Genomic DNA, 121,896 nt, shown 5'->3' with positions numbered 1-121,896 from the left:
GATGGGTCTGTAATTACTTATAATGTTTCTTTTTCCCTGTTTGTGTATGGGTGTGATTAATGCAGTCTTTAGTGTTATTAATAATAATAATAATATTAATAATAATATAATAATAGTAATAATAATAATAATAATAATTTCATAGATTTGATTATTTTTATGGTGGCCGCCACTATTTTCATAAAATTTTATTAATTCTTTAAAACTATTATTTTCAAGCCAGTGGTTAAATCTATCTTCTTCTTTACACAGTTTCGTACCACTAAAATACCCAATATCTTTCAGTCATTTATTAAAATAATATTTTATTAAACAGCACAAGTCATTTATTTAAGTTTAACAGCTGCTATTACATATCGACTGATTAGTTCTCCTTATCTTTCTGGCATCCTAGCAACAGCTTTTTCTCGGAAGCAACCGCTGATTTCAATGAGCGCCAAACTCCAAACCAAACTTCCGGTCGTTTTCACTTGAAAAGCGGAAGAGCATTTCAAAAATTCTTTGATTTCATTCTATGCGTGCCATCCGTCCGTCCATGCGATTCGAATGTTGCGAAAAAAATTACGTCCCTCTTATATCATAAGGTTCTTTACAGAAAAGAATGCTGCTGGTATTATTGTATATCTCCCCGTCTTCTGGAGAATTATAAAATATTTTATCATTTTTCTGTGTTAATTACCTGATTCGCAACATCTGATTAAGTTGTAAGTAAATTTTTCTTACCAACCCAACTATTAAATTCATCAGTCATATCTTAGTCATTTCACTAAATATTTATTACCTTTCTTTGTAATAATTTTTTTAATCTTATATACTTCATCTTTCTTGTCGCATTTAACTAATTATTTTTCATAAAGTGTTCCTATTATTTTTCATAAAGTGTTCCTGTTATTTCTTCATCGTTCAGATCCTTTATTTTATAAATAATAGGACCACTGTTTATTCTTCTGAATTTGTAAATATGTCTTCTGTAAATGTTAGAAGATAACCTCTGTTAAACTCTTTTTTATAGTTAGATATTCTTACTCTCTCTCTCTCTCTCTCTCTCTCTTTCTCCTATATTATATTTTGGTTTAGATTCTGTCTTACTCTTAAATAAATTCTCATGAAGTCTTAATTCATTTTCTTACTTACTTGCTTCAAAAGGTGTCATTTTAATGGATCTATGATATGAATTATTATATTTTTTATTAATTTATCTAGTACATTTATCCACTTCCTAATATTATTTCCCGTGAAATACCTCCACATTTTAGTCTTCAAAGGTTCTATTAAACCGTTGAGCGACTGCACATTTCATTTCAATATTTCCAGTTGTAAACCACTCAATAGTTTCATCTATGAACACCTTTTGAGTTTGCTTGCTTATAAATTCTGTACCCTATCTCTTTGAAGTTTTACTGGTTTTGTTCTTTAAATATGTTTCAAAGGCTTCAATTACCTCTTAACTTCCTTTTCTGTTAATGGAAATAACAAGCATATTTAATGAATATATCAATCACTAATAAAATATAATTTGTGTTATCATTAAAGGATTTAAATTCTTGCATATGAATCAAGTTAGCTTGCCACTGATTAAAATTTATGAGAGATATAAAATTATCTTCTTTTAAATCTATGAATAACACGTTTATGTTTAATATATTCATCCTGTTGATGTAAAAATTCTCGTTTCTTTTCAAGGTAATTTAGTTTTTCTTTGTAATTCATTTATACTACAATAACCAGTTTTAGGATCATTATATGCATCACTTAAGATTTTTTTTTTAAATGATGTTTTTGTTTTTCCTAATTTAATACAAATTCTCTTTTCCACGAGTTTACCAATTTCAGTTTTTATTTCATGAATATCTTTAGTTTTAGTTTCCTGTTTACACATAATAGATATTTATATTTAATGAAGTCTCATACCAAATTTCGTTTTACTCCATATAATTGGTTTTATAATACCTCTGTCTATTCGTTCCCTAAATGTAGGATTTACCATTTCATGTAACTCATTGAGCATATTTTATCACAAACATCATTTCTAGTTGTTGTCTTGTTATTTTTTAGATAACAAACATTATGTTATAAGCAATTTCTTCATCATTACCATTGGTTTACTCTAATCTTTATATGCTAAATCATCATTTAATCTAGTTAAACCCGATAATAATTGAGTTCCAGGTCCTTCAAAATTGTGACGTGGTTAGTGCAGTTCAAATCGTATACTATTTATTATTTTATTATTTAATCGAATCCCATATTTTATGCTTTTTTAAAGTCTAAGCATTTAATTTCTATATCGTATTTTTTAGGATTTATCTGTATAACTTTACAAACCATTTATATAAGATGAAAAGCTTAGTCTACATATTTATATCCATTTAACTGTGTTTGTTTTACATATTTTTCCAGAAGAAAATTCTTTTAATTTCTTATAAAATCTGCTTCTTTAATATAATCCTCTTCTTCTGAAATGGAATTTGCTTTTACTAAATTTAATAACTGCTTATAAAATTTATAAGCTTATTTATATCCTTCATTTATTTCTGAAATATTTAAAGATTTATCAATAACTTCAATGACTCCAGCTCCTAAAGATAATGCAGCTAAGAAAAAATGGAAAAAAGCTGATTGACCTGATGCACTAAATATATAGTTACCTATTGATAACGATATACTAATATTATTATAGAAATTAAAACTCTTTCGATAAACATATTTTTTCTCCACGTACGGTTCCATTTATTAATTTGAAAAAGGGTCAAAGTATGTGAATATCTTCTCATTTGTAAATTTAAAAACTAACAAATAATAATAAGAAATAATAAGATTTCTGAACTCTTTTTTGTATGGATCTTTATTTAAACTACTATCAATTTCTCTTATAATCTGTTTAATTATTTTAGTTTAAGTTTTAAAAAAATATAAAATAGCTAGTCACATTAATTGGCGTTGAATAATAGGACTGTGATAGATTAATAATAGAAGCGTTTTTCTTTCTTCCTCTAATAATTTTTTTATTCAAATTCTGTTCGATCTCTTTCTGTTACACAATCATCAAATATAACTAATTTTAATGAAGGATCTAAGTCTTCTACTGTAATAAATTCCTCGAAGTCTGAACTAAATAAAGTTTCTTTATTAAACTTTTTTAAGTAATTATAATAATTTATTTTTCTTCTTTCCTTTAATTTTTAAAATTTCATCTTCTATGTCATCAAACATAGCGTACTTTTCTTGCATTTCAGAATTGAAGAGCATCAGAATTTAAATTATCATAGATGATATTTAGTAGTAAATTTGTTACTCACATCACGAAGGTTCTGTTATTAAAAGGGATGTACATCATCATAGGATTTAATTAGGATCTATAAAGTCTCAGTATAAACTTTTATCTTAATATGACAAGGCATTCTGCTTAATCGTATTTATTTATTATAAATTCTGCATCTTCTAAAAACATTTCTGCTTCAAGTAATAAATCTTCAGCAGTATTCCTTGAGATAAACAATATTCGGATTGATCTAATGCCATTCCAGCAAAAGATAAATATTCTTCAGTTTGTTCTAAATCTAGTTGTATATACTACATAAAATAATTTGCTTGGAAGTAAATATTTTGCTTGTAAGAAAATTTTCAATCAAATAAATTAAAAAATGATAAAAAGATACAAGACTTATTGAAATTAACAAAATTAATGCCAACCCAACAATTCCTGCATTAGAAGAAACTATTTCAGATGTTAAAGAATTGTTTGTTGGAGCAGAAGGAATTCATAAAATTTACTTAAACAGAGTTTAGATGTATCACTTATTAAAAATTACCTTCATCATTGATAAACAAAACTATGAGGAAATTTATAAAATAATAACTAATGCAAATAAAAAAAATATAATATTAGAACAAAAGATAGAAGGACTTTCTAGGGATAAAGAAAATACCCCAATGAAATATAAAACTGATATGATAAAAAATTATTTCGAAGCATTAAAGATTCTCATAAAAGGTAAATACTGTATGGGTGAAGGTCTTGATATTTTAGATAAATTAACTAATAAATTATGTAAAGGAATTAAGAATAAGAAAGTATATATTCAAGTGGCTAAAATACTGGAATTATTATTGAAAGAAGGTAAAATGACTAATAAGACAGTAAGATATACTACTATTCAAAGTTTCATTCATAATAAATGAATAATTATATTAAAACTACAGCTCATTTGAGTGAAGATCACAAAAGTAAATTAAAATCAGCATTGGAGAAAGGTGAAATAATTACATTACAAACCGATAAAACTAAAAAAAAAACACCTAATCATGATATGTATTTAATAAAAACTCAGATTAACTAAATCCTCAATGGAAAAAGAGTTATTGTAAGTAAGATACAATTAAAGAAGAACGATTCCAGTGATTAGAATAAAATTCGAAAAACATGTTCGACGAAATCTAGTGGACTTTTGCAACCTGTTTTAGATGCTTTCGATATAATTAGAAAGATACACCCTAAAAATGTGATGGATTTCTTTCGTTTATAATTCCTATTTTAACTGCTCTTACTGTGTGTTATATCTGGTACTGCGGGTTGGGTAACTCAAAAAATACTACATAAGGTTTTAGACTACATAAGACTTCACAAGAGCATGGATATCCAAATATTTTACAAGATTTATTGGCTAACATAAAATGAGTTTTTCCTGTTTTAAAGATTTTACAAGATTTATTGACTATACAAGGGTCTGGATGTTGTAAAGCCTTAAAAAAATCTGGAAAGGGAGTACTACTTCAGAATTACAAGGCATATGCAATAAGACGATAGAACAAATTTGAGAGATGTAAAAGGATTCAGAAGTGTATTTACATAAGATTTATTACCTAAAAAGATAAAGACATTTGAAAGTGGAATTATTAAATTAGATATATCTACAGGACCTGAAACTCATTGGGTCTGTTATCATAATGATCCTAAATGTCATTTTATATATTATTTTCATCCATTTGGGGAATATAAATATAAAAACATAAAACTAAATAATGCAATTATACTGAAAAATATTACAAAATATCTCAAAATATCTGGTAAAGAAAAAAGATATATTGTTCAACATATTGTCCATATCCATTCTTACAGATTTTTGTCTTCCCTGCTGCCTTTTATACGCAGATATTCTTGTACACTTTTAACGGATTGAAACCGGATCAACACAAATCGAAATATTTCTTCATAATTATTTGCATGATAATTCGTGTTTTTTTTTATGATTTTAAAGCACACATACCTTTCGATTTTAGGACCTGTCTCTTCGTTTGTTTATTTATCTTACTTCTCATTGTGTCAGTTTTGCTTTCTGTGTTCAAAATCTGATTTAAGTGCTATCCGCACTATTTTTCAATGGTCTTGCCTCCTTCGGTCAGGAATAAACCGTTTCACCCATTATCGTGTTTTCTTGATTGCTTTTTTCAACCATATTATCCTTGTGACATAATGCACCTTTCATTTTGGGCACTTCGCATTTTCAAACGGCATATTGGTTTCATCTTTTGTTTATGATTTCCTGGTCATGTTTCATGACAAATCTTTATTTCTGCCGCCGCTCTCTTAATATCCAAACAGTCTATTTTCACGTCATTATACACTCACCTGAAAATTTCCATATCCTGTCCGAAAACGTTTCTGACAATTTATGGATTTTCTTGATTGTGAGACATCTCCAAAACGGAAATTGATTTATAGAATCGATTTCAAAACAGAAAAAATGCACTTTTATTTCATTCATATTTTATTTATATTTATCATTTGATTGATTTTGGAAGTGAGGAACATGATGAGATCGAATCGTCTGGGAATTTCTTGACCTGCAGTTGACAGGAAGCCATGTTATATTTTTTTGTGTTATTCCTTTCAAGAAAGGCTAGAATTCTTTTCTTTCCCCAAATCGCTACCAGTAACTCACAATTCTCATTTCTTTAAGCGCCTGTTTCATAACTTACTGCCCTCATCTTCATTATTTCTTTAACTATATTTGGTAGTACATTTTAGTATAAGACGTGTAATTCTACCAAATGTCTTCTTTACACTTCCGTAATTTTCATAAAAGACCTATTTTGCTTCAAGATCCTTATCGATTGTTGGTGCAGAAATCTATATCGTGATTAATTTAATAAATTTCGAGTATCAGCTTTTGATCATAAATCGACCATATATGAACATATGGAACGCATCCAGTGTGGAGTAACATATGGATCATTTCGTAAACCATTGTTTCTTCAATCTAAAATTTTATAATTGCGAACGACATAACAGAAAATATTCCATTGACTTTTATTTATTTATTTATTTCTGTGGATATCATGGATGTGTTTGCTCTGTCAGTGTTATTATCCCATATCTCTTTCCTTCCTCCTTCACTTAAATTCAGCATTGTTCTTTCTAGTTTCACTTTATCTTCTTCAATAATGACTATATCATCTGCAAATTTTGAATAGTTTATTTTCATATTTTGAAGTGAAGTTCCTCTTATATTATAATTTATGATATCAACTGAAGAATTATCAACTTCTGTGGTGCTTACTTTTAGCAGAATATCACTCATTTTTCTAATTCAATTTTTTTTTTTGACACGATACACTGACTTTTTTTTCCATCTTAAATTGGATGCCATTAAGAATGTGAAAATATGAAATATAGAAACGGATGGATGATTTTAAAAAAAATGGCAAACAAACACCACCAGAATGACTGATCAAAGTAGGGGCTTTCAAAGTATACTGCCTAATTATACTGAAAAATTAATTTCTTTAAAGATTAAAAACTAGGTGAGGCTAAAATTTGTTTAGGATATACACCCTCATCCAAATGATGTGGCCTAATATAGATTAAAGTTTTTCGCGAAAACGAGTTACGGTTATATTCCCGCTTTCATATTTGCTGGAGGACAAGTGGATTGCGATTTGCAGAAGAAGAAGAACACCTCTCGTAGACGTCAGTGCTCTTTAGCATAGAATTCATGTTATGTATAACAGGTAAGTTGTGTTTAATATACAGTGAGTTTAAAAGTTAAAAGTAGTTACACAACACTAATATTTAGCATTTTCAGTTATTTGATCGAACAAGTGTTGTCATTTCATTCTAGATATGTTTTATATGTTTACGTATTCAAATCAAGTATAGGATTAAAGTTGATTAGGAAAACGTTTCGATAATCATGTAAACTCACTTTTTTCTAAATGATAGACTACTTTCCGTCTTTTTTATTTATATTAAAAATAAGGCATTATTAATTACAGAGATGTTCATTCGTTATAACATCATCGAATAAAAATGGGATATTTGAGTGAATATGCAAGAGCGCTGCTAGGAGATTCGCTGGTCACAGGAGTAGCCAAAATATTGGCAACAGAGAATTTAGTGAGGAGAGTCATAAAAATATGCGTTTTGTTTAGTTGCATACTCGGGTTCGTTCTCCAAGCCACTACTTTCTTAACTGTCTATCTGGGTTATCCGTGTTACCTAGATCAAAGAGAGGTTTTCGTTAGAGAGATGGTTTTACCAGCAATCACCATTTGTAATAACAATCCGTAAGTATCTTTCATGTCTAGATAGCATTATAATCAGAATTTTATATTACACAAGCTGGTTATTTTAACTGTGTGTGTGTGTGTGTGTGTGTGTGTGTGTGTGTGTGTGTGTGTGTGTGTGTGTGTGTGTGTGTGTGTGTGTGTGTGTGTGTGTGTGTGTGTGTGTGTGTGTGTGTGTGTGTGTGTGTGTGTGTGTGCGTGCGTGCGCGTGCGATAGAGAAAAAAAGAGAATGGAATTGAAATATAAAATAATAATACACACTATATCCAGATTTGTGTTTTACAGAATGAGTTATCAGCTTACTTCGAATTCTGTATTTCCAATGCATTCCTTGGCCTCTCAATTGCAAGCGATGGTTTGATTAGTTTTGCAGAAATGAGTGGATATGTAATTATTTTTTAGAATGTTAACGGATGAGATAACAATATGTAGCACTGTTTTAAGAGTGCCAATTTAAATCATTACACCAGAAAGATTATATTCCCCTCCTTGATTTGTTCTATTTTAATCCCTATTAAAATAGAACAAGTTTGGACGGAATTATTATATAAGTTAATTCTACTTTTATCCAGCTGTAATTTAACTTGCTTAACTTTTAAGTGATCTTTCACATGAGATGAAAGATCCTTTTCACCCTCAATCCTACCAAACGAGCATTCAAAACTTACCATAGGCATGGATAATTGCGTGTGTTTAGAGATGGGAGATGAATTTCATCATTCGGTGTGAGACCTCCATCCTGCTCATTGGAAGCCTTAAACGAATTGAAAGTTCCACTTTGGGTCACTATAGCTAGATTTCTGGATTATGTAAAAAAATAAATAAAATGCCAATCTATTTTATGCTGTTATGCTATGGATCTTGTAACATTTCGTCGTGCGCATTTATAAAAATAATAATTATAAATATAAAAAGATATGACGCGTTAGGAACACATTCTTATGTATATTTTTCGGACTGTTTGTTTGTCCGTGTGGTTAGCGTATCTACTTCCCATCAACAGGATGGGCTTCAAATCCAGCCCTTCAAATGGATGTTTACGACAGTGTTTAGGTCGGAGATGATTTTCATCGTCCTGTTTGAGACCATCCCCCCTGCTTATTGGAGAACTAAAGTGGCTTGTAAAAGTTTAATTTTTGGTCTGTAGTTCAGCTTTATGGAACAATGTAAAAAATGTAAACAGAACAAAATATGAATTTGATGAAAAATAGAAAACAAAAGCCCTTAGCCCACTCAAGGTACCAAGTGTGCAATAGATTTGCAAATAATTTTTCGTGAGTGGAAGCAACATAAAAAATATTCGTTTATTAAGCTATGAAAGATGGATATATTCTAACAAACTGAAATTGAATTGGCAATGCTTTTTTAAATTATTTATCGCAGGAAATCTTTCGAAATACACGTAGCCTGAATTTCTACTGCATTTTTTATTTAAAAAACAAGATTATATTCACTAAAACCCTTATTCCTTTTAAATTTATAGTCACCAATTTTGAGTAGGTCAGATGCAGCTTCTCTTAACACTTTCATTGCCAAGCTGAAAATTGTAATTTCGTGTGGTAGCCAAATTTTTTTTTATTATTTTATTTAGTTAGCGACGTCCACGCCATAAGGCGTGATCGGCCGTTTGGTGAGAACTCGCATCGCGCGATATCGCGTGATTGGCAATGAACGTGTTAATTTAGAAGTCGATGTTTTGAAACTGCTTTACACTTTGACACACATTCACACATTCGATATTCAGTTGTATTTCCATATCCATGTATTAGGTTCATTTGAGGTTTATGCAACTATTATATATGCAATCTAAAGTTAAATGTATAGTTTCTTTCTTCTTTCTTTTAGTCTGTCAAGACAGTTATACTGCAACAAATATCCAGATCGCTGTGTGACTGGCACGAGTTTATGCGATATGAGCAATGACTTTTATAAGCAACTGTGTTCTGAAGAGTATGCTAACGAACTAGTAAGTAGATATAGAAATTTAATTATTTCAAGCAATTTTAGATATCTTCTCATATACAGGGTGTTCGGAATAAATTTGACAGTTTCGTAAGGAAAAAGAAAATCTTCTTTGTATCTATTAAATTTAATGAATTGACAAAAAAACATTACAGGCAGAGTTAATTACAATACTATCAACAAGATTTACTCAAAATAACCACCATTAGCATCGATCACAGCTTTAATTCTGCTTCGGAACCTCGAACAAGCTGATGCTACAGTCTCCCTGGGAAGGGCCGCAAAAACTGTTTTAATTTTATCCATTAACTGGGCTTTTGTATTACTGGAAGTGCGATTGGTGTCTTTTTCAACTGCGCCCCATACAAAATAATCCATGGGGTTAAGGTCTGGGGAGTTTGGAGGCCAAACATTTGGACTGGTGAAGTCGTAGAAATTTTCAGACAACCATTTTTGACTTTTCCCAGAGGTGTGGCAAGGGGCCGAATCCTGCTGCCATACATACGGCCTACCATTGGCTACCCTTGTTATCCAGGGCTTGACTACAGTTAGCAACTCCACGAACAAAGCCCGAATTCCAATGCCAGGGTTCTTCAACACCTGTTCCTGCAGATTTGCGAGGAATTCTGCTGTACGAACGCAATCAGATCGTCTGCTAGGGATCTTTCTTCTTGCTACATCCTCGTAGTCACCATTGCAAGTCTCTAGTTCATGCCTGATTGTTTTTACTGTATTCAGGGAGCATTGGGCAGCAGTCGTAATATCCTTATTTTGATGGCGGGCACGAATCATCATGATACAAGTTATTCTCTTCCATGATTCAGGTGGGTTCCAGCTATCCATCCTTTCTGACATCTTGTATGTGAATGAAGAAGGGTCCAAACTTTTAAATGAAGAGAAGTGTGTGTTAATACATGTAACTTACGGAAAAATATAATTAATTATAAATATGTCAAATTTATCCCGAACACCCTGTATCTCGATTAGGTTGTTGAAACAAAATCTTAATTAAATAACAGAACAAATTTAAAACTTCACATAGTTTTTTACCTTTTCTCTCCAATATATAAACGAAGTAATCAACGAAGTCATTTTTGTAATACTCGTGTTCTCTTAATGTCTCACCATTCATGGTAACGACATTACATAACGCCTAGATTTTAGAAACAGTGATATCCTACCCATCAGTTAAGTCATCATCTGCCTTATGAATTTGCATTTACGAAAGAAAGAAGAACAAAAAAAAATGAAAGCGCAAAAACACCCCAAAAAACTTGAACCTCCTAATATAGATGACAAGCAATATTTGATTCAAATAATCTCTAGCCATGGATCACTACAACACCAGACGTATTCGAAACCAAACCAACACCATAAAACGTATAACATGTGTACTTAAAAGTGGACATCTAGAATGATGTATCGTTGTTTAGAACAAGTACAACATTACAACAGAAGCAATGGTAGTTTCATGGAAAACCCTAATCTCATCCGTGTGAGACCAACTAACTCATTTTCGGATGAAAAAAAATCTTTAGGAAGTATCTTTCCATCATAGACCGGATTCGAACCCACCTTTTTCCAGAGAAATTGCATTGTAGATACTGACTGATCTACTTAGCATCAGTGAAGATGGAAAGATTAATACCAAATAAAAGAACTAAATTGAACTTCATGTGTTATAATTGTCTAGCATTTGTAGATTTAAAAGTGGATAACGTCTTTTTTACATTCAGATTTTCCAATATTTTCCAATATTACTCAATTGAATTATGTGAGTATACATCCTCCCCCCACACACCTTTTTCTCCTGCATATTAATTACCTACTTTCATTAAATTTAAAGTGTTGTGACCGAGGGCAGTGAACGGAAATCCTCTTCTGAATTTCACAAATGTTCAAGCTTTAAAATCGTCTTTCGCCCATATTATTTTTAAAAAGAAACTATTTGCCATCCTCCTCATTTCTTGTAAAATAAATCTTGTATTACGTAAGCCTCTGAAAATATCCATATTCCATATCTCTAATTAAGATGAGATTTCTCGCCATGTAACTGTCTATAAATTTAGTCTTTATCTGGCATTAATTCACTACATCGACTCTCTTTAGTTCTCATAAAATTATTTCTCACCTATTCTAATACTGTTGTATTCATCACAAAATCACGCAGCCACATAATAACTTTCTAACATTTTGAGGTGCTTTGCAAATTACCGTACAATATTTAATGCACAATACTTGCTCATAAAAGAACTCTGAAAACAGCATCACGAAATACCATTACAGGAATTAAATAAAGGCATACATAAAGATAATTAAATTCAAATATGATTGAATGGGGAATTATCATTGCATAGATAAATAAACAAACCAGGTAGACAGGGATGCCTCCAAGGTGATAATTACATATTTTAAGACAATCCTTAGAAAGTAATTCTAAACCATAAATAATATTAATTTGCATAATACACTAGCTTAACCAACGCTAACATATAAAAATGAAATTTGGACAATGAAAAGTAAAAATATAAGCAGATATTAATAGCAGATAAATGAAATCAACATATCTTATTTGATCATACAAGTAATGATGAAAGACTCAAACCAGTAACCAATGAATGATTGAGCAAATAAAGAAATATAAACAGAGTTGAATGAAGAGGAATGCAAATAGGAAGGCTACTCAGACAAGTTCTTCATTCTAAACAATCAGATCAAAGATGAATTTACGGCATGAGACAACCCTCAGAAGACCAATGTCCTTAAAATTCATGATGAGGATGATAATGAAGAACACATTAACATATCCTTCTTCCTACTTGATATATTATGAATAAGTCGAAGTCCTGCTAATCTTGCTGCCGTTCTCCTGACTTGGAATGATATTACAAAATATATTTTGTTTTATTCAGAACGGTAAAGTGATTGCTTACTGAATTTTAGTAACAGATAACTTTTATCCATTTTGGATTTTAAGGAAAACAATTTCAGAAATTTCTTGTAGGTAATTTTATAGCTTATTAATACGTTTGGTCTTTCTGTGTGTTTTCTTTCAGTTCCCACAATCTGGTTCTTTTACCTACGACGATGTAGAAGAGCTTGGACCACGCTTTGGTGCTGAATCTGTTTGGCTGAAATTTGAGGATAAAGATGAAGTAGAAACCAATATAAGGTAAACCTGTGTTATAATTCTTCTAAGAAGATATATACACATATATCTTCTTAGAAGAATGTATTGTTGAAAATAATAACTTATCATATTCATAAAATTTTTCATAAAGTATTCTCAAAGAAGGTAAAAGATGCACTGATAGTAGGACATAAAAGTTTTCGTTATTGCTAACTTCCTATCGACAATTTTCTTCTCAACTACATAATTACTTCAATAATTCGCTCTTGCTTGGTTTCAGTATTTATATTCTTTATAAGTGAGAGTTTCGTCTTGAATCCTCACTTATCTTTAAATGCTTCACGGAGGATAGTTTTCAAAAAGAATAACAAAAGAGGTTTAGATTTAAAAAAAATAGAAAATTATATAATTGATAATTAGCTAATAGAGAAGACACGGAGCCAGTCTAGAAAGAAATTAGATAAAGCCATTGATACAATCTAGAAAGAAAATAGCGAAAGATATTGACACACAATCTAGAAAGAAAAAAATAAATAACATTACCATGGATAAGGAGATTAATATAGAAAGAAAATAATGTCCACTGAAAGCCAGTTAAGAACTCTTCGACCTCAAGTTCCTTCTGTCACATGATGCTTGTGGAAGTTGCTCACTGCAGCTCAATAAACTCATTGTCCTTCTTTTCATAAGATTTTACTACTACCCATATTGATTGGCAGTAAAATTTGCCTCCATATTCTCTATTTGGTGATGCATGTTTTCACCACTAGCATCCGATCCGCCTTGTTTATATCAAGACCTCACTAAGTCATTAATCTTGTATTTGATTCCACCTCACTCCACATGCCTTCAAATTCACAACCACATGAAATGCTGTTACTAATACTACAATCAGAGTTCTCAACACAAACTCGACTCAAGTCATCCCATACCATTAGCAACACTTCCCCTACTCTCATATTCTATCTATTCTTCCTAAAAATACGATACTCTTTACATTTCATACCAGTCAGTAAGTCTGATTCTGATATTCAGGTCTCACAAATGCGTAAAATCTGAGGTCCCAACATATTGTTCAAGGCTTCAATCTCTTCTCGTTCTTTCTGAAACTTCTTGCATTCGTGTACCAAAATAATAAACAACCTTCACGTTCTTTTGTATACTCTTGTCTGTAGCCTTCGTTGCATAGTTCGACAACTTGCAGTCCTTTTTTCTTCCTATTGAAAATTTTCTTCTCATCTACATAATTACTTTATTACTTCGTTCTTGTATGATTTCAGTATTTATATTCTTTATGAGGAGGAGTTTCTTCTTGAATCTTTACTTATCCTTATATGCTTCGAGGATAGTTTTTCTTCCGTAGTGCCTTTTATATGCAGACATTTTTGTACACACGTTCGATGGATCCAAACAGAAAATCGAAATCGCTCTCTCTTCATAATTTATTTTCCTGATAATGACCATTCCTTTCATCAACGTATTTAAGTAACATTTTGATTATAACATTTATATAAGAGAAGAAAATATATGCATTTCTGTTGTTATATTACTATGCACATGCCTTTTAATATTTCGACCGGTCTATTACGTTGTACTCTTTTATATAACAGTTTTGGTTTAATATTTAAATCCATATTTATAGGAGTTTCTTCGATTATCTTGCTTCTAATTGTGTCGTTTTTCCTTGCCGCGTTTAAAATCTCAACAAAGTGCTATCCCCCACTATCTTTCCAGATTTTGATTTTATGCTTTTATCTATGATTTCCCGGTCATGTTTGATGAGAAATCTTTATTGACCTTCATCAATCTCTTTGTACCCAAACACTGCTTTGTGACGTTATTGTATATTATCCTAATATTTCTATATCCTATCTATGAAGTTTTCTGGCAAAAGAATATGGGATATTCTTTTTTTCTGCTTTCCAGGTGATTTAAAGAATCGATTTCAAAACAGATAATAATGTTTTCCCTTTACTGACTTCATTTTTAAATGAGATATATCGTTTGTCCTTGATTTCCAAGTGATGAACTTGATGGAATCGTTTCTTCTGGATTTTCTTTTTACCATCAAGTGACAGGTAAGCCATTTTATATTCCTTTTTGTTATTCCTTTAGAGAAAGGCTAGAATTCTTTTTTTTTCTTCACAAATTACTACCAGTAAATTACCATACTTATTTTGTTAAGTACCTGTTTCGTTACTTACTGCTCTCAACTTCATTACTTCTTCTTTTATTATATTTGGAAGTCCTTTCCCATACAAGACGTGTGAAACTATCGAAGTTCTTCTGTACGCTTCTGTACTTTTCAGAAAAGATCTCTTTTTATTCAAGATCCTTATCGATTTTAGCTGCACAAATATATACGGAGATTAATTTACTACATCTGGAGTATTAGCTTCTCGTTAAAAATCGACAATTTATGGACTTCCAGTTTATCAAGCTTTGACTTATCTCTTTAATAAATATAAGAGAAATTGATCTTTCATGTCTTTTATGAGACCTTGAAGACGGTGTTTGAGATCTATCTACGAACTCACCCTTTACCAAAGCCTGTCTACCTTGTTTCACTTAGTCTTAAAATATCTATTTCGTGTCGTCCCCTTTGTGTAATAATCTGTCGTGTCTTGCATGATAAGGAAATACTGCTGTTCCTCAATGTTGTAAAGATGTTGAATGTCCTTTGTGGTTAGGTGAACGTAGTGAGTTCCTTAATCTCATGGGTCCTTTCGAGGGGCCTCTTGTATTTCAATCTTTGCATTATCTTCTTTCGATCTTAAATACCAATCATATCTACACCTGAAAACTGTCACCAGAAACTTCGTAAATCGATTACTCAAACACTCTGTCCATAATCAGAAAATAAATAAATATAAAATTAATATTCCTCTTCTTGTTTGTAAGGTGACTTGATAAAGTTATGCATATGTGTAAAATGTAGAAGAATATTCTTTAAAATTTAGCTTTATGATATAATTAATTTCTCACCATTTTTGTCAAGAGTATATAATTCGTATACTGCAATCTTATTTTAAGTTTTGCTTTTCCAATTCTTGCATTCAATTTTCTGCTGCTATCACGTGATGATTTTTCTCTCTCTTGTTATATATTGTTTATTATTTTTATACACTCAGGAACACATACACACACAAATACACACACACACATGCACGCACACACACATACACACACACACATTACGACCCCTAATGCACCATATGAATAAGTTGGAGGATTGCTATTAGATTTTAAACTATGAAAATGGATACGAGGTTGGCTGCAGACATCTGTCTATCTATTTATCTATCTATCTATCTATATATATATAAATGAATCTGCGAAATTTTAAGTACCTAGTGGTGTACCACATGGATCATTTCTCCACATGGACACCACCGTTTCTTAATCACCAAATTAATGATTGCAAAGGATCTAACAGCAGATATTCAGCTGTTCCCTGATAGTGCAAAAGAATGATTTGAACAAGCTATAGCTGTAGGCAAATGATGATGATGATGATGATGATGATGATGGCTGTTAATTCTATGTTCGTAAGTTTAAAGTTGTGCACTTTAGAATAATGAGATTGCCATCTGCATATATTGATGGAGTTAATTTACAAGAATTGATGTGATAGTGATTTTGGAATTGTGGTGGATAGGAAGTTGGATATCAAACGTTACGTAGTTAAAACTATGAACACAACCCAAAAGATAAATGCGATACTGAAACGAAACTTTACTTTTTAACAAACGGACCTTCTCTTTGTAGATGGAATCCAGGTCTTTCCCATCACAGAAAAAATAACACCTGGGTACTATGTTGATACCGATAGAGATGTGTGGCTCGTATAACGTAATATTAATCGATAAATTACAGCTGTTGAGTAGGTTCTTATTTCAGTGATCTAATAAAAGGAGATTATACATCGTAGTTAGAATTTGCATGTCATGGTGGCTCGTCCTATTAATTGTAATGTGCTTTTAAATAATTTCATTCGAATTGATGTTGTTTATACCGCATTGTGCTTGTCTTGTATATTTTATTCAATTCAATAAGCATTGATTATTAGCTTATTACTATTGTTAACTGGAAACGGCTAAAACGATCCTTTTACTGATTTTATGTCGTCGTTTTATTGTATATCAGAAATATCGACTCATAGCAATTCGCCAGGCTAGAAGGTAGTTGATTATACCGTATATTCCGACTGAAAAAAAAAAGTCAACTGCATTAACTTTGCATGTCTTTTCTTTTTCTTTTTCTTTTGTGAGACTCATTTATCGAACTTCTTTCCTTTCTAGCAAATTCATCACAGAACATATTAAGGGTTTTCCTGATTTTCCCAGAAAGTGCATCACTTTATTTTCTGGTCGTAATCTATCACAAGAAGAAATGATTCGCATTCATCTTAAAGCAGGTAAAATTATTTTAATTTATATTATTACTGTTAATGCATATTCATAGAAATGATTGGATAACTGTTAAGAAAATAAATTTAACTGTTTAGAATACGATGAAGGTTATAATATGGCTACTGAACTAAAAGATTTTATATTCACCTTAGCCGACAGTTAAAATTAAACCAACATCCAAATTGAAAAAATTCAAAATCTGAGCTTAAAAAAAAAAAAAAAACCTAAAAATTCTAAATCTCTCTTAAAATATGACTGCATATTGTTTTAAATTGTCGAAGACTGAAAATGGCCGACCGTCCCTCAACTTAGGTCTCCTTCCTATTAAAAATGACCAAAGTTCATATGGCTGAGCACGTTAACAAGCATTTCTAGTTTAATTTTAAACTAGGAAAAGCGATACTCGATATACACTAACGCATAAGGGTTTACTAATGAAAGGCTGCACTAGTAAATAATCTTCTACTGATATCTGCGATGTCCGTAGAACGGCGTGTGTGTGTGTGGGGGGTGGGGATGCTGTAGCAGCATTTCCCGAGTGTAGAATTCTAAAATTTTACGAAAAATTCCAATGACAGCAAACGAAGTGAGACGAATGGGTCGTTGATTTGAAGAGATAAGCAGTTTGACAGTTCATCTAGGATGAGGTCAGAAATCAGAAATTTTCCAAACGACAGATGGGCATGCATCTGCAGTTGTTCAACAGTCAAATGAAAATTGTGTAGGTTCATGCAGCGAACCTTCCTTAGTGAGACAATTAGATTTGTTACACACAACAAACAAGAAAATTTTACAGATGTTGCCTGCGCCTGAGTTTAACGGGTATTATTGTAACGCTTCATGAAGGTTCTCTTGTCCGTTGTGTATAGCAAATCCAATTTTCTCAATGCAAGATATAACGTCCGATATACCTTCTTAGTATAATTGGATGAGAATTTGCTCTGGAATACGCTATGCAGTGTGGAAGAGCGCTTTCACGTTTGATGAACAGTGAACATTCAAAGTCCGCATCTGGACTATAGGCAATCATCGTGCATTTGACCAAGTTCTCTTATATTCGCTAAAAGGTCACCCTATGGGTAGGATCTACGGATATGTTTCTTATTAGGGAGTTTTTATTCGAAGAAATCCATCGAACCGGACATGTGACCTGAACAGTCACATGTCCGGCTCGATAGATTATCGAGACATATTGAATAGTTCGTAATCCCGCAACTGCAGCTAAGAGGTGGTTATTTCATCAACACAATAGTGTTGATGAAAGATGGAGAACTTCACCCACATTTCGCAGAAGATAGAGTAATTAATCGCTCATTTTTCATGAAAGGGCCAGTGTGGCATTGCCAAAATCTCGGCTACTGGTTCGCTCTGCAGATTCCACTGAACAGAGTTACTTTATTATTATTATTATTATTATTATTATTATTATTATTATTATTATTATTATTATTATTATTATTATTATTATTATTATTAAGAGAGACCACCAGGGAGTCAGAGACTCATCCAGGGAGGCCACATACTACACACACACATACACCTGCTATTATACTTATTCTTGAATTCATTCACACTGCTTTCACTCACAACATCCAATGCCAATCCATTCCAATCACGCACCACCCTCTGAGAGAAAAATCTAGCTCTTACACCCTTATTGGAAGCCTTCATTCTCAGCTCCCAAGGATGCCCTCTCGTCCTTTCCCCGCCCTCCATAAATTGAAAAATCCCATCAATTGAAATCCTGTATAACCCTTTCAGCAGTTTGTAAGTCTCAATCATATCGCCCCTCTTTCTCCTATTTGCTAGTGTCTGCAATCTACAAATTCTCAACCTGTCTTCATAATCAGTATTCCACAATCCTGATATCATTTTAACACTCTCCTTTGTACTCTCTCCAATATATCACAATCACATCGGAAACCAGGAGACCAGACCTGCGCACAATAGTCCAAGTGAGGTCTTATCAAGGCCTTGTAAAGAGGCAAAATAGCATCCTTATCTTTACATGTGAATTCGTTTGAGCATTGCAATTATCTTTTGAATTGTATTTGCAATCTTTGCCACATGGTCCCTGAACTTTAACTTCTTACCTATTAACACTCCAACATCCCTAGTCTCATCAGTTTCTTCTAGCCTAATCCCACCAATGTAATACGACATTGGATAGGTAATCATCCCGAAGTGAATGACTTTACATTTACTGACATTGAACTGACACCCATTTTCCAATGGCCACAATTCCAGCTTATTCAAATCATTCTTCAAGGACTGCATATCAGCAGCATTCATGATTACGCTACCTATCTTTGCATCATCAGCAAATAACTGTATGTCGCTTGTCAAATCTTTCCCAATAGCATTAATGTACAGATTGAATAACAGATTCAAGACCAAGCACTGATCCTTGTGGTACACCATTTGTTACCTTAAATCTTACAGACTCAGATCCCCCGTATACTACTCTTTCTATGCTAATGTTGTATAACCGAAACCCATTTTCTCCAATCTAAGCAGCAGTCTGTCATGTTGTATTCTGTCAAAAGCCATAGCAAAATCCAAACGTATCATGGTGTATCCATTCCCCTTGTCTAATTCAATGGTAATATTGTCATAGAATGTGAGCAAGTTGCTAAACCATGACTTTCCCTTAGTAAACCCATGTTGTTCATTGCAAAGTAAAGATTCACTGTCAACCTATTTCTGAATGCGGGCCCTAACTAATTTTTATACAATCTTCACCACCGCTCCTGAGATACTATTTGGTCGATAGTTTGATACATCGATCTTTGCACCACCTTTATGCAATGGAATTACCATATATTCCTTCCATTCCTGCGGAATCTTCCATGTTCTGAGACTCATATTAAATATCCTGGTCAAAGGAATGATCAGTTCAGCTTAACACTCTTTTAGCACACATGCTGATATTCCATCAGTCCCTATTGCTGAATTCTTATTCAGTTTGTGCAACAGCTCTAATACCTCGGCCTCACACACCTACGTTTCTTCATCTAGTGAAGAGATAACAGGGATCTCAATGTTGCCTTCACTAGGTTGATAGCTTTTAACGAAATGGGCACTCATTAACTGAATAACCTCTTCTGCATCAGTAACCATCACTCCATCTGGATTTAGAAGAGTTATTCTTTCATATTCATTCTTTCTTTTACTTGCAGCACATTCGATAGAATTCTTGTGGGGTTGTCTTTCGCACGCGAGCCAGTTTCTTTTCAAAATCCCACTTTGCTTTCCGTACAACAGTTGTGACTATTCTAGCCTGCTGCTTATAACGTTCAAAACGGACGTCATTCTTATGCAAACGGTATACCTTCCGCATCGTCCTTTTCTAACGAATCTCTTGATTAATAAGATTACACATCCATTTGACTCCTACTCTTTTTATTCTTCGAACACTCCGGTACACATTTTGATATCGCATCATTTAAATATTGTTTAAATGCTTCCCATACACACTCGATATCCTTTTCATCCAGCAACCGATTCCATTCCACAGAACTCAGTATACTCCTCAGTTGGTCATAATTTTCTGCTTTGTAGTTTAACATGTAACCTTTTCTGAATGGAAAATTCATAAACTTAGTCACCTCCCAAGTGAGTACCTCATGATCACTGTCACCAACTGGAGGCAGAAGAGTTACGACTTTATAATCTGACATTATAATCAAATCTAGCACTATTTGACCTCGAGTTCCTTCTGTCACATGCTACTTGAGGAAGTTGTCCCGCAAAAGCTCAATAAATGCATTTTCATTCTTCTGATGAGATTCTACTGCAATTAATATTTGGATAATTCAAGTCTCCCATTATGATTACTCTTTTCGCGCTCACCTTTTCTATTTGGTGATGCATTTGTTCATCACCAGCAACCGATCCACCAGGTCTGTAACAACACCCCACTGTGTAATTTGTCTTATTAGATTCCACCTCACACCAGATGGCTTCAAACTCACTACCACGTGAAATATTGTTAGTACTATTACTACATTCATAGGTCTCAACTCTAACTGGATTTAAGTCATCCAATATCATTAGCTGCACGTCGCCTCCTCTCCTATCCACTCTATCCTTCCTAAAAATACTGTACCCATGACACTCGATACCAGTTAATAGGTCTGATTCTGATAGCCAGGTCTCACTAATTCCTACAATCTGAGGTCGCAACATATTGACTAAGGCAACAAACTCTACCCCTTTGTTTCTGATACTCCTAGCATTCGTGTACAGACATAATAATCTACCTTCATGTTCTTTAGTATACCCTTGTTTGCAGTCTGCCTGACCCAGTTGAAAAACTTGCAGATCTCTGTTCTGCTCTAATGCTTTACACATGTAGGCATCTTTGAAAACATATGATTGGTCCGAACCGGACGAAAACAAACCCGAAACCATTACAAAATCCATTCCCATCATTAACACAATTATATACCATTTTTGTTCTTACACTCTCATTCACATCATTCCTCCCTTTATAATTTAGTTTCTCTGACTCTCTGTGTTAGGTCTTATACCAGCTATTAGTTTTTCCAGCCTCCTGATGCCAAACGAATTCAGGTGTAGGCCACCCCTCTTATACAAATCCATCTTCCCTCAATCTCACATCACACATCCAAAAACTCACATCCATTCCTTCTACATTGCTACGCATCGAATCGTTTTCCGTCATAACCCTTCTTTTTGATTCAGTTTTGTCATAGCGAAGAAAATACTAACGATTTTCACTTTCTCACTCTTCACTCTCGCCTCTTCCAGCAACCCTTTCATGTCCTCTCTCATTCTGAACTTATCACCGGTTAAATCGTTCATAAGTACTACAACTACCATTTTGTTTACTTTCTTTTCTGTTTTTGAATTACTCCTGTTATATTTTTAATTTTCGCTCCAGGAAAACTCGTTGTGTTATAACCTTCTCATCTATAGCATATATGTTTTATTATAGAGTCACCATACCAAATAATTTCTTTCTTTTTACTAACAACGTCACTTACCTGATTTTCGTTATTTTTTGACTTACCTATTTCCTTGCTTTGTTGTTTCTTATTTTCCTGTTTATTTTTCTTTTCCCCGCTGTGCTCATTTAAACGTCTCTCAACGTTTTGCAATTCCGGTGTTGTTTCTCTGATGATTTGCTTCAACTTCGCAATTTTGGCGGTTAATTCATTTTCGTTAACCTCCTCCATGTGTACAATTGCTTTGATTTGAAATTCCTGCATGTTGAATCGGTGTATTTTTGGGATGACTCCTTGGCGTATGCACAACAGTACTTCCATTGAAGCTGGACTTATGAACTTCATTTGTACTGTTCTGGTTATTTTCGACAATTTTCAGCTACACAAATTAGTGTAGCTGAGAATGTAACTGATGTAACTCATGTAACTGATATCTCTTGTCTTCAGACCTTGTTGGTCCCTTGTTCTAAACCTCGTGCATCTATACATGCAAAATCTATAAATGCTAAATGAGTTTAAGGTTTGAGTGTAGCTAATCAGAATTTGTTTATATCTCTGTTTCAGAATATCAAACAGTTCTGCATATTAATATATCTCAGTTATCACAAGAGTTCTCCTTCATAACGAAAGCAGGAATTGTAGTAGAGTTTCATTCCCCATATTCCTTGTATAATCTAGATCGACAACCAGAAACTCTACCTACTGGATTATGGCCAAATTTCAGGGTTACAAGAGTGAGTTTGCATGTTATATACAATTAGATCTTTGCATCGTTTTCCGACACTAATTTTAGTTGCTTTTTAAGTAAATAATAATATAAATCAGAAAGTGTAACAACAGTTACAATTTTTTACAGGAAACGAGAAAACTTCTTCCATACCCATATGAAACCAACTGCACTGACTATTTGAGTCTAAGGAAGTTCAGCGGAGATTTCGAACCCTTGACATATGAGGTAATCAGTAATTAAATATTTCACTTTTAAATATCTTTCTTAATTTAAGCTGCACTTAGTGCTAAAATCTTGTTTCTTGAAATTCTATATTTATTTATGATAAATTTAAATTAAATAGTTGGATTAGCAAACCATGATCATCTTCTACAGCACTGGATTAGGAAATAAGATCATCCGTGCGATAAAAATAAATAAATAAATCATCCGAAATTGATATAATTCTGAAAGTTCTGAAATTTCACCCTCCAAGGACACCTAGTATAAAATTACAAAACGCATTTAATTATTCCTTTATTACTTAACCAGTTAAACATACGATTTTTTTCATTTCATGTTCCAGGAATGTCATTCTGCATGTTTAGCTGAGAAGATGCTCGCTGATTCCCAAAGCTGCAAGTTGCCATCTGCCTACAGGCCGTACATTAGCAGACGTGGAAAAAAAAACTGTAAGTTACCATTTCAAACGTTCGAATCGAAATATAAATCAGTTTTTTAGCATATTTTGAGGATCCCATATAATATTTGGCATGAAAATCTCAAATATTATATGTGATTTCCTGCAAAGTGATAAAAATTAAATCCGGTTTTCTTTGTAAAATTGCCAGATCAATTAATTTATATTTTTAGAAACGTAAAAGAAGTAATGAATACGTCTATTAAAATGAATAATGCGCTGGCGAAGAAATTTAACAACCAACTTTTGATGTACAAGAGAAATTATTATTATTATTATTTAAATTACTTTTCTTGTAACTGGTGTCTTTGGCGAATACTTAATAAGTAAAACAACTGAGGTAGTGAAATGTAAGCGGAACTGGATTCGAGGATCTGCGATATGACAATTCAACTCTAACCAGATGTTGTGCAGCTATTGCTCGTGTGTAGATTTAGTAGAAATGAGGGAAATTTATGGATATGATTTCTGGTGAAAAGAGCCCCTGCGAAAAATGATAATGCAGAATTAACTGCTTATAAGATTGTAGCTGGAGTGTTGTTGACACATGAGGTGCCATTTAGCCGATTTTCTTCTTTCATTCGGACCAAGAATTTTTAAAGAGTTTTTAGGTGCACCACCCAAATATAAGAACAACATTCTCCAAACATAGGTGGTCTAGTACACAACTATCATCTGGATAGGTGAAAAGTAACTTTTTGAATCTTCAGCGACATTTCATGAAAACTGACAATGGTACGAATGCTGTGCTTGTGCAATGATCGGTGACGAATAGGTATCCAGAAAGTCCAGGACTTTCTGGACGTTTAAGATGGGCAGTATCAAGAGAAAGGAGAAATAACTAAGATCTGTTTGTGAGAAACAAATAATATTAAATCAAGCAAAACTATGTTTCGGAATCGTTGGAGCCGACCACATTTTATTACTTAATCGAGGGATAGCACGAAGATCAGAATTTGGGACACTAATTCTAGATGATCTTCAAGATGGACTCAGAGATATCAATCTTCTAGATGATCTTTAAGTTTTAGGTGTTTAAGTACAGCACGACTTTTCGTATGAATAAGAGCGAAAATATTACTATCATTAGAAAAACCTGTGTAGTTTTAATTAATCAGAACTGACGTTACTTGACGCCTTATGATCACCCGAATAACTCACAGGGTTTTCGAAGTGTAGCCTTCTTCTATAAGACGTGGTAGTCCTCGAAGATGGTATTTCGTCTGAGAAAGAGTAGGACAACCATAAATATCAACCCATGGAAAGAACTGAATGTTCAGCCTCTTAGATGAAGACTGGGTGCGCTTAGCACTCGGAAAGACAGACGGGCACTCATTTCTCCAACTCCGCTATTTCTAATTCTATCAATTTTTCTATGTTGAACGTTCTTCTCCCCAAATCGTTTTGTGCAACTCGCAATCTGCCTTCCACTTTTTTTTTCACTGCTCAATATCTCATTTCCACAGGTAAACACTGGAAGTATGCGCATATTAAATGCGTATCTTTTGGATCTCCTTGACTTAGTATTCTCTCAGTTATGAGTTCCTTTTCCTGATGTTCTAATTTTATATTAGCTGTTGAGTTCCAATATACTAGCTGACGCCCTATGATTGTAATTACTAATAATCCGACATATTTTATTGGAATGGCTTGTTGTTTTAACTTGATCATTTCCGTTTAATATAAAAGGGAAATAATTTCAGGAATTATCTCAGAATTTCTACAAACACTACAGTAACAGGGAAATGATTACTATAGTACTATTATGGTTATGATCTATTGTAGAGGGGCTCTGATAATCTTGACTTGTTTTCATCGTCGTAAATTTCACTAAAACTTTGAGCGATTAATCATCTTTTTGTAATACTATTAGAACTTGACATTCCCACGAAACTATATTTAGTATATTTTCCATCGTTGAGATATTTTTCTCACAAGTAATTCTCCATTTACATGGAGTGTTAATGTAATTTGAATCGAGATGGTCTATCTAAGTAACTGGATATCTGTGCAGATCCTGTAGTAGGCTCTGCACAGATACCCAGTCTTATTAATGAAATTTATGTATATTTGTTCATTTATTTGTTTATTTTAAATGATTAGTTTAAAATATTAATTTGCATCCGAATACCATAAATACACACACATATATTCGATTTTATTATTATTAGTATTTTCCAATTCCAATGATAATTGATTTGAGAAAAAAAAGAACTTGTTCCAGGGTTCTGTTTTTTTCTGGAATATGGTTTTCTTGCAACTCAGAAAAAAAATCGGCTGTGGAACTCACCTTCTGATAATATATAGTATATAAAAGATGTTCGTATACATTAACGCAGTTGCTGGAATAGACGAAGAGTGCAGATAGTGGTCTCTTCTGCAAAGTCAGGACCGACAGTGTTGAGACTAACGATTTCATCGATTAATGTCTTGCGATTGATTTCTTATTTATTAAGAAAAAAACTTTATAACTTTATAATATGTATAGAGCATGAGCTTGTCCATTTCTATTTGAAATAAGTTTTAGTCTTATGACTAAATTACGTTACTATTTAGGGGCGTAGACAGAAGCAATTCCGACTTTTCATACACCCATTTACGGTTCTCAGAAAATGTTTCTACATTTTTCTAAGATATCAGTTATGACATATTTCTAAGCTACTGCAGGCATACTAAGCAGGGAAATGATGCCACATCGGGCGATCACATTCATTTGCACATTAAAAACGAACAAAATTTTATGTCTACAGTAACATTCATGTTATCAGTCCACAGCCAATTGAATGCAAACAATGTCCGCTAGAATTACAATGCTTTCAATTATTTCTAAGTTAGTATTCATACACTACAGTATCGTCATAATTTTCCAACAACTCAGATATAAAGACATAACAGTACCATCCCCACCCCATTAGACTCGAAGAACTGTGAAAGTTGCGAACTTCAAATTGAAGCTGACATTTTTAAATGAAAAACGAAAACCACTTTAGAAAACGCTATTTTAGATGACAGACATTCTTCTTACATGGTTTTCCTTTAACATGCAGACATGGTTTGCTAAACAAACTATTATTGGTGGCACAACTAGCAATTTCGGAATTTTATTAATTGCCCTTCTTCGTAATATTGTGAACTTTTAACAAAAAAAAATCAATCCAGCATGGAGACCACTTATGGTAGTGCCAATGCTGAGAAGATCTTCTCGGGGATGGGGTGAGCCTGTCACTGAGTGGAACAACGCTGAGTTGGGCGATCTTTCGGGATCGTCTTATTTCTGGAGCCCGCTTCACCTATACAAAGGTTCACACCGTCTGGGTTCACACCTTCTCTCATAATGTAGAACAGTAATACAGCTCCTAGGAGCTGGGTTTCACATTATGGGTAAATACCAAGAACAGTGATCGGAGCAGTGTTGCACTATCCAGGTATTTGTTTACGCTTGGACTCGCCGAACTTTATATAGTTTCTATATTCGGCATGAAACACTCTGAGTTTCTTATTATATATATATATATATATATATATATATATATATATATATATATATATATATATATATATATATATATATATAAGTTAGCAAAGAATAGTTACTAATAATTTCCGTCACTTACTGAAGAGTATGAGACAAATCAATATTTATACATCGATTGTTTTTTTTTTACCGCTAAAGACTGTGACTTTTTTTTAATCGTGTTCAACATAAAAATGCACTGTAAAATGCATAAATTTATATAGTAATACTACGGTATTTACGGGTAGAAACACGTAATTATCATTCCGCTGCGATAGTGTAGTCATCCTTTTGTTTTCAACCATTTTGAAATAAAATGAACTACTTTGCTCTGGTGAAGAGCGAACACAAAAATAAAAGAGACCAAGCATTTTTATTTCTTTTTCTTAAGATATGTAAATGGCAGCTAGTTATAAATAAGTAGTAAGTGAAAGAATACTTTTAATTATTATCAGAGATTCGTCATCTGTAATGAGAATCATCTGATACAACAATCAGAATTAGCAAACAAAACACAATGGCTTTTATGTTTGTTCTTTGTATGCACATATCTGTGACATCTTAGTGCCAAATATATTTGAATATTTATTAACCTAGGCTGTTTATACCAGTAATATCATCAACTGGATAGGGAGGAGTGTGGTTTCATTAATTGTTAGCGAAACATTTTCCTTTTTTTTAATGCAAATCAGCACAGCATGTTAGTTTACTAACATCTCCCAATAAATAATAAACTCTTAAAGAAATTAAGCAGAAAGACAAAAAAATCTCCCAGAAGGAAGGGCTAGTTTCGATAAGAGATATTTACTCTCACTGTTATAGTGATAATCCCTCAAATACTTGACCACAAGTGAACGAAAGCATAAAGCAGCCTGTTTGTGTTAGAAAATGAGACCTGTACTTACAAAATGAGGGTGAGGGATTTGCCTTGTGCTCGATATCGGGAGATCACATTCATTTACACATAAAATATAAACAAACTTGTATGCCTGCAGTAACATCCATGTTATTGCAATCCATAGCCTGTTGAATGCAAATATTATCCGCAAGAATTAAAATGCGACCTCAAGAGTGTTTTATTCATTTTCAGTAGGTCTCGTAGAAATCCGATTTAACGGGAAATCTGTTAGTATCAATATTTTTATATGCATGGACAAAGAAAGAACATCTTTTTGTTTGAAAGGAGAAGGCACTCCGCTTTAAATTTTGTCAGTATAAAGAAAAACTTTAAGCAGTCAGGAAAAACTGTAGTTATTTGTACTTGTATGGCGTGTGACAAGCAGGCAAATCATCCTCATAATTATAAACCAGGGGAAGATGCGAAGGAGCGGGGAAAGTAGCACATGAAAGAGCAGAAGAGGTAGAATATGGATCCAATTTTAATTGCGATTCCAGATAAGGTGAATATGAGGAAATCACTTGGATATATTGGATATATATATATATATATATATATATATCTATATTGGTGTGTGTGTGTGTGTGTGTGTGTGTGTGTGTGTGTGTGTGTGTGTGTGTGTGTGTGTGTGGTTTTACTCCATTTCCCAAGTAAGCAAACAGACAAATAAGTCAAGTTTGCGGCTGCACATATAATGCAAGTCTAGCTGACCCTGCAGGTAGTGCAAGACCAAGGTAACTCATGGTAAAAGTAGAATAAGCTCTGATCACTAATCTTAATATTTACCCATAATGCAAAGCACATCTCCTGGAGGAGATGTATGATGATTTGTATTAAAGGCAAGTGGCCACTACCCAGACCGGTTTCGACATTTATTGAGGTCTCATCAGTGAGAGTCAGGCAAGAAATACCAAGATTTTAGTAATACAGAGCTTATACCCATTTTATACCCAAGGTAAAATACTTTCTACATATATATATATATATATATACACACACACACACATACTTTTACGTTGGTTGGAACCATGCTTCTTGCTTGAAAAATATTTGCCGCAATCATGTGTCTGTATTCTAAATGTAGAGTCCAATTAAGATGGTTTGTCAATGTATAGATAGATCGAAATATTTAGCGTGTGTTGCAATGTGACATCGAAACAGGGCAGCTTCCATGATTAGTGGAATAATATGTGTGATTAAGTGTCGTTAGTGTTGTATGGTTCTTGTGTTCTTTATTATTAGTGTTTGTGTTTTAGTGTTTTTTTACTATAAATGATTTGGTAGAATTAGGTGGTTATTTTGTTTAGTTCATGCTGTGTTTTGGAGAGAGCAGTGTTAATGTCTGTGTGGATTGTTAGTGTTCCTAAATGATCTGCCTATGGATATATTTGAATTTGTGTGACCAAGTTTTGAGTTTAATTTATGCATATGTTTTGACACTGCGAGTGATAAAATTGCTATTTGAAGACTACCGTGCTTTACCTGTATTCAGTGGCAGTGATGTGTACCTATTTTTGTTATTTGAGTTCTGTCTGTAAGATAATTTGTAAATCTAGATATGCAGTGTCCCTCTTATTCAGGCTGAGTGCAGTTTAGCATTTAGCGAGTAGCATTTCATGTTCAAGTGTATCAAAAGCTTTGGTAAGATCAAGGAGTATGGGGATAGCAGAAATGTTTTAAATAAAGAGCTGCTTTAATGAGTTCGTTTGTAATATCCTCTAATAACTCTGTGGTGTTTTAGTTTTCTGCAATCTGTACTGCATTTGGGAGAGGTTGTCATACAATATTTCTGTAAGTAGTTTTGTAGTCTTGGATGTATTACTTTTTCAAGAAGTTTAGAGAATACAGGCAAGTGAGCTATTGTTCTATAGTTGTGAACATAATTTCTTTATCCATGTTTGTAGTTAGTTGTAACTACAGTGGTTTAAGATGTTTGGGAAATAGTGTCAGTGTCGAGTATCATATTCACAAGTTTCAGAATAACAGGATTTAGTTGTTGTTTTTTATTGTATTTTATTGCAATACTCTTAAGGATATCCTAAAATCATCCATGCTTGTCTGCTCCTTCCTGTGTCTTTTGTTGCGTTTCTGTACATTTCTATCAACAGGAAATTGTGGCTGTCATGTAAAGTTATAGGATCACTGATATTAAAATAATATTAATTCAAGAAACTAAATCATTTATGTTGACTAATAGAGGTACACAAAACCGAGTCCACAGGAGGTAAGCTTCGAGCCATCTGAATGTTTATCTTGATCAGTAAATTAATAACTTAGATAACAATAAAAACCTGTAATTTCTGAAAGGTTTCCGATCTGATGAGCGGAAATTAGTACCTCGAAATTTGGAAATTTCCTACTCACAAGTTGGAGATCACAAATTCGTACATAAATAGTAAATTAAAGAGATAAAAATGTCTCACTGGATATGTTATTGTTGATCATATTTCATGCTTATCCGATGACCAAAACCCTTTTCCATCTAGTTAATCTTATACTGTTACTTTTGTTACTTTTAAGGTACTTTAGGCCCTGTGCTATAAGAGCAGCTCGAGGGATAATCACCTCTATTCTGACACCCACCAGTTATTATTATTATTATAAAACCAGTTATTATTGTTCTTTGAAGAGTTGAAAGAAAGCTATACACAGCATTTCTCAATTAACTTGATCAACTTGAAAAATAACTCCGAAAATATCCACGAATATAAAGAGGAAAAGATTGGTGAGAATGCCCGATTCCGTAATCGCCAAATTAACATACCAACAAATAAGTTAATATTGAGTCCAAATATATGAACAAGTGGTTCCAAACCTGAAACGAAGAACTGCTTCCTATAGAAATAAAGAAACATAACCAAGATTTAAAATTGGATAATGCAGTGGATAGAAATAAACAGTCCATAAGAATTACTTATAAGCTACTTATAAATGTTGATACTATTATGAGAGACAACAGATCAGTAAACCTGGATGAAGAGCAAGATTGTGATTACTAATGCGTAATTCATCTAATGTTAATAAGAAATTCAATATCCTATTGTTAACGTGCCCAATTGCATTCTGCTTTAGAAAAGCTCCCACGAATAACGAAATCCAGAAATCTTCCATAACATATGCACTTTTAAGATTAATTCAGCAACTGTTGTACACTCAAAAATGACTGAGCTGTGATTCTCCTCCGTGAATTCTACGTACATGCATAAATAAGTTTTGCCATCTTATCAGTGCCTAATTGCTTCCGTAAGTCGGGTACGATATAACCATAAGTTCTAATAGAATTTGGTAGGAGGTCATTTCATATTTCCTTTAAAGCAATATTAAGTTCCGATAATGAGGAGAGACGCTTTAATTCTACTTTTTAACGAAATTCACCTGAAACTGAGTAAACCGCAGATGTTAAGCAGACTTACATCGGCCCTCCTTTCTCTCCTGATCCCCACATTTTTGATTTAACCTCTTCAATATCTATGATTTGGCAATCATTACTTTGTTACATTGGTTGTTATCAGATGCAAACTAGTACCGTAAAATATTCGCATTATTTCGGAATCCCACCATTCCGAAATATCAGTGTGGGATGGCACAATCACGATTCCATCAGAAACGACCTTCGGATCAAATCATTCACGCAATCTGATTACACTGCCGCCTTCAAACTAATTGTTGAAATGGCATACTTTGTCAAAAATTTCCGCCAGCAATCCTTCTATATTAAAGACGTGCTCGTCCCACCAGATCGATTTCCATTTCTTCTTTGTCTAAGTTCTGTGTACTTTAGGCAATATCGCAGGATTTCTCTGAAACTTCATGGCAGGCTCCTATCCAGATATTAAGAAGTGATATCTAACTTGAAGAGTTTTGGCTTCCGTTAGGCAATACTATAGGACTTACTTATCGAAAATAGGTAAATTCTTATATGGAATTCCACGGCTATTTGAGTAGATGATTCCTCAGCACGTTTGGAAGGGCAGATTTGGAATTACTCCCGGTTAATATCCAATAATATCTCGCATATGAAATGCTGGCAATTCTTTCAATAAGCGAGATCGAAATGGAGTTAAGTGAATCACTGATTTCTTTCAGATGCTAGGTAATTTCAGAATTGTCTACTTGCGTACATCTTGATGTAATAAGAATAATGTGCATTGATTTTTGGTAGGAACTGTTATTTTTGTAATTTTTTATCTTATAAATATTCTTTTCTCCGATTTTTTTTCTTTTTTTTTTTTTCTTCAGTCACTGAATTTTGCGTACTGAAACGCGAGTATTTGGGGATCTGTGATGACAGATGCCGTCCTGCGTGTGAGTAAGTACAAGGTCTTCATTTTGTACTTTATATATTTTCTTATATCACACAGATTGTAACTTTTATTCTGTCCGAAATTTTATCTCAAACAAACGAATTATTTGCAGGTTTTAAACATCGTTTCAATTTTCTTTTTCATATATTATAAGGTTAAAACTTGTACGTTTACTCACTCTTTTTTTTTTATTTCAAGGAAACGACAACGTTTTAGATATAATAATTAGCATATTCCATTAATACTTCAATTATTCCCTTATGAAACAATACTGAAGAACTTTAAATCGATATGATCAGAATAACATTACAGTATAGATGAGTGCACGCAGACACCACATCAAATAAAGGAGACTAAAATAGATACATACAAAGGTTTCTAGCAGTAATTTAAAATAAAATAAAATTTATTATTCACAATGAAACACCGAAACACACACACACACACACACACACACACACACACACACACACACACACACACACAAAAGGGAGAAAAAGAGATGCAGCGAGCAAAGACATCATAAACAAACTGTTACGCATGCGCATGGGTTTTTCACCACAGCATCATGATGTAGCTAATACCGTCATATAAATGGGCGTGGTCGTAACTGATAATCGTCGTACGAAAGGGGCGGGGAGAAACTCTTAAAGAGAAGCTCGTAAGCGGTGGTATTATTGTACTGTTGATATAATTGTATGTACATGCATGCATAGACTTTTCAGTATAATTTAGATACTTCGTATTTCAGGACCATCAAGTATCAGTTTCAACCAGTGACATGGCATTTCAGATCTTATCGGGTAAGTATAATAGAATATCGAATGTTTAAGTATTATAATGTTTAATTAGGAAGCATTCTACTTAAACATTATTCTAACATTTATTCTTTTATATTGTTTTCATCATTTATGGTTAAAATATGTAAACTTAAACACATGTCTGTTTATTTTAAAAATATATTTCAATCATATCATTTAACACCAACGACTGTATAAGCACGTAAAAGAAAAAATAATTTCAAATGATAAATTAAAATCGTTTCGAATGATAATGTTAAATGGAAACCAAGTACTGAGGAAGGAGGAGATTTGCTTAACCGAAGAAGCTTACTAATTTTATATTAACGGATGTATCATTGTTACTGTTGTTTCGTATTCCTAAAGGTAATTTATATTTAAAAAAAAAAAAAAATCAGCTAACGCCTTTTTATTCCCCGTATACGGGGAGTAGGCGAGGCCATTTAGCCCTATCTAACTTTTGGAGACTGAGTGGGCAGTTCATTCTCCACTGGTACCAATCAGAGATAGATGGCCCAAGGCTATCACTAATTAAGCGGTACTCAGTGAAGAGAGACGGCTCAAATGTGCCGCCATCTCGTGGTCCCTAATCCTAACACAATATATTTAATGTCTGAAATAATGTGGGTTCTACGGTCGATTTTCTTGAGTTTACAGGACGAAAAACCCGAGTTTCCGGGAGGAAAAACCTGCTTGCCCGTGCCAGAGATCGACTAACTCGGGAACCGGTCGAAAAAAGGCTTAGAAAAATTTCCTCTAGTCGCCGACTAGACTCGAAACGAAGTCTTCCTTCGTGCGGCCAATCGCGGTGGTTGGCAAACGCCACATCCACTGAGCTACACAGGCTCATATTTATATTTTTATCACTAGAAATAATTAACGTCAGTCCCATTGCCGATTCTTCTAATTATTGTATCTTTTCCTCTTTTTTTTTTTTTTATTTTTTATTTTTTTTTTTTACATGCAAGATTTCTTTATGGATAATAATGTTCTTTCGGATGAACAACAACAACAAAAACAGTTTAAGGATTTCTGGTAGAAATCGCTTCGATGTGTGTGGTTCGAAATTCTCATGATATTACGTAATGGTAAAACACCTTTTGCAATTACGTATTTAGACAAATCGGTAGATGTATGAATGGTGCAACAGCTGAAGGAGAATACGTAAATAAAGGAAACTAAGCAGCTCTTTCTAAAATTACTAATTTTATATTAACGGATGTATCATTGTTACTGTTGTTTCGTATTCCTAATTTATTTTGTTTTTTTTTGTTTTGTTCTACAGGACATGTCTTGTTAAATACTTTAATTTTATAATATACTACATAGAATCTTATTTAAGCAGAGCGATTTTCAGTCTTAAAGAATTTTGTAATGGCATTTGGCTTTCTTTATTATTTCACTTCAGAGTGAAGAGTTTGTCTCTTCAAATTATTAGCGCAGTAAACATAGCATTATATTAATTATGTTATTCAATGTTAATTTATTATTTTCCTGCATGGCTAAATGGACATGTTTTTAAATTTTCAGTGTACTGGCTGCGTAAAATTTAGTTTTAATTTCAACCGAAATGTGGTGGAACATTCCTATACTCTGAAATATCAGGTAAAGGTATTTATAAACATATATATATATATATATATATATATATATATATATATATAACTAAAAAACGATACTGCATTTAATAAGCTAGTTAAAGTTTATGTGCTATTTCACGTTAATTTTAATTAGCAACACCTGTTGAAATTCATGTAAAAATGTTATTACTGCTTTCACTTTTCTCATATAAACTCATCGACTATAAATTGCAAATACTTCCATCTTAGAAAAAAAATTTCTATTTTTCTTATTCATGCTTTGACTCTCACTGTATAATTTTTGGACATTTGGATTAGTTTCACTTACTCTATAAATGAAAAATATACTTCTTTAGTATTTGGACAGATTTTAAAATGCTCGTAGCAATTTAGTAAAACGACGAATAATATAAAATGCTGATTTTTTTTTTTTGCAATATTAAATTACATGCTTAATGACTGTTTTTGATTCAATTAGCAGCAAGGAGATATTTGTGCGAAGTTATATTGAAGCATCTAATTTATTTTTCCTTTTGATGTAGATAATTATAATTCGTAGATCTGCAATTATTTCTTGGGTTAAGCGTGAGAAGATAAAATATGCGTATTATGATTGAGAACCTTACATTCTTTGGTCGCAGTTAATTTGATACAAAGCGAACTGCCTCCACCACAAACTGATTTACAATTGCCAATGTAGAAAATTATTATTACAAAGTTTTTCAAAACGTGTACAAATGTGAATCTTAAACTAATTACTGATAAAAGGAATACAGAATTTCAAGTAGTTGCACGAAGTAAATGTACTGATGGTTTTCTGATGGTTGTATGCAACCATCAGTTGTATACAACCATCAGTTGATGATTGTTGTATACAACTGATGGTTGTATGTAAATGTACTGATGGTTGCATACAACAATTTTCTGATGGTTGTATGCAACCATCAGGAAATGCGAAGCGGCTCAGATGAAGCCTTTTTAATATGCATTTTATACTACTTAATAAAGAGAAAACCTAAAAGTTAAAGCTAAATTTCTTAATATTTCTCAAATAATCTATTAAAATTCACCGTACGGCAGTTTATTTGTTTAAATTAATCTTGTTAATTTAATAGCGTCAAAAGATTATGATTCCAGTGATGTACCGTATAAAAAGTGACAAAGATCAAAAAACGTAAATTTCAATCATTTATACCGTTTCTGTTCTGTTTCATTGAGGAGAATATTTTATAATATTTCTCTTTTAATTCCGTTCAAAAGTTCCTTTAAGAAATTTTCATCAAGGATTGAAATGGAACCATTTTAACCATCAATAATGGGTTCATGAATTCGGAAGTTTATTAGAGGGCTAATATGTGGACCACTATGGATTCTTAGAGAGTTATTTGCTAATCAAGATATTTGTAATAACTTTATGATGAACGAAGTTATCAAACAAACATTTAAAATCTGGAATGACACAATTTACTAAGGTATGGGAGGTGAATTTTTTTTATTTCCACGTTATGCTTTATTTATAATTGTGTTTAATATTTAAAGATTCACTGTTGTAATTAATTAATTAAACTTCTGTTTGTTGTTTTAGCCAGTAGAATTCTTGAGTATTATCGGAGGCTACATTGGAATATGCATGGGAGTGTCTTTGGTTGCATTGTACGATTTCATAGAAACACTAAGTTTGATTGCAATTGCGTGGTGCAGTAGATTTAGAAGAGGAAACCTTAAATCAGAAGAAGATATTTCGAATTCACTTGTGAGCGTGTCAGCTGATTCTGTGAAATCAACATCATTTCCACATAACCAGAAGAAAGAAGAAATCGAATTGGAGTTGTGAAAAGTGTAATCCCATTAGAAAAAAATTGTTATGATTGTGACTGTTAACGTGTTCAATTTATTGTTTTTACCTTTAAATTTATTCTACATTTTTTTTTCATATCTTTTAACGACTTTTTGCGTATTTATGTAATACGAAGAAATATATGCAAATGACCCTCTCTGTATTTGAGTGACTAATTTTTTGGGAAGACCTGGATTCGATTCCCGTAAGGAAGGGCCGGAATAAGGACTAACCACCCGGTTCTTCGAAGCTGGCTTCGTATGCCTGCATGGTGGGGTGAAGTCATTCGTAGGCGTAAAAGAGAACCGAAAGTTATTCCATTTATTCAAGGGACATTCAAAGAAGTCATCTCTGGCAAAGTCTATTCCTTCCAGTATTTCGTTCCATCATCATCACTCCTTTACGATGTCAAGGCCATTGGGATATTTAATAAATTTCTTCTTTCGTGTGCAATAATTTCAAGTATCATGTACTTAGCAATGATAGTGAAATATTTTCCTTACAAAAAACTTAAGATTTGATGTTTAAATAAAGGATTCTATCTAAAATTGTTCATGAGAAATGACGACAACACATAAGTGACATGGATAAAAAGACCTCACGAGATCAATGAACACGTCAAAGAAGGCACTAAATCTAATTGTTACCTGGAACAATGAAGACCTAAATGGTCGTAAGAGAACTCATCAATGACTTAGATCTTGGTGCAACTGTCAACTGTAGGAAACTGTATAATCTAAGCTCTGTAAAAAAACGTTTTTTGATATACTACTTCAAATTCATCCGAGAATGTCAACTTATATCATGTAAATATTAAGTCATGAAGGACAAAGTTTGATAATTTAACGGTAGTTTTCACAGAAATCGAACCATATAATAATGCACCAGTCTTAAGTGAAATATGGACCAAACAAGGTGAAATTAATCCTTAATTTCTCGTTAAATTACTGCACGTATTATTACTATCGTGATTATAATACTTCAGGCGGATTAATTCTATACTTTAGGAAAAAGTACTTTTAATTTTCATAAACTGGAATCAAATATGCATAATTCTGAAATTGTAATGATTTATGACACAGTAATGAATATGCTTACGTTTGCTACATACCGTGCACACGATGGACCAGTTGATAAATATCTATTAGAACTAAATAATGTTCTAAAGACCTTAAAACACGATAATGTCATGCTAGTTGAGGATATAAATTTAGCCTTATATAAGAATAATAGCAAAATTGAAGAATATAAAAATATATTATCTACACATGAGTTTCTTACATATGTCGACGGCAATGCGAGAGAAGCGAACAATCAGTAAGTTGTATTGATCACATATTCATAAGTAACAAAATGGCCTATGAGGTATCCTCTGCGATCAAAATGAACAACCACTTTACCTAATAGTGTTGATATGAATTGTGCAGGTAGTCATAGAAAATTTGAAATTGGCACTAATTATAATAAATTTCAGAATTCCATAATACATTATCAACTGTCTAAAATAATTTTATATATATTATGCATTATTATTAATATATATATAATATATATTAATAATTATATATTATATTCAAATCAGTTATATGAGAAATTTATCAAAATGATTAAATATGCAGACAGCAAATCGCAATATCACAAAAGAGTTACTTGTGAAAAGGATGCTCACACAAGCTCAATAGCAGATGAACTAAAATATATGATAAGGACAACAGAAAAGCTCTACTGTAAGCATAAGAAGAATCCATGCGATCTAATGTTTGAACATGAGTATGAAAATTTCGCTAAACACTTAAAAGAAAAAATAAAGCATGCGAAAGAACATTAACTACTAACGAAATTTCTTTCTTGTATGAATGACGAAAGTAAAGAATTCGGGTCGGTTAAAACGATAACTGGTAATACAAAGCATAAAACACGTGGATTCACAGGAGGCAATGACGTCGCTGGCGTCAATAATGTCACGTGGAAGAACATAGTGAAGGATGCATCGGACGCCAACGGACAGTGAGCCTATGGTTCGTGATGATGATGAATGACGTCACCGATATAATTAACAAAATGAACAACCACTTTACATACTATGGCAGTTGTGATTTTGATCCTAAAGAAAGGATAAAGTATGTGAATCACCTTCCGTGGAATAAGAATTCCATATATCTATACTTAGTAAATGAAGATGACTTAAAGAGTAAAGATAGTAATTGGATTAAAGAAAGAGAATAAAAAATGGGATGTGACCATACAAATGTCGAAAAACTAAACATTACCAATAAACATACGTTACAATTCTGTACACGTATTATTAATAAACCTTTTGAACACGGAAAATTTATAGAACACTTAAAGATTGCCGCTATTTAAAGGGGGTCACAGAAATGAAATCAAACATTACAGACCGATATCTATAGTATCCACAATCTCAAAGATTATTGAAATCCTAATTAAAAAAAAAAAAACGATTAAATGCTATCTAAATACCATTCTCTTTTTATGCGTCTAATCAATACGGATGTAGATACGGATACAATACCGAAAACGCGGTAGTTTCATAAAACAGTTTATAATGGAATAAATAAAAGAATGTACAGCAGCCGATATATCTAAGGGGTTCGACTGTGTTCATCATGACCTATTGCTACTGAAAATGTCCAGATACGGCATTAAAGGATTTATTAATAATTTATTAAATTATTTATTAATAAATCATTAATTTATTTCTAATAAATTAATGATTTATTAGCAATTTCCGTATACACGGAAACGACACTTGAGGATCTAGAAAATCGGATTAATCATGATACGTCGAAACTAAATTAGTTGAGCAATAATGGTCTTAAAATTAATACCGATAAAAAGAGATATATGTACTTCACGTTAAGAGATAAGCTGGATCAGAGTGTGACCATAAAACGGCATGAAGCGAAATATAGTAATATTCAAAATTTTAACTATAGCTTAGTCAAAAAAAAAAAAAAAAAAAAAAAAAAAATCAGTCAAGCATTTGGACTTCCACATCGATAGCAGTCTGAAGTGAACTCCCTCATCACATTTTAACATATAAGTTATGGTTAACAACTTATATGTTAACAGAATATATTATTAATTTACAGAATATATTGGTTAAAAATGTTTGTAAATTCTGCATTCTTAAGATGCTTATACTATTCTTCGGTAAATTTCTCACTGCATTATGGTTTTACCTGTTGGGTGGGGTTTATTAGAACAATCTGCTGTCATTGATCCGAATACAAAGCAGAATAATTGGAACTATAGCTATTATTGACCTCGCACATTCAACCAACGATCTGTTTGTCATTTATAATATTTTGCACTACAGAAACTATATCACTATGGCTGTATATTATATGTAAGAAAGAACGTTGTACGTTTTTCGGTATATAATGTAGCCTATGAATTACTGTGGCCTGTTATTAATGTACACTGTGGCTGGAACAGGTAGTACTCAAGGAAACAAAGCATTTTTCCATACATCCTTTGAATACCTAGCAACAAGCAGCTACAATAAACTCCCAAATGAAATCAAATCAATAAACTCAGAATATGTTTTCAGAAAATGACTGCCTCATGGGACTGTATAATGTTGACCTTTATTTTAAACGTGTATTATAAGAGATAAGTATAACTTACATATCCTATCCAATTATGATTCTAATATATCATGACAAATATATACCATGTTTCGTGAGCCCTCGCAGATCACTGGATTTTGCAGTGAATGGAGTTAATTTTATGTTCTAGTAACCAGCCTGGCTGTTGCCCTTGATTACACATACAAATGTTGTAAAAACTCTGTAACTTATTTCATAAACTACGAAAACTTTCTGATAATGTATTTTATCCATTTATATATATATATAAGAAAAATATTTTTATTTGCCTATAACAAAATAATCAGCCAAAAATAAATGTCAAAACCAACAGAAAATGTGTTAGTAATACTTGCATTATATATTTATAAATATGTGTACGTGATGAGAATAATAAACGTTGAATCGTATTGTACTGTATGAATATTATTTTTCTAAGATAGCTTTCATATGAGGGTAGTGTGAAAAGTTCTCGGCCTAATAATGAAAAAACGAATTTATAATTTCAAAATTATTTTTATTTTCAAATGTAGTCTCCCTTAATTAAGACTAACACGTTTATTCCAGCGATGGTCCAGCGCCATTTTACCGTTCCTATAGTGATTCTCAGTAAGATTTATAATATCCCTCTACAGCTGCAATCAACCTCTTGATTCGAAGAAAAACGCTCACCATCGAGGAAGAGTTTTAGTTTTGGGAAGTATTTGAGTTATGTATTTGCCAGTAATGAAACAGATAACTATGGCAAAGACTTCAGGTGGCAAGGGGGGGAAATGCCTTACTAAATATGAGTGCATCTAAATTATTATTTATGAGGCAAATAATCAAATAATGTATGAAAAAAAAAGAATAAGCAGAAAAGAAAAAAAATCATTCATCTTATGATTTATCTTTTATAGTGAATAAAAAAAGACAGGAAACATAATGGGAGCAAACAATTTAAGAGAAATTGCAATGTTGAATTTTCTGTAGAATAGAACTGTTAATAACGGGTTAATTCATCTGGGGCTTTTGCGATATTAGCATGCAACTTCATTATAATTAATCATACAGCATATTTCAAAAGCCTCAAATCTGTAAATAATAATATAAGACTATTAACTGAAACCATGAGAGATGACTATGGAATTTAAAAAAAAGAAGTAAACTCTAACATATTTAGTATTGTATATATAATGCAAATATTTGGCAGGCAAGTATTTTGTAGAAATTAATAACTGGCCAAATAAATAATATCCGATTTTGATTATTCTGATACTGAGACTATAGGCACCTAAATTGTTGAGATTGTACGCATTTCAAAAGAACGTGTAGTATATATTTTGCATGAAGAATTGCAAATGAAAATGCTTTGCGCAAGATGGATGTCGAACTTGCTCACAGCAGATCAAAAACGCACTCGCATTAAAATCTTTGAAGAATACATGGGGCGTGTTAACAAGAATAAAACTGATTTCGTGCTTCGATTTATTATCAATAAGACGTGGATTTGAGACTTGGGCAATACATACCAGAATCCAAACAGCAGTCTAACCAGTGGACAGAAATCAGTTGTTCAGCGCCAAAGAACACAAAGTCGTTTCCATCCGCAGGAAAGGTCATGGCATCGGTGTCTGGGGATGCTAAAATCCTTTGGTTTATTAATTATATTGAAAAGGGTAAAAAAATAACCGGGGAATATTATTCCGATATTTTAACCGGACTTTCTTTAACCAGATTTAATCTGGTTAAAGAAAGTCCGGTTAAATATCTTCATGAAATGCACCTGTCCAGAAAGGTGTTTTGGCAATGGGAAATTTAAGGGATCTGCACTATGAATTGTTGGAACATCCACCATATTTTCCCGATTGGGCTCTGTCTGACTTCTATCTCTTCCCAAAACTAAAACCCTTCCTCGCTGGTCAGCGTTTTTCTTCGAATCAAAAGGTGACTGCAGCTGTAGATGGATATTTTGCATATCTTACTGAGAACCACTATAGGGACGGGATAACATCACTGTAGCATCGCTAGAATAAATTTATTAGTCTTAAGGGATATTATGTGAAAAATAAAAACAAATGCAAAATTATAAATTCGTTTTTTCATTGTTATGCTGAGAACTGTTCAGACCATCCTCGTATGTATATGTATGTATGCACACCCCTTCACGCCATTCAGGGAATATTGAAAGAAACAAAAAGAATCTCTGCAACAGATCGGAATCACTTTAGAGGAACTGAAAACTGCATGCACATCGTTGCCAAAGAATAAATCTTCTGTCCTTGATGGTCTCACAACAGAGTTTTTCCAAGTCTTCTGGAATCACCTCGGACTACTTCTCCTTAAAACACTGCAAGAAGCCTACCTCAATATGCTCCCAGAATCCGTCACGACCTCAGTAGTACGATATATAATAAAGAAAGGAGATCACACAGATATCCGAAACTGGCGTCCAATCTCACTAATCAATACAGATTGCAAAATCATTTCCAAATTTATTGCAAACCAACTAAAGCCAACGCTGCCTGAAGTTATTGGCCGACATCAAACTTATTCTGTTCCTGGGAGAACAATACATGATAACCTGCATTTAATAAGAGATCTCATCCACATCGCAAACAGCCAAAATGAAGACCTAGCGCTCCTCAGCCTTGATCAGGAGAAGACTTTCGACAGGTAGAGCACGAGTACCTTTATGAAGTCCTAAAGGCGTTCGGTTATGGGCCTCTTATCATTCAAACAGTGCATTTGCTATACATAGATGCACACGTCTGTTTAAAAATTAACAACAGGCTCAACCGCACATTGCCATACTCCCGAGGGATCAAGCAAGGATGTCCCCTCTGGACAATTATACACACTGGCCATAGAACCCTTCTTAAAAAGAGTACACGACACCATTATCTCCAAACGAACAAGCATATTAGAGCACATCAAAATATAACCCTATCAGCATATGCTGATGACGTCACAGTAATAATCCGAAATAATAAAGAAACTACAGTAAACAGTGAAACACACAGACTATATGCATAAGCCTCAGTGGCCAAATTAAACTCTGCAAAACCACTGGTTTGTGGTCAGGCAGAAGGAAAGCCAGAACTGATTCTCCGATTGAATGTATCTGGTCAAATAAAGGTCAAACATACTTACGTGTACATCTTGGCAACACCAAATTATATAATGCACTAAACTGGCCACAGCTACACAACCGATTTAAACAAGTGCTAGGAAAATGGAAGAGCATTCGTTCAATGTCTTCACTTAGAGGAAGAATCCTAACAATCAACCAGATGACTGCGAGTGTGCTATGGCTTTGGTGTAATTTACTTTTAAGTCAAATTAATTTGGAAAGAAAAAATTCTTTCTGAGAATTTCCTCACCATATAGTTTCAATCATATTTAGAAAACCGATGGCAAACATTTCAGGGAAACGACAACTCGAATGAATACCACCTCATAAAAACTGGTGTTTCTCAAGGTTCAGGTCTAGATAAAAGTAAGGAGCCTTGAGACTTTTTGATTATCTATATAAACGACCTGTGTTGAATGGAATTGAAAGGAAATCTATTCAGCTATACTGATAATACGTCAATAGTTTTCTCATCAAGCGACATGCCAGCCTTAAACAGTAACGAGGAATCTGATTTATTAAGCCTGCATACATGGTTCAGTAAAAACAAAATCAAAGTGGGCATTCAGAAAACTAAATTTATCCTATTTGAACTGAAGGGTAGAGAATCAGTCCTGTCAATTAAATATCATATCACTTCTTGCGACCCCAAAAGTGACTGCATTTGCAAAGCTACTCAATGGGTATACAGCTACCAGTCTTGGCATACATACACGTAGATCATAATCCAAAATGGCAAACCAATATCCAAGCTGTTACATAGAAGGCGCTATATTAAATGCATAGTATCTCACATTTTTATAGACTATATTATGCACTGGTATACTGAAGAATTCGATGTGGAATTTGTACCTGAGGGGAGCATACAAAAACATCCTTTCCAAATTGCATAACCTACACAAGAGAATATTAAAGAATATCTTCATGTTTAAGCACACTGCAGTTAACTGACCTCGTTAACCTGCACCATACTGTCAAGCACAATGGTCTAATTTTCCAGGTACCTCAGGAAAAAAGTATCCTGTAGAGGCATTCCTAGCACAAGAATCTTTAACTCTCTTAACTCAGAAATGAGACGTCAGAAGCGACCTTTAAGAGAGACAGGATTAGGACTATTTCTTGGATTTATAAATGACACTGAAACATTGCTTTCTTTTATCTAGATAAACAGTAATGAGAGTAGCTTGCAAATACTCCATGTGAATATATATACTTTCATGGGGGATGTGAAGAGTAGTAAGGCCAATATATAACTTCACCTTCTCCTGGTCCATTCTAGGGATGGTATGGGAGGTATAATCCTAACAGAGCAAATGCTGTTAGAACTGCCTGTCCACAGGTATTAGGTAGTAACTCTATCACTAGACGTTTTCAGCAAAAGGTTAGTAACCTGTCCTGGGGGAAATTTCATACACTTTCAAGTTTCAGCCAAAGAAAAGCGAAATTGTCAGGGGAAACGACCATGATTCAGAAAAAAAGTAAACGAAACTGGAAGAAGGAGAAATAATGAAAATCGCAAATTGGAATGTAAGGAGCACCGCACATAAAGAAGAGAACTTGAACAACTAAACCAAGTCAATTTAAAGATATGTATACATAGAAATAAAGAAAAAGACAAAAAAAAGGTACAAAACAAACCAATAACTATGTACAATCTAGTGAGGAGTAAAAAACGAGGAGAAATATCAAAGGCAGTTTTATAATGATAATGATACAGAAATCTATGAAGAACAATGCTGTATGTTACTGGCACAGAAATTAGACTCATAGCATTAAAAGGTCACATGTGCTTAGTTTTTGAGCACATTCGCTTGGAAAATGAATTAAAAGTACTCTTTTCGTCTGATGAATCTGCCAAAAAAAAAAAACCTATTAAAACTTTCGAAAGAAAATCAACTTCAGATTGCATTCAAGGAAATTTATAAGTTAACAGAACTTTTCATGTTCATTCGGAGATCTATTGCTAGAGTCGAGCATTCTCTTTCGGCTATGAAGAGAATACATGCTTGTTATCATGGCCGACCCTAGGAATTTTGTTGCCCCGTGTAGTAGCATATTTTGCCGCCATTATTGTTACTAATAGCGACATTACTGGGACCGCATTTAGAAATACTTGCTATGAGCTCAGACATTTTGGTTTCGGTCCTTTCGCTTATTTTCTCTTGTATTAGCTTTTTCAGTTTTTAGATATTGTTTCTGAATATCGCGTTCTTTTCCCGATTTTTTCGTTAACGATATTCTGCGCCTGATAGTTTTTTTCTTCTTCTTTTATCAGAAGAATATTGGAATGTTAAAATTATTTTAAAAGTCACCTCAGGTCGAAGTCAACTCACGGCTAACAATAAAATAGAAAATAAATGTTAGATAGGAAGTGTTCTGCTATTGTCGTCTGAAATTATACGATATTAAACACAACATGATACTATGTTATTTTAAATGATTATGATTTTAAAAAAATATACATTACAATGAATTTATTATGTAAAAATTTAACTAACGACATCCTGAAGTCTGGCTTCAACAGAGTAGGAATAAATGACTTGTTTATGTTTAATTTTTCGTATAGTTTAGGCCAATTTTGAAGCTCCTTGCAAATGCACGTGTTACATTGTCGGTAAAGTTCGGCCCTGCGTGTTATAGAAAAGACAATCTCAAGAAAGGCTGCTTGGTCTCAGCTTATTCACTACTGACAAGACATCGGTGATAGAACTGAAGGAAAAAACTTCATTTTATGATGATGTGCTAATACAATTCCTAAGGAAAATCAGGAGATTGGAACTTGTCAATAAATAAGTAAAACGTGTTATTTCAGCCTTTGATTCATTCCGGAAAAATTATAATTTCCCAAGTTATTAGTTTTTCCAATTTCTGTGCGTATTATATGGATGTACAGTATTTAAAAATCTTATCAAAATTAAAATTATCCGTGTCTCACTCTAGTGCTGTATTTGCTAATGATAATCTAATCTCACCAAGAAATTTAAACCATTTGAGTGTCTCACAAAAACAGCTGTCCTAAGCATAACTATAGCTATTGTTCATTTGACCTTCATGCCTTGCATATTTAAAATTGTATTAACGCGTCTCGATCGCACCTAGGTGTCTCTGTTGTTCCCTTATTCCCTGGCGGGTACTAGCTTTTAGCATATGTATGCTTCCAGGTCGAGTGGTCACATTTTCACAAAGCTTTAGTTCCATCCAGACAGTTAAACGCAATTAGCATTTAAGAGGCTGGATGATATCGAACTGATTTCAAGTTATGTTCATTTTGCTTTTCATAAATTGAGTGCTTTCTGTATCCAATGGCTATTATAAACAGCTGGTACACATATTTCTGCAACTGAAAATTTGAAAGCAGCTTAGACAGAAACTAGCTAAAGAGAAATATCTTTAGCTAGTTTCTCTGTTTATTGCACACCATAAATCTGCCCCGTTTGCATGCATGCATGCAGATAGTCTGCGAGAGCGGAGTGTTCCATTCAGTGTGTCATTCGAGTTATCTTTAATTACACTAATTGTTCCTAAATATAATACCATTGGCGGACGGTGAAAATTTTAAGTGGGGGATGCTGCATATGCAAAATAAAATTTTTAAAAAAATTATTTTTTTCCCATAATTAACCAATTTATTAATAAATAAATTTACATGTTAAAAATTGCTTTATTAAAAATATTTCACCCTCACCATAAACAAATACCAATAATAAAAGTTTCATATCTCACAGAAATAACCTGCACAAGCATACGAATATCGGCGAGTCTACCTGCAATTAGCGCGATCATTCTCAGACTGCGTTAGATCGCAGTGTATTTGTTTCGTGTAACTATAATGGAAAAAAATATAATTCTTTTCATATTTTCAACAGTGACACTCATCATAATTCGGCATTGTATCTATAATAAATAAATAATTCTATGTTATTTTAACAAAATAAAATAAGATTGGCAAAAAATAGTTCGCCCTTTCGTATCTCACAGAAATAATGCGCGCAAGCATACGATACACTGCTGAAAGAGCAGTGTCAGACTCACTAGTTACGTGCAATGAGAAGCGCAAACGAATATCAACGAGTCTGGCTGCAATTGGTTGAATGCTAATTCCGACACTGCGTTAGAACGCAGTGTCGAAGTGTTTCGTCATCTAAAGCGTTAATTGAACAATTCCGATTATTAACTATTCAATCAATGTCAAAACATAAGCTGTAACCTTTAACATATTGTATTGCATTTATATAATGTTGTAAGCATTGTTATTATTTATAAGCACAAACAAAATTTAATTATTTTCCTTGGGGGTACTGCAGTGTTGCAGTGCTTATGTACGGGTTATGTACAGGGAGATCTACATCGTAAGACCCTGCACTCAACAACTGATATTGGGAGGCCCTCCATTACACATACACAGCTCATCATACAGTGGCTTGAATGTATTCACCGTCTTCGCACCCACTACACTTGCAGGCAACGCATTCTAAAAACTCCCAACTCACCAGTTCTTGCCCATTTGCTCACGACATTTTTATACAGCGTCCAGGGATGGCATCTTGTTTTTTCTTGTCTCCGCCCATTCTATGAAAAATCTGATACTCATTAATCCGATAAATACCCTTAATAACTTTATAATATATCTCGATGATGTTTCCTTCGCAACATGCTATCCACGAGACTGTACAATGATAATCCCTCAATCTGTCTTCATGCTCAACATTCCAGCGACTAGAAACCACCTTAGTCAATTCGTCTCTGAATCTTTTAAAACAGATCTTCATATATTTGAAAACCAAGTAAAGAAATCTTGGCACAGTAATCAACATAATCAATATGCGATCTGAATAAAGCTTTATACAATAGAGTCATTACATCTTTATGCCTACATTTCAGTGTTCTCAGTATCACTGACAATGCGCTGTGCTATCCTCACAATATTAGCAAACTATCTTCAATATTTATGGTCCTTATCCACCAACATCAACAGATCATTCATCTCCTCTACGTCCTCTAAGATATCTCCACACCATCCTATATTCTTCTTCCCATCTGTGCCTCCCAAACTTTTAAATCTTACGAGGATATGCTGAATTTTTGTGATAATCACCGTGGAGGAATTGAGGTAGAACCATGTAACTTACCATTATTCTACATATTCCCCACGAAGTGTTATATATTTTTCACAACGATGCTGCCATTTGGAATCCTTGGAGAAAAATGTCTTTCCCTTTTTGTAAAACCAGTCCTCAGCTGCAGATATGCCTGTGGTAAGTTTTATTCCTTTGAAGTGTTTCTGTAAATGTGATCTCTGTGGAAGGTCTTCCTGACCTGGGAGCATCTGTGTCTCAGGATGCCCAGAATTCAACTTTGTCACCAATCTAGCGATTGTTGGTTATAGTGGGGACACAGTTCTCTAAAGTCTCACATAAACTTTGATGAATCTCGGTTGAGGACTTTTCTTGCAGCACGAAAAATGTGATGGCCCGCACATGTGTGTCTTCGAATGTCTTCAAAATCTCTAACATATCTTCTTACATATCTTAAAAGAAAAAAGAATAAATTATTAGGAATTAAGGAAACATGGGCGTGAAAGGGTTTTAAGATATGTACTTACGTTTGGTTTATATCAGTTGCGTTAATAGAATTTTTGTTATAGACATTTATCAGAACTTTTCAATCCCCCCCCCCCTTTGTACAGCTTGTTATGTTCAACTGATCCTCCTTGGGCCACACCACTAGTGAATTCCTCTTCTGGGATATCGCGCTTCCATACCCAACTTGCCCATATGTGTCGGACAGCCAATCTCCAGTCGAGTGCACTAATATATTATCCAATCCCATCCCCTGGAATTTAAGGTATGTTCGACCTTACCGGCCAATGTGGATGAAATAGTGACACCAAATTGCACTTCTTATCCATGTTATTCAATGGGTTTTAGAGCTTCGTATCCAGATTTATCTCGACATCTATAGACGTCGTGGCCGGTTGGGGGGTTAAATGCCAGATTATTATTCTGCAGTCTATCATAGGATTTAGCAAAATCTAAATATACCACAGTGTATGCTATTCATTTTCCCAATTTACCTGTCTGGCTGTTATAATAAATTACTATATTGCTAAAACACGATTTTCCTTTAGTAAACCCATGCCGTTCATCAATGAGATACCTCAAGACACACATGGTGATATATCAACAAGTCCCAGATGCTGATTGATGTCGAGTTTACTCAATTCCTGATGTATATCTCTCACTCACCGTCAGTGTTCCAGTGTTCCTCCTCCATCCCCACTATCTCAAGTTCTTCAGGATATTATTTTCACCAGGATCAAATACCTTTATGAAATGTTCATTTGACATCTCTACTATATCTGTGTCAGTGGATATCATTCACTGCAACCCGTATAGTCAGTTAATGATCGTTTATATCGCCCCGAATAAATCTCTCAACACAATTCAAAACAAACAACCAACAACAACAACAAAAAAAAATATGCACACGTATCTTTACTCCACATACCTTTAATTCATTTTTCGGTGAATTGTATTTTCGACGAATTGTGATTTTTCGATGAATTGTTGTTTTTCGATCAATTGCGTTTTCGATTAACTGCTGATCAATGAATTGCTTTTTCGGAGAATTCCCTTTCGATAAATTGCTTTTTAACTGTTGTTCGATGAAATGATTTTCGTTGAATTGTTTATTGGACGAATTGACTTTTCGATAAATTGTCGCTCAATGAATTGTATTCTATAAAATGTCTTTCGATTAAATGTTTTTCGGTGAACTCTCCCGATATCTTTTCGTAAAGAAGTTTCGAAATGATATTAGCAATTCCGCTAATATCATTTCGATGAATTGTCGTTTGAAGAATTGCATTCGATAAACTGTCTTTCGATTAATAATTTTTTTCGATGAATTTTCATATAACCGTTGGAAGATATTATGCTTAATGGACACGGCGAACTACAAGTGTTGGGAAAAGGGACTATGACCGGTGAACGACATTGCAGCGAATTTCTTTAACGTCATGAAAATCACAAACTTCATAAAAATACGTCAACTTTTATCATAAAAAAGAAAATTGATGAAAAATGAAAAATGACTAATTTCCCTATAGAAAAATACATTATACTCATTAAAAAAGGGGCATCGAGAACGGATATCCCTTTAAATAACAAAAATTAAATATGGAAAGATTAAATTTTCTGATACATTTTAGCTAGCAAATATATGGCATTTATATAGGATTATTTTTTATAAATACTGTTTATAAGCTTTAACTTATAATAATTTTAAACGATTATAAAAGAATTTAGTCGTTTACTATCTGCTTTTAAACATTGAGTAGCATAATTATAATTAGTCATCAAATGTATTATCATATTCTTATTTGGTTTTTCTTCATTATATTTATTAATAAACTCATTAATATAATAATCTGTTATTATATTATTCACCTTCATGTAAAATTCAGGTGATGCCCAACATGCTATATTTGTCATCAAATCTTCATGAACATAGGTTACTGTTTTCATAATATTTTATTAATTCTTTAAAATTCTTATTTTCAAGCCATTGTTTAAATCTTCTACCTTCTTCTTTACACAATTTTGTACCATTAAAATATCCAATATCTTTCAGTCATTTATTAAAATAATATTTTTTTAAACAGCACAAATCGTTTATTTAAGTTTAACAGCTGCTTATTACATATCAACTGATTAGTTCTGCTTATCTTTCTGGCATCCTAGCAACAGCTTCTTCTCGGAAGCAACCCCTGATTTCAGTGAGTGATAAGCTCCAAACAAAACTTCCGGTCGTTTTCTCTTGAAAACCGGAAGAGCGTTTAAAATATTCTTTGATTTCATTTTATGAATGTCATCCGTTCGTCCATGTGATTCGAATGTTGCGAAAAAAATAACTCCACTCTTATATCATGATGTTCTTTACCAAAACGAATGCTGCAGGATTTATTGTCATGCTAACTCCCCGTGTTCTAGACAATTATAAAATATTTTATCATTTTCGATATTAATTGCCTGATCCGCAACATCTATTTAAGCTGTAAGTAAATCTTTCTTACTAACCCACTATTAAATTCATCAGTATATCTTAGCTATTTAACTAAATATTTATTACCTTTCTTTCTTATAATCTTTCTTTCTAATCTTATATACTTCATCTTTCTTGCCACATTTAATTAATTATTTTTCATAAAATGTTCCTGTTATTTCTTCATCGTTCAGATCCTTTATTTTATAAATAATAGGATAACTGTTCAATACTACTGAAATTGTAAACATGTCTTCTGTAAAAGTTGGAAGATAACCTCTGTTAAACTCTCTTTTATAGTTAGATATTCTTACTCTATTATATTTTGGTTTAGATGCTGTCTTATTCTTAAATAAATTCTCTTAAAGTTTTAATTCAATTTCTTTCTTACTTGCTTCAACAGGTGTCATTTTAATAGATCTGTGATATGAATTATTATATTTTTTTCTAAATTTATCTAGTACATCTATTAAGTCGTTGAGCGACTGCACATTTCATTTCAATATTTTCAGTTGTCTTGATTAGTCAGCTGGTGTAAGATAACTAAAAAGGTCAATATTGACCTTTTTAGTTATCTTACACCAGCTACTTAGGTGGCGCTTTTTGGAATTGTCAGTTAGTGTTTAATTTTTGTGCCTAATTGTACTGAAGATGCCTGTGACACACAGGCGAAAATTATACTATTAAATAATATTTCTACGTGAGTTTTTCCGTTATTTATTATGTATAGTTATGTCTACTCACGGTTTACCTCTTTTATAACTTAAACCCGATAATAATTGAGTTTCAGGTTCCGCAAAATTGTGCCCTGATTATTGCATTTCATATTAAATTATTTATTATTTTATTATTTAATCCACTTCCATATTTGATGCTTTTTTTAAAGTCTAAACATTTAATTTTTATACCGTGTTTTTTTAGGATTTATCTGTATAGTTTTACAAACCATTTATATAAGATGAAAAGCTTATTCTACATATTTATATCCATTTAACTGTGTTGGTTTTACATATTTTTACAGAAGAAAATACTTTAAAGTTCTTATACAATCTGCTTCTTTAATATAATCATCTTGTTCTGAAATGGAATTTGCTTTTAGTAAATTTAATTACTACTTATGAAATTTATAAGCTTATTTATATTCTTCTTTTCTTTCTGAAATATTTACTGATATATCAATAACTTCAATGACTCCAGCTCCTAAAGATAATGCAGCTAAAGGAATAAATGCGAGAAGCTGATAAACCTGATGCACTAAATATATAGTTACCTACTGATAACGATAACTAATATTATTATAGAAATTAAAACTCTTTCGATAAACATATGTTTTTTCTCCACGCATTGTTCCATTTATTACATTTTAATTTATTAAGTTGAAAAAGGATCAAAGTTATGTCTATATCTCATTTGTTGATTTAAAATCTAATATGAAGAAATGTTAAGGTTTTTTAATACTTATTTTATATGGAACTATATTTAAACTACTATCAATTTCTCTTATAATCAGTTTAATTATTCTAGGTTGAAGTTTAAAAATTTATAAAATAATTTTAGATTTTCTCATATTAATGAGTTTAGAATAATAGGACCATGATAGATAAATAACAGAAGCGTTTTTCTTTCTTCGACTAATAATTTTTTTTTTCAATTTCTGTTACACAATCATCAAATATAACTAATTTTTAATGAAGGATCTAAGTCTTCTACTGTAATAAATTGCTTTAGCTTTGAACTAAATAAAGTTTTTTATTAAACTTTTTTTAATGATTCTAATAATTTATTTTTCTTCTTTCCTTTTAATTTTTAAAATTTCGTCTTCTATGTCATCAAGCATGAAGTAATTTTCTTGTAATTTAGAGTATTTTGTTTCATTAATATCTTTTGCACATATGAATAGAGCATCAGAATTTAAATTATCTTAGATGATATTTAGTAGTCAATTTATTTATTCACATCACGAAGCTTCTGTTATTAAAAGGGATGTACATCATCACAGGATTAAATTAGGACTTATGAAGTCTTCAGGTTCAGTATAACCTTTTATCTTAATATGACAAGGCATTCTGCTTAATCGTATTTATTTATTAGAAATTCTGCATCTTCTAAAACATTTCTGATTCAAGTAATAAATCTTCAGCAGGTATTCCTTGAGATAAATAATATTCGGATTGATCTACTGCCATTGCAGCAAAAGATAAATATTATTTCGGTTTGTTCTAAATCTAATTATTCTCTTTATATATTAAGTAAAATACTTTGCTTGTAAGCACATTTTCTATCTAATAAATAAATAATGATAAAAAGATACAAAACTTATTGAAATTAACAAAATAAATGCCGGACTAAAATATCTGCATTAGAAGAAAATATTTCAGATGTTAAAGAATTGTTTGACGGAGCAGAATGAATTAATAAAATTTACTTAAACAAAGGTTTAGATATATCACTTATCAAAAAAATTAGGCTTGAATTACCTTCAGAATTGATTATAGAAAACGATGGGAAAATTTATAAAATAATAAATAATGCAACAAAAAAAAAATAAAACTAGAACAAAAGATAGGACTTTCTAGAGATAAAGAAAATATCCCGAAAGAAATGTAAAACTGATATGATAAAAATTATATCGTCATGTTTCATGACAAATCTTTATTTCCCCACCACTCTCTTAATATCCAAACAGTCTCTTGTCACATTGTTATACACTCACCTGGAAATTTCCATATCCTGTCTGAAAAATTTTCTGACAATTTGTGTGTTTTCTTTGTGCTTGCGAGACTTCTCCAAACCGGAAATCGATTTACAGGATGGATTTCAAAACAGAAAAAAAAATGTACTTTTACTTCATTCATAGTTTATTTATATTTATCATTTGATTGATTTTGAAAGTGAGGAACATGATGAGATCGAATCTTCTGGGAATTTCTTGCCCTGCAGTTGACAGGAAGTCATTTTATATTTCTTTGTGTTATTCCTTTGAAGAAAGGCTAGAATTCTTTTCTTTTCACTTTCATTAAATCACCATTTTCATTTCTTTATGCACCAGTTTCATTACTTACTGCTCTTATCTTGATTATTTCTTTAACTATATTTGGTAGCACTTTCTAATAAAAGACGCGTAACACTACCAAATTTCTTCTTTACACTTCTGTAATTTTCATAATTTTCTTTTCCCAAATCTATATGATGATTAATTTAAAACATCTCGACTATCAGCTTTTCATTATAAATCGATCATAGTGTGGATAATTCCGTAAACCATTGCTTCTTCAATCTAAAAATTTATAATTGCGAACGACCTAATAGAAAATATTGCGATGATGTTTTGTTTAATTTATTTCTGTGAATATTATGCATGTGTTTGCTTTGTCGGTGTTATTATCCCATATCTCTTTCCTCCTTCACTTAAAGTCAGCATTGTTCTTTCTACTTCCGTTTTATCTTCATCAATAACGACTATATCATCTGCAAATTGTGAATAGTTTCTTTCATATCTTGAAGTGAAATTCCTCTTATAATATATTTTTGATAACCACTGAAGAATTATCAACCTCAGTGCTGCTTACTTTTATCAAGATATCATTATACTAATATCGCTAATATTTAGCATTTTCAGTTATTTAATCGAACAAGTGTTGCAATTTCATTCTAAATATGTTTTATATGTTTACGTATTCAAAACAAATATAGGATTAAAGTGGATTAGGATAAAAATTCGATAATCGTTTAAAATCACTTTTTTAAATAATAGACTAGTTTTTGTCTTTTTTTAATATCACAAATAAGGCATTATGAATTACAGAGATGTTCTTTCGTTATAACGTCATCGAATAAAGATGGGATATTTGAGTGAATATGCAAGAGCGCTGCTAGGAGATTCGCTGGTCACAGGAGTTGCCAAAATATTGGCAACAGAAAATTTAGTGAGGAGAGTCATAAGAATATGCGTTTTGATTAGTTGCATACTCGGGTTCGTTCTCCAAGCCACTATTTTCTTAGCTGTCTATCTGGGTTACCCGTGTTACCAAGATCAAAGAGAGGTATTCGTTAGAGAGATGGTTTTACCAGCGATCACCATTTGTAATAATAATCCGTAAGTACCTTTCATGTCTAGATAGCATTATAATCAAAATTTTATATTACACAAACTGGTTATTTTAGTATATGTCAGAGAGAGAGAGAGAGAGAGAGAGAGAGAGAGACAGAGAAAGTAACAGAATGGAAGTGTAGTATAAAATAATAATACACACTATATCCAGATTTGGGTTTTATACAGAACGAATTATCAGCTTATTTTGAATTCTATGTTGTCAATGAATTCCTTGGCCTCTCAATTCATTGCAAACGATTTTTTGATCAGTTTTGCAGAAATTAGTGGATTTGTTATCATTTTTAGAATGATAACTGATGAGATAACAATATCTAGAACTCCTCTAAGAGTGCAAATTGAAATCAATATACCAGAAAGATTATATTCCCCTCCTCGACTTGTTCTAATTTAATCGCTAAGCACTTGTTTGTACGTAATTATTATATAAGTGGATTATAATATTATCCTGCTGTAATTTAACTTATTTAACTTTTATATGATCTTTCACATGAGGTTGTGTCGATTTTATGATGTTCTACAAGTTCGTCCTTTTGGCCGAATGACAGATGTATTCACTCTCAATCCTACCAAATGAGCATTCGAAACTTACCGTAGGCATGATAATACGCGTGTGATGGGAGATGAATTTCCTCATTCGGTGTGAGACCACCATCCAGTTCATTGGAGGCCTTTAATGTATTGAAAGTTCCACTTTGGGCCACTAAAGCTAGATTTCTGGATTATGTAAAAAAATAAATAAAATACCCATCTGTTTTATACTGTTATTCTATGGATGTTGTGACCTTTCGCCATGCACATTTATAATAATAATAATAATAATAATAATAATAATAAAAAGATATGACGCGTTAGTACCACGTATACACATTATTATGTATATTTTCCTGACTGTTTGTTTGTCCTAAAACAAACAGGCTGGGCTTCAAATCCAGCCCTTCAAATGGATGTTTACGACTGTGTTTAGGTCGGAGATGATTTTCATCGTCCCGTCTGAGCCCACCACCCTGCTTATTGAAGAACTGAAGTGGCTTGTAAAAGTTTAATTTTCGTTCTGTAGTCAAGCTTTATGGAACAATGTAAAAAACTTAAGCACAAAAGATATATGAATTTGATAAAAAATAGAAAACAAAAACCCTCAGCCCTCCCACGGTACCAAATGTGCTTTGGATTTGCAAATAATCTTTCGTAAGTAGAAGCAACATAAAAAATATTCGCTTGTTGGTTACCCTGTGAAAGATGGATATATTCTAACAGACTGAAATTGAATTGGGAATGCTTTTTGTAAATTATTTATCGCAGGAAACCTTTCGAAATACAAGTAGCCAGGATTTATAATATATTGTTCGTTATAAAAAGAAGATTATGTTCACTGAAACTCTTATTACTTTTAAATTTATCGTCAATTTTGAATACGACAGATGCAGCTTTTGATTTAGAAGTCGATGTTTTGAAACTGCTTTACACTTTGACACACATTCGCACATACGGTGTTAAGTTGTATTTCTATATCCGTGTATTAGGTTCATTTGAGGTTTATGCAACTATTATATATGCAATCTAAAGTTAAATATATAGTTTCTTTCTTCTTTCTTTTAGTCTGTCCAGACAATTATACTGCAACAAATATCCAGATCGTTGTGTGACTGGCTGGAGTTTATGCGATATGAGCGATGGCTTTTATAAGCAACTGTGTTCTGAAGAGTATGCTAACGAACTAGTAAGTAGATATAGAAATTTAATTATTTCAAGCTATTTTAGATATCTTCTCATATATCTCGATTAGGTTGTTGAAACAAAATCTTAAATAAATAACAGAATAAATTTAAAACTTCACATAGTGTTTTACCTTTTCTCCCCAATATCTAAACGGAGTAATCAACGAAGTCATTTTTGTAATACTCGTGTTATCTTAAGGTCTCACCATTCATGGTAACGGCTTTAGATAACGTTTAGATTGTAGAAACAGCGATATCCTACGCATCAGTTAAGTCATCATCTGCCTTATGAATTTGCATTTACGAAAGAAAGAAGAACAAAAAAAAGAGCAAAAAAACAAACAAACTTGAAACTCCTAATATAGATTACAAGCAATAATTGATTCGTATAGTCTCTAGTCACGGATCCCTACAACACCAGACGTATTCGAATCCAAACCAACACCAGAAAATGTTCAACAGGCTTTTTTCGTTTAAGTAGACAACTCGAATAATGTGCTTGTTTATAACAACTACAACAAAAGAAATGGTATTTTCATGGAAAACTCTACTTTCATCCGTTTGAGACCAACTAACGCATTTTGGGAAAAGAAAAATTAGAAAGTATCTTTACCGATTTCAGCTCACCTTTTCCCGGCGAAATTGCATTGTCGACACTGACTGACCTACTGTGCCTCGATAAAAATGGAAAGATTAGTACCAATTAAAATAACGAAACTGAACTTCATGTGTTATAATTGTCTAACATTTGTGGATTTAAAAGTGGATAACGTCTTTTTTTATATTCAGATTTTCCAACCAATGAGAATTATGTGAGTGTACAGTCCCCTCCCACCACCTTTTTCTCCTGCACATTAATTACGTACTTACACTTAAGTTAAAGTGGCGTGACCGAGGGCAGTGGACGGAAATCTTCTTCTGAATTTCAGGAATATTCAAGCTTTAAAATCTTCTTTCGTCCATATTATTTTTAACAAGAAACTCTTTGTCATCCTCCTCATTTCTTTAAAAATAAATCTCGTGTTACGTAAACCTTAGAAAATATCCATATTACATATCGCTAATTAAGATGAGATTTCTCTCCATGGAACTGTCTATAAATTTAGCCTTTTTTTGGCATTAATTCACTACATCGACTCTCTTTAGCTTTCATAAAATTATTTTTCACCAGTTCTAATACTGTTGTATTCATCACAAAATCACACAGCCAACGAATAACTTTCTAACATTTTGCGGTGCTTTGCAAATTACGGTACAATATTTAATGCACAATACTTGCTCATAAAAGAACTCTGAAAACAGTATCACGAAATACCAGATAGCATTACTGGAGTTATTTAGAGGCATACATAAAGATACTTAAATTCAAACATGATTGAATGGGGAATTATCATTTAATAGATAAATAAACAAACGAAGTAGACAGGGATGCCTCCCAGGTGATAATTACATTTTTTAAGACAATCATTAGAAAGTAATTCTAAACCATAAATCATATTAATTTGCATAATACACTAGCTTAACCAACGCTAACATATGAAATTGAAATTTGGACAATGAAAAGTAAAAATATAAGCAGATATTAATAGCAGATAAATGAAATCAACATATCTTATTTGATCGTACAAGAAATGATGAAAGGTTCAGTCGAAGAACCAATGAATGATAGAGGAAATAAAGAAATATAAACACAGTTAAATGAACAGGAATGCAAATAGAAAGACTGCTCAGACAAGTTCTTCATTCTAAATCATTTGAATTCAGGATATTCAAAGATGAATTTAGTGCATGAGATAACCCACAGAAAACCAATGTCCTCAAAATTCATGATGAGGATGATAATGAACAACCCATTAAGACATCCTTCTTCCTACTTAATATATTATGAATAAGTCGAAGTTCTGCTAATCTTGCTGCCGTTCTCCTGACTCGGAATAATATTGTGAAATATATTTAGTTTTATCCCGAACGGATAAAGTGATTGATTACTGAATTTGAGTAACAGATAATATTTATCCATTTATTGATTTTAAGGATAACAATTTGAAAAATTTCTTGTATTTAATTTTCTAGCTTATTAATACGTTTGGTGTTTCTGTGTATGTTCTTTCAGTTCCCAAAGTTGCCTGCTGCTTTTACCTACGACAATGTAGAAGAACGTGGACCACACTTTGGTGCTGAATCTGTTTGGCTGAAATTTGAGGATAAAAATGTAGCAGAAACCAATATAAGGTAAACTTGTGTGTATATATCTTCTAAGAAGAATGTATTGTTGAAAATAATAATTTATCATATTCATAAAATTCCTGATAAAGTATCCTCAGTTAAATGGTAAAAGATGCAATGATAGTATGATATAAAAGTTTACGTTATTGCTAACTCCTTATCGACAATTTTCTTCTGAACTACATAATTACTTTAGTATTTCGCTTTTGCATGATTTCAGTATTTGTGTTCTTTATAAGTAAAAGTTTCTTCTTGAATCCTCAGAATAATTGATAATTCGCTATTAGAGAAAGACACAGAGCCAGTCTAGAAAGGAAATAGGGAAACATTACTATTGATAGAGACATTAATATAGTAAGAAAAACATGTCCACTCAAAGCCAATCAAGAACTTCTTAATGTCTGTTTCTTCTCTGAATTTCTTAATTGGTGTCGTTTTTTAATTTTTCTCGTATTCCTATTTAGTTATTCTTCTCTCTCCTGATAGTTTTAATAAAAAGATTGTTTATAAAATTGAAGCAAAAGAATAGCAAAGGGCCCTGGCAGAACTTTGATAAACTCTTGTTTCATTTTAATAAAATATATTTCATGCAATTCCATCATCTTTTTATAACTCTCTTGTATATCATATGAAGATTTAGATTAATAAATAAATAATCTATTATTTATTTACTTATTTCGTATCCAAACACAAGTGGTACAGTAGTAAGTAAATGTTACAACATGATTTACTACAAATTAGAATACATTATAATGAGATCAGCTTAGATTTGGTAAGTGAATTATACAGGGATTAATAATGAAACATGAACAAAATGAAACTATACATAACGTATATACAATAAATATGGTCAGATGTGTCCTCTAGTATCTTGCAGAATCAACTGCGCTTTCTGTGCAGGATATACGTTTCTCTTTTGTACAAGGTGATGGAAGAAAGGGAAAAGAAAGAAGGTGTTCCATGGACTTGGTTGTCCATAATTGTCTGGGACACTCACAATTGTCTGGGCCAATGAAGTAGCTCCATTTGATGAGGTTTTGTTTGCAGCGTCCTTTTGTTCGAAGTCTGTTGAGGATATTCCGAGTATTCCAGTCCAAGTGGGCACCACGTGGAAGATGTTCAGCTGTTGGAATACTAGTATTATTCTCAGCGTATAGTGTAAGCCATTGTTGAAGTCTTGTCTCTGGAGGGTTTTTAGATGGTTCAACAGTTGCTAGGAAGCTATGTCGGTATCTTAGTCTTTGGAGCACTGCAGTCTGGCCGAATAGTGGGTGGTGTTCATCATTCATTTGTCTGCTTCTTTCGTCAGCTGAGAACGCAGATCTTCGAATTGAAGGGGGATACAATACCAGCCAAAGTATATAGGTCTTTTAGTGGTTGGTTTCAGGCATTCTGTAATTAAAAGGCGGCTTTCATTCAATGCTGGATCAAGTTTTTCAGCATGGAAGGATATGGACCATACTGGGCAGGCGTATTCAGCAAAAGAATAGCAAAGGGCCAAGGCAGAAGATCTCAGTGCGTTAGGGTCTGCATCCCATTTGGAGGAAGACAAGCTTTCTTAGTATATTGTTTCTTCCATTCACTTTTGCCTTTGTTTTTTCTATGTGTGTTTTATATGAGAGGGTGCGATGGAGAGTCACACCAAGGTAGATTGGGTTCCAGAATTGTTCTATTTTATAGCCTTCCGAAGAAATCTGTAGCTTCCTGTTGGCTTCCTTATTGTTAAGGTGGAAAGGGCCAGTCTGGGTTTTTAAGGGGTTTGGTTTCAGTTGATTGCTGGTATAGCATGTGGTTAGACTATTTAAGGCAAGTGATAGAGTAGTTTCAATGGACTTGAAAATTTTTGATTGAGTAGCTATGGCAAGGTCATCAGTATTGAGTAACTATGGGTAGATCAGTAGGGTTTTTTCCGCCAGTTTATCTGGTGTTTTTCATCCCGCAAGCAGGCAAACCGGACCCTTGAACACACAGGGATACAGTCAAGAATACCTTGAGGCATAGGAGTGACCATTCTATCCTCGTATTTCGGTTACGAAATCCAAGCATGCTTGGAAGGTTGTAGGCCTTAAAGGCCTGTTAAAGCCATTGGGATAGATAGATGGGTAGATCATTGACGTAGAAGTTGAAAAGTAATGATGATAACACACTTCCCTGGGGAGGCCACTTTTTTGGAGGTAGCAGCCTTTCTTCCTACCCCCCCCCAAGGTCCACGTAATTCCAAGAGTAATTGGATCAGGAGGAATCTCTAGTTATTCTGTATATTTTATTTCTGAGTGTGAGATGGTTTATGGTATCATATGCTGCAGTTAGGTTTACAAAGACTGCTCCTGTGGCTAGTTTTTGCTAATAACCATTTTCTATATATTGAGTAAGGTTGAGAATTTTTGGTGTGCAAGATTTGCCGGGTCAAAAACCAGCCTGCTCAGTAATAAGATGGGGTTCGAATAGGGATTGTAGCCTATTCAAAATTAATCGTTCATAGAGTTTAAAGAGGTTGTTGAGTAGTGATATAAGTGTGTAATTTTTTGCTTCTGTTGGAGTTTCCCTGGTTTCATAAAGGTCATCACTTTGGCATCCCTCCAGATAGTTGATAAACTTATGGTTCAGGCAAGCGTTATATACGTTTAATAACCACTCTTCAATTCTTGTTTCAAAATGTTTAATCTGTTTATTACAGACATAATCAAGGCCTGTAGAGGTTCTAGGTTTTAATAGATTTATGGCAGCGTTGAGTTCAGTGATGGTGAAATCTGAGTTAATCATATTTTATTCCTCATTTGGGGTTTTAAGTATTTTATTTTTTCTGTGCTTTTTAGGGAATTTTCCGTTCAGCAGCAGCTGGTGAGCAATTTGCTTAGCTGTTACTTATGGATGATCACATGGCTTAGTGAAATTCTTCCTACTTCTGTTGATAAAGTTCCATACCTTTCTGCTACTATGGGTCATATCAAGGGCTTCTATTTCTTTTTTCCATGAGGAACGCCTTTCCTCTGCCATCTTGGAGAATAATTTTTCTCATGCTTGGATAGTCTCTTAAGAGAAGGGGTTGGTGTTGTAAAGTTGTAAGTAATCAGCATACCGCTCTTGTATGTCACTGGAAGGGCCTGGAATGTAGTTTGTGCGGCATCCTCGGGTGATGGGTTTGGTGGAGATTTTCCTCAGTATTTTTATGAATTCAGGATACTCTTGAGGGTTTGGAGGGACTTGTTCTATGGAGCGGTCGAGATCATCCATGAAACCCTTCCAATTACTTTTTTGGAAATTAAATCGTCGTCTGTAAGGGACTGTATTATGCATAATTGCTGAGTTGAATTGAAGCAATATAGGTCTATGTTGAGTACGTGGAATGGGATTTAAAACCATTTTAACACAAATGTTGGATATTTTGGAGCTAAGAAATATGAGGTAAGGGTTTTGGATTATGTATCAGGTTTAGAGAAAGGATTTCAGCCCAGTTATCAACAAATTCTCCAGCTTTTGGATTTTGTGTAACCACAGTTAACACTATAACTGTTAAACTCACCTAATACAACATTAGTTACGTATGCATTATTATTGAGGAGGATGTCAGGGAAGGAAAAAGCTTCTTCTAGTGGTTTATAGACTAAGGTGATTGAGATATTTTTAAAGGTGATTATAATAATTCCAATGTTTCTGTTGTTCGTGAGTCAATGGACGATGGGATCAAGTTTTTTGTTTTGTAAATATTGCACTACCATATTTATCGTGGGGTATTTCTTTGATGAGTTTCATGCCATGGATGTAGTCTTGCAGCACCTTCTCCTCTGTGAGTTTCTTGCAAGCAGAGCACATTGCAGTCAATATCTCTGCAAATATTTGCAATGAGATCTTGCTTGACAATGGAGAAACTTTCAATATTAAATGATATTATTTTTACACCTGGACAAGGTAGGATGCTTTAGGGCAGAAATTTTGGAGCATTTTAGTTCGATCACTTGCGTTTGGTTGATAGCAGCTTTAGCTTCCCCTAGTGGGTCCTAACAGGGTGCAGGAACGAGAAGCAAGCTTCTGTGCACCCCTATTATGATCTATTATGTCCCCTATTAGGTCTATTATGATCTGTCCATAACCTAGATGATAACAGACCTAATAGGGAGGACATAACAGATCATAATAGCGGTGCGCAGCAGCTAGGTAATATAGTTAAATCTAGATTTTATAACATGTACGTTTTTAACATACTGTATAGCAATGTGTTTATATGTATTTTATTGATCACTTACGTTCATGATTATAAAGAGGATATTTTGCGCTCTTTCTCAAAAACTTAATTCCAACTCACCTTAATCTTAATGATTGTGTACAGTACCTCTTAGAATGCTTTTTTTATGTTTCTTTATTTTTCAAAATCAATAAATGAAATATATGTTTCCAGATTTTACTCCCTTCCTTCTATGATTATTTTTGGCGTTTTTATTAACAGGGCAAAACCACCCTAAGAAAGCCCGTTGGAAGTTCAATCCCATTCGCCGAGTAGTTAAATTTTGCTAATCGTTTCCTCGACTCAGTTTAGTCAACATTGAGATGGGATTTTTTCCCTTTCATTGTTTCTTACGAAACACATTCCTTTCATCTTGTAAACTCGAAATAATCGACGATACAACTCAAACAGTTTCAGTACTGTTGATATATTAGAATTATTGTAAAGGAGATGGCGAAATATTCTGTCGTACTCTCCTTTCTTTGTGCCAATTAAAGTCATGACCGAGATAGTCCGGCTATTATATATAAGTAGGTTTCTGATGAAAACTTTAAATTTTCCTACCACAAATGAAGAAAATCGACTGTAGAAATCATACCATTTTAAACATTAAGATATAGTTTTAGAATTAGGAACCACAAGATGGCGACCGTTGTCTGCCATTCTATCTTCCCTGGAGGCAATTTAAATTAATGATCAGTCAGATAAACTATACCCTCATAACTGTGGGAGAAGTTTCGATTTCTCTACCTCAGTTTAGAAAACATGGGAAGGAGTACTTATCCCTGCCTACTCCTTTCCAGGAATAGATTAAGGTGTCATTAAATGTCTTAATTAAAATCTCTGTTTCGTTGTAGTTTTCCATTTTCGGACTTCTCTCTTAGATGTGACTCTTATTCGTTTGACTTCTTCCTCTTGTAATATTGTCCCTCCTAATCATTTACGTTATGACTGTTATTATTTTAATTATTTCGGTATTTTCATTATTCGACAATCACATCGAAATGCATGACTTTACTGATACTGAACTGATGTCCATTATCCCATCACACAATTCCAGCCTATTCAAATGATTCTTCGCACATATCATCAGCATTCCTGATTACCCATTTTTTTTTTTGCATCATCATCAAATAGCTCTATGTCGCTTGTGAAATCCTTCCCAATATCATTAATGTACAGATTGAATAACAGTGGACCAAGGACTTGTGGTGAGCACTTGTTACTTTAAATTTTGCACATTCACATCCCACTTTTCATATTTTTCAGACAGCTCTCCTCTTATCCACGCTAGTATTTTATTAGTAAATGTTCTCCAATTTATGCAAACGTCTGCTTTGCTGTGTTCTCTTAAAATCCATATCAAACTACAAAAGTATCATGGTGTATCCATCCCCCCCCCCTTGTCTAACTCAGTAGTGACATTATTATATAATGTGAGCAAGTTGCTCAAACATGACCGTACTTTAGTAAACTCGTGCTGTTCATTCCAATATAGAGATTCAATACCACAGATTAACCCATTTCTGAAGGCGACATTTCATGAAAATTTTCAAAATCTTCAACACGCCTCATGAGATACTGATTGGTCGATAGTTGGACACATCGGAATGGAATTGTGCAAGGGAATTACCACACATTCTTTCCATTCCTGTTCTGATATTCATAGAATATAGCTTGGTCAAAAGGAATAGCCAGTTCAGCTGTCACTTCTGATGGAATACTAGCACGAGTGCTAATCCTCTCAGTTGCTATGGCGGAATTGTTATTCAGGTTGTACAACAGTTCTTCCATTTCCTCCTCATACAACTTAGTTTCTTCATTCAGTGAAGACTTTGCAGTGAACGCAATGTTGAATACACCAGATTTTAGCAAAATGGGCACTCAGTAGTTGAAAATTTCTCTTAAGCCTCTCTCATCACCCTCATTCCACGTGCATTCAGAACACTTATTCTTTCATATTCAGTCTTTATTTACTTGCAACATTTCAATGCAATTCTTGTGTTTAGCTTGCAGAACCAGAACCTTTCTTTCAACTCAAACAGCTTTCCGTGCAACAGTTGTGACTATTCTTGACTGCGCTTATAATTTTCATAGAGGGTACCATCTTTATGCACACGATATTCCTTTCACATCATCATCTTCTTACAAATCTCTTGCTTTATAAGATTAAACATTCATTTGTCTGCTATCCTATTTATTCTACGAGTTCTCGTGCTCATTCTGATACTGAATTGTTTAAGTATATTTTAAATGCTTCCCTTGCATTGACGATATTCTTCCTATCCAGCAACCGATCCATTTCATTGAATTCAGTAAACTCTTCAGTTTATAATAATTTTCTGCATTCTGGTTCAGCATGTAACCTTTCTGAATGGAACACATTCATAAATTTTCCCAAGTGAGTACAGTATAGATTTAACCAAAAAGCAGACATTATAATCAGATCTAACACTCTTCGACCTCAAGTTCCTTCTGTCACATGTTGCTTGTGGAAGTTTTCTCGCTACAGCTCAATAAATTCATTGTCAGTCTTGTAGTGAGAATTTACTACTACCCATATTGATTGGACAGTAGCAAAATTTGTGCCTATATTCTGTATTTGGTGATGCATGTTTTCACCACTAGCATCCGATCCGCCACGTTTATATTAAGGCCTCACTACGTCATTGATCGTTTTTCATTTTTTCATTGATTTGATTCCACCTCACTCCACATGGCTTCAAATTCACAACCACATGAAATGCTGTTCCTAATACTACAATCAGAGTTTTCAACACTTCCTCGATCAGAGTCATCCCGTACGTTAGCAACACTTCTCCTCCTCTTCTATTCTATTTATCTATTCTTCCTAAAAATTCTGTACTCTTTACATTTCATACCAGTTATTAAGTCTGATTTTGATATCCAGGTCTTACTATCTAAAGTTCCAACATATTGTTCGAGGCATCAATTCGTGAACCAAAATAATATGCAACCTTGATGTTATTTTGTATACTATTGTCTGTAGCCTTCGTGGCATAGTTCGGCAACTTGCAGTCTTTTTTCTTCATATTCGACAATTTTCTTCTCAACTACATAATTACTTTATTACTTCGTTCTTGCATGATTTCAATATTTGTATTATTTATAAGGAAGAGTTTCTTCTTGAATCCTCACTTATCTTTAAATGCTTCACCTAGGATAGTTTTTCTTCTCTTGTGCCTTATATATGCAGACATTTTTGTACACGTTCAATGGATCCAAACCGGATGAACAGAAAATCGAAATGGTTCTCTCTTCATAATTATTTTCATAATAATGACCATACCTTTCTTCAATGTATTTACGTAACATTTTGATTATAACATTTATATAAGAGAAGAAAATAGGAAGGGGGAAGCGTGGGCGGCCAAAGAAGAGATGGAGTGAGCTGGTAGAAGAGGACGTGAAGATGAAGAACTTGTATGTGGTGACAGCCCAAGACAGGAAGGTGTGGAAGAGACTCATTACAAACAGTGACCCCACTTAAGTGGGAGAAGCTGCAAAAGAAGAAGAAGAAGACGAAGAAGATAAGAGAAGAAAATATATGCCTTTCTGTTGTTATATTACTATATATTTCCTTTCCATTTTCGACAGGTCTATTACGTTGTACTCTTTTATATAACAGTTTTGATTTAATATTTAAATCCATATTTATAGGAGTTTCTTCGATTATCTTGCTTCTCATTGTGTCGTTTTTCCTTGCCTCGTTTAAAATCTAAACGAAGTGCTATCCCCCACTATCTTTCTGCATTTTGATTTTATGCTTTTATCTATGATTTCACGGTCATGTTTGATGAGAAATCTTCCTCTCAGTTTGTTTGTACCGAAACACTGTTTAGTGACGTTATTGTATACTATCCTAAAATTTCTATATCCTATCTATAAAGTTTTTTCTGCTTTCGAGGTGATTTAAAGAATCGATTTCAAAGCAGATAAAAATGTTCTTCCTTTATTCACTTCATCTTAAATGAGATATATCATTTGTCCTTGATTTCAACGTGATAAACTTGATGGGATCGTTTTTCTGGGACGTCTTTTTACCATCAACTGAGAGGCAGCCATTTTATATTGCTCAATGTTATTACTTTCGAGGAAGGCTAGAATTCTTTTTTTTTTTCACAAATTGCTACTAGTAAATCATACTTATTTTGTTGAGTACCCCTTTCATTATTTACTGCTCTCATCTTCATTACTTCTTTTATTATATTTGAAGTTCCTTCCAATATGAAACGTGTCACGCTACCGAATTTCTTCTGTACGCTTCTGTACTTTTCAGAAAAGATCTCTTTTTCTTCAAGATCTTTATCGATTTTAGTTGCACAAATTTATGTGGTGATTAATTTAGTACATCTCGAGTATTAACTTCTCATTATAATTCGACCATTTATGGACTTCCAGTTTATCACGGTTTGACATCTCTTCAATAAATATAAGTGTCATTATTCTTTCATATCTTCCATATGATTCTAAAACGGTGCTTGATATCCGTCTATATTATTACTATTACTATTATTACTATTATTACGGGAAACTCCAGGGAGTCATTAGACTCATCGAGGGAGGCCCCAAATCATATTCATCACAACTATTTGACATTCATACAGTATCTATCATACCTCGCCTTAAACTCATTCACTGTCACAGCATCCACCACAGACTCAGGGAGCGCATTCCACTCATTCACTACTCTAAAAGTAAAGAACCCAGCTCTAACACCTTTACTAACCACACTTTTGCCCAGTTTCCATGGATGTCCCCTAGTCCTCCCACAACCAGCCCTGTTCTCAAAAATATCTTCTGAATTAATTTTATAGAAACCCTTCAGTAATTTGAATGTCTCAATCATATCTCCCCTCCTCCGCCTATCAACCAATTTTTGCAACCCACAAATCCTCAACCTGTTCTCGTACGGTTCATTCCACAGACCTGCTATCATCTTGGTCACTCGCCTCTGTATCCTCTCCACCTCCTCCCCATCAAGAAGAAACCTAGGTGACCAAATCTGAGCACAGTAGTCTAGATGGGGTCTTATCAAGGCTCGATACAGAGGAACAATAACCTGCTTGTCTCTGCTTGTCAACGTATTCTTCAACAACCAAGTGATTTGATGAGCGGTTTTGGCCACTTTTGCAATGTGTCCCCTAAATTTCAATTCCTTATCTACCAACACTCCTAAATCTCGTGCCTCATCAATTTCCTGGAGCACGGTTCCACCAATGCAGTAAACTGCCGCCAACCTTTTCACCCCAAAATGCATAACCTTACATTTTGCCACATTAAACTGACATCCATTCTCCTTAGCCCAGACCTCCAATCTATCCAAATCATCCTGCAAAATTTTGACGTCATCTGCATTCACTATTGCCCTACCCAACTTCGCATCATCCGCAAACAAATGAACTGTTCCTCTTAGATCATTTCCTATATCATTTATGAACAAATTAAACAGCAGTGGTCCAAGAACAGATCCTTGTGGCACACCACTAGTCACAGGCCGTCTCGTGGACTCTACTCCCGAGTAAACCACTCTCTGATATCTCTCCGTCAACCACCCTCCTGTCCATCTCACCATTTACTGATCTCATAATTTACTGATTAGAATTCCATGTGGAATCCTGTCAAAGGCCTTGGCAAGGTCCAGTAGAATCACCGTAAACCCATTACCCTTATCCAGTTCAGCCGTCACTGTGTTATAATACGTCAGCAAGTTACTGAGGCATGACCTACCCTTCACAAAACCATGCTGTCCCCGATACAATATCCCATTTTCTTCTATCCAATCTTGTATTTTCCTCTTGACTATTTTCTCTAAGACCTTGACAATGATTCCTGATATGCTAATCGGTCAGTAATTTACAACAGCAGTCTTGGAACCACCTTTATGCAGTGGAACTATTTTCCCCTCTTTCCACCCGCTCGGGACTAACCCAGACCCAAGACTCAAATTAAACAAAATGGTCAAGGGTACTGACAATTCTTTAGCTGCTTCTCGTACAACACGAGCTGGTATACCATCCAATCCCACAGATGTATTGACATTGAGGTTATGCAATAGACTACTCACCTCCACTTCATTAACCACAATTCCCGTATAATCTACTGGTTTGTTCGTTTCTGAAATGTCACCACCTGGATGATATACTTTTGCAAAGTGCTCACTCAGTAACTCAACTATCTCAACTGATTCAGTTACCTCCCTACCATCGGCATTCTTTAAAATCAATCTGCCATATACATTTTTCCTTTTACTTGCTACATATCTAAAAAACTGTTTAGGATTCTCTTTAGCCTGCATGGCCAATGTTCTTTCGTAATCCTTTTTTGCTTTTCTTACCACACTCGTCACCCTTCTGGCCTGCGCTTTATACCGGTCAAGTGCCTGCCGGTCACCCTTCTCCTTAAATTCCCTCCATAGTTGTTTCTTTTTTTGCAACTCAAGCTTAATGGTGTTATTCATCCATTTAACCCTTACTTGATTTATTATTCGGACTCTAGGTAAACAGTCAGCCATTGCTTCATGCAAGCACTTCTTAACTACCTCCCATGCACTATCAACTGCTAGTCCTTGCAGTTGTACATGCCATGGCACTGAACCAATCAAACTCCTAAGCTTGTCATACTTTCCAGCCCGATAATTCCACATGTACCCTGTCTTAATTGAAAATTCTACACCTTTAGCCACCTCCCAAGTTAAGACCCTATGATCACTCTCACCGATTGGTGGCAATGTGGTCATATTTGTTACAGCCAAATCTTCAGATGTAATTACTAGGTCAAGCACTCTCTTACCCCTAGTATTTTCCATTACATGCTGTCGCAGATAGTTATCCCTTAATAACCGCATAAAATCCAGTTCCTTCCTCCCGTGTGTTCTCTCCTCACTCCAATCAATGCGACCATAGTTGAAATCTCCCATAATAATCACCCTCCTTCCACCCATTTCTTCTATTTGCTTGTGCATACTGTCACCACCATCTTTTCCATCACCTGGTCTATAGCAGCACCCAATTGTATATTTAGTTCTGCTAGCCACAATCTCACACCAAATGGCCTCAAATGTGCTCTTTTCTGTATCCTGCAATTCAACTTCTATTCTCCTTGGCTGGAGCTCATCAGCTATCATCAACAATACTCCTCCCCCCATTTTATTCTCTCTGTCATTCCTGAACACACTATACCCATCACATTCAATCCCACTAGTTATATCACCTACAGTCAGCCATGTTTCACTAATACCTATAACCTGTGGTCTGGAAGTGCCAACCATGGCCAAAAACTCTTCCTTCTTGTTCTTAATACTCCTAGTATTAGTGTACATGAATTTAAGACCCCCATTAGCCCCAACCCTACCTTGATGCCTTATATTAACTATCCCACTCAGATTTGTTATCCTTATTTGCTCTGGCATATTATATTCATTCTTACATTCAACTGCCTCCATAAGGACTGTATCTCTACCCCCCCCTAACAAATCTAGTTTCCCTGAATTTGCACATCCACTACATTCAGCAACACTTTCTCAAGTCTTCTTACACCGTAACCATTCAAATGCAAGCCATCCATCTTATATAGATCCTTTCGCCCATCAAACTCACTCCACACATCCACAAATTCCACACCACTCGTCATACATAATCCACGCATAAAGTCATTTGCAATTATAGCCCTCCTTTTAAACATTTCACTGTCATACTGTGGCAAAAGACTAATCATTCTAACTCTCTCACTCTGTTCTTTTGCTACCTCAAACAATTCATTCAGGTCTTCTATCATTTCCATTTTATCTCCTTTCAAATCATTCGTACCTGCCAGAACAGTCATTTCTTTCACCCTTTCCTTTTGCTCTCTAATAGACGCAGTTACGTCCTTTATGGTCGCACCAGGTTGGTACGATTTCGTCAAATCCTCTACTAACACACCTCGTACTAACGAGTCTCCATACAGCACTCTATCCTTCATTTTGTTCATGTTCACATTCATACGTCTATTTTTCCTGTCATACCTTTTATTATTGGTTGGTTCATTCAGTCTACTTTTGTTCATGCACTCTAGCTGCTGTTTTGCTCTTTCTATCGCACTATTCAACAACGCGATCTCACTCAATGCATCTATCTCATCTTTTTTGTTCTCTGAGAAACCATTTATACTATCATTCACAATTTCTACATTCACACTCTCACAATTTTCATGTACAACCTTGCCGTTTCTTGTCATATCGCTATTTCCTTCATTCTGAAGGTTGACAAAAATATCACACTCACGATCCGAAATACGCTTCAATTCCTCATTCTCCCTACATTTTCTACACACATTAAATCCTTTATTATCATCTAACCACACTCCGACCGCACTCCGCAAAGCGTACATTTCACAGCTAGTACACTGACTCATTTCTTTTATGCTGCCGTTCTTTGATAACGATGGCGAACCTTCGTTACTGGCCGCCATTTTCCTTCGCACAGGTGCCATACTTATTTACAACGTGTTTTGTCAAATTATACGTTATAACATACCAAAAATAGACGCACTAGAATACGCAAGGCAAACAAAACAAAACTACACAATATTAAGTAATTTGTATCGATAACTGAAAATGATACTTATCTTATCTGGAGCTTGCTCGAACACTACACATTACGAATTCATCTAGCGGCGACTTCCCGACATAGATTATGTTATAAATCACTTTAGTACACTAACCACGCTAATAAAGATCCAATAATATTCCAAAATTACACACTTTAGTCCATTAAATTGAATCCAAAACATCAATACATCAACAAAAAACACAAATCTCTCAGGAGCTCTCCGATAGCACGTCCGTTCACCAGCTAGCCTCGACACCAATCTCTATAGATATCTATAAGATCGCTCTTTCCCAAAGCTTGTCTACCTTGCTTCACTTAGTCGAAAAATGTCTATTTCATATCGTCTCCTTTCTGTAATAATCTGTCTTGTCGTTTACGATTAGACAGTACTGCTGTTCCTCAATGTTGTACAGATGTTGAGTGTCCTTTTTGTTGAAAGTAGTGAATTCGTTAATTTCAAGGGTCCTTTGAAGGGGGAACTTTCCCCTTGTATTTTAATCTTTGCATTATACTCTCCCCATCTTAAAAAGCAATTGTTTGTGCACGTGCAAGCTGTCACCAGAAACTTCGCAAATCAAATACTCGAACACTGTCCATAATCAGAAAATAAATTTATATAGAATTGATATTCCACTTCTTGTTTGTAAGGTGACTTCATAAAGTTATGCATATGTGTAAGTTATAGATGAATATATATTTTTTTAAAATTTAGCTTTCTGATATAATTAATTATTCACCATTTTTGCTAAGAGCGCATAATTCGTATATTGCAATATTATTTAAAGTTTTCCTTTTACAATTCTTCCAGTTAAATTTTCTGCTACTGTCACGTGATCATTTTTCTCTCTCTTGTTACATATTGTTTTTTATTTTCATACACTCACGCACACACACACAGACATACACACGCACGCATACACACACACACATTACGATCTAATGCATCATAGGAATAAGTTGGAAAATTGCTATTAGATGTTCAAGTAAACTGATAAGATATTGGCTGACAGACATCTATCTATATCTATATCTATATATATAAATGAATCTGCGCAATTTAAAGTATCCAGTGGTTTATCACATGATCAGTTCTTGGACATCACTGTTTTACGATCCCTAAATTAATAATTGGAAAGGATCTAACAGCAAACAGCAGATATTCAGCTGTTTTCTGATGGTTCAAGAGAAAGATTTGAAAAGGATTTGAGCCATGATTTGCTTACAATAAATGCAAGCAAATCATGATGATGATGATGATGGTGGTGGCTGTTAATTCTATGTTCGTAAGTGTAAAGTTGTGCACTTTAGAGTCATGAGATTGCCATCTGCATATATTGATGGAGTTAATTTACAAAAATTGATGTAATACTGATTTCGGAATTGTGGTGGATAGGAAGTTGGATATCAAACGTTACGTAGTTAAAACTACGAATACAACTCAAAAGATAAATGCGATGCTGAAAATAAACTTTACTACTTATCAAACGGACCCCTTCTCTTTGTAGATGGAGTCCAGGTCTTTCGCATCACAGAAAAAAAATAACACCTGGGTACTATGTTGATACCGATTGAGATGGCTCGTATAACATAATATTAATCGACTGCATTACAGCCGTTGAGTAGGTTCTTATTTCGGTGATCTAATAAAAGGAGATCATACATTCTGGTTAAAATTTGAATGTCATGGCGGATCGTCCCATTAATTGTAATGTGTTTTAATTAATTTCATTGAAAGTGATGTTGTTTATACCTCATTGTGCTTGTCTTGTATATTTTATTCAATTCAATAAGCATTGATTATTAGCTTATTACCATTTTGAGCTGGAAACAGCTCAAACGATCCTTTTACTGATTTTATCTCGCTATTTCATTGTATATTAGAAATATCGACTCCTAGCAATTAGCCTGGCTAGAACGAAGTTAATTATATCTACTGAAAACATTATTCCGACTGAAAAAAGACAACTACATTGACTTTGCATGTATTTTCTTTTTTTTCCTTCTTCTTTAGTGAGACTCATTTATCTAACTTCATTCCTTTCTAGCTTTACAGAATTTGCTTTGGTTTTTGGTGATTTTCCCAGAAAGTGCATCACTTTATTTTCTGGTCGTAATCTTTCACAAGAAGAAATTATTCGCATTCAACTTAAAGCAGGTAAAATTATTTTAATTTATATTATAAGTGTTAATACATATTCATAGAAATTAATGGATAACTATTAAGAGAATAAAATTAACTGTTTAGAATACGATGAAGGTTATAATATGGCTACTGAACTAAAAGATTTTGTATTTTCCTTAGCCGACAACTACTATTAACCAACATCCAAACTGAAAAAATTCACAATGCAAACTTCAAAATCCAAAAAAAAGAGAAAAAAGTCAAACTGAAAATTTTAAACTTCTCTTATAACATGACTGCATATTGTTTTGAATTTTCGAAGGCTGACGTTGGTTGACAGTCCCTCAACTTAGCTCTCCTTTCTGTTAAATATGACAAATGTTCATTTGGCTGAGCACGATTATAAACATTTCTAGTTTAAATTTTATTCAGGAAAAGCGATATTCACTATGAACACTACCAGTAAATAATCTTCTACTGTTGTTAATATTATAAACCTCAGAGTAATTCCATACATTCCGAAAACAACCAAAAAATTTTAGAAGGGTTTCTCAAGTGAAGTTCAATTTGCCAATCTCTTAAGGAGTTGGATATGTTTTAACCGTCCTGGAGATTTAATACAAAAAAAAAGGCAATGGAACAGACACACACACACAAGCTTTAAAAAGACCTAATACAACACAGGCTTTATAATATTAGTTAGAATTATCGTAATTAATTCTCGCCCAGCAATATTCTTTTTTTAAAAAATTGGGGGGGGGGGGGTTGTAGCAGCATTTCTCGAGTGTAGAATTCAAAACATTTTGCGAAAAGGTCCAGTAATAGCAAACGAAGTGTGACGAATTGGTCGTTGATTTGAAGAGATAACCAGTTTGACAGTTCATCTAGGATGAGGTCAGAGATCAGAAATTTACCAAACGACAGATGGACATGCACCTGCAGTTGTTTAACAATCAAATGAAAATTTTGTAGTTTCATGCGGTGAACCTTCCGTAGTGAGACAATTAGATTTGCTCTACACAACGAACAAGAAAACATTGCAAATGTTGGCTGTGGCTGAGTTTAACGGGTATTATTGTAACGCTACATACAAAGTTCTCTTGTTCGTTGTTTGTATAGCAAATCCATTCTCAATGCAAGATGTACTGTCCGATATACCTGCTTGCATGCATAGGTGTAAGAGAATTGCCTCTGGAACATTCTATGCAGTGAGGAAGGGCGCTTTCACGTTTGAAAATGTGAAAACGTCAAAGTCCGTATCTGGACTACATCGAATCATCGTGCATTTCACCAATTTCTCTTATATTCGCTGAAAGGTCACCATATGGGTAGGATCTATGGATATATTCGTTATTGGGCAGTTTTTCTTCGAAGAAATCTATTGAACCGGAAATGTGACCGGTACAGTCACGTCTGCGTGTTATCGGGATATACTGAATAGTTCGTAATCCCGCAACTGAAGCTAAGCGGTTGTTGATGAAAGATGGAGAACTACACCCACATTTCTCAGAAGATAGAGTAATCAATGGTTCATTTTCCATTAAAGGTCCAGGGCGCCATTGTCAAAATCTCGGCTACTGGTGGGCTCTATAGATTACACTGAACACAGTTACTTCGATTTGAAACTCCTGCATGTCGAATCGGTACATTTTTGGATGATTGCTTGGCATATGCACAACACTACTTCCATTTGAAGCTGGACTTATGAAGTTCACGTGTGCTGTTCTGGCACAAATTAGATCTGAGACACTCAGTGCTCTTAGTTTGAGAAAATCCATTTATATACTGAGACGATGGAGTTGACAGCTTATGTAATATTTTTTAAAAATCCCTTTCTTTAGGTTACTTAACCTGTTTGCTTTTTGTTTGTTTGTTTCCTTTCTTTTCGCCTTCATCTTTATATGTTTAATGATGAGAGTTATGATAGTTTGATGATGCTGTAATGGTGCTACGAAGGAGCAGATTGAGGACTTATATGAAAAACCTAATACTTCGCTGCAAATATGTTACTAAAATGACATTCCATTTCTAGTATGTAAAGAACGCACTCATATAACTGATAGTTCTTGCCCCGAGAACTTGTTGGTCCCTTGTTCTAAACCTCGTGCATCTATACATGTGAAATCTATAAAAGCTAAATGAGTTTAAGGTTTCAGTGTAGCTAATCAAAATTTGTTTATATCTCTATTTCAGAATATCAAATAGTTCTGCATATTAATATATCTCAGTTATCACAAGAGGAATCCTTCATAACGAAAGCAGGAATTTCAGTACAGTTTCATTCCCCGTATTCCATGTATAATGTCGATCAAGCACCAGAATATCTTCCTACAAGAAGTTGGGCAAATTTCAGGGTTATAAGTGTGAGTTTACATGTTAGATATTTGTATTGTTTTCCAACGCTAATTTTAGTTGCTTTTTAAGAAAATAAACATATAAATAAAAAAGTGTAACAAAAAAAAATGCAATACCTTTACAGGAAACGAGCAAACTTCTTCCATACCCCTATGAGACAAACTGCACTGACTATTTGAGTCTAAGGAAGTTCAGCGGTGAATTTGAGCCTTTGAGTTATCAGGTAATCACGATTTAAATATTTCTCTTTTATAATCTCTCTAAATTTAAGCTGCACTTAGTGCTAAAATTTTGTTCCTTGGACTTCGATATTTATTTATCGTAAATTTAAATTAAATAGTTGGATTAGCAATCAATGATCATCTTCCACAGCACTGGATTAGGAAATAAGATCATCCGTGCGATAAAATAAATAAATAAATCATCTGAAATTGTTATAATTCTGGAAGTTATGAAATGTCACCCTCCGAGGACACCTAACATAAAATTACAAAGCGTATTTAATTATTCCATTATTACTTAAATTGTTAAGCACACGATTTGTTTCATTTCATGTTCCAGGAATGCCATTTCGCATGTTTAGTAGAGAAAATGCTCGCTGATTCCCAAAGCTGCAAGTTGCCAGATTTGTACAGGCAGTACACTAACAGACGTAGAAATGGAAACAGTAAGTTACCCTTTCAAACAGTTCGAATCGAAATATCACTCAGTTTTTAAGAATAATTTGTGGATTCCATATAATATTTGGCATGAAAATGCCAAATATTTTATGTGATTTTCTGCAAAGTGATAAAAATTAAATCCTGTTTTCTTTTTAAAATTTCCAGATCAATTAATTTTTTATATTTTTAGAAACGTAAAACAAGTAATGAATTCTTCTATTAAAATGAATAATGCGCTGGGAAAAGAAATTTAACAGCCAACCTTTGACATATAAGAGAAATAAATTTTTTTAAAATTTATTTCCTTCAAAGTGGTGTTTTTGACGAATACTTAATAAATGACATAAGTGATGTAGTGAAATGAAAGCGGAACTGGATTCGAGGGTCTGCGATACGACAATTCAACTAAAACGGATGTTGTGCAGCTATTGCTCGTGCTGTAGGATTAGTAGAAATGAGGGAAATTATTGATATAATTTCTGGTGAGCAGCACCCATGAGGAAAATGATATTGCAGAATTAACTACCTATAAGATAGTAGCTGGGGTGTCGGTGACTCAAGAGTTGCCATTTAGCAGATTTTCTTGTTTCACTTAACAATGGTACCGTGCTGGGTTTGTGCAAGGATAGGAGAGGCGACGAATAAGTATTCAGAAAGTTCAGGACTTTCTGGCCGCTTAAGATGAGCATTATCAAGGGAAAGGAGAAATAACTACGATTTTTTTCTGAGAAACAAATAAAATAAAATCAAGCAAAACTGTGTCTTGGAATCGTTCGAACTGACCACATTTTATCACTTAATCGAGGGATAGCATGAAGATCAGCATTTGGGACGCTGATTCTAGATGATCTTGAAGTTGGACTCAGAGATATCAATCTTCTAGTTGATCTTTAAGTTTTAGGTATTTAAGTATAGCACGGCTTTTCGTATGAATAAGAGGGAAAATATTACTATCATTAAAAAAATCGTCAATAGGATTGCTGCGTGGTCATTTATGTATACAACATCGTGTACTCCATTCATAATCGTAATGTAGTTTTAATTAATCAGAACTGACGTTACTTGACGCCTTATGATCACCCGAATAACTCATAAACTCACAGGGTTTTCGAAGTGTAGCCTTCTTCTATAAGACGTGGTAGTCCTCGAAGATGGTATTTCCTCTCAGGAAGAGTAGGACAACCATAAATATCAACCCAAGGAAAGATTTGAATGTTCAGCCTCTTAGATGAAAACTGGATGCTCTCACCACTCGGACAGACAGACGGGCACTCATTTCTCCAACTCCGCTATTTCTAATTCTGTCAATTTTTCTATGTGGAACGTTCTTCTCCCCAAATCGTTTTGTGAAACTCGCAATCTGCCGTCCTCTTTTTTTTTTTTTGTCTCTGCTCCATATCTCACTTCCATAGGTAAACGCTGGAAGTATGCGCATATTAAATGCCTATCTTTTGGATCTCCTTGACATCTCTCAGTACTGCGTTCCTTTTCCTGATGTTCTAATTTTATATTAGCTGTTGAGTTCCAATATACTAGCTGACACCCTATGATTGTAATTACTAATAATCCGACATGGATTATTGGAATGGCTTGTTGTCTTAACTTGCTTATTTCCGAATTCTACAAACACTACAATAACAGGGAAATGATTACTATAGTAATATTATGATTATGATCTATTGTAGAGAATCTCTCCTAATCCTGACTTGTTTCCATCGTAGTAAATTTCACTAAAACTTCGAGCGATTAATCGTCTTTTTGTAATACTATTAGAACTTGGCAATCCTAGCGAACTATATAGTTAGTATATTTTGCATACATGGGATGTTTTTCTCACATTCACTTGGAGTGTTAATGCAGTTTGAATCCAGATGGTCTATCCAAGGTCTATCAAAGGCGTTAGCTGATTTGATGATTGGTTTATTTTAAATAATTAGTTTAAAATATTAATTTATATTCAAATACAATAAATACACACAAACATACACGATTTTATTATTATTAATAATTTCCCATTCCAGTGATAATTGATTTGAGAAAAAAAGAATCTTTTGCACGGTTCTGTTTTTTCTCCTCGCAACGCAGAAAAAAAAATCGGCTATTTAACTCACCTTCTGATAATACACAGTCATATAAAAGATGTTCATAATCTTGAACGCAATTTTCACTTTCCAATTACTCGTTTACAGTTTTCTCAATTTATTTCTACATTCTAGCAGATATTATCTACAATTCTAGCAGATGTTATCCGCTAGAATTACAATGCTTTCAATTGTTTCTAAGTTAGCATTCATACACTACAGTATCGTCATAATTTTCCAACAACTCAGATATAAAGACACAATAGGATCTCCTCCGCGCCAATACACCCGAAGAACTGTCAAAGTTTGTAAACTTCAAATTCAAACTGAAAAATTTTAAATGAAAATCGAAACCAAATTTAGAAAACGCTATTTTACTTGACAGGCATTGTTCTTACATGGTTTTCCTTTAACACGCAGACATGGTTTGCTAAACAAACTCTGACTGGAAGGACAATGGTATTCATTGTCCTTCCTCGCAATATTGTGAAAGTTTAACAAAAAAAAAAAAAATCAATCCAACGTGAAGACCACTCCATGTAGACTTCCTTAACGATAGGAAAACTTATTCTACCAAACTAAATTTTCTCTTTCCAAAAAAAAGAGACGATATTGCTTTGTGATTCCAGTAGAGGCGTTTCGCATTCAGAAGTAAATGTTTGAATAGTTTGTTAATTGTGTTTGTTTTCAATTTTTTTCCGTTTCTCTTTATGTTATGAACAACATAAAGAGACACAAATAGCGATCTAAACCAAAGCACATCGTTTTATTAAGCATCATTAAGACTGTCCATAAAATGCGAATATTATTACCAGTAATAATACGACAATCAGTAATTCTTAGCCATTGCTAATTGTTTTGTTATTTTTATGTATTTATTTATTGTTTATTTAATTTTATTTTCTGCTTTGATAACTTACTGTTTTATTTCGTCGACTTTCATTTGATATCAAATTTTGTATCAATATATATATAGAGAGAGTATGGATAACAAAAAACCGTCGTAGTCTATTGATTTGCAATACCCCGTGAGTTGTCCATTTGTGAGCAACCTCACTCATACAAACTTCAACCAATTTTTTGAAATTATATTTCAATAACTGATTTTTCGATGTTATTCGATGTTATTCGAAAATTATTCGATGATTCTATGATATATATAATGCAATCCCTCGATTAGTGCGGCCAATGCGTTCTTTAAAACAGGCGCATTAATCGAAAACGCACTAATCGAATATATTAACCTATGGGAAAAAGTATAATTCGTTCCTCAAATTTCTATTTTTTTAACCTTAATTTTTTTATAAAAGGATTAAGGTATGTCTCAGGGCCTAGTTAAAGGAAAACCATGAAGCTGAAAGACAATAAAACATATTCAGAATATAAATTTTATTATTCTACTTATTAACAAGGAATTGAGCTAACGTAGTTTGGCGGGCATTTTGTTTCTTTTCTTCATACAAACGACGGTGGGGCCATATTGCCTTGCCTTTTCTACTCTTCTGCAAATTTTACTGCTTCTCTCTTCATCAGGGTCAGCCTCTAAGCATTGCTGCTTAAAAACTTCGATTGTACGAAAAATATTTTCAAATTGTTTCCGTGAAATCTCTTTTGGCTGACTATCAGTGGTTAAATTTTCTTCATTTTCTTCGGGATCTTCCCGCTGTGTATCAAAATTTAGCAGGTTGGAATCACTCAATTCTTCAGAATGAGATTTAATTAACTCTTGAACGTTATCAGTGAAGGGGGAGAAAGAAATGAAGGGTGTGCGAATTGGTCGCCAACACGTGAAATCACGTGCTTTATAGATAAAATTTCCCTACTGTTATACAAGCAAAATAGTTACCACTTTAAAAACTACAATCATCATAAAAGAGAAGTTAATTTTCCGACGTGTAACAATAAACAATTCATCCCAGAAGACGGATTGATTACCCTATTATCGGAATTTTGAATCTTCTTTTTGTGGCATGCGCAGAAGTGTCAAAAGGTCTCGAATCTGTGGGCGAACTGTAGCAGAAGACATAAATTTTGGCGGTAAAAATTGGGAACATAGTATACATAGTGTACATGGAAGTAGTGTAATATGCCATTAAAAATAACTTTGCAAAATGTTTTAAATCAGTAACTAAATTATTTCATTCTGGTGAGTGATTTTTTAAAATATTTAGCCATAAAAATGTATAGATAGGAAATTTTTAAAATCTGTAACATTTATTTTTAAGGTGTATATAGGCGCACTAATCGAATTTGGGTATCAAATAAATGACCACTAATCGAAATCGCGCTAATCGGGGGCGCATTAATCGAGTTATTACTGTATATATTATTATTATTATTATTATTATTATTATTATTATTATTATTATTATTATTATTATTATTATTATTATTAGTTATTGTAAGTTAGCACTGCATAGTTGCTGATAATTCCCATCACTTACTGAAGAGTATGAGACAAATCAAATACTTATGCATTGATTCTCTTTTTTTTTTTTGTTTTTCGCTAAAGAATGTGACTCTCTTAATCGTGTAGAACATTGATTTCTCAAACTGTAGGGCGCACCCCCAGGGGGGCGCGAATATCTTGAAAGGGGGGGCGTGGCATACTTTCCTACAGATAAAAATTAAAACTGCCTAAAATCAGTTTTAAAAATAACAACAAATGAAAATACAGAAAGAAAAACTTTTGATAATACAGGTTTTAATTATCATGAATTTCAAAAAAACTGATACTTATTTTATTGACTCGCACTTATAAAACGCGTGTGCCAGAGACAGTGTTGATAGTTAGGCAGCGGCCGCATCCTCTTCCAGGCAGCACCATACACGCGCAGTCTAAAGCAGCGATTTGAAGACATCTCATTGGCGCTTGTTGGGCCGGGAGGGGGAAGTTTGTCGCCAGAGTCAATAATGGTGATCCATCACATTAGATTTTGACGTTTAAATGTTTGATTATTTTTACAGAAAAAAATTAAATACTTGTTAGTTAAATATTGTTTCATTTCAATACATATCTTGGTTAATTGCAAGTGTTAAAACTAATTTTTATTGTTGGCCTAATATTGTGATAATTATTTTGTGTCAAAAAACTGTTAAATTGTATGTAGAAAACACAAAATAAACTGAATGTCAAGCTTAGTATGACTTCTATTTTGATAAATAAAAACGGAGGGAAGGGATGAGAGTGTTTTCTCTTTTGTCAGGAGGGGCTCAGAGGTAAAAAAGTTTGAGAACCACTGGTGTAGAACATAAAAATACACAGTAAAATGCATAAATTTATACAGTAATACTACAGTGTTTACGGTTAGAAACACATAATTATCAATCCGCTGCGATAGTGTAGTCATCATTCTGTTCTCAAGCACTTTGAAATAAAATAAACTACTTTCCCCTGGTGAAGAGTGAACACACAAAGATAAAAGAGGATAAGCATTTTTATTTCTGTCTTATGATATGTAAATTGCAGCTAATTATAAATAAGTAGTAGGTGAAATTACAATTTTAGTTATTATCAGAGATTCGTAATCTGTAATGAGAATCATTTGATACAACAATGAGGGCGAGGCATTTGCCTTGTGCTCGATATCCGGAGATCACATTCATTTACACATAAAATATGAACAAACTTGTACGCCTGCGGTAACATCCATGTTTTTGCAATCCATAGCCTGTTGAATGCGACCTCAAGCGAATTTTATTCATTTTTACTAGGTCTCGTAGAAATCCGATTTAACGGGAAATCTGTAAGTATCAATATTTTTATATGCATGGAGAAAGAAAGAACATCTTTTTGTTTGAAATGAGAAGTCACTCCGCTTTAAATGTTTTCAGTATAAAGAGAAACTTTAAGCAGTCAGGAAAAACTGCAGTTAGTTGTGATTGTATGGAAAAGTGCGACTTTTCCATTGCTACGAATGATTTCAAAAGGTGACGTATGGTATTCCAGAAGATATAAAAGAATCCTTAGTACTAGCGAGATTTATAAGCAAGATAATAAGAATTAATGGATTCGTCGTAAAGAATCTTGAAAATCTATTGTTTAATGAGAGTTCAAAAGTGAAGAATCAGAAAAGCCAGAATATTCAGGGGACGAGAGAGATATTTAAGTGGGAACACATTTTGATCTATGTAGCTCTCGCTGGTTTTTAGTTTTAACGTAATAATCAAACAAGTTGCAGGAAATTTTGTGATTAAGGGAGTTTTGCACTTTATGTATACCAATGGCCAGAAGTATTCAGAATAAGGGAGAGAGAAGTTTTTTTTATTAATTAGCTCAACATGCGCACAAGTTATATGAGTTAGTGAGAATTGACTGACTGAGGATAATGTAGTCATAGGGATAGAATGCAAAGAGGATGTTATATTCTGGGGCAGCCTATAATGGAAAGGAGACGAAATTTTGTTCTGGTGGGTTTGATTACCGAATCACAGAACTTAGCAGTAACCGATTTAGTCACGCTATGGAATACGAATATTGATGGGCAGATGCTGGCAGTCAGTGGGAGACGATCATAGGGTGTTTTGAAGAAAGAGGCGTCAGATTGAAGATAGGAGGACAAATCAGTTCGATGGATGAATGAATGAAGAAGAAGAGAATTGTGGTAGAAATATAAAGTAAAAAGGTGATCTGAGTGTGTATGAACAGTACAAGGCCAGAATAGAGGTAGATGAATTGCTGAGTGTTGAATTTATTGCATAACCTTAATGGAAAAACACGTACATGGAAGTAGCTGACATACTTGAATTAGGAGAATGGGCAAGTGATTTGGCAACCAAACCTCTAACCAAGCTGTTTAATTTATACCTCAGTTCATGGAAAAGGCCAATAAAATTAAAAGATTATAAAATAGTCCCGCTGCATAAAGGCAGCTCCATGACAGGAAAGGAAATTTTAGGCCAATAATTTGTGCACGGAATAGGGAATTGGAGGAGCTCGTAAAAGAGAATTCAGGACTCAGTGGTGAGAAATATGATACTTTATAAGGAGTATGAAGGATGTGTCTTACCGTAGTAATTGCTTACTTTTTTATATCAAAATGGCAAATGAGTTGGATAAAGGAAATTTCTTAAGATAAATAAAGTCCTGGATTTTTGCAATGACATTTTACAGGATTTCCCATCGACTGTTTGCATAACTTGGATATTTCAGGAGTGGCGGTAAATCTAGTGGAAAATTTGATCAAAAAGAGAATACAAGAATGGATAGATATGATTATGATACTGTTTTAGAGGGTAACGTGTCTTTGTGAAGTAACAGTCACTTTGTAATTTAATACCTACTTTTTTATAATAGAGTAACAGCTGAGTTGGATAAAGAAAATGGCTATACGATGATTGTGCTGGATTTTGAGAAGGCATTTGACAGGTTACCACATGGAACTCTGTAATATAACTTAGAGTAAATGGGATTAATACGACACTGGCTATGTGGATACGAGTTTGGCTGCTGTACAGCTATCAAAGGATAGTATATGATGTGTGTGTGTGTGGGGGGGGGAGAATGAAGGCGAAAACAGATGACTTGTGGTTTGATGAAAGAATAAGTGCTGGAAACACCATTGTTTGATTTGTTCTAAAACGATATTGGAAATGACCTTAAGGAAAATATTCAGTTCTTTACTGATGATGCGAAATTATGATGAGTGATAGTGAATCAAGTTGATATAGAGTACGCTGTCAGAATGGGTGAAAATAATGAGTGTCGATTTAATGTGGAGAAAATTAAAGTTACTCATTTCGCAAAAAAAAAAAAAACATAGTTCATAAACTGTGTACCAGACTGATAGAACTCTAATCAAGGATAAAGTTAGAGATTTAAGGATGGAGATAGACGGAGATTTAAAACGTTTAGATGATATATTGCTATGGTTGGTGACGTAGGTCATTAGAATATGTGGCTATTGAAGAACACATTAAAAAGTAGAGAGAAGAATGGTTGTTATTACATTTTATAAGCGCTTCATTCGTCCACATTTGGATAACTCCGCTCAAGTCTGATCTCGTGGGTTTCGTGGGGATGATGAAGCGGCGAAGATCAAGATGATGTGTGGTCTGTGGATTTTCCCTAAGGGAAGAGACTGAGGGTGTGTTGATTGCAGAAGTTGGTTGATAGGAGAAAAGAGGAAATATCATAGAAATATTTAATGGTTTAAAAGTTTTTATAAGTCGGATAAACGAAAATGCTTTAGCACTTGGCTAGAGGGAGAAGAACAAGAAGTATTCCTGGAATTTGAATAAAGGTGTAGTTAGGGGAGATTGTGAGGACGATATAGTATGTACTGTGTTCGATTCTTTAAGCTCGGGATTTTGTGATTATTCTTATGAAAAAAAAATGGGCGATGTTTTGAGATTAGATATCTTGGAATTTCCTAGGGTGAAAAACATCCGTCATTGTCTTCAAGATTTGTGTTTGGTTGTCTATATATGGCAGTACTAATTTTCCAGTATAACTTGGGGTATTTCTTTCCTGTTAAAACAATGGGAATTCTTACAGTAGAGTTCTTAGAATTCTTAGATATAGCGGCAGAGTTTTGAAAAAAAAAATACTATCCGGTATTAGAATTGTGCTTACCCAAACTTACGACCAGTGGTTATGGTAATTACAAATCACTTATTATGTTTAAGTTCAAAAAGAAAAAAAAGATTTAACTTACGTTTCTTTCCAGAATAAGACATCATGTAACTATCGAGGTTTTCTGAATATTCCAAATTGCTTATTTTAACCTATATTCACAGCACAAAACACACAAACACAAGATCGTAAATGCAGTTGACTCTTTTTCCCAAGCTTGGTGGGAAAGTCTATACATAGAGTTGTGCTTACCATGGTATCTTTTCTAAAAACTCTTTTGCATGACCAGCTATTTTGATGTAATGTAACCAAGAAACAGTGAGTAAGGAAAATTTTATCCATTGAACTCTTTGGAAAATGTTAAGATTGTAAACTGAATATTGTGAAATATTTTTAGGTAATAACATGTTTCGAATTTTTCTCTGTGAATGTAGTTGTAAATAGTATTTCAACAAATACAATATGCATTTGTAAACTTAAATGAACAAAGATGTGTGTGTTTTTGTTGTTGTGGTTTTCCACAGTAAATTTTTTCCTCAGTTATTCTGATTAGAATTTGATAATTAAATCCATAACTTTATACCTTAATGCAATTCTGTTTATTTATTGTACAAAAAATCACTACTGTGAAATTAATGCCAGGAATGATGGAAAAATGATGAAAACTAATATCAGTGTAATTGATTATTTTAGAAATTGTCTAATGCTACATTGTTTCAGTTACCTGAAACCATTTCGTTCACATAATCGAAAATCCGAATTGTTCGAATTTGGCGGTTTAACAGAGAAAGACAGCAAATAATTTAACCCAAAAACGTGACTTAAACACTTAACGTTTGGTGTAGAAAAATGTTTGTACTCTCCAGATAACACAAATACAAATTTTATCTTTCCCCACACAAAGTAAGATAAAAACACACCAACAGTATATCCAGCAGCATGTGAAAACATGTCGTTGAGTCATCTGCACAAAAGGTTCATTTTTGAAGGAACAGTCAGGGTAGGGCTTAGTAAAGGTAAACAGTACTATAAGAAAAAACTATAGAGCCGAGTCATTTTGGACTTAAGGTAATCGTTCATATACTGCAGCGGATGTATTGGGTTCTGGTGTTTTGCGTAGGGTAATGTAAAAAAAATCATTTCACTTGTCAGAATTCCATACTCTAACAGCAGTCTGAATTCCAAACATGAAATAACACATATCCTCAACAAAACGGCACATGGACTTTCCTACCAAGCTTAGGAAAACATAGCATGAGCAACTGTGGGAAGGAATTAATACAGACAACCAATCGGATAGTAATCTAAATTAAGAATTCAACTAGATTTTCTGGTTATTTACAGAAATATCTTTCAACTCCTATGTTTTTTGTGTTTTTGTGCTGTGAATATATCTTAGCACCAGTCCCTATAATGAAAAAAGAGTCAACTGCATTTACGATCTTGTGTTTGTGTGTTTTGTGCTGTGAATATATGTTCAAATCAGCAATTCGGAATATTCAGAAAACTTCGATAGTTACATGATTCCCATTCTGGAAAGAAACGTAAGTTAAATCTTTTTTTTCCTTTTTGAACTTAAACATAACAAGTAATTTGTAATTACAATAACCGCTAGTCGTATGTTTGGGTAAGCACAATTCTAATACTGGATAGTTTTTTTTTTTCATAACAATTGTTAGATATGCCACCATATTTAAGAATTCTACTCTAAGAATTCCCATAGTTTTAACAGGAAAGAAATACCCCAAGTTATATTGGAAAATTAGTACTGCCATCTATAGACAATCAAACACAAAACTTGACGACAATGACGGATGTTTGTCACCCTAGGAAATTCCAAAATATCTTATCTCAAAACTTCGCCCATTTTTTTTTCATAAGAATAATCATAGGGTACATATTAGAGTATCATCATGGATACACTAGCGACTTTTCATGTCTAATATGCCATAGTATTTAGAACATGAATAAAGAATAAAATGTGTATGAGCTATGGGAAAAAAGTGTGTGTTTGAGGGACACCAGCATATAATTAAATTATTCAGAAAAGCCTAAACGCTGCCGCCACTAGACTCTACTATATTCTAAGAATTCTGACAGTCTTTTAACAGGAAAGAAATACCCCAAACTGTTTTGGAAATTAGTACTGCCATCCCACTAAAAACAGGAACTTAGTGAAAACACATGTGACATCCAATAACCATAGTTCTCACCATTCATATGAGATCAAATTCCAAACCTTGCTAGCTAAGCTAATGTAAACAAACTCTATCTAGTCGAAAACAAGAACTGATAATAACCTTGGTAGTATACATGTGTCATTTGAAGTAACCATGTGTCATCACAGACGCCGCCACTAAAAACCGGAAATGAGAGATAACATTGTAGTTTAAGGTTCTGAATGATTGGAAGTTTTAACAGAAATTATGATAATGCATAATAACAGAGCTAATATTCACTGAAATAATAATAATAAAAAAACCTATTTATTTATTTATGCTGGTAAAAGAAGTAACGTAATAACAATGAGGAAAAAGAAAACGAATATCTACACTGGGGGAAAATACGAATTATCAGCACAAACCTGGCTGAAAATAAAAATGTAACCCTTAATTATAATATAAATATAACTATAACTATAACACAGTAACAACACCCACGTTCACAAATTAAGAAACTTTCGCAGAAGAGTGTCAAAAGACATTTCCGCAACTGTGGAAAACTTCTGCTTTCCACAGTTACCAATGTATCCTTGGAACAAGACCGCGAGATAGGATGTTATTAAATATTTAGAAAGTGACCAAGCTAAATGAGTTTTGTATATGAGAAAAAAAAGGGTGTGTTTGAGGGGACACCAGCATATAATTAATTATTAAGTAAGGCTAAACACTGCCGCCATCTCGAGTGTCTAAACCAAGAATACCCTTACATCTGATAACAAAACACATCCAGGACACTGATGGTTCTTCCCCCATTCACCCTACCCCTATTTGGTTTAAACTGTCCCACTAATCACGACACGAATCCTTATCCACTAATATCTTCCTTTTCCATTCAAAACAATAACGTCACTTATTTAAAACTGATGTCACTTTTTTTTACAACTATCAAATGATGTCACTTATCTTCATCTGATAACAACAAACATCCATGACACGATTTCTTATCTTATCTCGATCTTGATCTTGTTCAAAGTGCCCCACCAATCACCACACAAATCCTTATCTCTAACCATCACCCATAATTCCAAACGCATACAAAACAAACAACGTGACGTCACACACACAGATGGTCCCCAGAAAAATTCCAAACATTCCAAACCCATGACTTCACACACACAATGACGTCATCATCAGAACAACTAATCACGTCACGATTCCTTATCTTACTTGATCTTGTTCAGAGTGGCTATCTTACTACTATCATACTTTAGGATCGTTTCATACATTCCCTGATATATATATATATATATATATACATATACTTTTACGTTGCTTGGCATCATGTTTGTTGCTTGGAAAATATTTGCAGCAATCATATGTCAGTATTCTAAATGTACAGTCCAATTAAGATGGTTTGTCAATTTATAAATCGAGATTTTTAGCATGGGTTGCGATATGATATCGAAACAGGCAGCTTTCATGATTAGTGGAAGGATATGTGTGATTAAGTGTCGTTAGTGTTGTATCATTCTTGGGTTCTTTATGATTAGTGTTTGTGTATTAGTGTTTTTTACTATAAATGATTCGGTAGAATTAGTTGGCTATTTTGTTTAGTTCATGCGGTGCTTTGGAGAGAGCAGTGTTAATGTCTGAGTGGATTGTTAGTATTCCTGCATGATCTGCGTATTGATATATTCGACGTTTGTATGACCAAGTTTGGAGTTTAATTACGCATATGTTTTGACACTGTGTGTGATAAAATTGATATTTGAGGGAACACCATGCTGTATCTGTATTCAGCAGCAGTGATGTGTGCCTATTTTCGTTATTTGAGTCTGTCTTTAAGATAATTTGTAAAATTAGATATGCAGTGTCCCTCTTATTCAGGCTGAGTGCAGTTTAGTGAGTAGCATTTAATTTCCAAGTGTATCAAACGCTTCGGAAAGACCAAGGAGTACGAGGATAGCATTTTTTTTTAAAATAAAGAGCTGCTTTAATGAGTTCGTTTACAATGTCCTCTGATAACGCTGTGGTGTTTTCGTTTTCTGCAATCTGTACTGCATTTGGGAGATGATGTCATACAGTATTTCGTTAAGTAGTTCTGCAGGCTTGGATGCATTACTTTTTCAAGAAGTTTAGAGATGACAGGCAAGTTAGCTATTGTACTATAGTTGTGAACGTCATTTCTTTTTCCATGTTTGTAGTTAGTTGTAACTACAGCGGTTTTAGTTCTTTGGGAAACAGCGCCAGTGTTGAATATCATGTTCACAAGTACAGGATTTAGTTGTTCAAAATGTGCTAAGAGGTCGGGAGGCTGATTTGTTCAATTCTCGGACTCGTCTTTCTCTTTAGTTGTGAGGGAGCATTCAGCTCCAATTTAGATACGGGAGGAAAGTACATTGTTTGCTTTTGACTTTAGGTTAACAGTTTTTGAGGCAGGTCTAAATAATGGGGAGGGTATGGATTTTGAGTTGTGCAATGTTGCGTGCGAAGGTATAGTTGAATGATTCTGCGAATTCCTTTTCGGCTTAATAGTTCCTTAGGTATAGACCATGTTTGTTTCATGTTGGCACTGTATTCTGCGAATTTCTGAAAGCAGTAGTGATTTATAATTTAGTTGTTAGTTGTTTGTTGTTTTCGTGTGTGAGTGTTTGTAATATGATTTTAAATGAATGTTGTTGTGTCTTTTTTCCTGTTCCATAGGATGGCTTTTATTGCAATACTGCTAAGATGTCCTAAATCCATCCATGTGTCTAGTGCTTAGCCTGTTGCTTCTTATGTCTTTTGTTACTTTTTTTGTACATTTCTCTCAACAGGAATTTGTGGCCGTCATGTAAAGTTTTAGGATCATAGATATTAAGATAATATTAATTCAAGAAACAACTTAATCATTGATGTTGAATAATAGAGGTCCCTAAACACCGAGTCCTTCAGACCATCTGAATGTTTATCTAGATCAGTAAATTAATAACTTAGATAACAAAAACAACCTGTAATTTCCGAAAAGTTTCCCATCTGGTGAGCATGGAAATTAGGACCTCGAAATTTGGAAATTTCGTACTCACAAGTTGGAGATCACAAATTCGTACATAAGTGGTAAATTAAAGAGATAAAAATGTCTCACTGGATATGCTGTTGTTGATCATATTTCATGCTTATCGATGACCATACCTCCTTTAATCTCATACTGTGAATTTTCTTACTATTAAGGTGCTTCAGGCCCTGTGCAATAAGACAACTCAAGGGATAATCGCCTCTATTCTAACACCCACCAGTTATTATTGTTCCATTGAAGAGTTGATAGAAAGCTATAAACTGCATTTCTCAATCAGCTTGATCAACTTGATAGATAACACCGAAAATATCAACGAATATAAAGAGGAAAAGATTGGCCAGAATACCCGACGCCATAATCGCCAAATTAACATACCAACAAATAAGACAATATTGAATCCATATAAATGAACAAGTGGTTCCAAACCTGAAACGAAGAACTGCTTCCATTTGAAATAAAGAAACATAACAAATATTTAAAATTGGATAATGCAGTGACTAGGAAGAAACGGTCTATAAGAAGTACGTGTAAGCTACTTATAAATGTTGATACTATTATTAGAGACAACAGATCAGTAAACCTGGAAGAAGAGCTAGATTGTGATTACTAATACTTAATTCCTCTTATGCAATAAGAAACGGGTTATCCTATTGTAAACGTGCCCAATTGCATTCTGCTGTAGAAAAGCTCTCAGGATATAACCAAATCCAGAAATCTTTCTTAATGTCTTCACTTTTAAGATTAATTCTGCAACCGTTTCCACTGCTTAAAAATGACTGTATCCTACATTCCTCCTCAGTGAATTCTACGTACATGCATCAATGTATTCTGCCATCTTTGCAGTGCTTAATTGCTTCCCTAAGTCGGGTATGATATTGCATTAATTTGTAATGGAATTTGGTAGGATTTCACTTCATGTTTCCTTTAAAGCAATATTGTGCTCACGAATGTTCCACTAAAGTTCCACTAATGAAGAGAGCCGTTTTAATTCTACATTTCATTGAAATAGAATTAAATCGGCTAAAAAATCTGAACACTGACTACAGAAGTTAAGCAGACTCACATCGGCCCTGCTTTCTCTCTTGATCCCCGTAGTTTTTGATTTAACCCCTTCAAGATCTATGATTTGGCAATCATTAATTTGTTACATTGGTTGTTATCATATGCAAGCTGGTACGGTAAAATGTTCGCATTATTTCTGAATCAGAAATATCAGCGTGGGATGGCACAATCACGGTTCTTCCACCAGAAACGACTCTCGGATCTAATCCTTCACGCAATCTGATTACACTGTATCCTTCAAACTAATTGTTGGAATGGCAGACTTTGTCAAAAATTGCCGCCAGCAATCCTTCTATATTAAAGATGTACTCGTTCCACCAGATCGATTTCCATTTCTTCATTGTCTAAGTTCTGTGTACTTTGACCAACATCCCAGAATTTCTCTGAAACTTCATGGCAGGCTGCTATCCAGATATTAAGAAGTGATATCTAACTTGAAGAGTTTTGGCTTACCTTAGGCAGTAGTATAGGACTTACTTATCGAAACTTAGGTAAATTGTTATATGGAATTCCACGATTATTTGTGCAGGTGTTTTCTCAACACGTTTGGAAGTGTAAATTTGAAACTATTCCTGGTTAATATCCGATGACATTTCCCTTATCAAAGGCAAGAATTCTTTTGGTAAGCGAGATCGAAATGGAGTTGAGTGAACCACTGATTTCTTCCAGATACTAGTTAATTTGAGTATTGGCTTCTTGATGTAATAAGAACAATGTGCATTCATTTTTGTTAGGAACTATTCTACTTGCAACTATTTATCTTATAAATATTCTTTTTTTCTGATTTCTTTCTTTTTTTTTTTTTTTTTTCAGACACTGAAATTTGCATTCAGAAAAACGAGTATTTTGGCATCTGTGATAAGAGAAGCAGTCCTGCGTGTGAGTAAGTACAAGGTTTTCATTACGTACTTTATATATTTTCTTATCTGATACAGATAGTAACTTGTATTCTCTCTGAAATGTTATCTCAAACAAACGAATTTTCTGAAGGTTTTAAGCATCGTATCAATTTCCTTTTTCATACATTATAATGTTAGAACTTATACGTTGACTCATACGCTTTTTTTTTTTTTAATTTTAAGGAAACAGCAACGTTTTAGATATATTAATAAACATATTCCATTATTATTTTAATTGTTCCCTTATCCCTTATAAAGCAATACTGGAGGAATTTAAATTAGTATCATCAGAGTAATATTACAGTATAGATACGTGCTCGCTCAAATAACCGAGCCTAAAAGATACACAGAAAGGTTTCTAGCGGTAATTTAAAATAAAATAAAATTTATTATTCACAATGAAACACCGAAACTCACACCACACACACACACACACACACACACACACACACACACACACACACACGGGAGAGAGAGAGAGAGAGAGAGAGAGAGAGATCTGGCGAGTAACATCATAAACAAACGAGTTACGCATGGGCATGTGTTTTTTACCAGAGAATCATGTAGCTAATACCTTCATAGCGTCATATGAGTGTGTTATAAATGGACGTGGTCATAACTGATAATCTTCGTACCAGGGGATCATCGTAAAGCGAAGCTCGTATGCCAGGGTATTATTGTACTGTTTATATAATTGCATGTACATTCATGCATAGACTTTTCATTATAATTTCGATTCTCCGTATTTCAGGACCATCAAGTATCACTTTAAAGTAGTGAATGTTGAACCAGATTTCGATCCTGTAAGTATAATAGAATATCGAATGTTTAAGTAGGAAGCATTCTACCAAAACATTATTCTATCATGTTTTTCTTTTATATTATTTTCATTTATTTGTGGTTAGAATATATAACCTTAAATACATTTTTGTTTATTTTTGAAAATATTTCAATGATATCATTTAACACCAACGACCTGTATAAACATGTAGAAATAACGCTAATTCTATAGTGGAGACTGCATATGTAATACACTTATTGTTTCGATTCCAGTCACCAAATAGTTGAGGTTTTTTTTAAACGTTTTCTTCAGCCTTTCTGTATACAGTCGACCTATGGTATGTCCAGCAGGATTGTTCTCCAGGAAACTTAGGATTTTAATAAGAGAACTCATGCTGTTTCACACATATTAAAACTCTTACGATATGGCTTGCCTTCAGCAGACACTCTCTCTCTCTCTCTCTCTCTCTCTCTCTCTCTCTCTCTCTCTCTCTCTCTCTCTTTGAAAGCTTGATACTTTGATAGCATGAGCTGACTTTTAGTAAAGGCAGCCCTCCGATCGCCTTTGTCTATAGCACCTTCACCTAATCCCACTCCTGGACGAAGAGGAGAATGAATTAATTCCATTATAGCGCTGTTTAATTAGACCAGAAGAAAATAATTCCTTTTACAAATCTGACAGTTCCGATAGCTAAGGTTAGGTCACTTTTCTCTGCGAGAGAAATTAACCAAGATGTATCAGGAAAGCCCCTATGCGAAGTTCGGTTTAACATATTTCAATGCTGTCATAACAAAATGGAATAAAAAACCATCAACTTTAAAATGCCAATTTATATATTCTTCGCTTTGCTATTAACCAGAAGGAATTTCAGATTATGGAGATAAACTTCAAATCAAAAATCAAATCAACCAATCAACCTTTTATTGCTTAATAGGAGTAGGCGAGGCCTTTATACCCTATCTAACTTTTGGAGACTGAGTGGGCAATTCAGTCTCCAGCGGTAGCCAATCAGAGATAGCTGGCCCATGTCAATCACTAATTATAGCAGCCACCGAAGAAGAGGCTGGCAAACAAGTGTTGCCATCTCTTGGTACCTAACCCTAACAAGATATGTCACTGTCTGAAATAATGTGGGTACTACGGTCGATTTTCTTGAGTTTACGGGGCGAAAAACCCACTTGCCTCTGCCAGAGATCGACTAACTCGGGAACCGGTCGAAGATAGGCTTAGAAAAAGTTCTTCCAGTCAGCGACTAGACTAGAACCTAGGTCTAACGAAACTTTCATAAAGCTATTGTTATTCTAAACGAAATAGTCAACGATTACGATATGATAATCTAAACCAAACTGTGGAAGATATAAATATCAAAACAGCAACTAATATTGCAGCTGCTGCTGATAATCTGCTGCTAATCTATGTTGCTAACCTAGGCTGCTAATCCATGGCTACTGCAGCAGTAGCTATAGAGTATTGGTAGGAATAAAAGTGTTTTGAAACAAAAAAGTGAAATTAAAATATCTGCCTTAAATAATTTATCAAAAAAAAGAAAGAAAGAAAAAACATTTCAAATGTTAAATTTGAACCAAGTACTGAGAAAAAGGTAAAACACCTTTTCCATTACGTACGAGTATTTAGCCAAATCGGTAGATTTATGATGGTGCAGAACCGAAGAAGAATTCTTAAAAAAAGGAAACAAAAACAGCTCTTTCTAAATTTTCTTTCGTTTTAGTTTTCTTCCGCAGGACATATCGTGTTAAATACTTTAATTTTATAATATTCCACATACAATCGTATTTAAGCAGAGCGACTTTCAGTCTTAAAGAATTTTGTAGTGGCATTTGGCTTTCTTCCTTTTTTCACTTCAGGTGAAGAGGTTGGATATTCAACTTAGAAGCGCAGTAAACATATCATTTTATTAATTAGTTTATTCAATGTTAATTTATTATTTTTCTGCATGGCTAAACGGACATGTTATTAAAATTTCAGTGTGCTGACTGTGTAAAATTTAGTTTTCATTTCGACCGAAATGTGGTGGAACATTCCTATACTCCGAAATATCAGGTAAATGTATTTTTAAACATATATATATTTATATAAAACTAAAACACGATACACCATTTAATAGAGTAGTTAAAGTTCCTGTGCTATTTCGTGTTAATTTTAATTGTCAACACCTGCTGAAATTCACGTAAACATTTTGTTACTGCTTTCATTTTCTCATGTATACTCATCGCTAAACTATAAAATTACAAACACTCCCATCCGCTAGAAGAAAAGGTATGTATTTCCTATTCATACTTAGGTTGCCAGTGTATAATTTGTGGACATTGGGATTAGTTGCACTTCCCCGATAGTTGAAAAATATATTTCTTTATTATTTGGACAGATTTTAAAATGCTCGTTGCAATTTAGGAAAACGATGAATAATATAAAATACTGATTATATGAAGAGTCAAAGGCTTCAATTCGGCGACATGAACTTATTTATCCCTTAACTTAAAATACTGAATTCTTCTTTGCAATATTAAATTATGTGCTTAATGAGTGTTGTTGATTCAATTAACAGCAAGAAGATATTTGTGAGCTTATATATTGAAGCGATATTTTTTTATCTTTTGATGTATATAATTATAATTAATAGATCTGCAACTATTTCTTGTGTAAAGCGTGAGAGAATAAAATGTACTTCGTATATCTGATAGCCTTACATTCTCTGGTCACAGTTAATTTGATACGAAGCGAACTGACCTCCACCACAAACTGATTTACAATTACGAATGTAGAATAATTATGATTATAAACTTTTTTCAAAACGTGTACAAATGTTATTCGTAAACTAATTATTGATAAAAGGAATAGAGATGTTCCAAATAGTTGCACGAAGTAAATGTACTTTTCGTACTTTTCCCGATTGTAGGCAACCATCAGGAAATGCGAAGCGGTTCAGGGGAAGCCTTTTTAACATGCATTTTCTTCAACTTAATAAAAGAGAAAACCCAAAAGTTAGAGCTAAATTTCTTAATATTTCTCAAATAACCTATTAAAATTCACTGTACGCAGTTTATTTGTTTAATTTATTCGTGTCAAATTGATAGCGTCAAATTATTTTGACTCCAGTGATGCAATGCATAAAATGTGGAAATGGAAACGAAATGCAGATTTTAACCATTTACGCCGTTTGTGTTCTGTTTCATTGAGGAGAATATTTCTATAATATTTCTCTTTTAATTCTGTTCAAAAATTGCTTTCAGAAATTACCTTCATGGATTGAAATCAGACCATTTTAACCACCAATAATGGGTTTATGAATTCGGAAGTTTATTAGTGGACTAATGTTTGGAGCACTTTTGATTCTTAACTGTGTTATTTGGTACTCAAGATATTTGTAATAACTTTATGATGAACGAAGTTATCAAACAAACATTTAAAATCTGGAATGAATGACACAATTTACTAAGGTACGAGAGGTGAAATGTTTTCATTATTTTCACATTATGCTTTACTGTATTTCTAATTGTGTTTAATATTTGAAGATAACTGTTTTAATTAATTAATTAAATTTCTGTTTATCTTTTTAGCCAGTAGAGTTGTTGAGTATAATCGGAGGCTACATTGGAATATGGATGGGAGTGTCTTTGGTTGCATTGTACGATTTCATAGAAACGTTAATTTTGGTTGGAATTGCATGGTGCAGTAGATTTAGAAGAGGAAACCTTAAATCAGAAGAAGATATTTCGAATTCACTTGTGAGCGTGTCAGCTGATTAAATCAATATAATTTCCGCATAACCAGAAGAAAGAAGAAATGGACTTAGAGTTGTAGAAATATATACCATGTTTTGTAAGCCCTCGCAGATATAGTCACTGGATTTCGCAGTGAAAATTAAATTAACTGTATGGAGTTAATTTAATTTTCTAATAACAAGTATGGCTATCGCCCTTGGCTACACGTAAAAAATGTTGTAAAAATTCACATGTGATAATGTATTTTATCTATTTGTATATATAAGAAGAATATTTTTATTTTCCTATGGCAAAATAATCAGTCATAAATAAATGTAAAAACCCACAGAAAATGTGTTAGTAATATTTCAATGGTATATTTATAAATATGTGTACGTGATTACAATAATAATAAACTTTGAATCGTATTGTATCGTAAAAATATTCTAATCAGAAAAGTGAAAAGTTCTTGGCCTAATAATGAAAAACGAATTTATAATTTCAAAATTATTTTTATTTTTCAAATAATCTCCCTTAAGTATAACCCATTTATTCCAGCAATGGTTCAACGCCATTACTCTGGCACTATAGTGATTCTCAGTAAGATCTGCAAAATACTCCTCTACAGCTACAATCAACCTCTTGATTCGAAGAAAAACGCCCACCATCGATTCAGAGTTTTAGTTTTGGGAAGAGATAGAATTCTGAGAGAGCTAAATCGAGAAAATATGGTGGATGTTCCAACAATTTTTAGTGCAGATCCCTTAATTTTTCCATTGCCAAAACACCTTTCTGGGCAGGTGCATTTTCCTGAAGAAAGATGATTTTTTTCTTCTGCAAATCGGGTAGTTTCTCACGAATTTTTTCGTCTGGTCCGGTTATAAGATCGGAATAATATTTCCCAGTTATTGGTTTATCATTTTCAAGATAATTAATTTAAAAAAATGACTTTAGCATCCCAAAACACTGATGACACGACCTTTCCTGCCGATGGAACCGACTCTATCTTCTTTGGCAGTGAACAAAAGGTCCATTGTTTTGACTGTTGTTTATTTTATTAATCTGAATAAAAACTGTTGTTTTTATTCGGACTAATGTCGTTACAGTACAAAATGATAAAACTGATCTTTTGGGAACAAAGAGAAAATAAAGACTTTATATACACAGCAATGTCAGAACACAAAATACTGACAGCAAAACACTTATGTCACTATGCAGCTTTGCTAAAAGATTATTTCGATGCCAACTACAGGACAGTCAGAAATACATACCGTATAACAAGACATCAGACAACTAATTATATCACATATAAATACAATAATCACAAGGGAAAGGCCACACGAAACTTCTACATCCCAGACATGATAAAAAAATTACCTTTTGAATACAGAAACCTTAAAATCTACAATAGCGTAAAAAGAGCTCTAAGGACATATTATGAACAAGAAATACGCACCCAATAATACCATACAAACTTAATGAAACACAATATATTCGTTCAGGCTTCCAGTTCAGCGACGCATTCCAAATTATTGTAAGTGTGTGTGCGTGCGAATTTCTCAGTCAACGACTGCCGTGGAAATCAAGCCTATTAAACATAGATTTCATTTCGTAGCTTCCCAACACAGCAAATAAACCAATAAATAATAACTTGGTGTCATCCTCAGATAAGCTTACAAGTAAGCTTCGGAGATGAAAGCTGAGAAATTATATCTCATCCAAGATTATTAAAAAAAAAAAGTATGTACCCTATGTAATCAGACGCATGTAATGTACGTATCACGTAAAGAAATACATGTAATGTATGTATCATATGTAATCAAATGTATGTAATGTATATGTCACATGTAATCAAATGTACATAATGTATGTATCATATGTAATTTAAAAAATTATTATTATTATTTTAAAAAAATACTTATTTGCTACTATTTGATACACTTACACATCAAACCTTGTTAGAAAAGCTGAGGCATGGTGGAATAGATGGGCTTCTGCACAGGTGGTTTACAAACTACCTGAAAAATAGAAAGCATATCACACGTATCGGGTCAAACCGAAGTAAAGAGCGACCAGTAACCTGTGGAGTGCCACAGGGAGCTGTACTCTCCCCAACTCTATTAAGATTTACACGCACTATTAATCAACTACTTCTCAAAGGTAAGATCTTCGAATACCCAGACGACACAGCTATAATATCCATCCATAATAACGCAAGAATAGCCCAAACAAATATGCAACGTGACATAAATCTGATCACAGACTGGCTCACGAAAAACTCCATACACCTAAACTCAGTTAAGACAAAATTAATGATATTCAGAAATCCACTGACTCGACCAGTTGTTGATAACTAGTAGTAATATTGAACGTCAGTACAGCAATTATTATTGGATGAATTTTACTCAGGTTCGATATTTGAAACTTTTATAAAAAATTGTTGAACCGTTCCAGGTTTCATTACAGCTATATTCTGGGCTACAAAAAACAACGTGTCGAAATCATGTGTTACAATGACTCTCTGACTTAGCAGACTTCGCATAAGTTGTCGGTACAAGAAGCTGTCTACACAGTTCAGTTTTAGTTCCAACTGGATCACTTTTATCATAACATTTTCGTAAAGAAGTTTCGAAATGATATTAGCAATTCCGCTGTGAGTGGATGAAATTAAATGAAATTTGACATTTAAGATGTATATTAAAGTTTTCATTTCAGTCTGAGTAGTGTTATTTTGACACAATTTGGTAAAACGAAATTTCTTCTCTACAGATAAATCGCTGTCTGCACAATAGCGAAACCATATTGTTCTATAATTATTCCCATTTCTATCCCACCAATTATTAGTTTGAGGAGAATGAGGGGGAATAACACTTAAAATGTTCTAAAATGCAACAAAATAATTATTACGCTTCAATGACTACTTCCATGTGTTGTCTGTATCTTTAGTAACGTTAAATATTGTTACCGAACACTTTTAAATAATCATTTGCTAGAAAAATGAATCTTTGATGAATTATGAAAGAATTCATCGAAAACGTTTCGGTGAATTGAGTTTTCGATGAATTGCATTTTCGGCAATTTGAAGTTCGATGAATGCCTATTCGACGAATTGCCAAATTTCGACAATTCGTTAAACTGTCTTTTGATGAATTGAATTCGATAAACTGTTTATCGATGAATTTTTATGAAAACGTAGGGGGGCATTATGCTTAACGGACACGCCGAGCTACAAGTACTGGGAAAAGGGACTATGACTGGTGAACGATATTGCAACGAAGTTCTTTAACGTCATGAGTACTGTAAATTGTATATTCTAGTGTGGCGCTTAGTCCGCGCGGTTAGCCTAGTGGCTTTGCGCTTCGCAACCATATGCCTGTGGAAGGAGTGTCCTAGGTTCCATTCCCGTCCACGACGTGAGGAGCTTAAGGATCTTCCTCAGCCATAGCCAAGTTAGCCAGTCTTGGGCGTCGGCAGCAGGGTTTTTTCCGCCAGTTTATCTGGGGTTTTTCATCCCGCAAGCAGGCAAACCGGCCCCGTGAACACACAAGTTACAGTCATAAATACTTACGGCAAGGAAGGCAACGTGAAACCACCTTGCTCATAATCATCTCTCCCTAGAATGGTAGCATATAGCTACCCTCCCCCGGCCGTATGGCAGATGGGAACCAGAAGAAGTGTGGCGCTTCCCAAACTATGGGCCGCGGCCCCCTTGGCAGCAGTTAGTTTTGTTGATGGGGGTCCTGAAATGATGAAAACAAATTTAAAATGTTTTAAGACTAAGTGTGGCATGTCAAATGTATATTTAAGATGATAAAAATATAATATTTATATTTGATTTTTGCAATATTCGCTGTGTATGTTTTGTAATAATGCAATATTCGTTGTGTAATACAATAAATATTATAATAATACATGTCTGTATTACGATTTTTTTTCCGATGGAGACCGTGAAATATTTTAATTTTTCCAAAGGGGCCTATATATCCATAAGTTTGGGAAGAACCGTTCTAGTTTTTTGGGCGTTCCACTTACAGGGAAACGCCCAAAAATCACAAAATTTATAACAACACGTCAATTTATAACCACGCTACCGGCCAAGACGTCAAGGTTGTCATGGATGCAAAGTGCATATTAAAATTATAATACCACATGTGATTACATTGAAATATATGATGGACACGAAGCGTATGAGGATGCGTATTTGATCCATAATGGCCGGTAAGATGGTATATGAACATGATCAAAAATGACGAAAATTGAACAACTCATTTTCCTATGGAAAAATACATTCCTCTTTAAATAACAAAGATTAAATATAGAAAGTTTAAATTTTCTGACACATTTTAGCTAGCAAATATATAACAAATATATAACGCTTATATAGAATTATTTTTATAAATACTTTTTAAAAGAAGCTACTCGTTTAATATCTGCTTTTAATTCTTCAAGGTATGACCATAATTAGTCATCAAATGCATGGTCATATTCTTATTTAGTTTTCTTCATATTAATGAGTTATTTATTAATAAACTCATTAATATAATAATCAGTTACTGTATTTTTTACCTTCATGTAAAATTCAGGTGACTCAACATGCCATATTTGTTATCATATCTTCAGGAACATAGGATCCATTAATAATATTCTTTTCACTTCGCTCTCTTATTTCATGCATTTGATCATTTTATGGTGGCCAACACTATTTTCATAACATTTTATTAATTCTTTAGAATTATTTTCAAGCCAGCGTTTAAATCTTCCACCTGCTTCTTTACACAGTTTTGTAGCATTAAAATATTCAGTATCTTTTAGCCATTTATTAAAATGATATTTTATTAAACAGCACAAATCATTTACTTCCTAATTTGAACAGTTGCTTTTTTCATACCAACAGCTTCTTCTCTGAAGGAATCACTAAGTTGAATGAGTGCCAAGCTCGTCACAAAACTTCCGGTCGTTTTCCCTTGAAAAACGGAAGAGTGTTCCAAATATTCTCTGATGTCATGCTATGCATGTCATTCGGGAGTCAGTCCATACCATTCGTCGGTTCATGCCAATCAAATGTTCTGAAAAAAAATTATGTAACTCATATTTGACAATGTTCCTTACTAAAAAGGAGTGCTATTGGTATTGTCATGTTGTCTCCCTGTCTTCTAGAGAATTATAAAATATTTTATCATTTTGGATGTTAATTAGTTGATCCGTAACATCGATTTGAGCTGTAAGTAAAGCTTTCTTATCAACCCAACTATTAAATTAATCAGGATATCTTAGCCATTTAACTAACTATATATTACTTTCGTTCTAATAATTTTTTTGAATTGTATATACTTCATCCTTCTTGTGTTATTTAATTAATTATTTCATAAAATGTTCCTTTTATTTCTTCGTTCTTCAGATCCTTTATTTTATAAGTAATAAGATCAGTGTTCAATACTTCTGAAGTTGTAAATATTTCTTGCCAGATTAACCTTTCTTCAACTCTCTTTTATATTTGGATATTTAGATAGCAAACATCATGTTTATAAGCAATTTAATCATCTTTATCAATTGGTCTACTCCAATCTTGATATGTTAAATCATCATTTAATCCAGTTAAACCGCATAAATATTGAGTTTCAGGTTCTGCAAAATTATGCCCTGGTAAGTGAATTTCATATCGTAAATTATTTATTATTTTATTAATTTTTATTAATTAATCCAATACCATATTTTACTCTTCTTTTTACACTTTAAACATTTAACATCTAAACCGTCGTTATTAGGATTTATCAGTGTATTTTTAAAAACCATTTTCATAAGATGAAAAGCTTAGCCTGGTTATTTATATCATTTTAGCCGTGTTTGTTTTGTATATTTTCCAGAGGAAAATACATTAAATTACTTACAAAATCTACTTTAATATAGCCATCTTGTTCTGAAATCGAATTATCTATTATTAAATTTAATAACTGCTTATAAAATTTATAAGCTTATTTATATATTCTTCTTTACTTTCTGATATATTTAAAGATTTATCAATAACTTCAATGACCCCAGCTCCTGAAGATAATGCAATAAAGGAATAAATGTAAAAACTGATAAACCTGATGCACTAAATATAAATTTACCTACTGATGACGATATACTAATGCTTTTATAGAAATTAAAACCCTTTCGATAAACATATATTTTTTTCTTCACGTACCCTCCCGTTTATTAAGTTGAAAAAGGATCCAAGTTATGTCTATATCTCATTTGTGGATTTATTAAATCTACCGTGCAGAAATCATAAGGCTTTTGAATTTTAAATGGATCTATATTTAAACTACCTTCATTTCTCTTATAATCTCTTTACTTTCTCAAGGTTGACGTTTAAAAACTTTATAAAGTAATTACGGTTTTTTCTAATGTTAATTAATGTTGAATAACAGGATGTGATAGATGAGGAATAGAAGCGTTTTTCTTATTTCCACTAAAAAAAAAAACCTTTTCGATTTCAGTTTGACCTCTTTGTCTAAACACAGCCATAAATATAACTAACGTTTTGAAGGATCTACGCCATCTACTGTAATACAATCCTTTAGATCTGAACTAAATAATGTTTCTTTCTTAAAATTTTTAACTAATTCTAATATTTTATTTTTCTTCTTTCCTTTAATTTTTAAAATATCTTCTTTTATATCATCAAACATGAAGGAATTTTCTTTCTTGTAATTTAGTGTATTTTGGTTCACTAATATCTTTTGCACATATGAACAGAGCATCAAAGTTTAAATTATCATCCATTGAATTATTATTATTATTATTATTATTATTATTATTATTATTTGAGAGATCATCGAGGGAGGCTATAAATCACCCAAACTAGCTGTCATAACCTTCCCTTAAATTCATTCACATCTAAGGGCAATTATTCGACCCACCCACTACTCCCTGAGAGAAAAACCTAGCTCTTATCCCTTTTCTTCACTGTGAACAAATTTAACCTCCATGGATTCCCCCATTCACCTTCAATATAACGAAAAATTTCATCATTTGAAAACCTATAGCAAGCGTTCAAAGGTTTATAGACCACTGTCATATCACCGCTCTTTCTCCTGTTAACCAGTGTGCAATCCAGATATACCCGCAATCTGTCTTATAATTTAAATCCTATAATCTGGATATAATCTTTGTAACTCTTCTTTGCACCCTTTACCCAGCTTCTTTGTACCCTTGGAACCCGGGAGAGAAAATCTACGCCCAATAATCCAGGTGTTGTCTTATCAAAGCCTTATAAAGAGACAAAATGAATTTCTTATCCTTATATGACAAGGTTCGCTTCAACATCGCAGTTCTAATCTGTGTTGTAGTTGATACTTTTGCTATGTGACATTTGAACTTTAAATTCTTAACCACCAATATACCAAGATACCTTACCTCTGCGGTTCATTGCTTCAAATACAAGTTATCAACGAAAACACACACGTACACAAAATTAGAAAGTTTCCTCGTGATTGTGTCAGAGATACTTTGTAGATCTGCAGTATAGCTACAAAGAAACAAACGAACGATAACCCCGCTAATATAATACGGCGCTGGATACAATAACGCCAAAGTGCATAACTTTACACTTACTGACATTAAATCATAGCTATTTTCGTTTGCCCAAATTTCCAGTCTATTGAAATCATTTTAAAATTGCTGAATATTAGTAGCATCCCTGATTGCCTTGCCTATCTTAGCATCATCGGCAAACAATTGCACATCTGATGTTATACACTGCCTGATGTCGTCAATAAATAAATAAATAAATAAATATATATATATATATATATATATATAAATTTATAATACCACAATACAACCACAACGATTTAGTGTCAATTATGTATAGAGACTCTCTATGATGTTCATAGTTTATTTAAGCTTCAGTGTTTTAGTGTTTTTTCTTTTATGAAGGCTGTTACATGTCGAAACTAGTCTTGTTTTTATATTTAAACCTTTATATATATATATATATATATATATACAGTATATATGACAGTACTACATGAAAAAATTACATCATTACTAACTTCCTATCTACAATTTTCCTCCAAATCAGTCTGTTACTTGTCAAGACTCCAACATTATCAGATCTTATATTTCTATCGTCTAAGGCACTTTGTACCGTATCAATCCACCTATATCTTGGTCTTCCTCTGGGTCGTTTTCCTGCCAACCTGGCAGAGAACACTTGTTTTGCTAATCTTTCCTCTCCCATTCTATTTAAGTGACCATACCACCTGAGATTAGCTCTGCTAATGCATTCCTGGATGCTGACAATGTCAAGTTCTTTCCTAATATCTTCATTTTTAATATGATGTTGCCATTGATGCCATCTGTTCACGCCTCTAATCTTTCTCAGGACTCTCATATATGCGGTCTCTAGTCTTTGGTCAAGTTCTTTACTTCTGACCCAGCTCTCAGATCCATTAGTTAAAACAGGTTTGAACACTGTCTTGTATACAGCTAATTTAGTGTTCCGACTAATTTCTCTCTTATTCCATATGAATTTATTCAATTGACTTCCCACCATACCAGCTTTGCTGATTCTGTTGTCTATTTCTATATTTAATTTACCATCTTCAGTAAAAATTGTGCCTAAGTAGCTGAAATGTTTTACTTGTTCCACAGGTTGTCCATTCACAACACAGTGGACATTTTCAATGATTCTGCCTATTTTCATTGTCTTTGTCTTTTTATTGCTGACCTTCATACCATGTCTATTACAACCGCTATTCAATTTAGTCAGAGAATCTTGCAGACTTGTAGCGGATTTATTTAGAAGTATAACATAATCCGCACAAAGCAAAGAGCTGACATTAACATCTCCAATTTTGATATAGATTTAATACCACTTTCCTTCATAATGTGATCCATATAGATAATGAATAACAGAGGGGATAATGTACATCCTTGTCTCACACCAGATTTAACATTAAACCATCTTCCTGTACTTCCTTCAATTCTAACTGCTGACTTACAACTCGAATAAAGATTAAGTATTGCTTGATATAATGCCCTTTGACACCATATAACTGCAGCGTATTGAATAGCTTCTCTCTCTTGGCACCTTGTCATATGCCTTTCCCAAATCGACAAAACGTAAATACAGATCTTTGTTATATTCCCATGATTTCTCCACTATTTGTCGTAAAGTGAAGATCTGATCCTGACATCCTCTATTTGGCCTGAATCCAGCTTGTTCTTCACCAAGCTTTTCTTCCACAATTCTTCTCAACCGTTTCTCAAGTATACTTGCATAGATCTTGCCAGGAACACTCAGTAGGGAAATACCTCTGTAATTCTCACATTCAGTTTTATTTTCCTTTTTACATATGAGTACTATGAGAGCTCTACTCCAAGCACCGGGAATTCGTCCCTCTGTCCAGGCTTTCTGAACTATGCAGTGCAGCCACTGTAAGACGTTTATACCACCATACTTCAGCATTTCTGGTCGAATATCATCTACTCCTGCTGCCTTTCCACATTTCAAGCCTTTGATGGCTTTTTCTACTTCAAGTATGGATATGTATTCCTGACTGCATGCATGGTCAGTGTTTTTTATCACTGTGCTGTCATCACTGCTTGTTTCATTTAGCAGTTTTTCAAAGTAATTACTACATACTTCAAGGATATCTTTTTCTCCTGTTTTCATGTCACCTTTATTATCTCTAACTCCTTTTACAGCACTCTTTCCTCCATTCCTACGCTTCTTCAACAACCTCTAGAATATTTTGCCACCTTCTTTATATTTATTTTCTATATTCTTGCCAAAGTCCTCCCATGACTTTTGTTTAGCTAGTTTTACACACCGTTTAGCTTTCTTACATTTGTCTCTGTATTCTGTAAGAGTAAAAGCTGACTTATTTGCCAGGAACTTTTGGTATGCTTTCTTCTTTTCCTTCACTGCCTCTTTAACTTCCTGTGTCCACCATGGAGTTCTGATTTTTTTATCCTTGCACACAATCTCACCACATGCCTCTCTGGCAGAATCAATCAATGTTTTCTTCAGAGTTTGCCACTGAATCTCCAAGGTTTGATTCCTGTTCTCCAACTCTTTCATTTTCTTTTCAATAATCTTTCTGTATTTTAGTCTACAGTTAACATCTGAGAGCTGCTCAACTTTTATTCGCTTTAAAACTTTCTTACATGTTATTCTTTTCAATATGAAATTCAATTTTATCCTGCTCAAGACTAAATAGTGATCACTTCCAATTTCAAATTCTCTGTACACTCTGGTGTCCTGCACCAGGGAGAAAACATCACTATCAACAATAACATAGTCAATGAAACTTTTCTTATTCCTAGCCTCTTCTCTCCATGTGAATTTGTGCACATTTTATGTTGGAACATGGCGTTAGTAATAACCAGTCCATGTCCTGAGCAGAAAGCCAACAGATATTTGCCATTATTATTAGCTTTGCTCTTTTCTCCAAATTTTCCCAAAATATTTTTGTATGTCTCACAATCATTTCCTACTCTGCTATTTAGATCCCCAACAAGGACCAACTTTTCCTTTTTCATTGTGTCAGTTGCTTTTTCTAAAGCCTCAAAACATTCCTCCACTTCTACCTTAGTAGAACCTTCTGTGGGACCATAGGCACAAATGAGTCTCATTGTTCAGTTCCCCATTCTCATATTTGCCCACATTACTCTTCTTGAGACTGACTGCCATTCAAGAAGATTAGCCTCGTATTTTGTGTTGAATACTATGGCTACTCCTTCTTTTCCTTGAGTGTCATTGCCTGAATATAACATTTTGTATTTATTGCTCAGAAAGATCTCTCCAGTTTTTGTCTTTTTTGTTTCAGTCCCCCCTATTATGTCGATCTGGTACTTATCTAATTCCTCAGCTAGCTCCATTTCTTTGCCATTCAGGCTTCTTACGTTGATAGTACCGATCTTTAACTCTGGTCATGTTGAGTTGGGGTTTGTTTTGAGATTTGTTCCAGTAGCTGACTTTTCGCTGTTCGCCTTGGTTCCCTGGCGAAAACAACGGGGGTCTTGTTTAACCGGGCGACAGCCCAGCCGGCATGAAATTTTGTCATGTTGTACCATCATTTTTTATTTTGGTTTAACCAATAAGAATACAATTTGGTCGGCTAAATCCCAAATTGCCAGCCCATCCTCGTTCGTTCAGTATCAAAGTAAATACCCAACAGGGTGCACCACGAGAAGGTGAGGATTGGACATTAGATCAGAAGCCCTGGTCGGTTCTCCGCATTCCTTTAAAGGCTATATATATATATATATATATATATATATATATATATATATATTGAACAATAAAGCCCCAAGGACCGAACCCTGAGGTATACCACCGTTCAACTTCAATCTGGCAGATTCACACCCACTGTTTACCAGTTTTTGATATCTGTCTGTCAACCATCCCGCGATCCACTTCAAAACTACTTTTTTATTCCAATCCCATATATTCTCCGATTTACGCAGCAGCCTTTCGTGTGGTATCCTATCAAATACCTTAGAAAAACCCAACATTAGCATAGGGTATTCATTCCGTTTATCCAACTCGGCCGTAACATTATTATAAAATAAGAGCTAATTGCTAAAACATGACCTTCCTTTAATAAACCCATGCTGTTCCTTACAGAATATAGAACGTTTGACTACCCATTTCTGTATGCGAGTTCTTATCAACTTCTCTAAATCTTCACTACCACACCAGAAATACTAATAGATCGGTAGTTAGACACATCAGTTTTTGCACCGCCCTTGTACAATGGAAATATCATACATTTCTTCCATTCCTGTGATATCTTTCCTGAACTGAAACTCAAGTTATCCAAACATGTGAAAGGCCTAGCCAATTCGGCTAGGCCTTTCACATGAACCTTTAGCAAACGGGTTGGTATTCCATCTATCCCTACAGACAAATTCTTATTTAAGTTATGCAACAGCTTTTCACCCTCATTTTCATTAACCTCTAACTCTTCATCCAACGTAGCAGTAACATTGTGCACAATGCTGCATACACCTGGTTGATATACCTTAGCAAAGTGATCACTCATTAACTGAACAATCTCATTATCTTCCAACCCTCAGTACCATCTGCATTCAATAAAGTTATTCTTCCACATTCAATCTTTCTTTTCCATGTGGCATAACGATAAAATTCTTTTGGATTGCCTTTAGCTCGCATGGCCAATTTCTTTTCATACTCCGTTTTAGTTTTCCTCACAATACTCGTTAATTTTCTGGCCTGAGCTTTATATATTTCATAATTTCTCTCACACGTATTCTCACGATATTCCTTCCAGATCATCTTTTTCTTGTGGAGCTCTTGTTTAATAAGGTCACACATCCATTTCACTCCCAACCTGTTTAGTCTTCGAACACTAGGGATACATTCAAGCACTTTGTCAAAGATTCTCATGCATTGCTGTCATTTTTCACATTCAGTAGCTGATACTATTTATTTATTTTTCTACATCCTGAAGGCCCTGTTATTAAACGTTTAAAGTAATATATTGGCATTATCGTATTTTTATTAGGATCTATAAAGTCTTCAGGTTCAGTATAACATTTTATCATAATGTAGTAGGAATTCTGCTTAATCACATTTATTTATTAGAAATTCTGAATCTTCTAAAACATTTCAGCTTCAGGTAATAAATATTCATCAGCTATTCCTTGAGGTAAATAATATTTGACTAGATCTAATGCCATTTCAATAAAAGAATAAATGTTATTCAATTTGTTCTAAATTTAATTGTTCCATTTATATGGGAAGTAAAATAATTTGCATGTAAGTAAAAATATTTTACTTGGAAGTAAAATAAATTGCGTGGAAGAAAATTATCAATCAAATACATGAATAATGATAAAAATATAAAATATATTAAAATTAGCAAAAGTAAATGATACTAATCGTGATATGTGTTTAACAAAAAACTCAGATTAATTAAATCATAAATGGAAAAATAATTATTGAAAGTAAGATACAATTAAAGAAGAACGATTCCGGTGATTAGAATAAAATTCGAAAAACATATTCGACGAAATATGGTATACTTTTAAAACCTCGTTTAGATGCTTTGAATATAATTAGAAAGATACACCCTGAAAAATTTGTGGATTTCTTTCGTGTTTAATTCCGATTCTAACTACTCTTGGTACAGGTGTCATATCTGGTACTGCGGGTTGGAGAACTCAAAAAATATTAGATAAGGTTTTAGACTACATAAGACTACACAAGGATCTGGATATCCAAATATATTACAAGATTTATAACATAAAAGGAGTTTTATGTTATGAAACTCCTTTTATGTTAAAACAGGAGAAACTCCTTTTATGTTAAAACAGGAGAAACTCCTTTTATGTTAAAACAGGAGAAACTCCTTTTATAACATAAAAGGAGTTTCTCCTGTTTTAAAGATTTTACAAGATTTATTGACTATACAAGGGTCTGGATGTAAAGGTTTGAGCTATAAAAAAATCTCGGAAGGGAGTACTTCAGAAATGCGAGGCATATCCAATAAGACGATAGAACAAAATATGAAAGATGCAAAAGGATTAAGAAGTGTATTTACATAAGATTTATTACCTAAAAAGGTAAAGAAATTTGAAAGTGAAATTACTAATTTTGATATATCTGCAGGACCTGAAACTCTATGTTCCTGTTTGAATCCGTTAAAAGTGTACAAGAATATCTGTATATGACCGTAGGGAAGAAAACGATCTGCGAGTAGTTCAACTATGTCACCAAGGTTACAGACAAGAGTATACAAAGAACATGTAGGTAACTTATTATTTTGGTACATGAACGCTAGAAGAATCTGTAAGAAGGGATATGGAAAATATATTGAACAATATATTGGGTCTGTTATCATAATAATCCTAAATATAATTTTATAGAATATTTTGATTCATTTGGTGAATATGAATATAAAAGCATAAAACTAAATCATATAATTATACCGAAAAATATCTGAAAATATCTGGTAAAGATATAACATATATTGTCCAACATATTGTCCATCCCTTACAGATTCTTCTAGCCTTCATGTACCAAAATAATAAGTTACCTACATGTTCTTTGTATACTTTTGTCTGTAACCTTGGTGACATAGTTGAACTACTTGCAGATCTTTTTTCTTCCCTACTGCTATATGCAGACATTCTTATACGCTTTTAACGGATTCAAACCGGATCAATACAAAATCGAAATAATTAAACTAGAGTATCTTACGTTCTACTTACTCTGTTTCGTTCATTACTTCATTTTTGCATAAAAGTTTTGGTTTAATATTAAAATGCATGCAATTATTGGAGTTTGTTTATTTATCTTACATCTCATTGTGTCGGTTTTGCTTTCTGTGTTCAAAATCTTATTAAAGTGCTAACCCCACTATATTTCAACGTTCGTACCCTTCTTCGGTTAATAATAAAATGTTTACTCCTTTACGAATTTTCTTGATTGTTTCTTTCCAAGAATATTTACCACGTTACATAATGCAGATTTCATTTTTGGCACTTCGCATTTTCAAACAGCATTTTGGTTTTATGCTTTTGTCTATGATTTCATGTTTCATGACAAATCTTTATTTCCCCCGCCATCCAAACAGTCTCTTGTCACGTTATTGTACACTGTATTGAAATTTTCCATATCCTTTCTGAAAAATTTTCTGACAATTTATGGGTTTTCTTCTTTGTGCTTTTCAGACTTTTCCAAACCGGAAATTGATTTATAGAATCGATTTCAAAACAGAATAAAATGTACTTTTATTTCATTCATATTCTATTTATATTTATCATTTGATTGATTTTGGAAGCGAGGAACTTGAGATCGAATCTTCTGGGAATTTCTTCACCTTAAGTTGACAGGAAGCCATTTTATATTTCTTTATGTTATTCCTTTCAAGAAAGGCTAGAATTCTTTTCTTTTCCCAAATTGCTATCAGTAAATCACCGTTCTCATTTCTTTAAGCACCCGTTTCATTACTAACTGCTCTCATCTTCATTATTTCTTTAACTATACTGTTAGTACTTTCTAATATAAGACGTGTAACACTACCAAATTTCTTCTTTACACTTCCGTAATTTTCATAAAACAACTATTTTGCTTCAAGAACCTTATCGAATGTGGGAGCAGAAATCTATGTGGTGATTAATTTAATACCTTTCGAGTATCAGCTTTCCATTATAAATCGATCATATATGAACACACACACACACACACATATATATATATATATATACATACATATATATATATATATATATATATATATATATATATATATATATATATATATATATATATATATATATATATATATATATATATATATGTCGCATCCAGTGTGGAGTACCATGGGGATCATTCAGTAAACCATTGTTTCTTCAATCTAAACATTTATAATGGCGAATGACCTAACAGAAAATATTGCGATGACGTTTTCTTTAATTTATTTCTGCGAATATTATGCATGTGTTTGCTTTGTCGGTATTATTGTCCCATATCTCTTTCCTCCTTCACTTAAAGTCAGCATTGTTCTTTCTAGTTCCTTTTTATCTTCTTCAATAACGAATATATCATCTGCAAATTGTAAATAGTTTCTTTCATATCTTGAAGTGAAATTTCTCTTATATTATATTTTATGATATTCACCGAAGATTTATTAACTTCTGTGCTGCTTTACTTTTAGCAAGATATCATTCAGAATATCACTCATTTTTCTAATTCAATTTTTTTTTTTTGACAGCATACACTGACTTTTTTTTTTCATCTTAATTTGGATCTCATTTGGAATGGGAAAATATAAAATATAGAAACCGGATGGATGATTTTAGCAAAAATTGCAAAAGAATACGACCAGAATGCCTGATAAAAGTAGGGGCTTTCAACGTTATTCTGCGTAATTATTATTCTAAAAAATTAATTTCTTTAAAGATTAAAAATTAGGTAAGGCTAGAATTTGCTTAGGATACTTCCTTATCCAAATTCTGTGGCCAAATATAGATTCTAATTCATTTAGTGAAAAGAGTGACGGTTATATGCCCGTTTTCATATTTGCTGGGGGAAAGGCGATTGATGGATTGACTGGTGGATGAATTCTATGCTCCTTACCATAAAATTCATGTTATGTATAACAGGATAGTTGTGTTTAATATACAGTGACTTTAAAGTAAAAAGTAGTTACAGAACATTAATATTTAGCATTTTCAGTTATTTGGTCAAACAAGTGTTGTAATTTCATTCTAAATATGTTTTATATGTTTACATATTCAAAACAAATGTAGGATTAAAGTTGATTAGGATAAAAGTTTCGATAATAATGCAAAATCACTTTTTTTCTAAATGATAGACTACTTTTCTTTTTCATTTCTATTAAAAATAAGTTATTATGATTACGGAAATGTTCTTTTGTGATAAAATCATCGAATAAAGATGGGATATTTGAGTGAATATGCAAGAACGCTGCTAGGAGGTTCGCTGGTCACAGGAGTAGCGAATATAATGGCAACAGAGAATTTAGCGAGGAGAGTCATAAAATTATGCGTTTTGTTTAGTTGCATACTCGGGTTCGTTCTCCAAGCCACTACTTTCTTAGCTGTCTATCTGGGTTACCCGTGTTACCAAGATCAAAGAGAAGTATTTGTTAGAGAGATGGTTTTACCAGCGATTACCATTTGTAATTCCAATCCGTAAGTAACTTTCATGTCTAGATAACATTAATCAGAATTTTATATTACACAAGCTGGTTGTTTTAACTGTGTGTGTGTGTGTGTGTGTGTGTGTGTGTGTGTGTGCGTGCGCGTGTGTGTGTGTGACAAAAAAGTGAAGAGAAGTGTAATATAAAATAATAATACACACTATATCCGGATTTGTGTTTTATATAGAACGAATTATCAGCTTATTTTGAATTCTATATTGCCAATGAATTCCTTGGCCTCTCAATTCATTGCAAATGATTTTTTGATCAGTTTTGCAGACATTAGTGGATTTGTAATAATTTTACGAATCATAACTGATGAGATAACAATATCTAGCACTCTTCTAATAGGGCAAATTTAAATCGGTACACCAGAAAGATTATATTCCCCTCCTCGACTTGTTCTAATTTAATCGCTAAGCACTTGTTTGGACGGAATTATTATATAAGTTGATTCTAATTTTATCCAGCTATAATTTAACTCGCTTAACTTTTAAATGATCTTTCACATGAAGTTGTGTCGATTTTTCGTCCTTTTGGCCGAATGACAGATGTATTCACTCTCAATCCTACCAAATGAGCATTCGAAACTCACCGTAGGCATGATAATATGCGGGTGTTTAGAGATGGGAGAAGAATTTCCTCATTTGGTGTGTGAGACCACTATCCGGCTCACTGGATGCCTTAGATGAATTGAAAGTTCCACTTTGGGTCACTAAAGCTAGATTTCTGGATTATGTAAAAAATAAATAAAATGCCCATCTATTTTATGCTGTTATTCTACGGATCTTGTGATGCTTCATCGTGTGCATTTATAATCATAATAATAAATATGAAAAGTTATGACGAGTAACACGTATACATATTCTTATGTAGATTTTCCAGACTGTCTGTTTGCCCAAGTGGTTAGTGTATCTGTTTTCCAATCAACAGGCTGGACTTCAAATCCAGCCCTTGGTATGGATGTTTACGATTGTTTTTAGGTAGGAGATGATTTTCATCGTCCTGTCTGAGACTACCACCCTGCTTTTTGGAGAAATGAAGTGGCTTGTAAAAGTTTAATTTTTGGTCTGCAGTTCAGCTTTACTTCAAATGCAAAAAAATATGCATTTGAAAAAAATAGAAAACAAAACCTTTAGGCCACCCACGGTACCAAATGTGTTATAGATTTGCAAATAATCTTTCGTGAGTGGAAGCAACATAAAAAATATTCGCTTCTTGGTTACGCTGTGAAAGATGGATATATTCTAACAGACTGAAACTAAATTGGGAATGCTTTTTTTAAATTATTTATCGCAGGAAATCTTTCGAAATACACGTAGCCTGGATTTCTAGTCTGTGTTTTATTTAAAAAAAAAACAATATTATATTCACTGAAACCCTTATTCCTTTTAATTGTATAGTCACCAATTTTGAATACGTCAGATGCATCTTTTTTTAATTTAGAAGACGATGATTGGAAATGGTTTTACACTTTGACACACACATCCACACATACGGTGTTCAGTTGTATTTCCATATCCATGTATTAGGTTCATTTGAGGTTTCTGCAACCATAATATCTGCAATGTAAAGTTAAATATATAGTTTCTTTCTTCTTTCTTTTAGTCTGTCAAGACAGTTATACTGCAACAAATATCCAGATCGTTGTGTGAATGGCACCAGTTTATGCGATATGAACGATGAGGTTTATGATGAGCTGTGTTCTGAAGAGTATGCTAACGAACTAGTAAGTAGATACAGAAATTTAATTAATTCAAGCTATTTTAGATATCTTCTCATATATCTCGATTCGGTTGTTGAAACAAAATTTTAACTAAATAACAGAAAGAATAAATTTAAAGCTTTACAGTTTTCTACCTTTTCTCCCCAATATTTAAACGAAGGAAGTCATTTTTGTAATACTCGTTCTCTTAATGTCTCATCATTTATGGTAACGAATTTAGTGCAACTAGAAATTAGAAACAGCGATATCCTACGTATCAGTTCAGTCATCATCTGTCTTATGAATTGGCATATACGAAAGAAAGAAGAGCAAAAAAATTAAAGAGCAAAAAAAAAAAAAACTTGAAACTCGCAGTATAGATTATAAGCAATATTTGTTTGAAATAATCTGTATGCACGGATCACTACAACACCAGACGTATTCCAAAGACTTGATCATAAAAGAACTCTGAAAACAGCATCATGAAATACCAGATAGCATTACAGGAGTTGTTTAGTGGCATGTGTAAAGATAAATAAATTCAAATATGATTGAATGGGAAATTATCATTGCATAGATAAATAAACAAACGAGGTAGACAGGGATGCCTCCCAGGTGATAATTACATTTTTTAAGACAATCATTAGAAAGTAATTCTAAACCATAAATCATATTAATTTGCATAACACACTAGCTTAACCACATCTAACACATGAAAATGAAATTTAGACAATGAAAAATATAAAGATAGGCAGATATTAATAGTAGATAAATTAAATCAACATATCTTATTTGATCATACAAGTAATGATGAAATACTCAAACTAGTAACCAATGAATGATAGAGGAAATAAAGAAATATAAAAACAGTTGAATGAAGAAGAATGCAAATAGGAAGACTACTCAGACAAGTTCTTCATTCTAAACAATTAGATCAAAGATGAATTTAGGGCATGAGACAATCCACAGAAGACATATGTCCTAAAAATTCATGATGAGGATGATAATGAACAACAAATTAACACGTCCTCCTTTCTGCTTAATATATTATGAATAAGTCGAAGTTCTTCTAATCGTATTGCTGTCGTTCTCCTGACTCAGAATGATATTACAAGATATATTTAGTTTTATCCAGAACGGATAAAGTGATTGATTACTGAATTTGTGTAACAGAAAACATTTATTCATTTTTTATTTAAAGGAAAACAATATAAAAAATTTCTTGTAGTTAATTTTATAGCTTATTAATACGTTTGGTCATTATGTGTGTTTTCTTTCAGTTCCCACACTCGTCTGTTTCTTTTACCTATGACGATGTAGAAGAATTCGGACCACGCTTTGGTGCTGAATCTGTTTGGATGAAATTTGAGGATAAAAATGTAGCAGAAACCAATATAAGGTAAACCTGTGTGTATATATCTTCTAAGAAGAATGTATTGTTGAAAATAATAATTTATCATATTCATCAAATTCCTGATAAAGTATCCTCAGGTAAAAGGTAAAAGATGCAATGATAGTATGATATAAAAGTTTACGCTATTGCTAACTTCCTATCAACAATTTTCTTCTCAACTACATAATTACTTTAGTAATTCGCTCTTGCTTGGTTTCAGTATTTGTATTCTTTATAAGAGTTTCTTCTTGAATCCTCACTTATCTTTAAATGCTTCACCGAGATAGTTTTCAAAAAGAATAGAAACGAGGTTTAGATAAAAAATAATTTTAAAAAAATTGAAAATTATATAATTGATAATTCGCTAATAGAAAAAGACAGAGAGCAAGTCTCTAGAAATAAAATAGAGAGAGACATTGATACAATCTAGAAAGAAAATAGAGGGAGACATTGATACAATCTAGAAAGAAAATAGAGAAATATTACTATAGATAAAGACATTTATATAAAGAAAACAATGTCCACTCAAAGCCAATTAGGAACTTCTTAATGTCTGTTTCTTCTCTGAATTACGTAAGTGGTGTCGTTTTTTATTTTTCTAGTCTTCCTGTTTAGTTATTCTTCTCTCTCTGCTCATAGTTGGAACATAAAGATCGTTTGTAAACTTTGATGAATTCCTGTTCGTTTTAATAATTAAATGTATATCATGCAATTCCATCATCTTTTTATAACCCTCTTGTATATCATATGGGAATTTAGGTCTTTTATGATCTCTCCATAATATAGTTAAATCTAATTTTATAACATGCACTTTTTTAACATGCTGTATAGTAATGCGTTATTATTTATTTTATCTTAATGATTGTCACTTAGAACGCTTTTGTTTACCTTATCAAATGTTTCTTTATTTTTCAAAATCAATAACTGAAATATATGTTCCAAGATTTTACTCCCTTCCTTCTATGATTATTTTTGGCGTTTTTATTCATAATGCAAAACCAGCCTAAGAAAGCCCATTCGAAGTTCAATCCGTTCGTGAGTAGTTATATTTTGCTAATCGTTTCTTCGAGTCACTTCCCAAGTTTAGTTAATCTTAAGATGGGATATTTCCCTTTCATTGTTTCTTACGAAATACATTGATTTCATCTTGTAAACTCGAAATAATCGACGATATAACTCAAAACAGTTTCAGTACTGTTGATGGAGTAGCATTATTGCAAAGGAGATGGCGAAATATTCTGTCGTACTCTCCTTTCTTTCTGATAACTAAAGTCATGACCGTGATAGTCCAGCTATAATGTATAAGGGTTCCGGATGAAAACTTTAAATTTTCCTACCATAAATGAATCAAATCAGCTATAGAACTCATACCATTTTAAACATTAATATACATTTTTGGAATTAGGAACCACAAGATTGCAACAGTTGTCTGCCATTCTATCTTCCCTGAAGGCAAATTAAACTTTTGATCAGTCAGGTAAACTATACTTTCATAACTGTGGGAGAAGTTTCGATTTCTCTACCTCAGTTTAGAAAACATGGGAAGGAGTACGTATCCCTGCCTACTCCTTTCCAGGAATAGATTAAGGTGTCATTAAATTTATTTATTAAAATCTCTGTTTCGTTATAGATTTCGATTTTCGGACTTCTCTCTTAGATGTGACTCTTATCGTTTAACGTCTTCCTGCTGTAATATTTTCACGCCTAAACATTTACATTATGACTGTTATTATTTTAATTATTTCGGTATTTTCATCATTCCACAATCACAACAAAGTGCATGGCTTTACTGACACTGAACTGACGTACATTATCCCATGCCACAATTCCAGTCTATTCAAATGATTCTTCCAGTACTGTACATATCATCAGCATTCCTGATTACTCTACCAATCTTTGCATCATCAGCAAATAAGTGTAAGTCGCCTGTCAAACCCTTCCCAATATCATTAATGTTCAGATTGAATAACAGGGGACCAAGGACTAATTCTTGTGGTGAGCACTTGTTACTTTAAATCTTGCACAGTCACATCCCACGTATACCACTTTTGATATTTTTCAAACATCTGTCCTCTTATCCACGCTAATTTTGTATTAGCCAAATCCATGTTCTCCAATTTATGCAAAAGCCTGAATTGCTGTGTTCTGTAAAAATCCATATCCAACTCCAAAAGTATCATGGTGTATCCAATACCCCTTGTCTAATTCAGTAGTAACATTAATATAGAATGTGAGCAAGTTTCTCAAACTCGTCCATCCTTTAGTAAACACATGCTGTTCATTCCAATGTAAAGATTCAATACTACAGATTAACCTATTTCTGAAGGCGACATTCATGAATATTTTCAAAATCTTCAACACGCCTCCTGAGATACTGATTAGTCGATAGTTGGACACATCGGAATGGAATTGTACAATGAAATTACCACACTTTCTTTCCATTCCTGTTCTGAGATTCATAGTATAGAGCTTTGTCAAAAAGAATAGGCAGTTCAGCTGAACACTTCTGAAGGAATATTAGCACGAATGCTAATATCCCATCAGTTGCTATTGAGGAATTGTTATTGAGTTTGTGCAACTGTCAGTACCAATACCAGTCTTCCACTTCCTCCTCATACACCTTAGTGTCTTCATTCAGTGAAGACTTAGCTTTGAACCCAAAGTTCAATACACCATATTTTAGCAAAATGAGCATTCATTACTTGAACATCCTCTTCTGCCTCTGTCATCATCCTCATACCATCTGCATTCAGAACAGTTATTCTTTCATATTCAGTCTTTCTTTACTTACAACATATCGATTCAATCATTGCGGGGTTGTGTTTTGCTTGCAGAGCCAGTTTCTTTCCATATTCACACTTAGCTTTGCGTAAAAGAGTTGTCACTATTGCTTATAATTTTCATAACGGATACCATCTTTATGCACATGATATTCCTTTCACATCATCTTCTTCTTACAAATATTTTGCTTTATAAAATTAAACATTCATTTGTCTTATCCTATTTATTCTATGAACTCCCGTACTCATTTTGATATTGTATTGTTTAAGTATATTTTAAATGCTTCCCATGCATTGACGATATTCTTCCTATCCAGCAACCGATCCATTTCATTGAATTCAGTATACATTTCAGTTGGTAATAATTTCCTGCATTGTAGTTCAGCATGTAAGCTTTGTGAATGGAGCATTCATAAATTTTTCCAAGAGTACCGGATAGGTTTAACTGAAACGCTGATACTGTAATCAAATCTGACACTCTTCGACCTCAAGTTCCTTCTGTCACATAGTGCTTGTGGAAGTTGTCTCAATAAACTCAATGTCATTCTTTTCATATGATTTTACTACTATTGATTGGGAAGCAGTAAAAGTTGTGCCCATATTCTCTATTTGATGATGCATGTCTTCACCAGTAGCATCCGATCCGCCTCGTTTATATAAAGACCTCACTAAGTAATTAATCTTGTATTTGATTCCACCTCACTCCACATATCTTCAAATTCACAACCACATGAAATGCTGTTACTAATACTACAATCAGAATTCTCAACACTCAACACGATTCAAGTCATCCCATGCAATTAGCAACACTTTCCTTACTCTCCTATTCTATCTATTCTTCCTAAAAATACTGTATCCTTCACATTTAATACCAGTCAGTAAGTCTGATTCTGATCTCCGGGTCTGATTAATGCGTTCAATATGAGGTCCCAACATATTGTTCAAGGCATCAATCTCTACCCGTTCTTTCTGATACTTCTGGCATTCGTGTACCGAAATAATAAACAACCTTCATGTTCTTTTGTATACTCTTGTCATTGATAATTTGTCGAACTGTAGCCTTTGTGGCATAGTTCGACAAATTGCCGTCCTTTTTTCTTCCTATCGAAAATTTTCTTCTCAACTACATAATTACTTTAGTACTTCGTTCTTGCATGATTTCAGTATTTTTATTCTTTATAAGGAAGAGTTTCTTCTTGAATCTTCAGATATCTTTAAATACTTCACCGAGGATAGTTTTTCCTTCTGTAGTGCCTTATATATGCAAACATTTTTATACACGTTCAAGGGATCCAAACCGGATGAACAGAAAATCGAAATCGTTCTCTCTCTCCATAATTATTTTCATAATAATGACCATACCTTTCATCAACGTATTTACATAATAATTTCGTTATAACATTTATATAACATAAAAAAATACAGGGTGGCCATAAAATAACTTTCCCTCTTTGGAGGCATCTGTAACCAAAACCAATAAACGGAATGAGACCAAATTTTATATTGAGACTTTTGAAGTCACGGCGAGATGAATTCCGCCAAAAAAAGATTTAGAACCGAATGTCGCCGATAGGGGAAATTTTGGCGCTGGTTGAGCCGGAAGCATAATTAACTGTATAATTTTTATGCAGGATGGAGTACGGCCACACATCGAACATTCAGTAAGCGCCTTAAACGCCAGCATTTCAGTAATGAGTGGGTTATCAGTCAGTTCTTTCTGATGGCATGGCGGCCTCGATCCCCGAACATCACTCCATGTGACTTTTGGCTGTGGGGATATTTGAAATCCGTTGTGTATGTGTGTGGTATTCCCAACTTGT

The 121,896-nt window shown here is 33.5% G+C and overlaps 2 protein-coding genes across 5 annotated transcripts; both read left to right on the top strand.

The window, feature by feature from the left end:
* The first annotated feature begins 542 nt into the window (after positions 1-542).
* Positions 543-37,855, top strand: LOC150105876 (uncharacterized). Of its 3 annotated transcripts, XM_090393643.1 has the most exons (12): positions 543-704; positions 7,276-7,566; positions 9,413-9,533; positions 12,586-12,701; positions 16,961-17,076; positions 22,606-22,775; positions 22,898-22,996; positions 23,337-23,442; positions 32,102-32,171; positions 32,918-32,969; positions 34,497-34,571; positions 36,132-37,855. In XM_090393643.1, the coding sequence occupies exons 2-12, from the start codon at positions 7,310-7,312 to the stop codon at positions 36,378-36,380; spliced, it is 1,431 nt and encodes a 476-aa protein (XP_090249769.1). In that variant the 5' UTR covers positions 543-704; positions 7,276-7,309; the 3' UTR covers positions 36,381-37,855. The 3 variants fall into 3 exon arrangements, 2 of the variants coding, with proteins under 2 accessions (XP_090249769.1, XP_090249770.1); XM_090393644.1 differs by lacking the exons at positions 543-704; positions 7,276-7,566 and adding an exon at positions 6,971-7,011; XR_016548406.1 differs by lacking the exons at positions 32,102-32,171; positions 34,497-34,571 and having other exon boundaries at positions 36,132-36,195.
* A 13,158-nt stretch (positions 37,856-51,013) lies between these two features.
* On the top strand, positions 51,014-97,850 carry LOC150105875 (uncharacterized). Of its 2 annotated transcripts, XM_090393641.1 has the most exons (12): positions 51,014-51,161; positions 54,955-55,245; positions 56,860-56,980; positions 59,092-59,210; positions 74,084-74,193; positions 76,354-76,523; positions 76,640-76,738; positions 77,077-77,182; positions 92,925-92,994; positions 93,762-93,813; positions 95,778-95,852; positions 97,370-97,850. In XM_090393641.1, exons 2-12 carry the CDS (start codon positions 54,989-54,991, stop codon positions 97,556-97,558), a joined length of 1,368 nt encoding a protein of 455 aa, XP_090249767.1. In that variant the 5' UTR covers positions 51,014-51,161; positions 54,955-54,988; the 3' UTR covers positions 97,559-97,850. The 2 variants fall into 2 exon arrangements, with proteins under 2 accessions (XP_090249767.1, XP_090249768.1); XM_090393642.1 differs by lacking the exon at positions 54,955-55,245.
* Positions 97,851-121,896: the final 24,046 nt, after the last annotated feature.

Source organism: Typopeltis vanoorti, chromosome 6, assembly GCF_054136105.1.
Source record: "Typopeltis vanoorti isolate ZY-2024b chromosome 6, IOZ_Tvanoo_1.0, whole genome shotgun sequence".
NCBI classification, from domain to species: Eukaryota; Metazoa; Arthropoda; class Arachnida; order Uropygi; family Thelyphonidae; genus Typopeltis; species Typopeltis vanoorti.
Note: the sequence above shows the minus strand (reverse complement) of the source record. Positions and strands in the feature narration are given on the sequence as shown.

Bases quoted from the DNA above. Each gene is read 5' to 3' on its own strand.
- LOC150105875 (XM_090393641.1), top strand. From the start codon at position 54,989: ATGGGATATTTGAGTGAATATGCAAGAGCGCTGCTAGGAGATTCGCTG. The intron at 56,981-59,091 runs GTAAGTAGATAT...ATGTTCTTTCAG, and splicing joins AAGAGTATGCTAACGAACTA to TTCCCAAAGTTGCCTGCTGC. The intron at 59,211-74,083 runs GTAAACTTGTGT...ATTCCTTTCTAG, and splicing joins GTAGCAGAAACCAATATAAG to CTTTACAGAATTTGCTTTGG.
- LOC150105876 (XM_090393643.1), top strand. From the start codon at position 7,310: ATGGGATATTTGAGTGAATATGCAAGAGCGCTGCTAGGAGATTCGCTG. The intron at 7,567-9,412 runs GTAAGTATCTTT...TCTTTCTTTTAG, and splicing joins ACCATTTGTAATAACAATCC to TCTGTCAAGACAGTTATACT. The intron at 32,970-34,496 runs GTAAGTATAATA...TTAAATTTTCAG, and splicing joins GGCATTTCAGATCTTATCGG to TGTACTGGCTGCGTAAAATT.